This window comes from Spermophilus citellus (assembly GCF_964194105.1).
Source record: "Spermophilus citellus genome assembly, chromosome: 3".
Lineage (NCBI taxonomy): Eukaryota > Metazoa > Chordata > Mammalia > Rodentia > Sciuridae > Spermophilus > Spermophilus citellus.
The window spans coordinates 212,981,059-213,090,467 of record NC_138184.1 but is presented as its reverse complement, the minus strand read 5'-3'; the positions used below and the strand labels follow the sequence as shown (position 1 = coordinate 213,090,467).

Below are 109,409 nucleotides of genomic sequence, written 5' to 3'. Positions count from 1 at the left end.
GTAGGCTTGCTGTTTGCTAATATGATCATGCAGCCCTACATAACAGAATTAAAGGTTTCTCTATTAAACACAGAGGTCATACTAGTAAAAGGATTTTACAAGATGAGATGACATTAAATTATTCAACTATATCTTATGGGGAAGGACATCTGTAACATTAAAAGTTGAATGTTATGTTTACATTCTTGATAACTGGGGATATTAAAGCCTGGAGAGGGAACTTCTATTATACAGTGACATGTTCCAGCTGCTGCAACATTTATTCAGTACTCATGGGTTTTGTTTCTCTCATAGAAGGACTCATACCCAGAAGACTTTACAACCTGTTCTTCCCCAACCAGACTTCAAACCAAACTGAATTCTAAAAGGGAACTCATGTCCCCAACATCATCAAGCCCCCTCCTCACGTCACCCTCCTCTCAGTTTTGAAGCAGCCAGAATGAGCCATCGCCCCTTCTCCTTACAGCAATAAGGAGTTCCTAAAATTAGAGGGGGGAATGAAGCCAGAAATAGATAGTCAGTGTAGATAGGTAAATCAAGTCAGGTTGGATCTAGGAGGCCAATTTTGAGTGAGTCTGGGAAGTTGACTGTCCCCTGAGGGTTACTGTTTACCAAGACGTAGGGTCTGCCCAAATAGACCCCCAACTGAGAGAACCATGATTGGTCCCCAAATTTCCAGACAAAGGGGAGGATGAGAAACTGATGTGACTCCATTTTTGAGAAACCAGCCTCTACCTCAGAGCAAAGCTTGTCCAAGGAAGGGGGGGGGGTGATCCTTGTCCTTGGAAAACCCCACAGAGCACTTCTAGGCACATACCCACCCTGCTGAGTTGTTGGTCTGCAAATAACAGGAGAGATCTGCAGTGCTAGGTCTCCCTGACTCAGTTAGGCTAGGTGAGGACCATAGCGACCCCCTAGCAACCACCAATCAGCATGAGACAGGGAAAATACCTGGGATGCCAGATGACCCCCCAGTAGTTTATGTTGGTAGATAACATGTTGGGAAACCATGTAGTTTAGCACGTACACCCCTCGTGGCTTAAACCAATCAGTTCAAAGGAATCCCCCTCTTGTACTAAACAATCACCCTACCTAACTTGTTCCCACCAGTGAATGTGCAAATCAATGTTAAGAGTTGTTGTTTGATTTTCCCGAGGTGTGAAATGATTTGCTGTGTGATGTTGTGACGCATAGAGTAACCCCCCAAACCTATAAATCCTTACTGATCTAAGGGTCAGGACTCACTCATTGGGACTGCTGCATCTGAAATGATTATGAGTCCAGGCTCAAGCTTGCAATAAAGACTCTTGTGTGCTTCCATTGGATTCGGCTCCTGTAGGTCTATTGGGGCCCCATGAATTTGACATTACAGTATCTTGTTAAGCAATACATGACTGAGCATGTCTTGATGTATAGACCGAATGTCACCAGGAGCCAGTCTCAGCTCAGCTCTGTTCCCTATGCTGACTTCTTACTTGGGCTCTATGTTGTGGTGAGATCATTGCCAGAAGCTCCAGAGCAGCATCCTCCAAGTTCAAGTTGAGTGAAAAGGAGAGAATGCACCTCTCCTCAAAGTCCAGGTACAAGAACCCTTTCATGTGCTTGGCTCCTTAGCATCTCACTGATCCAATGCTGTGATTGGTATATTGCTGTGTTCTGTTGGGCCTGTGCCCTCATGACTGCAGCCCAGGTGGAGTACACTCTGTACAGGGCCTGAGAGCTGCATATCAGGATGATTCTCCAGAGGAAAATTGATTCTGATGGTGACACTGAGAGCTGCCACCTACAGCCTAGGTGACCTACTCTTGAGAAGGTATTGATGTCCTTCAGTCTTGTAGTCAGGCATGATTTTCCCCACAGCTATCCATTGGCATAGACTAGTTACCAATTAAATTATCTGTCTTCAACAGTGAAAAGGCCTAGGTCATGCCTTCCAAGCATAGAAGGATGGCACATCCCAAAAGGGCTAGTGGCCTTCTTCCAAAGTGCCTAGGGCCTGAGGAACGGCTTCAAATATGGGATTATAAATTAATGTGTTGTCTTTTCTTGGGTTGCTATAGCAGAATACAGTAGGTTGTGTAGTTTCTAAGCAGCAGGAATTTATTCATCACAGTTCTGAAGCCTGGATGTGTGGGATTGGGTGGCTGTATGGTCAAGTTCTGGAGAGGGATCTCTCAACTCCAGACCGCAGATGCCTCCTTCCCATATCCTTCCAAGCTGGATAGAGGGTGAGGGAGCTCTTCGGGGTCTCTCTCTTCTAAGGACCCTGGTCCCATCTGTGAGGGCTCCACCCTCAGGGACTAATTACCTCTCAAAGTCTTCCACCTGCTAATACCATAGCTTTGGGGTTAGGATTTCAACATGTGACTTTGGAGGGATACAATCAGTCCATTGTGTATGTGAAAATGTAATGGTAGCATTTTGATTCCTTCAGATTTTTAGTAAAGATCATGGGCTCCCAGAGAGACCACACACTCCTTTTTTATTTTTGGTACAGAGGATTGAACCTAAGAGTCCTTAACCAGAGAGCTGTTAGACCATAATGCAAAGAAAAGACCACTGACTCCAATTAAAATCAAATTAAAGCAAGCTTATTATTTCAACCTGCTGGGCTGCCTTTCTCAACAAAAACTGCAGGAGCAAAAGAAAGCCCCACAACTCTCTAGAAACACAGCTTTATAGCTTTATAGCCCAGAAAGTTACACAAAGCTGGGTTTGAGAAACTTACAGATAACAAAACTCTGATGAGCATAACACAAAGGCTGGTTTATATTTTTGTTGGCTCCGACATCAGAATTTATGAAGGTAATTAGAGCCTCAGAGAGGATTGTTATCTGGCCAGGGAAGGCCAAGATTTATGAGGTGTCACTAAAGTTTCAGGGAGGGTTGTTATCTGGTCAGGGAGAGCAGGGCATGGGTGAGTCCAAGGCACGGGCAGGCATTCCAGACAAGTTTAGAATTCACAATAATTTATAGTAAAGCCAAAATTAGCTTTTCATGCCTTTGTGGCAAGATGGATCCCAATTTTCAGAGGGAATCAGGCTGGGTTTATCAGAGCCACACCTGAAAAATCTTTTTATTTTTTTATTTTTAAATTTTGAGGCAAGGTCTCACTGAGTTACTTAGGGCCTCATTAAGTTTCTGAGGCTGACATCAAACTTGCAATCCTCCTGCCTCAGCCTCCTGAGTCGCTGGGATTACAGGTGTGTGGCACCAGCCTAAGTTGATACCCTGTACTCTTCAAACTCCTTCCATTGCTTGAGCTACTAAAACTCTGTAACTCAATCTTGGTAATTTAAAAAACAAGACTCAGAATGAAACATATGAATCTGTCACATGTGTACTATAATCTCAAAGTGGTGTGCATGCTGGGTTAGGAGATGATTCCAGCAGAGGGAGCCTGAGGCCCCACCTGTGGCAGCTGAGGCTATGGGGGAGTTGTGGGGCACCTAGGATGGTCTGGATCTTAAAGCCTCCACCATGCGACCAGCACACTGGTTTCATTAATGAGGTTCTTGGCATAAAAGTTAACTAGTGAGATCGTAAATAAACACACAGACTCAGTTACCTTTTTCTATGACCAGGTCCAAGACTGCTCCCCCTCTGGTTTCCACCTCGAACCACCCGGTAGGGCAGCAAGGATTACTCCGGGCTAGCAGGAAAGAGAGAGAGGGAGCACGCCAGGGAGTATCCTTTTATTGGGGAACAAGAAATTCAGGGGAGAATTCCATCCAATGAAGGTTGGGGGGGCCACACTCCAAGGGGTCAGTGATTGGCCCCCGGGGTCAGTGGTCAGTCACACCCTCACACGGACAGGCTCTCGCACCAGGAGAGGGCCAGGAAAGCTCCGACACAGTTTAGCCAGAGCGCCTCAGACCCAAACCGGGAGTTGCCCAGTCACGTGTGAGAATGGCTCCCCACATATTCCCCCTTTCTTTTCTTAAAAATGAGGTGGCAGTTCACTCTTTGGAGTTTCTGTATTCTTGTTCTGAAGACTCGCCATCCTATAATTACAACACAAAAGAGAATAATCCAATAATGTACCAGGCCAAGTGTTTAAGAATATTTCCAGGGTTGAATCCATTCAACTCCTTCAATATTTGGTTAGCCAAAGAAGAAGGATCTGAAAAATCAGCTCTATTATTTTGAATGTCTTGGATATGGTGATGAAGTTCCAGAATATCCAAGCTATTATTACTATTTTGCCAAATACCTAACAAATGGTTTTTAACCTTCTCCCAATCCCAGAGAGAAGCATTGTACTTGGCAGCTGTAACACACACATATTTATAATTAGCATGGCATTTAAGCCTTTCTTTAAATTTTAAAGCTGAAAGTTCATTATCTATGTCTATAACAGTCGCCTCTAAGGCATTTAATTTAGTTTAAATCCTTTCATCAATATTTACTTGATTACGCAGAGCCTTGGAAGTATTTTGAGCTAAATTATTAAGAAATTTTGCATGCTGAATATTCTGAGACAGTGTCAGAGACGCAGAGACAGTGGAGGCAATAAAAGAGACTAGCGCCAAAACACCAACAATTATAACTCCAATAGCACGTTTAGGTCTTGCTAGCTGGGCATGAATTTGCTGCAAGACTTGTAAACCAGTATCAGTATACCATGGCTCTGAAATATTAGCAGGTAATAAAACAAAAGAGGGCTGATGAAGTATCAGCACTCCTTTTCCTCCATTATACCTAGTAATACAATTGGTTAGGTTACATTTATTACAAGTAACAATATATCTGTCATTTATCCATTTAACTTTTACATTTCCAATAATTAAAACATAAGGAGATTGGACACAGGCTCGTAAGCCATAGCAAGATCCCTCCTTACAGTTCTTGCCAACAAATTTTGGTAAAGGCTTATCTGTAAAATGTAAGAATTCTGAGGCAGCAATTGAGCGCCAAACATCCTTTTGAATGCCACCTTCACTATAAGTCAAAATATTACTAACAAATCCTGCAGGTGTCATAGCAGAATTTCTTCGTAATTGTCTCTTATCAATTTTTGGAGACCAGTCTAAAATATACCCACTATCTTTAGACACCTTATGTTGTACAGGAAAGGTATTTATGCAATCCATCCATCTAGGAAAGGTGCCAATCTCAATTGTAGAACTATTTGGACAGTGGGGTATCGGTGGAGGTTTTGCAGAAATGACTGGCTTGTTATGGGAAAGTCCCATCTTAATTACTGATCTAGTATAAGGTTTTAAGTCTCCATAAATAGAATTATTTGTCAGTCTAGGTCTACCAATTGCTTTCTTTTCCTCGAATGATACTTTCAGACAGCCAGCATGCTTATCGTGGGACCAACACAAAGGTAATTGGGCACTGTAGCCAGAATAATTAAATCTAGTCACATGATTGGGAGTAATATGAGTATCTGTAAATCCTCCCATCATGAATGAGTCATTAATAAATACTGGAATAGATTCTCCAGTGCACACAGCTGGGTGTACCAGGGGTGGATCTGGGAAATATGTCCAGTAAGTGTCTATTTGATTCTCCTTTACCTGACAGCCCAGAAGGGCAATTACTGTTGCTACCATCATCACTGGGGTCCTGTTCTTTTCTAGGAGTCGACGTATTCGGGAAGCCTGTGTTGTTAGCTTCTTCACGTCTTCCCATGAAATGAGCTTTTCGGCTGGGTCAATCTGTTCTTTCTTCATCTTTTTCCGATATCTCCTCCTTTTGGATAGGGGCTCCTCCGGGTCAATCTTCAGTCGCTTGAATCTGGGTTCTATCTCTTCCATGTCTGATTGCGCGTTCAAGCACCCAAATAGGACGAAAAGCACCTTCTGGAAATATACAAGTATGACCTCTGCCCCACATAATCACTGGGTCTGGGCCTTTCCATTGACCAGTCTGTAAATCTTTCCACAAAACTCTGCCTAAAGGTCCTGTTACTGAGGGAGACATTTGCCTCTCAGCAGCAGTGTGACCTTCAGCATCACAGTTTAAAAAATTTAAAACGAACAAAGCATGATTGAGGCTATTTTGGGGAGTCATAACCCTATTCCCCCCTTTACTTTTTGTAATTGAAGCTTAATAGATAAATGAGCTCGTTCCACAATGGCTTGACCTTGAGGGTTATAAGGAATTCCTGTTTTATGATTAATTTGAAACTCTTGGAAAAATTGTTGAAAAGAAGAGCTTACATAAGATGGAGCATTATCTGTTTTAATCTGCATAGGGCACCATAACACAGAAAAAGCTGCTAGGCAATGAGAAATTACATGTTGAGTATTTTCCTTAGTATGTGCTGTGGCAAAAACAAATCTGGAATAAGTTTCCACTATGACATGCACATAACATTGCTTACCAAATTGAGGAATATGAGTTACATCCATTTGCCATATTTGATTTGGTTTTATTTTTTTAATTTTTTAAATTTTTATTTATTTATTTTTTTATTGTTGGTTGTTCAAAACATTACATAGTTCTTGATATATCATATTTCACACTTTGATTCAAGTGGGTTATGAACTCCCATTTTTACCCCATATACAGATTGCAGAATCACATCAGTTACACTTCCATTGATTTACATATTGCCAAACTAGTGTCTGTTGTATTCTGCTGCCTTTCCTATCCTCTACTATCCCCCCTCCCCTCCCCTCTTCTCTCTCTATCCCCTCTACTGTAATTCATTTCTCCCCCTTGTATTATTTTCCCCTTTCCCCTCACTTCGTCTTATATGTAATTTTGTATAACCATGAGGGTTTCCTTCCATTTCCATTCAATTTCCCTTCTCTCTTCCTTTCCCTCCCACCTCTCATCCCTGTTTAATGTTAATTTTCTTCTCATGCTCTTTGTCCCTACTCTGTTCTTAGTTACTCTGCTTATATCAAAGAAGACATTTGGCATTTGTTTTTTTAGGGATTGGCTAGCTTCACTTAGCATAATCTGCTCTAATGCCATCCATTTCCCTGTAAATTCTATGATTTTGTCATTTTTTAATGCAGAGTAATACTCCATTGTGTATAAATGCCACATTTTTTTTATCCATTCGTCTATTGAAGGGCATCTAGGTTGGTTCCACAGTCTTGCTATTGTGAATTGTGCTTCTATGAACATCGATGTGGCAGTGTCCCTGTAGCATGCTCTTTTTAGGTCTTTAGGGAATAGACCGAGAAGGGGAATAGCTGGGACAAATGGTGGTTCCATTCCCAGCTTTCCAAGAAATCTCCATACTGCTTTCCAAATTGGCTGCACCAATTTGCAGTCCCACCAACAATGTACAAGTGTACCCTTTTCCCCACATCCTGGCCAGCACTTGTTGTTGTTTGACTTCCTAATGGCTGCCAATCTTACTGGAGTGAGATGGTATCTTAGGGTGGTTTTGATTTGCATTTCTCTGACTGCTAGCGATGGTGAGCATTTTTTCATGTACTTGTTGATTGATTGTATGTCCTCCTCTGAGAAGTGTCTGTTCAGGTCCTTGGCCCATTTGTTGATTGGGTTATTTGTTATCTTATTGTCTAATTTTTTGAGTTCTTTGTATACTCTGGATATTAGGGCTCTATCTGAAGTGTGAGGAGTAAAGATCTGTTCCCAGGATGTAGGCTCCCTATTTACCTCTCTTATTGTTTCTTTTGCTGAGAAAAAACTTTTTAGTTTGAGTAAGTCCCATTTGTTGATTCTAGTTGTTAACTCTTGTGCTATGGGTGTCCTATTGAGGAATTGGAGCCCGACCCCACAGTATGTAGATCGTAGCCAACTTTTTCTTCTATCAGACGCCGTGTCTCTGATTTGATATCAAGCTCCTTGATCCATTTTGAGTTAACTTTTGTGCATGGTGAGAGAAAGGGATTCAGTTTCATTTTGATGCAAATGGATTTCCAGTTTTCCCAGCACCATTTGTTGAAGATGCTATCCTTCCTCCATTGCATGCTTTTAGCCCCTTTATCAAATATAAGATAGTTGTAGTTTTGTGGATTGGTTTCTGTGTCCTCTGTTCTGTACCATTGGTCCACCCGCCTGTTTTGGTACCAGTACCATGCTGTTTTTGTTACTATTGCTCTGTAGTATAGTTTGAAGTCTGGTATTGCTATACTGCCTGATTCACACTTCCTGCTTAGCATTGTTTTTGCTATTTTGGGTCTTTTATTTTTCCATATGAATTTCATGATTGCTTTCTCTATTTCTACAAGAAATGCCATTGGGATTTTGATTGGCATTGCATTAAACCGATAGAGAACTTTTGGTAATATAGCCATTTTGAGGATGTTAGTTCTGCCTATCCATGAACAGGGTATATTTTTCCATCTTCTAAGATCTTCTTCTATTTCTCTCTTTAGGGTTCTGTAGTTTTCATTGTATAAGTCTTTCACCTCTTTTGTTAGGTTGATTCCCAAGTATTTTATTTTTTTTTTGAGGATATTATGAATGGAGTGGTTGTCCTCATTTCCATTTCAGAGGATTTGTCGCTGATATGCAGGAATGCCTTTGATTTATGCGTGTTGATTTTATATCCTGCCACTTTGCTGAATTCATTTATTCATTCTAATAGTTTCTTTGTAGTCCCTTTTGGGTCTGCTAGGAATAGAATCATGTCATCTGCAAATAGTGATAATTTAAGTTCTTCTTTTCCTATTTTTATGCCTTTAATTTCTTTCTTCTGTCTAATTGCTCTGGCCAGTGTTTCAAGAACTATGTTGAACAGAAGTGGTGAGAGAGGGCATCCCTGTCTTGTTCCAGATTTTAGAGAGAATGCCTTCAATTTTTCTCCATTCAGAATGATGCTAGCCTGAGGCTTAGCATAGATTGCTTTTACAATGTTGAGGTATGTTCCTATTATCCCTAGTTTTTCTAGAGTTTTGAACATAAAGGGATGCTGTACTTTGTCGAATGCTTTTTCCGCATCTATCGAGATGATCATATGGTTCTTATTTTTAAGTCTATTGATGTGGTGAATAACATTTATTGATTTCCATATATTGAACCAGCCTTGCATCCCAGGGATGAATCCTACTTGATCATGGTGCACAATTTTTTTGATATGTTTTTGAATCAATTCGCCAGAATTTTATTGAGGATTTTTGCATCTTGGTTCATTAGAGATATTGGTCTGTAGTTTTCTTTCTTTGAAGTGTCTTTTTCTGGTTTAGGAATCAGGGTGATTTTGGCCTCGTAGAATGAATTTGGAAGTTCTCCCTCTTTTTCTATTTCCTGAAACAGCTTGAAAAGTATTGGTATTAGTTCCTCTTTAAAGGTTTTGTAAAACTCTGCTGTATACCCATCCGGTCTTGGGCTTTTCTTAATTGGTAGTCTTTTGATGGCTTCTTCTATTTCCTCAATTGATATTGGTCTGTTTAGGTTGTCTATATCCTCCTGACTCAATCTGGGCAGATCATATGACTTAAGAAATTTATCGATGCCTTCACTATCTTCTATTTTATTGGAGTATAAGGATTCAAAGTTATTTCTGATTATCTTCTGTATTTCTGAAGTGTCTGTTGTGATATTGCCTTTTTCATCCCGTGTGCTAGTAATTTGAGTTCTCTCTCTTCTTCTCTTCGTTAGCATGGCTATGGGTCTGTCGATTTTATTTATTTTTTCAAAGAACCAACTTTTAGTTTTGTCAATTTTTTCAATTGTTTGTTTCAATTTCATTAATTTCAGCTCTGATTTTAATTATTTCTTGCCTTCTACTTCTTTTGTTATTTTTTTGCTCTTCTTTTTCTAGGATTTTGAGATGAAGTATGAGATCATTTATTTGTTGGTTTTTTCTTTTTTTAAGGAATGAACTCCAAGCAATGAATTTTCCTCTTAGAACTGCTTTCAATGTGTCCCATAGATTCCGATATGTTGTGTCTGTGTTTTTATTTATCTCTACGAATTTTTTAATTTCCTCCTTGATGTCTTCTATAACCCATTGATCATTCAGTAACCTATTGTTCATTCTCCAAGTGATGCATGATTTTTCCTTCCTTCTTTTATCGTTGATTTTCAGTTTCATTCCATTATGATCAGATAAGATGCATGGTATTATCTCTACTCCTTTACATTGTCTAAGAGTTGCCCTGTGACATAATATATGATCTATTTTTTGAGAAGGATCCATGTGCTGCTGAGAAAAAAGTGTAACTGCTTGATGTTGGGTGGTATAGTCTATATATGTCAATTAAGTCTAGGTTATTAATTGTGTTATTGAGTTCTATAGTTTCCTTATTCAGCTTTTGTTTGGAAGATCTGTCCAGTGGTGAGAGAGGTGTGTTGAAGTCTCCCATGATTATTGTATGGTGGTCTATTAGACTCTTGAACTTGAGAAGAGTTTGTTTGATGAACATAGCTGCACCATTGTTTGGGGCATATATATTTATGATTGTTATGTCTTGTTGGTGTATGGTTCCCTTGAGCAGTATGTAGTGTCCCTCTTTATCCCTTTTGATTAACTTTGGCTTGAAATCTATTTTACTTGATATGAGTATGGACACTCCTGCTTGTTTCCGAAGTCCATATGAGTGATATGATTTTTCCCAACCTTTCACCCTCAGTCTATGTATGTCTTTTCCTATCAAATGCGTCTCCTGTAGGCAGCATATTGTTGGGTCTTGTTTTGTGATCCATTCTACTAGCCTGTGTCTCCTAATTGGTGAGTTTAAGCCATCAACATTTAGGGTTATTATTGAGATATGGGTTGTTCTTTCAGCCATATTTGTTTATTTATGTTACTAAACATGGTTTGTTTTCCTCTTTGATTACTTTCCCCCCTTTACTGTCCTACCTCCCACTGTTGGTTTTCATTGTTATTTTCCATTTCCTCTTCCTGTAATGTTTTGCCGAGGATGTTTTGAAGAGATGGTTTTCTAGCTGCAAATTCTTTTAACTTTTGTTTATCGTGGAAGGTTTTAATTTCATCTTCCATCCTGAAGCTTAATTTCGCTGGATACACGATTCTTGGTTGGAACCCATTATCTTTCAGTGTTTGAAATATGTTATTCCAGGGTCTTCTAGCTTTTAGAGTCTGTGTTGAAAGATCAGCTGTTATCCTGATTGGTTTACCCCTAAATGTAATCTGCTTCCTTTCTCTTGTAGCTTTTAAAATTCTCTCCTTATTCTGTATGTTGGGCATCTTCATTATAATGTGTCTAGGTGTGGATCTCTTATGATTTTGCACATTCGGCATCCTGTAGGCTTCTAGGATTTGGGATTCTGTCTCATTCTTCAAGTCTGGGAAGTTTTCTCGTATTATTTCATTGACTAGATTGCTCATTCCTTTGGTTTGGACCTCTATATCTTCCTGTATCCCAATGACTCTCAAGTTTAGTCTCTTTATGTTATCCCATATTTCTTGGATGTTCTGCTCATGGTTTCTTAACAGTCTTGCTGAGCTGTCTATGTTCTTTTCAAGTTGAAATACTTTGTCTTCATTGTCTGATGTTCTATCTTCTAAGTGTTCTACTCTGCTGGTAGTATTCTCAATTGAGTTTTTAAGTTGGTTTATTGCTTCCTGCATTTCTAGGATTTCTGTTTGTTTGTTTTTTATAACCTCTATCTCCCTATATAGTTGATCTTTTGCTTCTTGAATTTGTTTATGTAATTCATTGTTGAAGTGATCTTTCATTGTCTGATTTTGCTGTCTAATGTCTTCCTTGAGACTCCAGATCATCTGAAGCATGTATATCCTGAATTCTTTATCTGACATTCCATCTGCTGCAGCTATTACCTCTTATAAAGTTGAGTTGACCTTCATTGCTTGTGGTCCTTTCTTTCCTTGTCTTTTCATACTGCTCGAGTTTCTTTCTGCTTGGTGAAACTGTTGTGTTTTTGAAATTTTCCCCCTATATATTTATATTTCTCTTGTATAGTTGAAAATTTTCCCTTGCAGGGGTGGGCGGCGGCTGTGCTCCTCCTCCAATTGGGGTGATTTGTACCACACTGATGGGCCGCTGGGCTTGTTCTGCCAGTCGGTCTCAGGTCTGCCTACCTTGCAGGCATGGGCGGCGGCTCTGCTCTGCCCCTCCTCCAATTGGTGTGACATGTCTACCATGCCCGCGGACCACTGGGCCTGTTCTGCCGGTCGTTTGCAGGTCTGCCTACCTTGCGGGCACGGGTGGCGTCTCTGCTCTGCCCCTACTCCAATTGGGGTGACGTGACTACCACGCTGGCGGGCCGCTGGGCCTCTTCCGGGCACGGACAAAGGCTCTGCTCTGCCCGTACTCCAATTGGGGTGACGTGTCTACCACGCCGGCAGGCCGCTGGGTCTGTTCCGCTGGTTAGTCGCAGGTCTGCCTACCTTGTGGGCTCGGGCAGCGGCTCTGCTCTGCCCCTATTCCAATTAGGGTGACGTGACTACCACGCTGGCGGGCTCCTGGGCCTTTTCCAGGCGTGGGTGGCGGCTCTGCTCTGTCCCTACTCCAATTGGGGTGACGTGTCTACCATGCCGGCAGACCGCTGGGCCTGTTCCGCCGGTCGGTCACAGGCCTGCCTACCTTGCGGGCGCAGGCGGTGGCTCTGCTCTGCCCCTACTCCAATTGGGGTGACGTGACTACCACGCCAGTGGGTTGTTGGGCCTGTTCCAGATGCGGGCGGCAGGTCTGCTCGGCCCCTACTCCAATTGGGGTGACGTGACTGCCACGCCGGTGGATAGCTGGGCCTGTTCCGGGCACGGGCGGCGGCTCTGCTCGGCACCTACTCCAATTGGGGTGATGTGACTACCACGCTGGCGGGTCACTGAGCCTTTTCCAGGCATGGGCGGCTGGGACAGTGAAAGCAAATCTTTCACAATATCCAGGATGTAACCTTATACAGAAAAAACAGTCTTTTAAATCTATTACCATCAAGCTATAGTCTAAAGGGATGGCTGTGGGGGAGGGAAGCCCTGGCTGTAATTATCCCATAGGCCGAATTGCATGATTTATTGCCCTTAAATCCTGTAGCAATCTCCAATTTCCTGACTTTTTCTTAATAACAAAAATAGGTGTGTTCCAAGGACTAAGTGTTGGTTCTATGTGACCAGCCTGAAGTTGTTCCTCAACTAACCTATGAATTATTTTAAGCTTTTCCCCTGAGATGGGCCACTGAGAAATCCATATAGGCTCCTCTGTGAGCCAGGTGATTTTTTCACCTGTCTTAGGAATCGGGGAAGTACTCAGGGCCCCTAGTAAAAATTTTGGCTTGGAGCACTTACTAATCTTTGTTGTGGAGACTGGTTTGTAAATAGATACTCTCCCTGAAGAGTCTCCTTATCATCTCCAGGAAAATACCTCTGATTAATTTCCCCAACTGACCTTATAGAATTTGGAGTAACTAATAACAATCCCATTTTGGCTAAAATATCCCTTCCCCATAGGTTATCTGGTAAAGACTCTAACACATAAGGCTTAAATACTCCACTGTTCCCATCGGAATCTTCCCAACGGAGATAGTTGGCACTTTGAGCGGGCTGTGAAACCTGTCCTATTCCCTCTAGGTTAGCTGGTGCTACATGTAAGGGCCAGTTCATAGGCCAGAATCTACTAGAAAGGACAGAGATATAAGCTCCTGTGTCTACAATTCCTAGGAACTTTTTATTATTAATTTTAAGTTCTAATAAAGGGCGTTCTTGTCGCACTAACTGAGACCAGTACACTCTGTCCGGCGGTTTAGAAACTGAATTTACTGGCAGGCGTTTCTCTGAATCACAGGGCAATAAAATCAACTGGGCAAATGTAGTCTTTGGAGTGAGCCTTAGGGCATAATTGGACCTTACAGTAACATTTAATTGTCCTCTATAATTTGAATCTATAACACCAGGTATCACCTCAATGGCTCCCTTTAAATTATTAAGTCCCAAAATTAAACCTATAGTATTATCAGGAAGCGGCCCGAAAATCCGAGTAGGGATTTGTTTTGGCCCTGATTCAGGATTCAATTCAACTGTCCTTGAAGGTCCTAAGAAAACTGTCTGCGATCTATATTCTGGTAAAAATCGCGGGCTGTCCTGTTTGGCGCCAGTGACATCACACTGTGCGACCTCTCCTCGAATTCCCCGTATTGTTGCTCTGCCTGGGGAGGGGCCGACCGGAAGTTTTTTGACGGCGAGAAGGCGGGCTGATTCGCGCCATCTTGATCCGCCACGTGGGGTTGAATCCTGCAATATCTATTATCACCAGTAGATGGAGCCCTGAACTTAAAATTGCGCATGCGACATTCGCGTGCAAAATGGTTATTTTTCCCGCAAACATAGCATCTCCCGCGGGGCTTTCATACGAATTCTTGCGGCTTTAATGTTTCCTTTAGTGCCGCAGCTAGGGCTACTGTCTGCAAATGGGTAGAGTCTATCTCAGAACATAAGCGGATAAACTTAGAAACTGTCCCTTTTTTATGGTGCGGCCTAAGAATGTCCTGACAATACTTATTCGCATTTTCAAATGCCAATTGCTTAACAATAAACTCACACGCCCCTGGGTCCCTGATCGACCTGTTTGCGGTCTGGTACAATTGGGCTATGAAATCTGAGTACGGTTCACTCGCACCCTGCCTGATTTTGGTAAGAACTAAATTGGATTGGTCTTTAGAGATAATCTGCTTCCAGGAACGTTTCGCAAATCAGTTATTTGATTGTATACTACAAATTCATAATTTAACTGTCTTTCTAAATCAGCAAATTCACATGTTCCTAAAAACATTTCTACCAGCATCTCTAAATTTTGTCTTCTATTTCTTTCTGCCTGTTCAGTACAAAAATCAGTCCAATAAGTATGCCAGAGTAAGAAATCTCCTCCACTCAAGCAAGATCTAGTTAAAGAAATCCAATCACTAGAAGGAAGGGGCTGCAAGCAAATATTTTCTATCAGGCTCTGTACAAAAGGCGAATTCGGACCATACGTCTCACATGCACTTTTTAGTTCCTTAATGGTTTTAAATGGGATTACAGCATGAACTCTAACTCTCTGATCTTGCTCATTAACTTGCTCAAAAACTGGAAAAAGTTGAAAACCGCTAGTATCTTCCCCAGCTTCCTGTGCTTTCTTAATATCTCGCTGGAACGGGGTAAGAAAAGTAATTGTTAATTCAGAGTACCTGTTAAATTTTGTCCTTTTAGCAGGTAATGGCCGAATTCGAATAGCCTGGGCAGGCAGTGTCAAACGCAGCCTGTTAAAATTTCTCTGTATGCCCTGAATTTCAATGTCTGATTCTTCTCCCTCGGACTGCGAGTCATGGGTAGACTCTGCGCTGTCGCCTTTTTGAAATTGGGCTTCCAAGCCATGTGGTGGAGAAGAACTCTGTGCCCCTCTAAGAATCTCTTCCGGATTTTCCTCCCCAGGAAGATCCTCTACCTCTTCCGGAGGACTTTCTAGGACTGTGGGGGTTTCTCCTCTATGACCTTCCTCTCTATAATCTCCCTGCAGGCTAGCCTGATCCTGCAAGTTTAAAATCACATTCTTAACCTTTGGTTTAGCCCCTAGAGCCTTTGTTTTTAAAGGGCTCAAGGGAAAGGGAATTAACTTAGCCTCAGGTGGGTTTTCCATTTGAATAGACCTAATAGCTCTCTGAATGCCTTTTAATAGGTCTTCAGGGGGCCACAAACTCTGGCCCATATATTCAAAAAGACAAACTTCCAGAGCCCTCCAAGTTTTCTGAATGTTTTCTATGCCTCCAGGTAATTCATTAGAAAGACAAACTTTTTGTAACTTCCTTCCTAGTTTCTCCCAAGTAAGTAAATTTGGAGACTCTTGTTCATAAAACCAAGGACAATATTTGCCTACAATCTTTAAGAATTGTAATAACTGAGTTTTCTTTATCTGTTTTCCTTTCTGATTAATTATACTGTCTAAAATAGTCAGATACATTTCCTTATCCGTAGAAGTTGAATTTCCCATTTTAATTAATTTAACGTCTCTTTCCTTCAATATCTCCAGGTACTTTTGTGACTCTAAATTGTCACCACTTCCTTTATCTTTATCTTTATAGCGCGCTCCCACTCAATCTAGATAATCTAGAATGCCCGCCTCGTAGGCGCCAATTCCACCATGCGACCAGCGCACTGGTTTCATTAATGAGGTTCTTGGCATAAAAGTTAACTAGTGAGATCGAAATAAAACACACAGACTCAGTTACCTTTTTCTATGACCAGGTCTGAGATGGCTCCCCCTCTGGTTTCCACCTCGAACCACCCGGGTAGGGCAGCAAGGATTACTCAGGGCTAGCAGGAAAGAGAGAGAGAGAGCATGCCAGGGAGTAGCCTTTTATTGGGGAACAAGAAATTCAGGGGAGAATTCCATCCAATGAAGGTTGAGGGGGGCCGCACTCCAAGGTCAGGGTCAGTGATTGGCCCCCGGGGTCAGTGGTCACTCACACCCCCACACAGACAGACTCTCGCACCAGGAGAGGGCCGGGAAAGCTCCGACACAGTTTAGCCAGAGCACCTCAGACCCAAACTGGGAGTTGCCCAGTCACGTGTGAGAATGGCTCCCCACAAAAGCCCCCTGAAAGCCAAATGCTAACAGCCTAGTTGCGACCTGTGGCACTATTGGGAGACAGTGGACACTTTGGGAGGTGGGGCAGAGTGGAAGGAGGTTGGTCATTGGGGTGTCCCCTTGGAGGGGATACTGGTACCATATCCCCACCCCCACTTCCTGCTGCCATGAGGGATCAGTTTCCTGCTCTCTGCTATGAGGGTCTGACTCAGCACAGCCCAAAGGCAACAGGGCCAAGTGACCATGAACTGAACCCCTGGAACTGTGAGCCAAAATGAGTCTTTCCTCCTTGGAGTTGATTATTTCAGTATTTTATCACAACCATGGAAAGCTGACTACCCAGGGCCACAGTGACGTCAGGACAAGAGACAGTGGCAGAAGCCAGGACAGGCTGCTCATGAACAGAGGGACCACAGTTTGCAGAAGTGACTTCTGAGGAGCAGAAAATGAAGGAAAATGTCCCCTCCCTGAGCCAAAGGGTGAAAGCAGACAGGACTCCTACAAAGAACAGGTGAGACCAAACGACAGGCCCAGATGAGAGGACTTGAGAGTGAAACGTGGGGAACATTCTAGAACACACTGAGCAGGCAAACAAAGTGCATAGTGGGAGGCTGGGTCTCACCTGAATTGGGAGCAGCTAACCCTGAGCCCATTTGCCTCATATGCTAAAAGGAGTGTAACTGTACATCTCAACAACGGGAAAGAGGCCAGGGCGGAGAGTCCAGAGGGCACGTGGTACCTGCTACGCCCAAGGTGGCATCTATGAGACTGAAGTTTCTTGTGTCCACAGGTCTGTGAGCGTGTCGTGGGTGTGCCAGCCTGGCCCTCCTGCAGGAATGGCTCTGGTGCTTCTCCCTGTGGACACCCTGGAAGGTGTTGTGCCCTGGTCTTGGTCACTCAGCTCAGGGAATCACCCTCAGAGTTCTCAGGGGAGCTTGATGGCCTCAAGGGGCCCTGCCCTCCGGGAGCTACACAGTCTCAGTCTCACGCTGGAGGTGAACTTGGGGGCCCTTGGCACAGTGGGGGCAGGTCCACGTTTCCTCAAAAGCCACACTGAGGAAACCTTGAACTCCCCAGGCTCTGTCTCCTGGAACCCTTCCTTTTGCAGATGCAGTTCCTTCCATGTTCAGTCCCAGGGGTTGTATGTCCACCTTGGTCATCCCCTTGACCCTGCAGGCTGTGGGGTAAGGCTGCCTGGGTTGGTCTCTCATCTCCTGCGCTCACTGTGAACCATGAGCAAAGAACTTACCCCACCAATACCTGAGTTTCTTAATATGTGAAATAAGGATGTGAAGGCTTGTTTGTCATCAAGAGTAAATTATACCATTAAACAATACCGGGATGGTATTGGAGTTCTACAGAGTTGAAGAATAAACACTAGAGCACGGCTGAGGTAAGCAAGTGAGCAGGAATTTTATTAAAAGGAAAGTGAGAGCAGGATTCAGAACTCCTCAGCACAGGGACAAGAGTTTTCCTGTGCTCCTTCTTTTAAGGGCACTTAAGGAGAAGCTGACAAGCTCTTCTTGATTGGCTTTTGATTTCAGTTGTCCCGCAGTGGGCGTGGCTGGATCACAGATGTTGCAACCGCTTTGGGAAGATGGAGACTCGCCCTTTCTGGTAAAGAGGAGCTGTTTCTTAACACGCAGGGCCAAGTCACATGGCCATTTCCTGCTTGCCTTCCTGTTGACTTTCATTAACCCTTCCCCACCCTCCGTGCCTAGCTGTTTCTGTGGCAGTAAATTAGCACAAAGCAAGGAGGGGGAGGCACAGTTAGGAAAGCTCAGCTCCCTAGGGGCTTCCGACTCTTCCTTCCTCCACAGCCTGAGGCAGATCATCTTCTCCCTCCTCAAACATCTTACTGTTGGTTTTTTAGGGCTTCTACTTGGACCCATTCCCACTGGCTTTTCTGTGGGTTCTGACTTGTGTTTTCCAAAACCTCAGTAGCTAGTGGCACCTATTCCAGAAAATTCTTCCATCATGAGTAACTTCAACTTTGGCTTGCTTTGGATTTTGTGGGTTGGGATTTATTAATAGGTTGGTTTTATTTTGCTTTGCAGTGCTGGGGATCCATTTTAGGGCCTTACCCCAGGGTTGGAAGGTGCTGTACCACTGAGCCACATCCCAGCCCTTATCATGAGTTTTTGAGGAGGGTCTTTCAAGTGCTCTGTGCAGGAGAAGAGCCAAACTATACCTTGCTGGACTTCATTCATAAGAGGAGCGTTATGGGAGGTTCGGGGTCTTAAAGAGACAAGTCCCCAAGGGCTGGAAACTTTCCCCTGAGTCTTGTGATGTTACAGGCAGGAGTCAGGATTGAGTCACATTCCACAGAGCTGAAGAAAGAACACCACAAAATCTGAAGTGAAAAGCAAGGAATTTTATTAAAAGGGAAGGTAAAAGTGATAGACCCAACATGATCTTTTTTTTTCTTTTAAATTGGGCATCTCGCCACAAAGCCATGAAAAGATAATTTCGGCTTTACTATAAATTACTGCAAATTCTGAACCTGCTTGGAATGCCTGCCCATGCCTTGAACTCACCCATGCCTGGCTCTCTGACCAGATAGCAGCCCTCTCCGAAACTTTAGTGACACCTCACAAATCTTGGCCTTCCCTGGCCAGACAACGACCCTCTCTGAGGCTCTAATGGTCCTCATAAATTCTGACGTTGGGGCCAGCAAAAATGTAAACTACCATTAGTGTGATGCTTGTCAGAGTTCTGTTATCTGTACCCCCCTTTGTGTAACTTTCTGGGCTATAAAGCTGGGCTGCAGGAAAGCTGGGGTGCTGTCTTGTTCCCGCCGTTTTGGGAGGGAGAGGCAGCCCGGCCGGTGGAAATAATAAGCTTGCTTTAATTTGATTTTAATTGGAGTTAGTGGTCTTTTCTTGCGTCCTGGTCTAACAGAAAGAAAGACTCAGTGTGCCTGAGAGGGGCAACAGTGTCCTTTAAGTCTTACAGTGTTCCTTCTTTTAAAGGTGCCTAAGGAGAACTTGATAAGCTCCTTTTGATTGGTTCTTGATATACATATATATTTTTAGTACTGGCAATTGAACCCAGGGGCACTCCACTACTGAGCCACATCCCCAGCCCTTTTTTAAATATTTTATTTAGGGACAGGGTCTTGCTAAGTTTCTTAGGGCCTTGCTATGTTGCTGAGGCTGGCTTAGAACTTGCAATCCTCCTGCCTCAGCCTCCCAAGCTGCTGGGATTACAGGCATGTGCCATGGTGCCAGGCAGTTCTTGATATTTCAATTGTCCTTCACTGGCATGGGCTGGATTACACAGTCAGATCTCTGTGAGATGAAGATTTGCACCCTTTGAGAAATAGGAACTGTTTTAAAACACGCCGGTTCATGTTAAGTGGCTGACCCCTGCTTGCCCTCTTGTCAACCTTCCTTGTCTCCCTTACCTACTCCACTGCCTATCCTTTTCTATCTCATTCCCTCCTCCGATAGGAAAACCCTTACTGCTGTAAGGGAAGCTGGACAATGACTGCTCCAGCTGCTTCAAGCTAAGAGGTGTCAATGAGTGGTTAGCAGTTGGAGTTTCCCTAAGGGACAATGGGGTTGACCAAGAGGCTCATGGTAGAAGTCATCTTGGAACGATCATACAGTAACTGCTAAAGGAGTCTGGCTGTTCCTGCTGTTAAGGGGCATTGAGGAGCAGCCTTGGTGGCTTGTCCAGTGGTCCCCCGTAGATGTCCATGGGAGGCTCCTTTGTGTCAAAGAGGAAGAGATTTTGTTGTCGATAAGAGACAGGAGTCTGTGTAGTGAGTGTGGTTTCAATTACTCTGAAGGACACCAGGTATTCAAGGGATGATGCAGCACCTTACCAGTTAATACCCCAACACTATGATTAAAAAGTAACCAGAGCATATCCAGGTTTGCATTCCCGTATTTCATAAAGAACTTCCATCCATGGCCATAGTGAGGTCTGGATTGGACAGGGGAACTTTGGAGTTCTCCCGGGGACTGAGTAATCTATGGCTAAGGCTGGTTGACGATCATGTTCAGAGTTTCCTTCTAACGATTCTGGAAAGTGGCTGGGTTTAAATCTTTGCAAGTTTTTATTAGAGCCATCCAAACTTCTAGAAGCCAGGATTGGTATTTTAGAAGGCAGCTGAGAACCATACCTTCCTTTAGTACTCAGAATTCCTGAAAGATCATGAGAAATGGATACAGTAAGATGCCTTCCTAGAGTTATCCTAATTGCCTCAGGGACCAGCAAGGTTACTGCAGCCACTACTGGCAGGCCACAGGGCCCTCCTTGAGATTCCGTATCAAGCTCTTTGCTGAGATATGTTACTGGCTGTTGAGCTGGTCCACTTCTTTGTGTGATCAGCCCTAAGGCTATTCCTCCCCTTTTACTCACAAACAGATTATATTTTTGCTCTGTAGGCTAGCTGAGAGCCAGAGCTTGAAGTAAGGCCTTCTTTAGGGCTTTGAAAGCTTTAACATACTTTGGTTCTCATATAAGGGTGTTTGTCCCCAATGTTAGGTTTTTTAGGAGTTGTTAAAGGAATCTGGCTATTTCTCCTACCCAGGGATCCAAAGCCTGCAATATCCAGTTATTCCCAGAAATCCTCTGAGTTGCATGTGGTCTAGGATAGTTGGTGTTATCCTGTAGGGGCAATCCTTTCTTCTCATGTCTGTGGATTCCCTGAGACATTTGTAATTCCAAGTATTGAACCTGAGGTTGGCATACTTGAGCTTCTTCTTTGAGACCTTATGCCCTCTATCAGCTAAATGATTAGAAGCTCTGTAGAGGCCATTTGACATTCTTCCTGGGTGGTAGTACATGGGAGAATGTCATCCCTATATTGGAGGACAGTTACAGATGAGCTGTCCTTGAATTCTACTAGATCCATGGTGAGGACCTGTCCTAACAAGTGGGGCCTACCTCTGAATCCAGGGGTAACACTGTCCAGGTTAACTGAGATCCACTGCCTGGCTCCTCAAAGGCAAACATATTGTGACTGGTTGTCTAGGGGTACACAGAAAGACATCCTTTACATCTAATAGAGTGAACCATGTGGCAGAATCTGGGATCTCAGATACAAAGTATAAGGGTTGGAGGATGACCGCAGGAGAGAGGGAGGTGACTGCTTTATTGATTATCCTGAGATCTTGGTCTAGGCACCATTCCCCACCTGGTTTCTGGACTCCCCAAATGGATGTATTGTAGGGGCAATTGCAAGGCACAAAGAGTCCCTGTTGTTTAAGGTTTTGAATGATTTCCAGTAACCCTCTCTTTGCCTCTGGGTGCAGGGAGTACTGTCCCTGGTGTGGGAAGACAGAGCGGTCCTTCAAAGTTATTATAACTGGAATTGTACTCTTTGCTCACCCAATTTTTCCCTCAGTGGTCCATACTTCAGAGTATATATCACATTCTAATAGAGGTAGACATAATGACCCTGGGGTCCCAAATTCATGGAAATGGAGACCTGAAATTTTGAGAGTATATCTCTTTCCCAAAAGGAGTAGGCACTCTGGGACTATCAGAAATGCATGAGAAAGCATCCTCCATTCCATTCACAGCTTAACAGGGGGGTAAAATATCTAGTGATAGGCCATCCAGACACCCCTTGCACAATCATGGTATCAGAGGGAAGGGGCTCAGGATAAGGGACAAGTACAGAGAAGCTGGTGCCAGTGTCCAGAAGGAAGCTGACTTTTTGGCTCTATACCGAGAAGCATACCCAGGGTTCCTGGGTAGTAATGGGTGTCACTAGAGTCATTAAGGTCGACCCTGGTCCCTCCCCTTTGGTCCTTGTTGGAGGAATCTGAACCATGAGAGCCTGCACCCCTGGGGACATTCATTCCTCCAGTGATTGCAGGGCCTTGACAGATTGGATAGGGCCTTGACGGGGTCACCAAACCTATTATCGCATGCCGGTTGGTAATGTCCCTCCTTTCCAGTGGAAACAAGTTCCTTTTGTGATTTGAGTTCCAGTCCATTTATCTCCTTTAACACCCCACAAGCTGCTCCCTCAGGGCCAGGACCAGTACTTCAGCCTTCCTTCTGTCTCTACTTTCCCTTTCCTTCCTCTCCTCCTGATCTCCATTAGGAAAGACGGATGTTGTGATTCAGAGGATATCATCTGACTGATCAGGGCCATAAGCCAATTTTTGTAACTTCCTCCAAATGTTTGGAGCTGACCAACTAATAAATTTACCCTCTAAAATTATGTCTCTCTGTGTGGATTCAGGATCCACTATGGTGTGCTTTCTCAATGCCCCCCTGAGTTTCTCCAGAAAGGTTGTGGGGTTCTTCTGAGGGCCTTGATGGATTTCAGATTGTCTTAGAGTAGCTGGTAGGCTTCTGCCTCAACCTTCTGAGACCTTCAAGGACCAGAACCTAAAAATGTCTCATTTTCTAATCATCCTGTTCATTGTTTGGTTCCCATTTGGGATTGTTCCTAGGAACTGCCTGTACCCCAGATGGATACATTTACTTTTCTGCTGTGCTGCAGGGACACAGCTGAGATGAACATCATCTCCAAAATGCTTAGCTGCCATTAAGAGTTCCCATTTCATTAGAGGTCAAAATTTGATTAAGTAGTAACACAATATCCCTCCAGGTATAACTGAGCATCTGACAGTTTGGAACACCTCAATGTATTTATCTGGAAGCTTTGAGAACTTTCCTAAGTCCATCTTTATTTGCCTCAGGTCTTGAAGAGAAAAAGAGGAACATACACCTTGGTTGACCCAAATTCCCCTCCTGGCTTTTCCTGAAGCAACAATATGCTTTGTCCTCTTGTAGGAGAGGATGTGTGAGGTCCTAGGTAGGGAGGATGCCAGGGCTGTTGGCAGGGGTTAGTAGGGTGTTATGGTTTATATATTAGGTGTCCCCCAATGTGTAAGACAATTTATGAGAGTTTACAGGTAAGGTGATGGGGTTAGGAGAGCCTTAACACAATCAGTGGATTAATTTCTGATGGGGAATAACTGAGTGGTAACTGAAGGCTGACAGGGTGTGTCTGGAGGAGGTGAATCATGGGGAATGCCTTTGGGGTATATATTTTATCCTTGTTGCATGGAGCTCAATCTCTGATTCATGATGAAAGATCTTGGGCTTTTCCCCACCCACGTGCTCTTCTGCCATTATGTTCAGCTCACTTCAAGGGCTGAGGAATGGAGTTGGCTGTCTGTGGACAGGGAATGAGTCCTCTGAAACCACAAGTAAACCACAAAATAAACTTTTCCTCCTCTAAAATTGTTTCTCTCTCTCTCTCTCTCTCTCTCTCTCTCTCTCTCTCTCTCTCTCTCTCTCTTTTTGGTACTGAGGATAGAACCCAGAGATGCTTATCACTGAACCACATCCCAAGATTTTTTAAATATTTTATTTAGAGACAGAGTCTCCATAAGTTGCTTAGGGCCTTGATAAATTGCTCAGACTGGCTTTGAACTTGTGATCCTCCTGCCTTAGCCTCCCGAGTGGCTGTGATAATATGTGCTACTGCGCCCAGCTTCTTGTCAGGTCTTTTAGTTACACCAGTGAAAAAGCTGAATAAAACATAGGGGTTGGGAATTCTTGGGGTATTTCTGACTTCTGCCCTCATAGGTGTCTCCTCAGACTTCTCTTTCATTATGGCAGTAGTCGTAGCTGGGTCTAGCTCACACTGCTGACTTAATTTGGGGTTCTCCTCAGAGAAAATAGCCCTGAATAGGGAATCTCAGACCATCTTCCTTCCCTTACAAAACAAACTAACCTGCCAGGTAGCATTCAAGTTTATACTTCCCTCTGGTGGCCATAATTCTGCACTGGAGCCCATCGGGTCTGGTGGCCATAACCTCAACTGAGATTACACTGGCAGCAGAAAAAAATCAAGCTCTTTTTCATTAGTGTCTGTAAATTGAACATGTCCCAATTTTTCAGTAGGCAGGCCAGTGGTGAACTTGGCACTACCTCTGAGGCTGAAGATCCCACCTGGATAAGAGCAAACAGAAGTCTGGTGTCTGCTCCAGAAGAACTGAACTCTCCTAGGGCCGTCTCCCTGAAGAGCTTCTCAGAGGTTGGCTATCCACCCCTCTAACCCTACATGACTCACTGGATTTGTTATCACCTTACCAGCTAAGTTGTGTAGGTCTTAGTTTCCACATGACAAAGATCCTAGGGACAAGCCAGGCTTCGAGGACCTTCCTGGTTTCCTCTGGCCACTACTGGACTTCCAGATATGATGGCTGATAATTAAATGTCAGCTAACAGTGGGATGTACTCCTCTGCCATGGGTGTCTACGAAATTGAGCCTACGGAGTATGAAATCTCAGGTCCAAGGAGACTATGTAAGACCAGAGTCATCAAGGACACAGGATAATTTTAAAGGGGGTTTTTCATCTACAGTCAGGATCCCAGGGGTTCTAGAAGGACAAAGAGAGGAGGTTTTCTCAGGGGACATTATGTCTTCCTCACAGAGAAATTTGAGGAAGAATTTAAGTCACAGACTGTGATCTGGCATCTCTGGTGGACTTGGAGATATCCACAGGGACAGAGTTCAGCTTCCTTCCAGAGAGGGAATGAGAATGTGTCTCCCTAGATCCCTAAGGAACAAAAAGAGATGGGTGCCTCCCATGCACTTACAGACAAAGAAATCGGGGAGGCACAAGGGGGCCACAGAAGCAGCGAGAGGGGTGTCTTTGGCAAGTGTGGAGCCCTTCAATATTGAGAAGAGGGATCCCAAATCCATCCCTACAAACAACTCTGCATAGTATATACCTCTTCTGCAGATGGACCTTTAGCTATGAGGGAAGCCCTCAGGAGGATTGAGTGTGAAGAAGGTACCAGGGCTCATGTGAGGTGCTGGACTAGTGGCACGTTCCTCTGCTCCATGATCAGCCAACCACCCCAGGATACCCAAGGGGCTGTTGGGAATCAGGGTCAGAAGAGGGGCCTTTGAGAGTCACAGAAGAGCAGCCTTGGTGAGAATCTCAGTTGTTTCTCAACTTCACCCAAATCCTGGCATCCAATGGCAGACCAGGATCAGGGCCACTGTCTACTTGTTCCAGGCACACCCCAAGCCAGGGTAGAAAAGTAAGAAACTGTTTCACAAGAGCCCACCATGTCTGACCCTCAGGGCAGGTGATTGGGGACTACAGAAACCCAGAAACCTATCACTAAGACTCACTAATTACTTTTAAATGACTGATGGGTACCCAATTTTCCTCCAAAGTTAGTGAAATCAAAGATCATCAGGAGCAAATGACTTACTTCACTGGGGGATTGGGGATCCCAGATGAGCTCCCAAGATGGTACCGGCAGGAGTCAGGGTTTATGTTACAGAGAGTTGAAGAATGAATACTGCAAACGCCAAGGTAAACAAATGAGCAGGAATTTTATTAAAAAGGGAAATGAAAGAAGCACTCAGAACCCCTGGTGCAGTGTACCTGGAAGGGGCTAGAATTCTCTTTAAAAAATAAAATGAGTGCCCTTTAAGTCTTACAGCATTCCTGTATCTGTCTATCGATCCATCTATTTATTTGTTTTAGTACCAGGAATTGAACCCTGGAGTACTTAACTACTGAGCCACATCCCCAGCCCTTTTTATTTTTTATTTGGATATAGGGTCTCACTAAATTGCTGAGGATGGCTTTCAACTTGCCATCCACTTGCTTCAGCCTCTAGAGCCGCTGGGATTACAAGTGGGTACCACCAGGCCCGGCTAGCATTCCTTCTCTTAAAGGCACCTAAGGAGAAGTTGCTAAGCTCCTTTTGATTACTTCCTGGTATTTCAGTTATCTTGCACGGGTACAGGCAGGATTACTGTTTCTCTCCTGCAGATGGAGAGCAACGCCTTTGAGGAACAGAAACTGTTTTATGACATGCTGGGGCATGTTGAAATAACCCTTCTCCTGCTTGCCCTCTTGTGGACCTTCACTGTCCCTTCACTCCCCCGGACACCTGTCGTTTCCTTTCAGTGAGACCCCTGCCTGGGTAGCTGCTGCTCTGACAAGAGATAATCGCCTTTCCTTCATTAATCATTGTGATGATTTCCATTCTAGCTCAAAAAATTTTTCAGTTTAGAAAACTTCTCAACCTCCCTGTTCAATGCAGACCCTCCTCCTCCCACGCCTGTTCCCCCTTTCCTCCTGAAGCCTGGTTTCCTGCGAGTTCTCTCCAGCCATGCCCTGGCCAGCATGTGCTCTGATTTATGTCCTTGGTGCCATGGGGATCATTAACTTCTCTGTCGCACATATCAATTATGAAAGCTTTGCCACTGCTGGATGCACCTCGGTCCCCTGAGGGAGGAGGCTGGAGGGGATGTCTGTGACAGAGCTACATGCCCCTCCCTCCCGGGGCCCCGCCCTCTGCCCTGAGTCAGGCTTTGGGAAGTTAATCCCTCTGTCTGGCAGCTGTGTCGCCTCTTGGTAAGTGTTCTCTGTCCTGCTTCCCCGGGGGAAGCCAGAAGGAGAAGACCTACCTTGCCATGGACTCTGGGGTCAGCAACTGTGGGCACGATGGCAGCTTGGTGAGTGCTGGTGGAGATGGGGGGGAGAGGAAAAGGGGAGCAGGAAGGAGGCTGGGGAGTCCCAGGGAGGTCCTGCTGCTCAGGTTCAGATTAGCAGTCGGATGGTAGCTCCCTCCCTGCTTCCAAGCTCAGCTCCCTCAGGGCCTGTCACGTCAGGTGACCATCACAGCAGACAGAACTTTCCTGAGCACTCCTCTGTGTGTGGCAGGAAGCAGTGGGAAGAGGAGGAAGGCTGGATTTCCCAACTGTGCTGGGTCCATGCTGTTGGCTTTCTCTTTGCCTCCAGGCGGCCTCTGTTGAAACTGAGTGTTGTTTTTCTGGGTTCTCAGCCTTGGACTTTCTCTTTTAAGAGGTTTTTCGGATTCCAAGGCTTGGGAAGGAGTGAGGACAAAGAGTCAGAGAAGAACTTCCACTAGAGGGCGATGCTTCGGAGGCACTGTCTGAATGAGCTTCCTCCTTGCAGGCATCCTGGTCCTGTTGGAAGGGTGAGGGACTGTGGCTCTTCACTGTCCAGCACCCTCAGGCTTCTCCAGCCAGTCCTTGAGCCCCAGCCCCAGCACCCTTTCCAACCTATGGTGGCCACGTAAAATAACAGGGCGGCCTGAGAGGAAACTCTGTGTTCTTGTTACCACCCACTGCAGGGCCTTAAGAGCCTCTTCCTGGAGGCCAGGGCTGTGGCCCTAACCAGGAACAGCCAAGGGATCTGGGGACCCTGGCCATGGGGAACCTGGGGAACCTGGGCTATGCTCACAAAGTGTTCCCTGGAGCCCAGTTGCCAGGCCCTGCCCATTGCTGGTCAGCGTTCTGTAAATGGTGCTCAGTACTCGCTTCTGAGAAAGCTGAGGGGTACTGAGAGAAAAGCTCCTCAGCTGGCCTTACCACAGGATTCCTTCTGTCATTTTTCTCAGAGAAACAAAAAATTCAGGGGGATAAGTTGAAGACTCCATTCCTCCATTTCCTGAAGGCTGTGGTGTTTCCTAGAGTTTGGGCTTCCATGAGGAACCCGGAGAGCAGTGGTTCTGGGCAACTGTGCATCTCCTTTTTAGTGGGTTTGGAGCAGGGCACCAGGTAAGGAAGGACCCTGAGGCAGGATGCTGAGGTCACAGTGGGAGAAACCTGGACAATTCATCTGAGCGTAGGTGAACGGAGGTGTTAGGTGGGGTCTGGACCCTGGGAGAAATGAATGGCTGTGTCAGGTACACATGGTATCAGAGAGCAAGGGGCCCACCTCACCTGGGGGATCGTTGCTGCTCCCACTGCAGCAGAGCCTCCTCTTGCTTGTTCTTCTACTCCTGGGAGGCTAAGGACCACCCAGTACCCCGAGGGCCACAGCCTTGGGCAACTGCCCCCCATACCTGCAGATGCAGTGGATTACTATGCAGACACCTTGTGACTTCATTGATCCTCTGTCTCCTCTTCTGTCAATGGAGACAATGAGATGGTTGTGAGATTCAGAGGAGAGGATGCACTGGAAGATCTTTGTAACTTGTAACCTGCTGTAAAACGCCAAGGCTCAGTAGATGTCTCTTTGGATCACATCTTCCAGTGAAATTACAGTTCACATGTTGAATAGAGAGCTGTACTGTCAACGTGAAGAGGTTGTTGGTGCCCGTCCTTTTGTACCGTTGCTCGTTGTTGGAGTGTTCTTCATGAAGAATCCATTCTTCCTCCAGGAAGGGGCTCATTGGCTTTCTTCTGCTGCTGTGTGGGTCACATGCACAAATGCCCTCAGAAGAGGCCTCTCCCTCCCCTCCCTCACTGGAGAATTCCTGCTCTGCAGTACAGGTGTCCCCTGTTTCTGTGGATGTCTAAGACGCTCAGGGTTCATTTCTGACACTCAGACTCTAAGTCTACTGTGTCCCACGGTGTCCCTGCTGGTTTTGTTTCTATGACAGACATCTTTCTATGGGTGACTTAAGGAAGTTTACAACAAAAGATGTATTTATAAACAGGCGAGGAAAACAGACACCAAGTGCCACAAAAGGAGAGGGAGACCATTGTGTTTGGGGACAGCTGCGTATCATTGAGGTCAAGGGGTCATTCTGGGGCTCCGTGCTTTCCCCCAACACTAGCTGATGGCTTCATGGAAGTGACATATGTTTTTCCCAAGGGAGAACCAGGTGTCCTCAGGGAAGACAAGCTTTTCCAGCTGTAAGTTTTAAACTTTTTCAAGTAGGATTTCATGGAGGATCAATTTCCCAAACAGTCGTTTTAAAGCCAGTGCAGATGTGATTTCCATAAGTGTCAGATGGCCTATATTGACATAAAGACGGAACTTGGGAATTCAGACTGGTGACAGTCTGATGTTGGTCTCCACTCTTCCTTTTCTGGAAAAAGGACAGGTTACAACCAGTTTTCCCAGCCAAGGTTCTTTCTTCCTTTTGCCCTTCCCCTTCCTGGGAATTCTGTGAGGTCATGGGAGAAGATGGAGTGAACTCGCTGGGAGGACAGACAGCCGTAGGGGCCACAGCTCATTCCTTCGTGGGCTCAGGACGTGGCGGCAGCACGCAGCACAAAGCTCACACTCTGATACCTCTATGACTATTCCAGATTCTAGGTGGGGGGATGAGGCTGGGAGAGGTGAAGTCGTGTGCTGAGGGTCATTGAGCTGGGAAGTGACAGAATCACATCTGTCCAAGTTCTTTTGTATTCTGCCTGCACCTCTCTGAGTCACCGTTCTAGAATCAGTTAATCAATCAATCAATTATCAATCAATCAGCCTGTGTCACACATCTTTTCTCTCCTTCTCCTCCTTCTCTTTCCTGTCTGTTTTTCTCTGCTGCCCCTTACAGATTCCTGCATACCCCTTATGAGAAGTTCCCAGAAGTTCACCACTTCCCGCAGTTCATTCCTCTGTATTTAGCCCAATGCCGATTCAATTGGAAAAACAGATTTTTTTTTCTCATGTGCAACCAGGTACCAAGCATCATCCATATAGCCTTCCAAGACAATTACTAAATACTTAAGTAGAGGGTAGCATATATGGCGTGGATATGCTGGACAAAGGGATGATTCACTTCCCAGTAGGATGGAGCTGGAGAGTGTGAGATTTCTTCACACTATTTGGAACAGCATGCAATTTAAAACTTACAAACATTTTGTTTATTTCTGGAATTTTTCATTTAATATTTTTGCTCTATAGTTTTACCTTGAGTACTGAACGGTTGGAGATGGAGTCCCTGGGTAAGGAAGGGGTCTCTGTAAAATGTTCCCTAGGGATAGTTCTGACCTTAAGAATGTGGGACAAACACCCTGCTTTTGATCTGGCAGTTTCCTGGACTTCTACTTCATCTAAACAAGTGGCGAACTCACTGTATCTACTGCGACTTCTGCAGAGCAGAATCACAGATCCACTGGGTTGGATAGGCACTGTTCCCAAGGCCTTAGGACTTTTGAAGGCCCGTGACAAAATTTTCATTTCTTTTAAAATTAGTTGAAGGGAATACACTTAAGATCAAAGAAAATATTTTATTATATTAATATATTCCTCTTTATACCTATGTAGTCCCCAAATATAATTTTAATATTCTTTTAAGTAGGAAGGAGCCCATAGAATCAAGGTGCCCAGCACCTGCCTATCAGTGTCACAATATGGCCCTACTCTAGAAATGTTCTTGGAGGCTGGACTGAAGTACAGGGTACTTAGACCTGGAGGTGGGCATTGGAGTGGATGACTTCAACATTCTTTCCAGAAATGTCTCCATGAGATACCTGTAAGAGTTTAGACCCTGCCCCCATGGTCTGGCCAGGGACCAGGGTCCCCCTGTGGACACTTCACATAGAGTGGCCGATCTTCATGCTAGTGGCCTTGACACTTCTGGCCACACCAGAGACAATGCTTTCATATTCCTACAACCCATGGTCAGAGGCTCGGCTGTGGGCCTCATCCCATATTCAAAGCCCTTCCATTTAAGGAGGTTAATAAACACCATAGCTAATATTATTGGGTAGGTACACTGCTCCTGGCACGGATTATGTGGTTCTTCCTGCAATATGATTTTCTAGCCAGGTGAGGTGGCACATGCCTATAATCCCAGCCACTGGGGGTTTTGGGGCAAAAGGATGGCAAGTTCAAAGTCTTGTTTCAAAATAAAAATGTCTGGGGATGGAGTTCAGTGGTAGAACTCTCTTGGATTCAATCCCCAGTACTGGAAAATTAAATTAACTTTCTCAACCATCTGTGAGGGAGGAGTTAATTCTTTTATATAGATAAAATAACTGAGACTTGAAAATCTTACTAGTTTGGCCAAGGCTAGTAAGCTCTACAGTCAAGGAGTAGGAGAGAGGGTCTACAATTCAGAGTTAATGTTGGTTAAAATGGGGGGAGTCCAAGTTGGCTGTTGACACTAGATCCTTCTGTGTGAACTGCACTCCTTTACCTTGGCATGTTACATTCAGTGAGCCTGTCTACACTGAGCACAGGAACTGCACGAGAGACTGGGGTTGCAAAGGCAAGGAAGGCAATTTCAGTAAGTTCTTCCTGATATTCACAACCAGGAAAGAACAAGGATGGAAACCGTCCATTATGATAAACACACTCAGAACAAGGCTTTGGCAATGGAAGCACATGCAAAGTACCATGAAGGAACCTACCATCTTCTAACCTGGAGGTTACCACCTTCTCCCCCACAGAGCTGCCTCCTGTCTGCCAAGGCTTTGGGTAAGGCCTGCTCTCCCCTTGCATGGCTCCAGACTTGACACAGAAGCTGGGATGCAGATGCACAATATAGGAAATCTCAGTGTGTGGAGTCTGATCTTATATCACCTGCTGACTAACATTATCCCTTCCCCACTGCCTCTGGCCCTGGGAAGGCAGTTCTTCCATCCAATGAGAGTCAGAAAATGTTCTTGTTTCTTCTTGAAATTCTCACATGTGTCCTTCTCTTGTTCCTAGCAGACAGATGATGGAGTGCTCAGTTTCCACACTGACGGCCAGGACACAGAAAAGAATGGACAGTCTAAGAGTCCCAGTAGCCAACTGGCCTATGGCGTTTTGGACATCCCACCATGGTATCTCTGCATCTTCTTGGGGATCCAGGTAATGCCACTCTGCAAGCATTAGGTCCCAAGAGGCTCTGCCTCCCAAGTTACCAGGTCACACAACCAGGTCAAACTGGTCAACACCGCTGACTTCAGCTAGCATCATATCTTCCATATGGTTGACCTTCAGGGGAACTCAATCCCCTTTAGTCTCCCTCTCTCTGGGCATTTGGGGATAGAAATGTGTAATTACAAAAGGATTCTTCCTCATGCTGAGCTGACTGGTCACATCAGTGACCCTGACTGTTCCATTGTTCTCTGGAGTGGGGTCAATAGCTTGGTTAAGTCTACATCATGTAGATGAAGTCAGAGAAGTGCTAGGCTCAACAGCTTCCTGGTGCCACCCTGCCTAGTGGCACAGCACCTGCCTAGTATATGGGTAGGTGATGAGTTCAGTTATCAGCCCTGAAAAGGGAGAAAAAGAGATTTGTTTGCTAACAAGAGGGAGTTGACCCTGATAATTGTGGTCATCCCTTGTTGTTGGGCATGATATGAGGTAGGAAATGAAACACTGGTCCATGTTTGGACAATCTTGTGTCTTGTATTGACCTGAATGGTGGAGGTCAAGAACATTGATAAGAGGCCATGAAGGATGAGACATCTCATGTCATGTATCCCAAAAGGACTTGGGAGCAATGGCAAGGATTGTTGAAGGGCACCTACATACATATCGACATTTCTTCTCTGGAGCCCCCACTCCTCTTCCTTAAGGGGCAGTTCACCCCTCACTGATTATGGTTTGTTGAAGTTGTCAGGTTAATCAAGGAAAGAAGAGTGGGCGACTTTTCTTTTAGTGGGAGTTCAAAGTCTGCTCTGCTTCCAACACATATCTCATCCCACCATCTTCTGCTAAAGACCAGTGCTCTTCATACTGGTTGGATTATTCCAGAACATTCAAGGAGGGGATTAACCTCACTACATAATCCTCTGGTCCTTTTGAGACATTGCTTGGCATGGTGACAGGAGCTGGAACTGTCCCCTTAAAGAATACCTGGCCTTGGATTTCACTCCCATTTTCCTTCCATTGCTATTTCCACTCATATGGCTGGAGAGATGTGGGGGTCCCTGTCCCTAGGTGCTGTGGCCCAAGGTTCTTCCTGGCACCCAGGCCTGACCCATCTTAGGCAGGGGACACCTACCTCCTGTCCTTCTCAAAGGGCCAATCCCGTGTCCTGCTGGAGTAGTACACTTTCAGAGACTCCATTTTCCCTGAGGGTACACGGGGTATGGAAAAACAGGCGCATGCAGTGTATAGACGATTTTAGTTTTTTCTTAATATTCTTAAGACAAACTAATTTTTATCTGGTCTAATTTAGCTCACATTGAGATTTTGGATCAAACCCCAACAAAATCAGAACAGAAGAATGTGCCTTATTTTGCCTCCTTTTTGTGTAGGTCTGGCTGTTTTGTGGACAGGAGGAGTGCTAGGGACAGGCAGGGGCAGGTGTTCTGGGCCTTGTGTCTTCATTCCACCTAAGGACACCTTGAGGGAACTCTTCAAGGAACTGCCCCTCACAGTGAGCTTTTAATTTCCCTCCTTTCTTCCTCTCCTCATTCCTTGTTTATTCTTTGGCCCAGCAGCTAACTTTTGTAACCAAAGCAAACCCAGCCTGCCTACTCTTCCTTCACCTAGGCCCTATTCTTATAGGATGAGGTAGACCCCACTCTACTGGGTGAACCTGCAATGGTACATTTGCTGCAAATCAGAGGGATCCTGTCAGCACCCACAACATGCTGAGGTTCTGGTCAGTTAGTTGCTCGGCTACCTTGTCATGGGGGATAGGGACGCGGAATCAACACACAGACTCCAGGAGCTGGTGAGAGAACTGGCTGGAGACCCACCTCAGGTCGTCTTCCAGTAGCTCAGTTTATTTTTGGAATGCATACAATTGTTTTAGGGTTCGAGTGCAGTGTGCCCCTCAATCATACATGAGCAAGATAGTATCCATAAGCCAATCATCTGATGCCTAATGTAACCACACTATGAAGATGCTCTAAATATTGCTATCATCAGGAAGGGTCTTTGTCCCTAGGGAGGGGGTTTCTAAGTTAGAAGTTCTATGTGGAAGCTCCTGGCTACCAGTCTCCTGGCCTGGCAGCTTGGCAATGCTAACACAAGTGCTAAGGATGTGGTTTCACTAATGGCTCCCTAGAGCAGAGCATCCCATCCTGCAGGCCTTCCTATCAGACCTGAAGGAGTGCAGATTCTTCAAGCACTCCGAGCTGCTCATAGCTGCTAGCCGCTAGCTGGAAACTGAAAGTTATTCCAACAACAACAGGAGGCCCTGTGACTGTGCCAGCAGAGGCATGGCCTAGCTCAGCAGAGCATGGGAAGGATCAGAGCAAAGGAAAGAAGCAGGTGGCTTCATGCGTCTTTGTTCTCAGAACATTTGGCTCAGTGGTCAGATTTTTGGGTGGACACTGGGGATTGAACCAGAGCTCACTCTCTCACTGAGGTACATTCCCATTCTTTTTTTACATTTTATTTTTATTTTGAGACAGGGTCTCTCTAAGTTTCTGAGGCTGGCCTTGAACTTGTGATCCTCCTACCTCAGTCTCTCTAGTAGCTGGGATTAAAGGCATGTGCCAGAACACCTGGCTCCATGGTCAGCTTTGTGTGGGGATTGAAGCCACACACTGGCCACTTGGTGTGGCTCAGATCAGAAATGGCCACAGCCCATGAAAACCCCTTAAGACCTGGTCATTGTTTCTGCTCTGGAGCTAGAGTGTGTGAGACAGTGGCCCATTCATACACTGTATTGATTGCTTGGCCCCCTATCAACCTACCTCCTCTCCTTCTAGCTATGTGTCTATTTATATACTCTATCTCTAACTGTCTTCTATTTATCTCCTGGCTATTACTCATCTACATCTAATTTACCCTCTGCATAACTGAGGCCGTCAGCTATGAGCTCTGTCCTGTCCTGAACTCTGGGTCTAACTCTGTCCTTTCAGGAGACCTCAAACAGCCATGGGCCAGTGGCTCCAAGTGAATGCTCAGGCCTTCCTTGTCAATGGCTCTCACTGTTGCGTCATGGAGTGAGGAGCCCCTTGCTATGTTCTTATTCTTAGGCCCTCATTTGGTTCCTGTTATGTCCTCCTGTGCTTGTGTTTCTGCCTCAGTTTCTTTCCTAGGATACCAGTTCCTGGTTCCTGAGCCCTGCTCTCACAGCCCAGTTCCTCTAGTGGGGTAACTGTTTCCCATGCCTAGTTTGGATGTTTGCCCCTCACTCATGGCTGGACCCCTGCAAAGCTCTTGAGACTGGACCTGGGCAGGGCATTCTTGTTAAGGGTAAGGTTGTACCCTTAGTGGGTATAGTCACAGAATTCACACACTCATGTCCTGTCTCTGTCCACAGCACTTCCTCACAGCCCTGGGAGCACTAGTAGCAGTGCCACTCATCCTTGCCAAGGATCTGTGTTTGCAGCATGACCCCCTGACTCAGAGCTACCTGATCAGCACCATCTTCTTTGTCTCTGGCATCTGCACTCTCCTGCAAGTGCTTTTTGGGGTCAGGTAAGTAAAACTACTCCCCCTGGATTTTGACTTACCAGCGAACTATCAGCAAGGTCTGCATGGCCTGCAGCTTGGGAGAAGGGTAGGAAGCTGGAGTCTACCATGCGGCCTGCGCAGTGGTTTCATTAATGAGGTTCTGGCATTCAGTTAGTTAGAAGAGATCAAAATAAAACACACAGACAGTACCTTATTTTAATGCTAGGTCCAAGACGGCTCGCCTCTCTCTGTTTCCCTCCTCAAGCCGCTCAGCAGGGCAGCGAGGATTACTCTGGGCTAGCAGGAGAGAGAGAGAGCGAACACGCCGGGGAGTAGCCTTTTATTTGGGGGGACAAGAGATTCAGGGGAGAATTCCATCCAATGAAGGTTGAGGGGGGTGCTGCACTCCAAGGTCAGGGTCAGTGATTGGGTCTCCAGGGTCAGTGGTTACGCACACCCCCACACGGATGGGCTCTCTCATCAGGAAAGGGTCGGGATAACTCCGACACAGCCAGAGTGCCTCAGGCCCTTAACGGGAGTCACCCAATCACGTGTCAGAATGGCTCCCCACATATTCCCCCTTTCTATTCTTAACAATGAGGCGGCGGTTCACTCTCTGGAGTCCCCGGATTCTTGATTGGAAGACTCGCCATCCTATAGTTACAATACAAAAGAGAATTAACAGCAAAGAGAATAATCCAATAAGGTACCAAGCGGAGTGCTTAAGAATATTTCCAGGGTTGAATCCATTTAACTCCTTCAATATTTGGTTAGCCAAAGAAGAAGGATCTGAAAAATCAGCTCTATTATTTTGAATGTCTTGGATATGGTGATGAAGTTCCAGAATATCCAAGCTATTATTACTATTTTGCCAAATGCCTAATAAATGGTTTTTAACCTTCTTCCAATCCCAGAGAGAAGCATTGTACTTGGCAGCTGTAACACATACATACTTATAATTAGCATGGCATTTAAGCCTTTCCTTAAATTTTAAGGCTGAAAGTTCATTACCAATGTTTATAACAGTCGCCTCTAAGGCGTTTAATTTAGTTTCAATCCTTTCATCAATATTTACTTGATTACGCAGAGCCTTGGAAGTATTTTGAGCTAAATTATTAAGAAATTTTGCATGCTGAATATTCTGAGACAATGTCAGAGATGCAGAGACGGTTGAGGCAATAAATGAGACCAGTGCTAAGACACCAACAATTATGACTCCAATAGCACGTTTAGGTCTTGTTAGCTGGGCATGAATCTGCTGCAAGACTTGTAAACCAGCATCAGCATACCATGGCTCTGAAATATTAGCAGGTAATAAAACAAAAGAGGGCTGATGAAGTATCAGCACTCCTTTTCCTCCATTATACCTAGAAATACAATTAGTTAGGTTGCACTTATTACAAGTAACAAAATATCTGTCATCTATCCATTTAACTTTTACATTTCCAATAATTAAAACATAAGGAGATTGGACACAGGCTCTTAGGCCATAGCAAGATCCCTCTTTACAGTTCTTGCCAACAAATTTTGGTAAAGGTTTGTCTGAAAAATGTAAATACTCTGAGGCAGCAATTAAACGCCAAATATCTTTTTGAATGCCTCCTTCACTATAAGTCAAAATATTACTAACAAATCCTGTAGGTGTCATAGCAGAATTTCTTCGTAATTGTCTCTTATCAATTTTTGGAGACCAGTCTAAAATATACCCACTAGCTTTAGACACCTTATGTTGTACAGGAAAGGTATTTACACAATCCATCCATTTAGGAAAGGTGCCAATTTCAATTATAGAACTATTTGGACAGTGGGGTACCGGTGGAGGTTTTGCAGAAATGACTGGCTTGTTATGGGAAAGTCCCATCTTAATTACTGATCTAGTATTAGGTTTTAAGTCTCCATAAATAGAATTATTTGTCAGTCTAGGTTTACCAATCGCTGTCTTTTCTTCAAATGATACTTTCAGACAGCCAGCATGTTTATCACGTGACCAACATAAAGGTAATTGGGCACTGTAGCCAGAATAATTAAATCTAGTCACATGATTGGGAGTAATATGAGTATCTGTAAATCCTCCCATCATGAATGAGTCATTAGTAAATACTGGAATAGATTCTCCAGTCCACATAGCTGGGTGTACCAGGGGTGGATCTGGGAAATATGTCCAATAAGTGTCTACTTGATTCCCTTTTACCTGACAGCCCAGTAGGGAAATTACTATTGCTACCATCAAGACTGGGGTCCTGTTCTTTCCTAGGCGTCGAAGTATTTGGGAAGCCTGGGTTGTCAGTTTCTTCACATCTTTCCATGAAATCAGCTTCTCGGCTGGTTCAATCTGGTCTTTCTTCATCTTTTTCCGATATCTCCTCCTTCTGGGTTGTGGCTCCTCCGGGTCAATCCTCATTCTCTTGAGTCTGGGTTCTATCTCCTCCATGTCTGATAGCACGTTCAGGCACCCAGATAGGACGAAAAGCACCTTCTGGAAAAATACAAGCATGCCTTTTCCCCGCATTATTACCAGGTTTGGACCCTTCCATTGACCAGTCTGTAAATCTTTCCACAGAACTCTGCCTAATGGGCCTGTCACTGAGGGAGACATTTGCCTCTCAGCAGCAGTGTGACCTTCTGTGTCACAGTTTAAAAAATTTAAAACAAATAAGGCATGATTAAGGCTATTTTGGGGAGTCATTATCTTATTCCCCCTTTTTAATTTTTGTAATTGAAGTTTAATAGATAAATGAGCTCGTTCTACAATGGCTTGACCTTGGGGGTTATAAGGAATTCCTGTTTTATGATTAATTTGAAACTCTTGGCAAAATTGTTGAAAAGCAGAGCTTACATAAGCTGGAGCATTATCTGTTTTAATCTGTATAGGACACCCTAAAACGGAAAAAGCTGCTAAGCAATGAGAAATTACATGTTGAGTATTTTCCTTAGTACGTGCTGTGGCAAAAATAAATCTAGAATAAGTGTCCACTATGACATGCACATAACATTGCTTACCAAATTGAGGAATATGAGTTACATCCATTTGCCATATCTGATTTGGTTTAACCCACGGGGATTTACCCCTGATGGCAGAGATGGAGTGTAAATAACACACTTAGGGCATTGGCTTACAATCTGACGAGCCTGTTCTCTGGTAATACTAAATTTTTTACGTAAGCTAGAAGCATTTTGATGATGCAAGGAATGGGAAGCTAGGGCACAGTCATATGAAGACATCTGTTGACAAAAAGCTACTAATTTATCAATATTATCATTACCTGCAACCAAAGGTCCAGGGAGGTCAGCATGTGCACGGATGTGTGTAATCAAACATGGGTACTTCCTCATTAGCACTGTCTTTTGTAAATTATGAAATAATTCAAATAACTCCTGTGATGAAGTAAACCCAATAACTGAGGTTTCAATATTTTTGGTAACTCTGACTGCATATAAGCTGTCAGAATAGATATTAATAGGCTCATTTGAAAAATAATTTAAGGCAAAAATCAGAGCTTGGAGCTCTGCCCTTTGAGCTGAAGTATAAGAAGTTTGTATTACCTCTGTGTGAACACGGCTGAAGAAACCTGCCTTACCAGAGCTGGAACCATCTGTGAACACCGATAAAGCTCCCTCTATTGGATGGGAAAGTACAATCTTTGGAAAAATAAGTGATGTTAATGATGCAAATTGTACAATCTTATCACGAGGATAATGGCTATCTATCTGCCCAGGGAAATCTGCAAAAGCTATCTGCCATGAAGTAGAAGTTTGAAAAAGCCAATTAGTCTGTTGAACAGAAAATGGAATAATTATGATATCAGGCTCAGATCCAATTAATTGTAAAATCCTAGTTCTACCCTTAATTACTAATTGAGCTATAGAATCATGAAAAAGAAGTAATGTTTTTTGAGGGGAATGAGATAAGTAAATCCATTCAATAACTCCTAATTTTTGCCATATGGCTCCTGTTGGGGTATGTTCAGTTGGAAATATTAATAAATACAGTATTTCTTTAGGATCTATTCTAGTAAGCTGTGCATTTTTAATTGCAATTTCCACTTTCCTTAAGGCTGCTTTGGCCTCCAAAGTTAGTTGACGTGGAGAGGTTGGAGAAGGATTTCCTTGTAATATCTGAAATAAAGGACTTAACTCAGAAGTAGTTAACTTTAAGGATGGTCTTAGCCAGTTAATATCTCCTAATAATTTTTGAAAATCATTAAGGGTATGTAACTCCTTAACTCTTATCTGAAGATTTTGAGGACGGATTGTACTCCCTTGAATTATCTGACCTAGATATTGAAAAGGAGATACCTTTTGAATTTTTTGAGGAGCTAGACATAAACCCATTGCTGTAAGGGAAGCCTCTAACTGAGTAAAAATTTCTGAAAGTATTTCTGGATTAGCATGGGCCAATAATATATCATCCATAAAATGAATAATGTATGCATCAGGGAAGCTATTTCTAATGGGATCTATTGCCTGATCAACATATTTTTGACACAGTGTAGGGCTATTACGCATTCCCTGAGGAAGGACTTTCCAGCAGTATCTTTTAACAGGTTCCTTAAAATTAACTGCTGGGACAGTGAAAGCAAATTTTTCACAATCTTCAGGATGTAACCTTATAGAGAAAAAACAGTCCTTTAAATCTATTACCATCAAGCTATAATCTAAAGGAATGGCTGTGGGGGAGGGAAGTCCTGGCTGTAATGATCCCATAGGCTGAATTGCCTGGTTTATTGCCCTTAAATCCTGTAGTAATCTCCAATTTCCTGACTTCTTTTTAATAACAAAAATAGGTGTATTCCAAGGGCTAAGTGTTGGTTCAATATGACCAGCTTGAAGTTGTTCCTCAACTAATCTATGAATTATTTTAAGCTTTTCCCCTGAGATGGGCCACTGAGAAATCCAAATAGGCTCTTCTGTGAGCCACGTAATTTTTTCAGCTGTCTTAAGGATCGGGGAAGTACTCAGTGCCCCTAATAAAAATTTTGTCCTGAAGTATTTACTAATCCTTGCCGTGGAGACTGGCTTGTAAACAGATATTTTTCCTGAAAGGTTTCCCTATCATCTCCAGGAAAATACCTCTGATTAATTTCTTCAACTAACCTTATAGAATTTGGGGTGACTAGTAGCAGTCCCATTTTGGCTAATATATCTCTTCCCCATAGATTGGCTGGTAAAGACTCTAACACATAAGGCTTAAATATTCCACTGTTCCCATCAGAATCTTCCCAACGGAGATAGTTGGCACTTTGAGCAGGCTGTGAAATTTTTCCTATTCCTTCTAGGTTAGCTGAGGCTGTATGCAGAGGCCATGTCCTGGGCCAAAACCGGCTGGACAATATTGAGCTATCAGCCCCTGTGTCAATTATTCCTAGGAAATTTTTATTATTAATTCTAAGTTTTAATAAAGGGCGTTCTTGTCGCACTAACTGGGACCAATATACTCTGTCTGGCGGTTTAGAAACTGAATCTGCCGGCAGGTGCCTTTCTGAGACACAAGGCAATAATATTAATTGAGCAAAAATATCCTTTGGGGTGAGTCTTAGGGCATAATTGGATCTTACAGTAACATATAATTGCCCTTTAAATTCTGAATCTATCACGCCAGGTATTACTTCAATAGCTCCCTTTAAATTATTACGCCCCAAAATTAAACCTACAGTATTCTCAGGAAGCGGCCCGAAAATCCCAGTAGGGATTTGTGTCGGTCCCGTTTCAGGATCTAATTCAACTGTCTCTGAAGGTCCTAAGAAAACTGTCTGTGATCCATGTCTCTGTTCCGGTAAAAATCGCGGACTGTCCTGGTCGGCGCCGCTAGTGACGTCACACTGTGCGACGTCTCCCCATATTGTTTCTGGGCCCGGGGAGGGGCCGAACGGAAGTTTTTTGTCCCCTCGCTAGGAGGAAATACTTGTGGCGAGAAGGCGGGCTCATCCGCGCCACCCGAATCAACCACGTGGCGCCGAGTCCTGTAATATCTATTATCGCCAGTAGATGGAGCCCTAAACCTAAATTTGCGTTGGTGACATTCGCGGGCGAAATGACCGGGTTTTCCGCAAACGTAACACTTGCCGCGGGACTTCTGAACTGAATTTTGTGGCCCCAAAGTTTCCTTTAATACTGTTGCTAAGGTCACCGTTTGCAACTGAGTGGAATCTAAGTCAGAACACAAGCGAATATACTCAGAAATTGCTCCTTTCTTACGATGGGGGCGGAGAACATCCTGGCAAATTTTGTTTGCGTTTTCAAAAGCCAATTGCCTAACAATAAATTCGCTAGCTCCTGGGTCCCCGATGGACCTGTTCGCAGCCTGATATAGTCGGGCTACGAAATCTGAATAAGTCTCACTGGCACCTTGTCTGATTTTGGTAAGAACTAAATTGGACTGGTCCTTGGGGACAATTTGCCTCCAGGCACGTTTTGCACAATCAGTTATTTGATTGTACACTACAAAATCATAATTTAACTGTCTTTCTAAATCAGCAAAATCTTCAGTCCCTAAAAACATCGTTACTGGCGTTTCTATGCCCTGTCTCCTGTTCCTTTCTGCTTGTTCATTACAAAAATTAGTCCAGTAAGTTTTCCAAAGTAAGTAATCTCCCCCGCTCAGACAAGATCTGGCTAAAAAAATCCAATCACTAGGAGGAAGGGGTTGTGAGCAAATATTTTCTATTAGACTCTGAACAAAAGGCGAATTTGGGCCGTACGTTTCACATGCATTTTTCAATTCCTTGATAGTTTTAAAAGGGATTACAGCATGAACTCTAACTCTCTGATCTTGTTCATTAGTTTGCTCAAAAACTGGAAAGAGGTGAAAACCAGTAGTATCCTCTCCCATCTCTTGAGCCTTTCTTATACCTTGCTGAACTGGGGTAAGAAAAGTCATCTTTAATTCAGCACACCTGTTAAATTTGGTCCTTCTAGCAGGTATCGGCCGAATTTTAAAAGCTTGGGCAGGTGGTGCTAAATGCAATCTATTAAAATTTCTCTCTAAGTCCTGAGTTTCTATGTCTAATTCTTCTTCCTCAGACTGTGAGCTGCTATCAGACTCTGTACTATCGCCATTTGGAATTTGGGTTTCTAACTCACGTGGCTGAGAAGAAACCTGAGCCCCACTAGGAGTTTCCTTTGTATTTTCCTCTCCAGGAAGATTGGTTACCACTTCTGGAGGGCTCTCCAAGATTAGAGATGCTTCTTCTTTATCATGCTGTTCTGTACAATCTGTCTGCGGGCTAGCTTGCACAATTCTAACCTTTGTTTTAGCTCCTAGCGCTTTTGTTTTAAAACGGCTCAAAGGAAAGAAAATTAATTTAGCTTCAGGCTGATTTTCCATTTGAATAGACCTAATGGCTCTTTGAATACCTCTCAGAAGCTCTTCTGGTGGCCACGGACTCTGGTCCATGTATTCAAAGAGACAAATTTCTAGGGCTGTCCAAGTTTTCTGTATATTCTCTATGCCTCCAGGTATTTCAGTAGAAAGACAAACTCTCTGTAACTTTCTTCCTAATTTCTCCCAAGTAAGTAAATTTGGAGACTCTTGGTCACAAAACCAAGGACAATATTCACCTACAATCTTTAAGAATTGCAATAACTGAGTTTTCTTTATCTGTTTTCCTTTCTGATTAATTATACTGTCTAAAATAGTTAGATACATTTCCTTATCCGAAGAAGTAGAATTTCCCATTTTAAGTAAATTAACGTCTCTTTCCTTCAATATCTCCCGGTACTTTTGTGACTCAAATGTCACTTTTTCCTTTCTCTTATCTTATTTCTTATTTTCCTTATCCTCTTTATTACTTTTGTGACCCAAATGTCACCTCTTTCTTTTCTTTATTCTTTATTCCTTACTTTCCTTTATTTTCTCTTTATTTCTTTTCCTTATCTTCCTTTTTATTTTTTCCCTTAATCTTTTTAGTGCGCGCTCCCACTCAATCTAACTAATTCAGAATGCCCCCCTCTTGGGCGCCAATTCTACCACGCGGCCTGCGCAGTGGTTTCATTAATGAGGTTCTGGCATTCAGTTAGTTAGAAGAGATCAAAATAAAACACACAGACAGTACCTTATTTTAATGCTAGGTCCAAGACGGCTTGCCTCTCTCTGTTTCCCTCCTCAAGCCGCTCAGCAGGGCAGCGAGGATTACTCTGGGCTAGCAGGAGAGAGAGAGAGCGAACACGCCGGGGAGTAGCCTTTTATTTGGGGGGACAAGAGATTCAGGGGAGAATTCCATCCAATGAAGGTTGAGGGGGGTGCTGCACTCCAAGGTCAGGGTCAGTGATTGGGTCTCCAGGGTCAGTGGTTACGCACACCCCCACACGGATGGGCTCTCTCATCAGGAAAGGGTCGGGATAACTCCGACACAGCCAGAGTGCCTCAGGCCCTTAACGGGAGTCACCCAATCACGTGTCAGAATGGCTCCCCACACTGGAGTGGTGTAACAGAGGGGTGTTCCATCCATTTACCTCTTTCCCTCTCTCTATTTATCTCCAACTCAAGACTGATGATCTGTATTGGCCAGGATCTTGATGGACAGTAACACAAACCCAGATTGGCTTAGGGGAAAATGTTTTTTTTTTTTAGATGTTGATGTATCTTTATTTTATTCATTTATTTATATGTGGTGCTGAGAATTGAATCTAGTGCCTCACACATGCTAAGCAAGCCCTCTACCACCGAGCCACAGCCACAGCCACAGTCCCGAAAATGTGTTCTTTATTAACTTAAAGGAACAAACTGAGAAAAAGGCAGGGTTACATCCATGTCTCCAGAACAAGAACCCAGGACTCAAATGCCATTGAGCTCTCTGCTATCTCCCTCTGTCTCTGTTTCTCCCTGTCTGTGCTCAGGCCTTGTTTGTATCAATGGAGATTCAAAGATTCCACGTGTGAATGTTAGAAAGTCATAACCCAAGCTGACAAGCTCTGAAATACAGCATGTCCCTGTCTTCCCACCTGGAAGGCCAGGTTTGGATTTTTATTTCTCTGGCTCCTTAGAGTTCTCCTTTGGAGTCTGGCAGTACTGGGACACTAGCCTCCGGCCTGTTCCCCACCCACCCCACTTCATGTTTTGCTCCAGATCACAAATGGTCTCACAGGCATGAGCGAGGACACCCCAACCTGCTCATCTAAGCTTCCCACAACAGACTCCCCAAACAGCTGGCCCTTTGCCAACCTTCAGGCCTGGGGGTGCACCGTTCCTTCATTGTCTGCTCTAGCACGTCAGGACTGGAAAGGGGCCCAAATGGGCACAGGGTCACTCAAGCAGAGAAGCTGAGAGACTCATGGGGAGGGGGCCTCTACCCTTGATCCTTTCTCCCTGAAGGAGCCATGCTCTGTACTCCAGAGCTTAGAGCTAAGTGTAGGCTGCATACCTGTCCTGGTGGGGAGGGCAGGACTCTGACAGCATCTGAGATTTTTCTCTTAGGTTCTTTCTTTTTCTTATGGTACATTATAGTTGTACATATTGATAGGATTTTTAAATTACATATTCCTATGCGCTCATAATAAAGCAATTTAATTTGGTCAATGTCACCCCCAGCACTTCCACCCTCCTTCCTTCTTAGTCCTTTTCCTCTACTGGTCTCCCTTTGATTTTCTTGAGATCCCCACCACCACCACCTTTCTTTTCCTTTTTCCTCTCTATCTTTTGCATATGAGTGAAAACATATAACCCTTGACCTTTTGAGTTTGACTTATGTCACTTAACATAATGATCTCTAGTTCCGTCCATTTTCCTGCAAATGACATAATTTCATATCTTTCACTTTCTTTATCCATTCATCCATAGGTGTACACCTAGGTTGTTTCATAGTTTGGCTGTTGTGAATTTGTATCCCTGTAGTAAGTTGACTTTAATTCTTGAGAGTAAATACTGAGAAGTGGTATAGCTGCATCATATGGTGGTTCCATGCCTAGTCTTTTGAGGAAACTTCATACTGATTTGCATAATGGATATAGTAATTTACAACCTCATCAATAGTGTAAAGAGTTCCTTTTTCAACACATCCTCTTTAGCATTTATTATTATTTGCATTCTTGATGATTGCCATTCTAACTGAAGTGAGATGAAATCTCAGTGTAGCCTTGATTTGCATTTCTCTACTTGATAATACATTTTTTTCATGCATTTGTTGGCCATTTGTATTTTTTCTTTTGAGAAGTGTCTAATTCATTTCTCCATTTATTAACTGGATTGTCTGATTTTTGGTGTAAAGTTTCTTGAGTTCTTTATATACCTGTATATTAATTCTGTTAGATGAGTAGCCAGCAAAGATTTTCTCCCATTCTGTAGATTTTCTCTTCATATTCCTAATCGTTTTCTTTGCTGTGCAGAAATTAATTTGAAATCATCCCATTTATTAATTTTTGGCATTATTCCTGAACTTTAGTGGTCCTACTGAGAAAGTCATTGCCTGTGCCTTATGCTGGAGTATTGACTCTGTGTTTTCTTTTAGGATTTGTATAGTTTTTGATTCCTAGGTCTTTGATCCATTTTGAGTTGATTTTTGTGCAGCATGAGAAATAAGGGTTTAGTTTCAGTATTCTACATATCTAGTTTCATTATTCTACACAGAGCATTATTTGTTAAAATGGCTGTCCTTTCTCCAATGTATGTTTTTTGCACCCTTGTCAAGGATCAGATGACTAGAGATGTGAGGATTTGTCTCTGTGTCTTGTATTCTGTAGCATTAGTCTATGTGTCTGTTTGTATGCCAGTACCATGCAGTTTTTCTTACTATAGCTCTGTAGTGTAATTTGAAGTCAGGTATTGTATTGCCTCTAGCATTGCTTTTTTGGTTTAAAATTGCTTTGGTATTCTGGGTTTTCTATTCTTCCAAATGAATTTAGGACTGTTTCTTCTAGTTGTGTGAAGACTGTAATTGGTATTTTGGTGGCAATTTTATGGAATCTGTATATTACTTTTGGTAGTTTGGCCATTTCCACAAAATTAATACTGCCTATTCATGAATATGGAAGGTCTTTCCATATTCTGATGTCTTCTTCAATTTCTTTCTTCAATGATTTATAGGTTTCATTGTGAAGTCTTTTACCCCCTTACTTAGATTTATTTCTAGGCATTTTATTTTATTTTTTTGAAGCTATTGTGAATGTAACTGTTTACCTGATTTCTTTCTCAGCTGATTCATTGTATATAGAAAAGTTATTGATTTTTGTATGCTGACTTTGTGTCATGCTACTTTGCCAAATTTGCATATTAGCTCTAGCAGTCTTTTTTGTGGATTTTTTTGATCTTCTAGGTAAAGGATCATATCATCTGTAAACAGTGATAATTTGACTTCTTTTTTCCCTATTTTACCCCTTTTATTTCCTTCTCTTCCTTAACTGCTCTAGCTAGACTTTCCAGCACTATATTAAGTAGGAGTGGTGAGAGTGGATGTCCTTATCTTGTTCCGGCTTTTGAAGGAAATGCTTTCAGTTTTTTCCCATTTACTCTGAGGTTGGCTTTGGGTTTTTTAAATATAGCTTTTATGATGTTGAGGTAGGTTGTTTCTATGCCTAGTTTCTTTTGTGTTTTTAATAATGAATGGGTGCTGAATTTTGTTGAAGACCTATTGAGATGATTAAGTGATTTTTCTTAATTCTATTTATATGAGGAATTACATTTACTGATTTGCTTATATGAAACCATCCTATTGCTGGAATGAAACCAACTTGGTTGTGGTGTACAATCTTCTTAATATGTTCTTGAACAAGATTTGTTAATATTTTATTAAGTATTTTTGCATCTAAGTTTATCAGGGGTATTGTTCTGTAGTTTTCTAATGTAGTTTCCTACATTAGATGTGTCCTTATCTGGTTTTGTTATGTGTGTAATCCTGGATTAATAGAATGAATTTGGAAGTGTTTCATCCCTTTTTTTGTAGGTGTCAACAAACTTGCTTTAAAACACACACACACACACACACACACACACATACACACACACAGAGTCACATACCAGTGTGACAAATATCCCTTCTACAAGATAGGTGTACCACAATCAGAGCTCCTGGAGATGCTCCAGAGAGAGCCGAGGCCTGGCAGTCTTCACATGTCACCCAATAGGGGCATTTTTATTAAATAAGTGGGGAGAAGCAAGGTGCACCCCAGGTATATGCTGTCTGAGGGCCTCTTGCAGGACCAGAGCTCTGCTGCACACTCTTCATCACCTCTTCATTCTGCATAGACAACTCTGTAGACTTTTTGCCCATCCATTCATGAATGTCCAAATCATGCCCTTGGACAGTTCTGCTTCCTTATAGTGGAGAGACACACACTTCTGGTGGCAGGCACTGGTCATTCTGTTGTGCATGTCCACCATTATCTCCACTTCCAGCTCTGTTGCCAGCTGTTGGGCCCTGAGCAGATCCATCTCGGCCTAGCACCATGCAGAGAACCTCCTCCTGGTGTGCACAGCCCGGTGCAAGACACAGTTCCTACCATGTCCCTAATTTTAACAAATATTAGAACCTTCCCTGGTGCCCAAGTAGATCATGGTGTAAGCATGTGGACCACTTCTAGGAGAGCCCATCTCTTTCTTTTTCATGGGATAATTTGAGGAGTTTGGGCATTAGTTGTTTTTTAAAGGTTTCATAGAAACCCTCTGAGAATCCATCTGGTCTTGGGCTTTTCTTCATTGAAAGGCTTTTTATTACAGATTCTATCTCATTACAAGTTATTAGTATGTTTACGTTTTTTATGTTCTTTTGATTCAATTTTGCCAAATATATTTGTCTAGAAATATATCCATTTCTTCTAGGTTTTCCAATGTATTGGAATCTAAGTTGTCAAAATAGTCCCTAATGATCTGCTGGATTTCTGTGATGTCTCTGGTGAATTTTCCTTTTTCATATCCAAATTTATTAATTTCTGTTTTCTCTCTTTTTCTTTTGGTTAGTTTGGCTAAGGGCTTTTCAATCTTATTTATCTTTTCAAAGGAGCCAGGCTCCATCCTCCAAAGCTCAGGTCTAAGTATAGGCTGCTCTCCTCCTGGTTTGAGGACAGGACTCTGACAGTGTCTGAGCTTCATTTTCTCAGAGAGGTTCTTGCTGTGTTTATTAGGCATGGTTTTCCAGAGAAGCAGAAAGAATCGGATGTGTATGGCCATATAGAAGATGAGATTTGTTACAAAAATTGGCTCCTGTAGAATTGGAGTCCAAGAAGTCCCATGATCTGCCATCTGCATGCCAGAGAATCGGGAACTATGGTGGTGTGATTTGGACTGAGTGCAAAGGCCATCTATGGGGTGTGGGGTGGAGGGTGGGAAGCCAATGCTGTAAGTCCTCGATGGAGTCTGAAATCTGGGAAACTAGGAGCAGCAAGTCTGAGGGCATAAGAAGGGGGATGACCCACCCAAGAAGAGAGAAATTTCATGTTTGCTTTATCCTTTTTGTTCTATTTGAATCCTCAACAGATAGGCTGATGGCTGCCCACAATGGGGAGGAAAATCTTTACTTACTACTGATTGAAATGCCAGTCTTATCTGGAAATACTCCAGACACACCTGTAATGTCTTACCAGCTATCTGGGCATCCCTTAATCCAGGCAAGTTGACACATAAAGTTAACAGCAGTCTTTGACAGGGCTGTTGGACATCCAAACACTTACTACACAAGAGTGAGTGAGCACTACTCTGACTAGTTGCTCATGCTAAAATTCCAGGGAAGAGTTCTGATTGGCCTAGTTGAGGCCCAGTCCTGGACCTTCCAGGGCAATTAATATGGCAACTGGTACTGAGGAAGGGCTACCAATGTATAGAGAAGAGGAATTCTGTTCTCAGCTCCCAAGACAGCAAACATTCACTGATCCAAACACATGACTTGGAACCTGTTCACTAAAGTCATGAAGGTTCCTGCCCTGCTCCTTTGTAGCATCACTGAAATGAACAGTTGCTAAAACCAGTAGAATCACTTTTTTCCAATAATCAAGTCCTTTTTGTGCTTATGTGGACTGTTAAAATCTACCTGGGTAAAATGGAGTCCTTAGACCATGGAGATGACCTGGGAAAAATTGGGAAGCCTGGAAAATGTGTCCTTGTCTCCAAGGACATGCCTCCCCTCATTTCTCACATCTCATCTTCCACACTCTCTACCACCACTCCCCGCCCTGCTTGGATTCTCCAGAAGCTTAGAAACGGTTTCTTTGAGTTACCACCTTCTCAGGATATTGCTCTGGGTGGGTCCTATGGACCTTTCCTGGTCAGCTGCCTCACCCAGGCTAGTCCAGGGCCTCCTTCTTTTACATTAATTTAGCATGTAATTCAAGGATGGATCCAGGTTTGCTTAGCCCGAAGCTGATACAGCTTTTGTTGTCTTCTATGACTAAGAGCAGAACATTATGAATAAAAAAATCACAACAAAGAAGAGTATTTAGGTAGGAAAAAGAACTCACAAGAAATTACAAAATTTGAAAAGGAGGTAAAAATCACAAGTGCTACAGAAATAGTAGCAGGACATTTTTATTTTCTCTTTTATCATGACCTATAATACTGTACTCCTTTATATTTTATGATTTCATATTTATGTCTCAAGTAGACATTCTAATAAAATGCATTGTGACTCAACTTCCCTTTAGCCAAATCCTAGAAATGCTCTTGGCCTTTTAAATGCCACCTGGGGCAATGTGTAGGGAAAGAGAAGTGGTAATGAAGAGACATAGCTCATCCAGTTGTGGTTGAAATGTTTTGCTTACAGATTTTCCAAAGGAAGATCAGTAGAAAACACACCATCAGGCCCTTCTGCACCCTTTAGAAGGAGTCGTGCAAGCGGGGGCTGTTCACTAAAAAAAAATTCCTTTCTGACCTAATCTGCACCAGTCTGCAAAGGAGAATGGAAAACATTCCCTACAAAGTGCTTCTGCCTGAGCTGTCTTAGGAGAACATGGCTTGGCAGGAAGTTCATGTCTAATTCCTCTTCATTGTAGGACCAAGGCTCTGCAGGTGTAGGTGGAGGAGGCTGGGTGATGGTTTCCAGGGTAGATGGAAAACAGCATCCAGAGGAGAGTACTCACTCTTATTGTGGTCTTTATGGTCTCTAATCCAAAGCACTTCTCATAGCACTTCCTTTTGGGTCATTTCCAAGAGACAGAACAATCCTGGAGTTCTGCCAGGTCCCTGGAGAGGAGGGGCTACTCTTGCTAACATTTTTTGGCAGGCATTTCTCTTCTCTTTCTTTTTCATTGTACTTCTCAAAGAAGTACAATGTTTACTCTGTCTCTTAGGCTCCCATATTTGCTCCAATATTTACTGTCTCTCAGGCTCCCATAATTTCCTGGAATGGCCCTGGATGTGAAGCCCTGGAGCAGCCTCTGGGCCTGAAATCTCCCTGCTTGGATATTCAAGAGCCCCTCCCTGCCCTCGCCCCATGCAGGGTCACAATCACAGAGCTCTGTGAATAGGGGTGCCCACTCCCCCAGATCCGAGTCAGTGCTAGTTTCAATTATGGAAATGCTTTCAGCTTGAAAGCCAGGGGGCTGAATTCTAGCCCTGGCTCTGTGCTGAGGGACGTGGACCAGTCCTTTACCTTCTCTAGGCTCAATTTTCTCACCTGAAAGACAAACAGGTGGAAAAGCCCCAAATTAGGATATTGATAGAGTAAATGAGGAAGTGTCTTTGCAGCAGGGCAATGGGGACAGAAAGGGCCTGTGGAAAGTTCTTTGAGAAGCCCAAATAAGGAGTTAGGTTCAAGGCATTTTCACCGAAGGTAAACAGGTAAAGCAAGAGGGAAATAAAATTAGGGAATAAAATCATGCCAGTATCATTAGACTAAAGTGGGGGTAAAATTATCTTGGGTTTGTCCCTCCCAGGGAAGTGGGCTTACCTGAGTTCCTAATGAATAATTTCCTGAGAAGCTGTAGGTTGTAAAGTCTAGCTCAGGAATCAAAGACCATGTCCATCTGGGCGCAGTGGTGCACACCTGTAATCCCAGCAACTTGGGAGACTGAGGCTGGTGAATCACAAGTTTGAGGTCAGCTTCAACAACTTAGCAAGACCCTGTCTCAAAATAAAAAAGAATTGGAGATGGAACTTAGTGGTAAAGCGCTTCTAGGTTAATTCTGCAATATCCAAAATATAAAAGAGTAAATTTAAAAATGCCATGTACACTTGCTTAACTGCTAGCCAGTATTCAATGATGCGCTTTTTAAAATGAGAAGTAAATATGCTAATTTTGCAATAAGACTTCAGAAAACCTTATCAATTAAAACCATGCTAAAAATTACAAGGTCAAAAACTGATGCTTTTTGTGGAAGAGCTGATGAGTGCCTTGCTCAGGGCAGGGCTGGTAGCTCTAGCCCTGGCAGCATAGGGAGCTTACTGCCTTATATGAGGTTGGGTTCTCAAAGCATGTACTAATGGTCTCCCACACTTGGTGCTTACTTCAAGTTCATGTAGGGAGATATATCACCATTTACTTCAAAATAAGACACTAAGTTTAAAAGATAATCACGAGAGGAAGTAAAATATTGACCAAATGTATTTCCAAGTTTTCACTCCTCTGGGATTGCTCATGGTTTCTGCCTGGTCCTTTCTTCTTCTGGAGTGATCAAGGTACTATGTCTCCCTTCCATTATTTCTGGACTCTCTGCAGAGTACAGCAAATACTTCTGCCCTGCTTTAGTCTGACCTGCCCTGGTTCTGCACAACATGCCTGCTACCATGGGTCCAAAGTCACTTTGCCCTAGCCCTGATAACTGCCAGGTCACCAGATGCACTGGAGGGCCAGGCCTGTGTGGGGAGATCTCAGGAAGTGACTGCATCCTCCCGCTCCTCCAGGTTGCCGATTCTCCAGGGAGCATCCTTTGCTTTATTGGCGCCTTCTCTGGCCATGCTCTCTCTTCCATCCTGGAAGTGCCCAGAGTGGACACTCAATGCCAGCCAGGTGAATGTCAGCTCACCTGAGTTCACAGAGGAATGGCAGAAGAGGATCCGAGAGGTAAGAGGTTCAGGGGGGGACAGGTGGGGTCAATTCACTGGCTGAAGCTTTATTATCCAGCTCCCTGCCAGGAAAGATCTGGGCTTTAGGATAGTGATGGGCAAGTGGGCAGATAAGGATCCTGTCCTCAGGAAGCCAGCATTCTAGTGGGTGTGCTCCAATAAGAAGATGCAAGAGGGAAACATCAGGGAGTCATAGTGCAATGAAGAAAATAAAAGAGGATGATGAGCAGGAGAGGTGATGGGGGCTGCCGGCGAGGAGAGCGTAGAGTGTGAGGAGGGGCATCCTTGGGAACACTTTTAATCTTTCAAGGAGGAAGAGTTCAAGTGACAGAGATAAGCTCCAATTTCTTTAATACATTTTCTTTTCCTCTGTCTCCTCTCTCCTCCCCCTCCCCTCCCCTCCCCTCCCCTCCCCCTCCCTCTCCCTTTCTCTCTTGCTTTTTTCTTTCTTTTTCTTTTTTCTTTTCTTTTCTTTCTTTTTTTTTTTTTTTGTGTGTGTGCTTGTAGAGTTTCCTAAAGCAGGAATCAGCAAACTATGGTTCTTGGACCAAATTCCACCTGTGACTTTTTTTTTATCTGCCCATGAATTAGAATAAATTCTATGTTTCAAAGTTTGCTTAAGAAAAGGTGTATGTGGCAGAAACCACACATGGCCCAAAATTTTAAAAAAGCATTTCAAAGAGTAGCTTTTAACAGAAGAAGTTTGCCAACTCCTGCTCTATAACATAGCCCAGCGTAGGGGCCCCTTCTGCCCAAGGCTAAGGCAGTCTCTCATCTGCACCATCCTTTCCCACCTCGAGGAGTTCAATGCAATGGGCCATAAGCCCAGTATTAGTTCATATTTTTTGCTCCCTCTTCTGGTCATCAGTGCTGTTAATGAGTGAAAGTTCCATCAAGTATCAACCTCATTTTCTTAATTGATTAATTGGTTGGTTTTGTTGACCAGGTCACCCTATTGGGATGGAGGGTGGATTCTCCATGTCTCACTAAATTACATTGACCTGTGCACATGTCAAGGCTGGAACCCACCCATGGTCAGCACACCAACTGTAAATCACAGTCTAGTCACAGATGAAAGCCACATGAATATGACTTGCTGAGGTTCAGGAAGCAGTGGAGAGGGAAAATGAATAGTGATTTTGTTCTGAAGAGACAGTGCTTGCAGGAAAAGTAGCAAATTGTGTGTATGGGGGGTGGGGAAATGGCAAGTTCAATTTTCCAAACATGAGACCAGTTTAAACTTCACCTCCCAGTGTTATGGTATTTTGAGCTGCACAGAATCACTCACAGTATAAACATAGAAGAATGATGGATGAACTGAACTTTCAAATGCATACGGGAGCAGAGAGCCAAGTGGCAATGCCTCTTTCTAGAAACAAGGATGGAAAGCATAGTCAGAAGCATGGGGCTTACAACGGTGGGATGAGGAATCAAGCCAGACACAGGACAAAGGCTCGAAGTTTGGGTTGTAATGATCAGCTGGGGTCCTGATGGGCATCCCTCCAGTGAGCAGAGGTCTGTGATAGGGAGAGAGAAAGGAAGCTTCTCTCTCACTCTGCCCAGGAGTCTGTGGGAAGTGTTGGGACACAGAGTTGCCTGAGGATTTAAAACTACAGCTCTCAACACTTGAGTTTGGCAAGTTTCCCAAACTCAGGAGTGGAGACAGGTCCTGTCAACAAAATACCTGTGGCTCTCAGCAGAAGAAAATGTGAAGTCACTCTACGGAATCTTCCACATTCCCAGCTCTACAAGACTCCCACAGGAAAAAACAATCCCCCGAAGATGAGCTCTCAGAGGTGAAAATGTTGGCATTTCACACAAGAAAATAATGTATTATTAGAGAGACTCAGCAGAAACAAGAGGTAATTGAACAAACTGTAAGGCTATTAAGTCAACATTTTAAATTAATTTAAGAGGATCGAGACTCATTAGAAACTATACTACACACAATAATAAATTTGAAAATTTATGAGAGTGAAATTTGAAAATAAAATCAATAGAATGTTATTAATAAAAAGATGTAGTTATTGCAATTTAAAAATGCATTTAATGATCAAAGAGCATTTATACACAGGGAGATTAATGAACTGAAAGATTATATAAGGAAATAATCCAGAATTCAGCACAGAGAGATAGAAAAAAATGGGAATATTAAATAAAGAATAAGAAATGTGGAATAGAACAAGATGTCTTCTTGCATCTAATTGGTGTTCTGAAAGGCCATAATAGAGAAAATAGTATTAAAAGACAGAACATCTGATAGTGTAGAACACATGAAAGATGGGAATACTCTGGAAAAAAGCACATTAAGTCCCAAGTGGAATAAATAAAAGCAAATCCACAGTGAACACATCATAATGAAGCAGTTACACCAAATACACAGAGAAAATCTTAAAAAGAAAAGAAAAACAACCTACAAAAGCATAGAAATTGGACATTCTGCAGCCTTCTCAGTAAGAAGCCTCAGAGGTTGGAAGGCAATGGAATATTTCCAAACGGCTGAGATAAAACACTGTCATCCTAGAATTCGGTTGCCAACTATAGAATTCTATATCATACAAGATTGATGACAAAGTCAAACATTTTCAGTGAAACAAAGATGGACAGAGTTTATTCACTACTGACCTTCCATGAAATAACTACTAAAAGAATTCTTCAGGTAAAATAAATTAAATCTTGAATTAAAGAGTGGTGGGAAAGAAGCGATAGTGAAGAAAGGACCATGTGGTTAAAGCGTAGGTGTATTTGTCAGCTTGGGTTGCTATAACAAAAACACCATAGACTACATGGCTTAAACAACAGAAATGTATTTTCTCACAGTGATGGAGACTGGAAGCCTCAGATCAGATTGCCAGCATGGTTGGATTCTGGTGAGGGCTCTCTCATTGGCTTGCAGATGGCTGCCTTCTAACTACGTCCTCTCATAGCTTTCTTTGATGCATGGGAAAGAGAATCTTCCTTTTCATATAATGGTACTAAGGCTGTCATGGGGGCCTCACTCCCCTGACCTCACCTAAACCTTGTTACCTCCCAAGCCTCCATTTCCAAATACCACAATGTTGGGGGCTAGGACTTTGATAACGTAATTTGGAATGTGACATGGTTCAGTGTAGGGCAGTAGGTAAATGTAAGTAAGGAGCAACTGCACAAAAATAAAGAAAGTTCATAATAATAATCAATGACAGTGGAAAAATATACACTTGGCGATAATAACATAGAAAACAGAAGATGGTAATAGGTGAAAGAACGAACAAGGCTTGTCATCAGAGCAAATGTCCATTTATTGAGGAACAGCTCTGCATATTTATAGAGCCCAGGGTGGTTTGACAGTTGGCATGGGGTGCTTTTTGATTGGAGGGTAAGGATCAGGTGAGCCAGCAGGGCTAGTCTGATTGGTGGGTAGGATCAGGTGAGCCAGCAGGGCTCTGATTGGTGGGTAAGGATCATGTGAGCCAGCAGGGCTCACCATTGGATGGTTCTTCTTGGGGGATGGGGAAGTTAGTCTTTGGAGCCGGGGCAACTCCCAACAATAGGAGTTAAAGTTTTCTACAGTAATTATATTGTTTGAGAGGAGGAAAGAAAATTTTATTTAGCTGTAGACTTTGTTATGTGAATATTAATACTAAAGAGTTAATAATAATTTCTAAAAGATTAAAAAGGAGTGTATGACATCCAAACTGGTAAAGAGAGGAGGTAAAATAAGCTCATTCAAATCCAATAGATTGAGGGTGGCCGAACTAAGGCCAAATCTGGCCCATTGCCTGTTTTGGAATAGCCCATGAGCTAAGAATGGTTTTACATTTTCATGGTAATTTTTAAAAGCCTCAAAGAAGGATACTATGCCCTGACATGTCAAAATTGCATGATATTCAAATTTCAGTGTCTATAAATGAAGTCCCATTGGAAACAGCTACGCTCACTTGTTCACATCTTGTCTGGAAAAGTTGCAACAGAGCCCGTATGGCCACCAAGCCTAAAATATTCACCCACTGGTCCTTTACAGAAAAAGTTTTCCAACCCCAGTAATAGTCAGCAGAAGAACAGAAGAGTATAGCAACAAGATGTTCAATACACACTGAATTGTCACAAGTCATTTCATCACCATGACTGGGACTGATAAGAACCCTGAGGCCTGTTTCCTGAAATCTTTCATGTTAAATGAAAATGTGCAACAGACCATTGGAATAGAGAGTGGAGAGGAGTGAGATCAGGTCTCTCCTCTCAGTTCCTTTGGGTTCCAGCTTTGCCTTTGCCCTCCCTGCCTTTGAATGCACACACGGGGGTGACCAGACTGAGCAGCAGGCTGAGCAGCTTGGCCTGTTTGGGGGGTCTGGGATGAGCAGAGGCCAACTCTCTCCCTTCAGTTGCAGGGTGCCATCATGGTTGCTTCCTGTATCCAGATATTGGTGGGATTCTCAGGCCTCATCGGCTTTCTCATGCGCTTCATTGGCCCCTTGACCATTGCTCCGACCATTTCCCTGGTGGCCCTGCCTCTCTTTGATCCTGTTGGCAATGACGCTGGAATCCACTGGGGGATTTCCTTCACGTAAGTACTTTCTGGGGAGGAGGCCCAGCCACGCTTTCTTTGGTGGAAGTACAGCTAGTAGGAATAACATGAGTCCAGGATGCCAGTTTTCATTGAGCTGGGAAAGGGTGCAAAGAATGGCCCCAGCTCTTCAGCATCATTGTAGTCTAAGAGAGATAAAGACCCATGATACCAGGAAGCAGCCAGGAGGCCTTGGGGCCATGCGCATGTGAAGGAGAGGTGGTCAGCTGGGAAGATCAGGAAACAAGAAATGAGGCCTCAGGCATTTAAACAATTTTGGAGGGACCTGGGAGTGACACTGATATGCTCAAATTTGGAACCCCCAAAAGACCACAAGAGACCAAGATCGATGTAAGCAGCAAAGAGGTGTTTATTGTGAGCTAGCTTGGTCCTCTGCGCACACAGCAACTGGTGACGCTGAGAGGCCCCGAGCCCAGGGTTTGCAGTGGTTTTATACACTCTTTGCGGGAGGCAGGGACTTCACATACAACATACCATCTCTCAGCAAATCATCACACACCGCGGGAAAATCATAAAACAACTCTAAAACATGATTACCACATTCACTGACGGGAACAAGTTGGGTAAGGGTGATTGGCTAGTACAAGAGGGGGATTCCTTTAAACTGATTGGTTTAAGCCATGAGGGGAGAACATGCTGAACTACATGGTTTCCCAACATGTTATCAACCACCATAAACACTACTGGGGGATCATCTGGCATCCCAGGTATTTTCTATGTCTCATGCTGATTGTTAGTTGCTAGGGGGTTGCTATGGGTCCTCACCTAGCCTGAGTCAGGGACACCTGGCTCCACAGATCTCTCCTGTTATTTACAGACAAACAACTCAGCAGGGTGGCTATCTGTCTAGAAGTGCTCTGTGGGTTTTTCCAAGGACAAAGGTCACACCCCCTTCCTTGGACAGGCTTTGTTCTAAGGTAGAGGCTGGTTTCTCAAAAATGGAGTCACATCAGTTTCTCAACACTGTCATTCACTCTGCCTCTTGTGGTCTGAGGTGAGGTGTGAGAATCATCAGACCTGCGCCAGACCTGCCTGAGAGATATGACAGTCCCTATGGGCCTCAGTGACTCTGCTGCCAACAGTCTGTTCCTCTCAGATGCACCAGAAACAATGGCATCCTATCCCACGAGTCCTCTTCAGCCACAAGCAGTTCCAACAGGGACCTCTTTTCAGAGTTAGCAGGTATCTACATATGGTGCAGAGGGCGACCAGCTGGAGCCCCGCCTGGTGAGGACTTTGGTCCCAGACACACCTGGTGGCTCAGCTTCCCAGACCACCCCTGCTCAGGATAAGCCCACTTTCCAGCTTGGGTATGCTTGTTTGTTTCAGGACCATCTTCCTCATCATGCTGTTTTCTCAATTCCTGAAAAACATCCCGGTGCCTGTGCCTGTGTATGGTGGAGAGAAGAAGTGTCACACCTCCAAGTTCTACCTCTTTCAGTTCTTCCCTGTAAGAAGCACCTCTTACCCACCCACTTCCATTCATAATTGATGTACCTGGAGATTGTCGGCAACTTCCCTGTGCCCAGGTGGCCCCCAAATCAAAGCTCCTCCATCTGTGGTGGCCTCTTCCTAGGAGGAAGAAAGAGTCCCAGGTCTGTGGGGTGTACTTCCCGGCAGTTGGTGGCACTGCATTCTAGGTCCTTCCTCACAGGCTTCTCTCCCAGGAGCCCTAGTCACTGTTCTGGGCACAGTTGTGTATTCTTGTCCTCATACAAAGTACTGGGAGAGACAGCCAGGTTCACCTCTAGTGATGTAAAACTAAGGGTCTGAAGGAGCCTGCTGAGCCAAATTGCTTAGATCAGGGTCTTTCCCAATGGCTCACGGGCAATCCAACTGCTGGTGAGCAAGATGGCATCTCCCTTCCCAGAGCCTTCTTTGTTGATTTCACACCACGCTGTCCAGTGTGTAATTGTCACCATAGCTGTGTCTTCAGGTTTAACTGAGAACTGTGTTTCTCAAGGTACAAAGAAACTTCCATATAATGATCTTATTGACCTTTCAATAACCCTGCAGTCCAATGATTCCAAAATTCCGTGTGCATGTGAATCACTTGGAGAATTCACTAAGAATATAGAGTTCTGGGGTCCCACCACCAAATATAAAATTGATATACATGTGGACCTCACTTTCAGGCCCTGTTTCAGGCCCTGCAGAAGAGTGATTGTAATTCCATGGTAGAGATGAGAAAACTAAGTTTCAGAGGGTTTGCTCCCAGGTCACATGATCAGCAATCAGTGGAGAGAGAGCAGGTGGGAATCCTTCTGCTCCATGCTGTGCCCAGTGTGCTGGATTTTCCTGCCCCATAGTCTCCTCCCATAGTTTGTTTTGTGCTTCTATTTCCAGCCTGTTTCTTTAATGTGCTAAGTTCTCCATGGACACAGCAGGTTCCTGTTGTCCCTAGCAGCGTGGTCACCCAGCACTTGCTCATCTGAGCATGTTCCTGGACCCCTCCTGAGGGAGGAAAGGGGGCAGGAGCTGGCAGAGCTGAAGGGAGACTCCCTTTGGCAGGTGATGCTGGCTCTCTGCATTTCCTGGTTCATCTGCTTCGTGCTCACGGTTACCAACACTCTCCCCTCGTCCCCCACTGACTATGGGTACCTGGCCCGCACTGACACCAAAAGCAATGTCCTGCGCCAGGCCCCTTGGTTCCGCATCCCTTACCCAGGTAAGGAGAAGATAGGTGTCCTTCTAGCTTGGGCCACTGGATCTGTGTGGCTCAGGTCACGGGATGGAGAGTAGAACAGGGCTGGGGGAGGGATTGATAAGGAGAGATAGGCCCCAGGGAGTCTATATTTGACTCCTAAAGAAGAAGAGACTCCAGGTTGTTATAAGAATTCCAAAACCTTCAGGCCTCCCTAGGAAAAGGCCATTTTTGCTTCTTTCTGTGCACAGTGACCTCAAGTTCTGGGCATTTGATAAGACTCAGGAGGAATGGCAGGGTAGGAATCCAGGCAAAGCCAAAGTAGTTGTAAGAGCTGCCAACTCTTTACAGTCTCCCAGAAATCCCTCTATCCAGGAAATGACGTGGGTTTCCTCAGCCTCCTCTGACTGGACACTCCCCCTGCACTGCATTTTCAGGACAATGGGGCCGCCCCACCATCAGCCTGGCTGGAGTCTTTGGGATCATTGCTGGGGTGGTCTCCTCCATGGTGGAGTCTGTGGGTGATTATTATGCCTGTGCCCGGCTGGTGGGAGCCCCACCCCCTCCGAAGCACGCCATCAACCGCGGCATTGGCATCGAGGGTCTTGGCTGCTTATTGGCAGGAGCCTGGGGGACAGGAAATGGCACCACCTCCTTCAGCGAGAATGTTGGGGCACTGGGGATCACCAAGGTAAGTCTCCTGATGGTGGCTCCTGGGGACAGGCTGGGTACCTGAATCTGCCATCGTACCTGCTACTTTCCTGTTGCTTCTGTAGCAAATTAGCACAAAGTGATGGCTTCAAACAACCCAAACTTATTATCTTCTTATTTTATTTTATTTTGTTCTTTTTAGCTGTACATGAAAGTAGAATGTATTTTGATATGTCATACATATATGGAGTATAACTTCCCCTTCTTGTGGTTGTACATGATGTGGAGTTTCACTGGTCGTGTACTCATATATGAACATAGGAAAGTTATAGAAGATTCATTCTACTGTCTTTCCCATTCTCATCCCCCTTCCTCACCCCCACCATTCCCCCTGTCCAGTCCAATGAACCTGCACTTTCCTCCACCCCTGCCTATTGGGAGTCAGCATCTGTATATCAGAGAGAACATTAGCCATTTTGGAGATTGGCTGATTTCACTTAGCATGATAATCTCCAGTTCCATCCATTTACCAGCAAAAGCCATCATTTCATTCTTCTTTAAGGCTGAGTATATTCCATTGTGTACGTGGATCACATTTTCTTTATTCATTCATCTATTGGGGGGCACCTAGGTTGGTTCCATAGCTTAGCCATGGTGAATTGGGCTGCTATGAACATTGATGTGGCCACATCACTACAGTATGCAGATTTTACATCATCTGGGCATACACCAAGGAGTGGGATAACTGGGTCAAATGGTGGCTCCAGTACAAGTTTTTGGAGGAATCGCCACACTGCTTTTCCGAGTGTTGCACCAATTTGCAGTCCCATCAGCAATATATGAGTATACTTCTTTGCTCCACATCCATGCCAATGCTTATTGTTGCTCATATTCTTGATAAATGCCAGTCTGACTGGAGTGAGATGAAATCTCAGTGTGGTTTTAATTTGCGTTTCTCTAATTGCTAGAGATGATGAACATCCAAACTTACTATCTTAATGGATCTGGAGGCCAGATTTTGGACACTGGCCTCGTGGGCTAAAAGGGAGGCATCGGCCGGGCCATTCTCTGGAGGCTCTGGGGGGGACCCATGCCCTGTCCTTTTCTGTCAACCAGCATCTGCAATGATTGGGCTGTGGCCACTTTCTCCGTATTCCCCTGCCACAGATGGAAAGGTTCTCTGCTTTCCAGAACCAGTGGACTTAGACCGGGCCCACCTGGCTACTCTCCCATCCTCGGGTCCTTAAAGTCATCACATCAGCGGAGTCGCTTTTGCCATTAGAGGCAACGTATTCGCAGGTTTGAGGGTTAGGACAGGTGCCTCTGCAGGGCCCATGATTCCACTTTCCATCCTTGACTTTGTTGGACTGTGGCCCTCCACAGGCAAAAAGTCTATTCTGTCACTGGTGGGTACTGGAGAGAGTCCTTCCTTTCTGAAGTTTAGGTGGGGGCTTCCTTACCTACAGACCTGAGTGATCCACTGTGCATGGCAGCCCCTCCTGATGTCCCCAAGGCACTTCACGCACAGTGACTTCTGGGAAGCCCAACGCATGCCCTATCTGACTTCTCCTGCCGTCCTTGTCTCTTTTCACCCCACTGGCATGTCCTCCTTAGCTTCTCGCTCACCTGTTGGTTCTGATTTCTCCCCATGGCCCCCTTCCTGTCTCCTTTCATCTTCCCCAGTGCCGCAGCCTGATCATCTCCTGCCTGGATGCTAAAGTAGTGCCTTCCATCCTGTCTTCTCAGGATCTTGCCCATCTACTTCTCATGGCTCCCCATTTTCTACACTATAGGTCAATCAGATCAGCAAGAACTCTTGAGAATGATGTTTTCTAAAGTGACTTAGAGCCAGTTGGCACAGCGTATAATCCCAGTGGTTTGGAAGGCTGAGGCAGGAGGATATCAAGTTCAAAGCCAGCCTTAGCAACAACAAGGCTCTAAGCAACTTAGTGAGACTTGTCTTAAAATAAAAACATAAAAGAGAGCTGGGATGTGGCTCAGTGGGTAAGCATTCCTGAGTTCAATCCCTGCTGCCAAAAAATAAAGTGACTTAGAAAACCATGGTGTTGCTTTGTTGCTTTCCGTATGTTTCAGTGAATTCTGGCAGTGGTCCCAGAGCAAGTCCTGTGAGCCAAGGAGAAATACAGCACCTCCTCCCCCCACACCCTGACTTGCCCTGTCTTATGGCTCCCTCAGTGGCTCTGGTGTGCATCCTGAAGGCACTGAGTCTTTATAGCATCAGATCTATCTTCCTCTGTGCCCTGTATGACCTCTGGCACAGCTGGAGCTAAAATCTGTGAGCAAATGTTTGAGCCAGCACCCAACCCTACAGCAAGTCCTATGTTCCATGACACCCACTCCGTAAGAGTTCAAAGCCATTCATGCAAGTGAGGGGAACATTTTCCACAGGAGGACCACTAACCCATGCAGAAATTTGGTACAGTGCTACATAAGTATAAAGCAGCAGATATTTCCTTTCCCACTAAATGGAATAAATCTCATGCCAACAAAAATATCTCAATAAAGAAAAAAAGGCCATTTTTCTGGAAATCATTTCCAAGCTAAGGTCATTAGAGGAAAGGGTGAAAGTAGGAAATAAAGGTACATAGATGAAAACCACTCGCTTTTATGGACTCGCGCGCCCCCTTGCGGTCCTTTGAGGTACTGCCCCGTGTTGTGCCTCTCCAGCAATGAGTTCCCACAACTTCTTGATTCTCTCCAAGTCTTGGGGGAAATAAGATTAAAGGCCAGAATTCTCCTGTCAGTTCTGTACGACGTCCTGCTGCCAGCCCATATGTCATTCGTGAGACTAAAACGGCCCAGGGCTGTATGCAAAGTGTGTGCAGTAATAAGATTGGGGAAGACTTCCATCCTTAGGAGACTAGTGGCAAGTGCAAAGGACATGGGTTGACCCCGACACATCTATCCATGGTGCTTGTAGTCATGCCTCTGTTCTCACAGCTAATTGTCAAGGCTGTAAAGAAAACAAAACGTTCTTTGATGTGGTAAGAATTTCTAATGAAGACAGTTAAATAAATAAGCGTTTTGCCTGGAAAGAATAAAATAGGCAAGTGTACAATCTGCTACTTTATCACTGCATTGATGGACTTTAGTTGAGGCTGGAGTATCTTTTCAAAAGGTTTTAATTGTGGTAAAAACCACTAAACATACAATATACTCTGGTAACTGTTATTAGGTATACAATTCAGTAGTGTTTATCATATTCAAATTGTTATATGACATATCTCTAGAACTTTTTCATCTTGCAAGACTGAAACTATATTATAGTATCTGTTAGAGTCTGGGGGTAGGTACACGGGAATGAGAAACAGATTCAAGATCTATCTAAATATATTCATCAACACTGGACTTATGAGGATGAGAATATTTGTGATATAGCCCTAACTTCCAAGAATGATATGGAATCCCCCAAATTGGAGGGTCATTATTTGAAGACTTGTTTCCAACCAGTTTTAGGTTCACAGCTAAAATGAGTGAGAGATAATGAGACCCATTTCTGCCACACAGGCATAATGGCCTTCCGCCACTCTGGCGGTACATCTGTTATGGTTGATGAACTGACATCATCATCACTACCCACAATCCACAATTTACATTAGGGTTCACTCCTGGTGTTGTGCATCTTGCAGGTTTAGACAAGTGTATAACGACACATATATACCACTGCAGTATCATACAGATTGTTTTCAGAGGTCATTTCTGCCTCACTGATACAAGTTGTCACCCAAACCCCAGTTATGAGCCCTGATTAGCACAACCATTGGTAGTGACAGCAGGGTGGCAGCTGTGTGCCCCAGCATTGAGACCAGCTATGTGATGGGTGGATGTTGACCAAGTTCCATGATCTTCACCGCAGGGTGAGCTATTTTTTAAGCCTTTGTAGAAACTGTTTTATTTCAAGATCTAATAGCAGTTGTAAGGAGGTAGCCAAACACATTTCTTTAGCATTCCAAGACTCCTTGCCACTCGGGGATCTCTATGCAAACCAGGTAACGGCTGTCAGTGAGAAGCAGGGCTGAGATTGGCTCTCAAACCCCCATTCTTAAGCACAGGGCCACTGCCACTCCAGAGAGACTAATCCCCTCATGTGCGGGCTTTCTAGGGGAGAGCATTTGGTCCAGCACTTGAAGACAGGTATGAGAGTGACAGAGTGGAGAAGTGAGGGCAGAGGCTGGGCCCCAAAGTCATGCCTTCATTTTCTCTCTCTCCAACCCCATTTGGGAGCAGAGGGTATGAAGTATGTTCTGGGGCCCTGTTTCTGAAAGTCCATCTCAGCAATGCTCAAGGTGACCTGTAACAAGGCCTCTGGGACGTCTGGCCTGCCTGGTTCTCCATCCCCCTCTCCCTGATTGCCGCAGGTGGGGAGCAGGATGGTGATTGTCACAGCGGGCTTCGTGTTGCTCCTGATGGGTGTTTTTGGGAAGATCGGGGCTGTGTTTGTCACCATTCCGACCCCAGTGATCGGGGGTATGTTCATTGTCATGTTCGGGATCATCAGTGCCGTGGGGATCTCCAGTCTGCAGGTGAGATGGGCGATTTGCCTCAGAAAAGTAGCAGGAGCCCAGAGGATGGAGATGGGCAGAATGGGACAGGGGCTTGGGAGGAGAAGGGAATCCTTGGCCTGGAACCACACTGCTCCCAAATGGAAGAGAGAAATAGCCAGAAATGTCCAACCTTCTGAATGGTCGTGAAGGAGTGATCTCAGCACCTCTCTCTGGGCCTTCCTCCTGCAGTACGTGAACATGAACTCATCCAGGAACCTCTTTGTCTTTGGCTTCTCCATTTACTGTGGCCTCACCATTCCCAACTGGGTGAACAAGAACCCCGAGAAGCTGCAGACAGGTGATTGCTCCTCACCTCTCCATTTTGTCACTCTGCTCTGTCCCCTACACAGTCGCCACTCTGGTTGTGGAGCCAGCAGGGACCCAGGGTCCTGTGAACCTGTCACTTTTGTCTCATTATAGGCATTCTCCAGCTGGACCAGGTCATCCAGGTGTTGCTGACCACAGGCATGTTTGTTGGAGGATTTCTGGGCTTTCTCCTGGATAACACCATCCCTGGTAGGGCTCACCTGTGAACTGGCAATGTTGATGAATGGGTACAGTCTGAATGATGTGGAGAGCTTCTAGCTGTGATAACTGTGACAGGCTGGTCACTGGTCATGGCACACCTTGAGTGGGCTCTAGGTCTGGAGATGAGGGTATGGAAGGGTCTGTATTAGTCAGCTTGGGCTGCTATAACAAAACCTCCCAGCCCTGGGGGCTTAAACCATTTATTCTGTCAGAGTTCTGGGGGCTAGAAATCTGTGATCAGGGAGCTGATAAGTTTGGTTATTTCTGAGATCTCTCTCCTTAGCTTGCAGATGGCCTTTCCTCTGTGTGTGCACATTCCTGGTATCTGATCCTGTGTCCTAACCCTTTCTTCTAAAGATGCCAGCCACATTGGATTAGGAGTCACCCTAAAGGCCTCTTTGTAACTTAACTACCTCATTGTAATGGTCCTATCTCCAAATATAGTCACGTTCTGAGAAACTGGGGTTTGGGTTTCAATGAATGAATTTTAAGGGAGAGTTCAACCCACAGCAGAGCCCTAAATGGGAAATGTACCAGAAGCAACAGGAAAAAGACACAGCCCTGGCTTTCATGAAGCCTATAATTTAATTGGTGAGAGATCACACATATTCATTCATTCACTCATAGTATTAATAAAATTCCATGAAGCACTTGCTATATAGCAGGTGCTATGTACCAAGAATACAAAGAGTAGTAACATATGTCCCTCCTGGAAGTCCACAGGCTAATGGGGAACGAGGCAAGAAAGCAGACAAGTCCGTACTGGGTAATACGTGCTGTGAGGAGCAAATAGAGTGTGCAGGGGTCCAGGGAGCTGATGTGGAAAGCAAGAGGCCCAGTCTCTGAAGGTTCTGGGATCAGCTGTCCAGCAACTCTCCTCTCTCTCTCTGTCTCTCTCTCTCTGTCTCTCTCTCTCTCTCTCTCTCTCTCTCTGGCCTCCCTCAGCCTCTTCTGGGGACCTCTGTGGTAGCACCTGCTTCATGATATTCTATTTCACCCGATGACTGTCCACCAAGTGTGAAGTGCATCTGTGTATTCCACGCACATTCAAGTGAGGACAAGTCTGCTCACTAGAGCTGTGGAAAGGGGGTTCCACACGGCTGTGCTGGGCTCCTTGTGAGGCTCAGAGGATGCCTGCAGAGCTGAGCTCTGATTCTTGAGCTGGGCTTGGAGGAGAAGGAGGAGGAAGGAGAAGAGGAGTAGATGGAGGCAGAGGAAGAGGGGACGAGATGGAGAAGGAGGTGTCAGTGGGGGCATGTGCACCAGGGTGCCGAGAGGAGGCCACAGGTCCTAGCATGTGGCCACCAGAGCCTCCCTCTGCCCTGTCTGCCCCTACCATCAGGACCCACTCTTGACTTCTCCTGTCCTACATTAGGAAGCCTGGAGGAGCGAGGCATCCTGGTATGGAATGAAGTCCAGAAGAATTCCAAGGAGACTACTCTGAAGTCCTCGGAGGTTTATGACTTTCCCTGGGGCATTGGCACCAAGTTCTGCACGTCCTCCTACATCCGGGTCCTCCCCTTCTGGCCTAGACTGGACCACAGTGGCAAAGGTGAGGTGGGCATGAGCCAGCTTGCCCACTGCTCCCAGGCTTCCTCCAGAAAGCACCTGTCAGGTACCGTAGAAACCAGGATGTGAGGAGAACAGTCCTCCTGCATGGCCGAGCCCCGGACAGACTTCTACCTTTGCAATGTGCACCAATCTGCCTTCATGAGCTGGAGGTGTCCACCCTCTCCAACACCTGCGGCACCTGTACACCATGGCAGTCAGGAAGCTTCAGGTTATAATAGTGACCTATGGGCTTTGTCCTGGTCACTCGGTCATCGCATTTGATCTTGACTTGTCCCTCTGGTATTCTCCCAGCTCTGGTGTGGACAGGTGTGGCTGCTGTCCACACAGAACTCTGCTACACCATTGTGCTTTGCAGTATTTTGAAAGATTGGGAGGAAGAGGCCTGGGTAGGGTAGGGACAGTTGTAGCTGTTTGTTGGAATGTGACACTGAAAGCGCACTTTATTCCCCTTCACCAATATAGACCCAGTTCTCATAAGTCTCTCTTTGATCCTATCTGCTTTTTTTAAAGGATGAACTGCCACTAAGGGCTATCTTTGAAGATTCAATGCACACTAAAGTTTGGTAGGAAGTCACCAAACCCAGCACTCTCTATCCCAAGTTACGGGAGAAGATCACACCTAGAAGGGTGCTGGCTGGAAATACCGCCACAACACAACAAAAATCAGGCACACGTCACTTATTTTTTGGTACTTGAACCCAGGACTTCCTTAAACTTGCTAAGGAAGCACTCAACAACTAAGTTACATCCCAGCCCTCTTAACATTTTTTTTTTTTAATTTTGAGACAGGGTCTCACTAAATTGCCCAGGCTGGGTTCGAACCTGTGATCCTCCTGCCTCAGCCTCCTGAATAGCTGGGGTTGAGCGTGCACCACCACACCCATATCATAACTCACTTCAATGAACACAGAAACATTGATCATTTATGTCTTCCTCAGATCCACTGGCCACAACTCTCACTGACTTGGGTGAACGAGATAAGATGTATATATCCCACATGTCAGAGGAGGCTACTTCCTGAAATACTGGACAACTGAGACACCCACCTGTCTGGGACCCATTGACCTTCCATGGAAAAATCATAAAAGGTTCTTCTGCCAAGTGCAGTGCCACACACCTGTAATCCCAGCAACTGAGGAGGCCAAGGCAGGATGATTGCAAGTTTGGGACCAACCTGGGCAGCTTAGCAAGACCCTGTCTCAAAATAAAAGATAGAAAGGGCTGGGGGTGTAGCACCCCTGAGTTCAATCCCCAGTAGCAAAAACAACAACAATAACAACCCCAAACTCTCTTAGGTCATGGGATAAGATTGAAGGTCAGAGCCGACCATCTTTCAAAAGTGCCTGGTTCTTGTTAATAAAGCTGTTTCTCCATCTCTCTGCCTCTGGATTATCCACTCTACTAGGTGGCAGGGAGCTACACCTTGTGTGGTGACAAAGCGAATAAGTTTTTTCTTCTCCAAAGAGACCAGAGCCTGCAGCCTCTCCATCAGTTTCCCACCTGGACCTCCCTTCAAGGCTGGTGTCTGGGAACTATCGAGAGCACACTGTTCCTCCTACACCTCCTCCCAGTTACTGTCCTTGTCCCATTCAGCCCTGCAGCCTGGTCTTATTTAAGTTGAGTTAAAGCAGGACAATACCCAGCAGGCCTGCATGGCTCTGTCACACATTATGTTCCCTGTTCTGCTCACAGTCTCCCCTTGGTCTCCTCACTGCTCCTCAGCCTCCCTCCAGGAGTGAACATAGGCCTGGACACCTGAGAGCCGTGGAGTAGTGGACATCAGGCTCCTTCCAGATAGGGCAGAGGTTACCAACTCAGGAGGCCAGGTCCAGGAGTGGCAGACAGGAATGAAACCTCTGCCAGGCTAGCGTGGGCTACAGGCTGCTAAAAAGTTGAGCTCAATTCTGCTGCCTGAGGGATTTCCAGACAATTCCACTGTTTCCCTGGAGGCCTTGGGCTTTTGCCCTCAGGTTTTGATAAGCACTGGGTCCTGCTAACAAGAAAAAGATCCAGGTCCTCTCCCAACCCCTCATTCCCCATCAAGAATGTTAACTTCTTTTGGCCAAACCCACTCCTCCAGAAGAAAGAAGGGCAGAAGTTTGGCTCTGGGGGTGGGGAAGGGAAATGTGATGCTGTTTCAGAGAACACTGCATTTCTATGAGGACCTCCTCAGCCTCCTCCCCTCCCACCATTGACTCTTCTCTCCTCGGCATTGGATGGGGGAGTTGGCCTCTGTAATGAATTTTCTGAGGCTTAGTAATTTCTATTCTCCCATCAAAGTCCCTCAGGGAGGCGAGCAGTCTCCACCCCTCTTAGTGTTGATAACTCAGTTGTCACTTAAAATATAATGGATAAGGGGCACAAGGAGGATTGCCACTTAAAATGAGGGGTTGAGAAGGTGACATGTGGGTTAAGTGTGATACACTGAGTCTCATGGACCCGAGTAATGATCATGCTCCTAAGAACCCTCCTGCATGGCCCCAGTGTCTCAATTGCTCGGATGTCCCTGGAATGCTGCAGGAGCAGTGCTAGCCTGCTGGCTTGAGGGCTGAGCGCTAAGTACGTAAGGAAAGAGGAACATAACAGATAGCACCCCAGAAGATGATACAGCTGAGCATACCTTTGAAATCATCTGGCACATAGAGTCACTGTGGCCTGGCAGGAACATGGGTTGGCAGAGCCATCCAGAGGTGGTACGGCCTCTGAGTTCCCTGCCGATATGCATGAGATCTTTGTGGATTTAGTCAGGGACCCTTGGCTGCAAATGAGAAAAGCTCAATTCAAAAAAGAGGGGATGGGATTTATTGACTCTTGTCACTGGGAAGGAAGGAGAATAGGAGAGGTCACAGAACCAGAGCAGGATCCTAAGAAGAATCAGGGCCTGAACCCTGAGACCTAAGTCTTCTCTCTCTCTCTCTCTCTCTCCATCCCTGCTCCACACCCACCCTCTGTCCATCTCCCCTACTCCTTCTGCCTGCCTGTTGGCCTCATTCTCAATTACCCCAGCTGAGGGTGATGGTCACAAGACCCCAGGTGTGGAACTTCCCCTGTGACTGCAAAGACAGAAGAAAAAGCTGCCTTATGTTGGCCATGATGGCACTTGTGTATAATCCTGGCCACTCAAAAAGCTGAGGCAGGAGGATCCACAAGTTCAAAGCCAGCCTCAGCAACTTAGCAAGGCCCTAAGCAACTTAGTGAGACCCTGTCATAAAATATAAAAAGGGCTGGGGATGTGGCTCAGTGGGTAAGTGCCCCTGGGTTCAATCCCCAGTACCAAAAATGGAAAACACCCCCCTCCTCCCCCCGCAAAAACAACAACAACAACCAAAAAACAAACAAAAACCCCTGCCTTCTCCTTTGGCTTGAAACACAACAGAGGTGGTGGGGGAAGGGCTCTGCAAAGAAGTTGGGTAGGTATAGAGTTTGAAGACTCAACCTTTCCTGTTCCTGTGTTAGTTACTTAATGGTATTAAAAAAACACACTTTATAATCTTCAAATTCTGGAAGTTGGGAGTCTTATGTGGTTAAAATCAAGATATTGTAAGGCCTGCTTCCTTCTGGTGGTTCTCGGGGAGAAACATTTCCTGCCTTTTCCATCTTCTAGAAGGGGCCTATATTCCTTGGCTCATGGCCCCTTCCCTTATCTTCAGGGTGTAATAGTCTGATCTCAGCCTCCTTTGCCTTACCTCTCTGACTTCTTTGCCTCCTTATATTTTATACTTGTGTTTACACTTAGGGCCCATCCAGTTTACCTAGGATAATCTCTCCATCTTAAGATCACAAATTAGTCACTTGTGAAAAAATGTATTTATTCTAAAGGTGACATTCACTGGTTTTGGTGGTCAGGACATGGACATCTTTGGGAGACCTTATTTAGCCTACTATAATCCTAATTAAAATCCTGTATTAGCTGCAGCCTTATTGCCAGAAGCCAAGCCAGGGAACCTGCATAAAATTCATTTTTTCTTTTATGAATCATTGCTTATTTCTTATGCAGGCAGGTGGCCAAATCTGGCCAGCTGGAATCCAGACAGGGTCTCTGGCTTGGCTGCCAGGAAGTCTGTTCAGGCTGCTATAACAAAATACACTAACAGAGTGGCTTGTTAAACAACAGAAATATATTTCTCACTTTGCTGGAGACTTGTAAATCCAAGATCAAGGTTCCGACAAACTGGGGTGGGTGAGGGCAGACTTCCTAATTGGTGACATACCCTCACCAATGTCATGTTGCAAAAGGTGAGAGATATCTCTCTAGAGCCTCTTTTATGGGGACACTAGTCTCATTCATGAGATTCTGCTCATGACCTGATCACCTTGAAAAGGACCCACCTCCTAATCCCATCACCTTGGGGTTAGAGATTTTAACACAAATTTTGGACACAAACATTCAGACCATAGCATTTACTTTATAGTAATGATGACTGTTTCTTTAAGACCATGAGTCTGATCTGTACTTTGGGAGATTGACAGGCACACATGTCCAAATCTTTACAGATCTGCTTGATTGACAACCAATTTTCTTGGGGTGAAGCTGTCAGTACCCTCCCATAGTAGGTTTCCTGGTGATATAGTCACCTCCACACTTTTAAACATTCCCACAGTCTACATTTTTCTTGCTTTCATGAGGATGTCCTCCTTGCATTTACCTTTAGTTGATGCAAAGTTTGTGTATTTTTTCTCACCACTTCCTGGTAAAGTTTCTGAACCAATTCTGCTCCTTTGAAAAAGTTTTTCATTCCCAATACAAATATTTTGTGCTGATTTTGCAATATATCTGATCTGTTTGTTCTTAGAAGATATTCTGCCGTCAGCCTACAAAAAAACTGATCAGATTATGGGATCAGTGGTGAACCACTCCTCAAAATATTTTTCTCCTTGATGTCCAGTTAGAGAATACACTTGCATGAAATGTAGCCTTTGGAAAGTTGTTCTGGAAGCTGATCGATGACAAAAGTGAACACTTTGACTCTCACATCATCAGATTTTTCTACCACGTCCTTCTTTGCTGTTGTCCTCTGCCATAGTCCGTCTGGGTTAAATAATCGAGAGATGACAAGCAACTTGAAGGTTGAATCGGGAACTACTTTATTGCAAGTGAACTCAGCAGGAACTGAGAACTCAAAGTAGTGGGCACCCAAGGTAGCAGGAGCCGCTTCTCTGCCGGACTGCAGAGGTACATATACCCAACTAATTACACACAGCTTAACTTAATTGACATCATCTAGACACAGCAGTCAGTCATTAAAGAATTCTCATCATCTTAATGGCTCATTGGCGTTGGCTCAGAAACCACTCCTCCTAGCATACTGCCAGGCGCCATCTTAACTTGGTTGTGGCCCTCATCGGTCCTCCACAAACTGACCCTCCTTCTCTGGGAATGTTAGTACATCTGCTTCTGTTCCTCTCCAACCATCTTATCTGAACAGTTGCTGACGTGATGCCTACGGAGCCTCCCCTGGCCTCTCCTTCCTTCAAGGTTCACAATAATCTGGCCCTTCAGTCACCTCCACTATCCTCCTGGTGTCCTGTCTCACTTGGTGGCTTTGGGATTACACACAGCTATGCCCTCCACCATCCTCAGTTTCCAACAATTCCAACAATACTGTTCGTAGCTCACTCCTCTGAACATGCTGTCTTCCCACCTCCTGCTTGCCCTCTCTTCCCTCATGTCCAGGCTCAATTCCACGGTCAATCTTAAGAAAGCACCTTCCCGTGCTCTTAATGCTCTTGGTCACTGCTCTCTTCATCACACCCTCTTGGTAAAACCTTAATACTGATCAGAAACCATTTTTGACCCTCCCTCTTCCTGCATGCAGTGGAGCTGGAGAAAACACACAACCCTATTGGCCTTAGGCTACTGAGTGTGAACTTCACCTGGACCCTGTGTGCTTCCTGCTTTCCCAAGTCCGTGGCTCTCTCTGTCTTTTAAAACTCTGCCTCCATCCTCATCCTGACTCTCAGCTTCCTATTTCACTGAGAAATCCATAAGGAAGCCTCACAGAGAGTCCATGAAGACCTCGCATAGCTCCCCCTGTCCTCCGCGTCCCTCCTGTCCTCCTCCTGTCACTCCTGTCACTCCTGTCCTCCGCGTCCCTCCTGAATGAACTCCCTGGTTCTTTGGAAACTCTCTCTCTCCTTATGCTTCACAGCCTGTTCCCGATTCCTACTCAAGGATTTCACTGCAGTGATCTCCCCTTTTGCATCATCAGATTTTCTCTCTTTAATAATTTGTGGCTTCATACACACCTGCTATTACTTCCACTTGTTTTTCAAGTCTGATTTCTTGTGAATGTGTGGCATGGTGGGCTTTAATATTACTTTAAGAATAACAGAGTCAGACTGTACAAAATGCTGTAGTAACTCTGCTGCAAACCCAGGACCTGGGTTCAGCTGCTCTAGGGGACCCGGGTCACCTCCCAAATCATTCAAGAGCAGGCATGTCCTCCCTCCTGCCCCTTCTGCCCCTTCTGCCCCTGTGGCCCTTTAAATCCTGTCCAGTTAGGCGGTTCCATTTATTCTTTTCCTTAGGTTGATGCCTCTAGGTCTTCTGAGAGTTCCCTGTGTTCTCAGTAAGCAGCTGCCAGCCAGGCTCAGCTTTCCAAGTCCATGTTCCTGTGCTTTATCCCTATTGTGTGCTGTCATCAGGGAGCCAACGCAGGACAAAGCAGGCCAGGAGAGCAGCGTCCTTCGTCCTTCGGGAAAGTTTCCCGGCTTCCCTGGGCTGCCCTTTTTCTGTCAGAACACGTGGTTCCAGAGCTCCAGGGAAAGGCAGTTTTGTGAGAAGCATGTATAGAAGGGGTAGATTTTCGACATTTCCATAAAGACAGAAAGGCCCATTTTGTTCAGAGTCAAGGTCAGAGGAGTGCCTTCCCTCCTCCCCAGTAGCTGGTGGGTGAGAGCTGGTGGCCAGACGCGCATGAGGTCATCAGCATGATGAAACCAGTACCATGCCGAGCTGAGCTACTCAAGCTAGATGTCAGGCTGGGAGCTCAATCTGACGCCCTGCCAGTCACCCTCTGGCCCATGCAATCCGCACTCAGTAAACACTGACCTGGCACAGCTCAAGGTTTCCAGGAATGCCCAGAGCATTGTCAGAATCTGCATGTCCCATCCAGGTAATATGGTGGCCGAAGCCTCCTGACCTCCCTCCATCACCTCCTCTACCACCATTCTACCTCCCTGGTCTCCCTTCAGCTGTGACCTAGAGGTGATGCTGGTAGATGGTGTTGTGACTTCTGAGGGCTGGTTTCACATTTCTATGTCCTAATCCAACTGGAGCTTTTAACATTTTTCCTCCTTAAAAAAATAAAAGTCCCCCCCCAGTCACTAATTCATTGGGGGTGGGGGGCACAAAACAGAGTCAGAGGTGAGGCAATCTGAAGTTCTCTTTTTGATTGGTTTTTGGCTTTAGCCAAGTGTACTGTCTCTTGTTCTGCCAAATGGAGGTAAGAATAGCTCTCTCCCTGGAGATATATTAGGACAATATAAAGCTCCCCCAGTCGGCTTTGTGTGTCAACTTGGCAAGCTACAGTATGCTGCTATCCAACGAAACACTCATCTCAGTGGGGGGCTGTGAGGGTGTTTTATAGATGTGGCTAATGCGTCACATCAATTGACTTTAAATTAAAGAGATTGCCCTGGATAGCATAGGTGGGATTTTCCCAATTAGCTGAAGGCCCTAGAACAGAACTGCGAATTTTAGAAGAAATTCTGCCTGACGACTTCAGCATTAACCCCTGCCTGCTGGCCCTCCATACAGATCTGACTCACAGTCCCCATAACTGTGAGAACCAGATCCTTTAAGAAAATCTGTTGGCCTCTCTACATAGTCTGCTGGTCTTGTTTCTGGGCAGAACCCTGATCCAGACAGCATTGACGCAGAAAGGGAACCGGCAGGTACGGGAAGATACATGCCAGGTGTGGTCTCCTTGGAGGGGAGGAAGGGGAAATGAGTACCAGGTGATGGGGTTTATGCACAAAATACATCCTGGTCTGCACCCATCGCAATAAGGCCTGCAGGAGAGAGGGAGGGAAGCAGAGGGCTGTTGGGGCTGAGGACTGAGGTAGGGACATCACCCAGCTCATGGCTGGGAGAGAAGGGATACTCCACATACTGCTAAGGTCCACCATGCCCAGGGGCCTCTGGCGCATTCTGTTTCAGGACTCCATCACAACCTTGGACTAAACAAAGTCAGGGCTGGGCCTAGTCGGACGAGGTGGTGGCACAGGTTGCTGAAGGCCGACTGCGCAGGCGCCTGAGAAGACTCATTTCTTCTTTTCCGTACACTCCTAGGAGGCTTGCTGAGGGGGTAGCTGAGCTAAGAGCCGCCTGTCCTTTTTTTCCAAAGCAAGTTCAGACCACTTCTGAGCACAAAGGCCCTGCTGAGGAGCTGCCTGGAAAGGCCCATGTGCCCGCCTCATTTTGTCATTTGTAAACTGTGAAGTACAAGGCAAAGCTACACTCCTGCATATCCTCAGTAGGAGTCTCTGAAGGTCAGCTCATGCTTCACAGGATGGTACCTTAAGAGCTGGGCCCTGATGTCAGATAGGACAGAGTTGAGATCCTCAGACTTAACCTGCATGTCAGCTCTCATGAGGAAATACAGCAGAAGCACTGAGAGGCCTTCTGTGGAGGGGAGTTGCTGTTATCAGGACTTATAAACCGTAGAGAGCCAGTGAAACCATTTCACTGCACACCTAGTATGCTAGTCAGGGTGTGCCAGAGAAACAGAACCAATAGGATATACCAGGAAAAGAGGAGAGAAAGTTATTTTAAGGAATGGGCCATGCTATGGTGGAGGTGTAAATGCAAAATCTTCAAGCTGGGCTGTCGGTAGGGAAGAGCCTCAGGTGATGCAGAGGTCTGCTAGCAGATTTCCCTCTTCTTCTGGGGAGGTCAGTCTTTTTCTATTAAGTCCTTCTATTGGGTGAATTATGGAGGGTTATCAACTTTATTAAAAATCTACTGATCTAAATGTTAATCTCATCTTCAAGAAAATACCTGAACAGACTCAAAAATCTTAACACCAAAAAGAAAAAAAAAAAAAAAAACAATCAATCAATGGGCCAAGGACCTGAACAGACACTTCTCAGAAGATGATATACAATCAATCATCAAATATATGACAAAATGTTCAACATCTCTAGCAATTAGAGAAATGCAAATAAAAATTACTCTTAAGGTCTCATCTTACTCCAGTCAGAATGGCAGCTATTAAGAATATAAACAACAATAAATGTTGGTGAGGATGTGGGGAAAAGGCACACTCATACACAGCTGGTGGGACTGCAAATTGGTGCATTCGATATGGAAAGCAGTATGGAGATTCTTTGAAAAACTGGGTATGGAACCACCATTTGACCCAGCTATCCCTCTCCTCTATTTATACCCAAGGGACTTAAAAACAGTATACTACAGGGACACAGCCACATCAATGTTTATAGCAGTTCAACTCACAATAGCTATATTGTGGAGGCAACCTAGATGCCCTTCAGTAGATGAGTGGATAAAAAAAATGTGGTATATATATATATATATATATATATATATATATATATATATATATATTATAATATTCCATTGTGTGTGTGTGTGTATATATATATATATATATATATATATACACACACACACACAATGGAATATTACTCAGCATGAAAGAGAATAAAATCATGGCATTTGCAGATAAATGGATAGAGTTGGAGAATATAATGCTAAGTGAAGTAAGCCTGTCCCAAAGAACCGAATGCCAAATGTTCTCTGATATAAGGATGCTGATTCATAATGGGGATGGGGGGTGGAGCACGAGAGGAATAGACAGACTTTAGATAGGGCAAAAGGGAGGGATGGGAAGGGAGGGGTATGGGGATAGGAAAGATGGACATCATTACCCTAAGTACATGTATGAAGACAACCAGAGATATGGAAAATTGTGCTCTATATGTGTCCTATGAATTGAAATGCATTCTTCTGTCATATATAATAAATTAGAATAAATTTTAAAAGTTAAAAAACAAAGCAAAACAAAAATACCTTCATAGAAACATCTAAAATAATGGTTGACCATATGTCTGGGTACCATGGCCTAATCAATTTGACACAAAATTCACTCTTATCCTAAGTGTATCCAGGGATGTTTATATATCCTCTGCCCAGGACCTTCACTAGAAAGTGTTCAGAACTCTGGAATTTCACTACAGCACCCATTCAGGTATACATACTTGAAAAAGCAGATGTATCTGGGTCTACCTGATGTTGTACAGTACAGGGTTGAGGTTGAGGTGGGCACTGTTACTGGGTTCCCAGAACATGCAGGATGAGTAGGTGGGCTCCAGAATTCCAGAACCCATCAGAGCAATGCCCTGAATCCAGCGCCTGGTGCTATGCCACCCCTAGGGGCAGATCTTGCCTGTTTTCTTCTTGAAAGGCCCAAGGACTGGGCCTCTCCTGTACCTGGCACCTCCTGAGTAGGGACAGAGTGGATTGTCCTGGAGAAGACCAGCCCCTTATACCAAACACCCTGAAAGACCAACACAAGGCCTTGCTTATCTTGTACTTTATACTAATCAGAAACTAAAACCATCAGAACGCTTCTGGGACAGTGCCCTCCCAAGAGCCCTGGAAGTCCAAGGCAGGTATCACCAGATCTGCTAACATTCAAACTCAGAAACTCCCACTCTCCGTCAGTCCTCTCCTCTTCCAGTCCTTCTGCATTACAAATCTTCATCGTCAAAGGTCTCTAGGCACCTCAACATTATCATCTCATCGTCAGTGGGAAGGTCTGGTTCCTGCAAAACAGGTGGAAGAGGTTGAAATTTTGATTTAAGAGTTCCAGGCAGATAGGAAGGTCCCAGCATCTTGGGTGTGCCCAACTCTCCCAGTCTCCATAGCTGTCACCTTCAGACCCCAGTCAGGGAAGAAGGTGGGTGGTCTTATTTCCATTTCACTCAACTCACACACCTCCAGAAAGGAAGCAGAACTGGCTGCTCTCCTATCCTGGGGATTTCCAGGATCCTATAGAGATGGGGAAGCCGTAAATCTTTATCCACAGGCCCATCAATAGAAGACAGCGCACTACACCATGGTGTGCCCGTCATGGAATGCCATGAAGCTGTGGTTTAGTTTATTTTTACTCAAATTTTTTTATTCATCATAATTTTTATTACTATTTTGCAGAACTGGGAATGGGAGCCAGGACCTCACAGTGCTGGGCAAGCACTCTATCCCCCAGCTACTTCCACCAGCCTGCAGCTGGGTTTTTTAAAGAATGAGATCACTATCTGTGGGGTACACTATTAGAAGAGGAGCAAAGTTCAAAACAATGTGTATAGTTGGCTACTACTTGTGTTTGAAAGAATATATGAATTCCTGCAGACCATCTTTGGCTGGCTATATAAGACACTGTTATGGAAGGGAAGAGTTTGCAATAGTAAGCAAGAAGTCATAGCAGGAGAAAGCCTATGTTTTACAGAATACTTTTTGTACTATGGACATGGGTTACCTATGAGGTGATCAGTTTTTAAGAAGCAGTGCTATATGTGTTTATGAAGTTTTTCATTCCCTTTACAATGACCCGGCCAACCTCTCGGGCCTGCCCATTACTTCTTCCACTAAAAGTATGTTCCCAGGTGTTTTCTCTTCCTGTGTCTCTCCACCCAGCTGAGAAATGACCCTTGTCATTTATTGTCCCTGCAGATCAGGGTTGCTCTCCAGGGGTCCTGGGCAGTATCCCCGTCAGGTATCTAGTGAAAGTAGGATGGTCCCAAGGTGGATACCTAGATGCGGGGATGACCTCTGCTAGTTTCCCATTCACATGCTCTCCTGGTGGGGGAAGGGAAAAGAGTGTCAAGAAGATCAGAGAGGCTGGGATGGCTCAGTATTGCCTAGCACATGCCAGGCCCAGGCTCTAGCTCCAGTATTGGAAATGAGAGAGAAAGAGAGAGAATCAGAGAAGTTGGATCAGGTAATCTCTAGGGGAATAACATGTACCCCTTGTTCAGAATGAAGACAACTGCCAAGCTTGAGACAAGAGGTAGTCAGAGAGCACAGGGCGTCCCAAGGGGCCAAGTGTCCTGGGAGGGAACAAAACAACCAAATGTCACACACAGCGCCCAAATGTTGTTCAAAATGTCCTATTTCCTTAAGGAAATAATGGAGTCTGAGGCACTTTTAAGCTGCATATTTTTAAGCTGACAGCAGCAGACTGTGAGAGATATTTGCTGTTACTGGTTGCTGAAGTGCTCCCCCAAAGTCATGGCCCCCTGGAAATTCATTTGAAACAGGGTCTTGGCAGATGTTATTAGTTAAGGATCTCAAGATGAAGCCATCCTGAATTTCGTGGGGGCTCTCGATCCAAGTGACTCGTGTCCATAAAAGATGAGAGGGGCAGAGGGACAGAGAAGAAGGACCTGTGAAAACAGAGGTAGTGCCTGGGGGCATGGAGAAATACAGGGCAAGAATGCTGACTGGTACCAGAAGCCACTGGGAGCCAGGCAGTGGCCACGAAGGACCCTTTCCTGAAGCCTTTGGAGGCAGTATGGCTCTGCCAACACCTTGATCTCAAGCTTCTGGCCTCCAGAACATTGAAATAAGCCTGTTGTTTCAAGCCACAGGTTTAGGGTCACTTGTTAAAGCAGCCCTAGGAACCCAGTTCAGGTGCTAATGAAGCCTGATCCAGCCACCTCCCATAAAGCTGATAGGGGTAGCAGTGAGTTGGAGGTGAAACTGAAGGAGAATGAAATTTCCCTCTTTGCACCAGAGTCTACCAAAGTCCAAGGCCTTCTGCCTAGAACCCCTTGGACAGCTTGCTCAAAACCCAAATCCCAGTGACCCATTCTCATAACACTGAATGAGAACCTTGAGAATAAGCTCCCAAGGTGAGTCTAGGGAGCACTGAAGTTCAAGAGCCTGTGCTTTATGGGGACACTCTGACCTCTGCTCCTGGCTTTTTTGCCACGTGTGGAGAAAGGAAGTCAGGAAAGCAAAGACTGTCCCCTTTATTTGTTCCCAAAGCCGTGATGAAGTGGACTAATTTAACTGTGTCGGACAGAAAGCTGGGACAGTTGCTATGAGACAGTTACCCAAGCCATTGGTGGGAAGTGGAGACAACTACAGGAATGGGCTCTGGACTCCAAGTGGGGATTGAAAGTGGTGCCCGCATGGGGAAATGAATGAAGGGGAAAGGGGTCAATTATACCCTAGCCTATGGAAAAAGTGGCCTAATTATTTTTAGGCAAACGTGAGCCATTGTTAAGCTTACCCTTTTAAATAAAAAGTTGTATTTTTGCCAAATTAGCAGAGAAAAATCGATAGCTATGAATCTCAAAGGGCCTGTCTCCTGGTAGGTCAGACAGCCCTTCCTCCTCTGAGAGCTTCAGGAATGGACACCCTAACCAAGACCCCCATGACTTATGTCACCATAAGCCTGCAGAGGAAGTTTTTTAGGACCAGAAATTATCCCTTAAAATATCCTTTCAGAGGATGAAATGGTTCAGCCTTTTGGAAAGATGTTGCATAACATGTATGAAGGCCTGCCAAGAGCTGCCCTGGGATCTGGTCCCTGCTTCCAGGGGTTGGTCACCAGTGCTGCTTTGCCCAGAGGACACCCTGCGGCTCTTTTCTCAGTTTCCCTGATGTCTTCCTTTTCACAGGAGGCTTTAGGCTGAAGTTGACCATCCATGGAATAGGACGGAAAGATTGAAAGAATGTCTGCCCATTGCCTTCTTGGGGTAATCAGGATGAGGGTGGGCCAGGCCCCCTCAAGAGCTCTTTTTGGCATCCTAACAAGGGTGGGCAAGTATTTAGCTGTCCTACCTGTTTTAACTGAGTGTTAATGCAGCAAAGGCCTTTAAAAAAGTCAATGATCTGCATATAGAGCTGAAACTTCCCCTCTGGGTTTTCTGGGTTGCAGATGGCAAACAATGAACTGTCAACAGAAAGAAAGAAGAAACAGCAAATGTTTAGAATCCTGATTTTTTACCTCTGCTTGACTACCCTTCCCCCTGCCAAGCATTTGGATTGTGGTGTAAATGCAACACTTTCATACACCCGGTCGAATTCTTGGACAGCCCACAGCTTTTCTTGACAGGTTTGTATTAACTTTGTCAAGTTTCATGTCTGAAATCCTCGGAAAAACAAGACTGTGATAGGGCTGGGTCTTGGGCCCTAATTTAATGTTTTGAGCTGTGGCCTTTAGAATGAGGGAGCAAGGTTTCTTTTACCTCTGAGTCAACCTGTTGGAGCAAAGCCCAGGGTTTGGGTCCCACCTGTGGCTGCTAAGGCACATTTTGAGTTCAGTCCCAGGAAAGACCCCCTCTCAGTGACCCCCTGGAGCTCAGGCCCTGCAGAAAGGAGGCTGGTCTTCCAGCTCTCCTTTCTTCCAAGGGGAGCAGCCCAGTGCAACTGGAGCCTTGAGGTACATGGCTGTGCGTCCTGTAAGCCAGACAATATTTTCCCTTCACTCTTCCTCCTGGGATGAGGTCCCACAGCCAGGCTAGGAACCCCACTGGCAGTAATCCCTACCTTTTCTAGAGAAAGCAGGGAAAGCCTTTTTAATGGGTTGGTTTTTGTTCCATTAGAATGTCAAATACTGCTTGGCAAGTGTGCTTTGGCGGCTTCTCGACCAAGTTGTCTTTGCAGCCTGAGCCCAGTGCGGAAATAGGAATGTCAGCTTCCAGCCAGTTGCAGCAGAATGACACTCGGCACACAGCTGAGGAGAGCTCATGTCACCACATGAAGTGGCTTTGGAGAGGGAAGCGTCTCCTCCGTCAATCCCTGTCTCCTCAGATCTGAACGGGCCTGCAGGGGCAGGTGGGGTGGTGGAACCATCCCTCAGATCTGGACTGGGGTTCTACTTGAAGCTGTTCTGGACCCTTGCACAGCTCTCGTGCCTGACCAAAGGCCTCAGCGGGAGGCCAGGTTTCCACTGAGAGGACAATGAAGACACTCATTCGGATCCCCAGGTGTGGATGGCACCCTCATTCCCAAGGCAGAAAAACTCAAGGTCCAGGTTTCTTTTGAGCCTTGACACTAGCTCTGTCCCTGCAGGCCATAGGCCCAGCCTTGCACGCAGCAGCCAGGGAATTTCAGTGCCAGACTGACTTCCTCTGAGAAAATGCCCTTGCTACAGACTGAGTCCAAGTCCTCCCTGTTTTAAATCTTGCCAGACCCCATTTTATGTCCTCTTGCTCCTTGGGTGAGCCACACCCTTCTCTGCTTCTTCCAGAGCTGTTCTCATCAGCACTGTGAAAGGCAGCTCAGAGAAGCCCCTAAGGTCAGGGCACAGTCCTGCCTCCATGTTGGCCCAGGTCCTCTGTGCCCCAGACCCCCTGCCCACTCTCCTGCCCATGGGCTGCCTGACCCTGGGTGCTATGGACTGAAGGTCTGTGTCTCACGCCCAATTCATATGCTGAAACCTAACCCCCAAGGCAATGGTATTAGGAAGTGGGACCCTTGGCAGGTGATTAGGACCTTTATAGGAGAGGCCTGGGAGATGTACTGGGCATTCAGCCCAGGGGAGCTTTACCACTGATAACACTGAGCTACATACCCCATCCCGGCCCTTTTTATTTTTTATTTCACTAATTTGCTTCAGACCTCCCTGATTTGCTGAGGCTGGCCTTAAACATGCAATCCTCAGTGTCTCAGCCTCCAAAGTCACTGAGATTACCAGCATGCACCACCTTGCCCAGCAAGATACGGTGACATTGAGAAGATGCCTCCTATGAGAAATGGCCTTCACTAGACTGAATCTGCTAGCATCTTGACTTTTGATTGAACTGTGAGCAATAAATGCTGTTGTTTATAAACCAGCTGGTTTTTGGTATTTTGTATAACAATGATCTTGTAGCAAGGTGAGATCAGCCTGAAGCAGGACTAAGACATACTGGGAAACCCACCAAAGGAAACAGGTGCATTTACATAACCTGGGGCTGATAACCTGGTGTGTTCTAGCCCTGGGCCAGGACAGAAGATTCTCTCCTCTGAGGATGCCCCAGACAATGTCATCCCCAAAGCAACAGTACAATCCTAGGATCAGTCCACTTCAATCACAAGGAAAAAGTGGGTCCCTGAGAACTTGCACCCATCTGGGAGCTGCAGGGGAAAGACAGGAAACACCCAGCAGAGGTGCACGTGCACAGACATACACACATGCTTGCACACTCATTCATATAACACAGACACACCCACATGCTCCACAATCTCATAGTCACACAGTTGCACACCTACTCACACTTGCTCATGCTGTCTCACACCATCTTCTCACCTAGGGCTGGAGGTACTGGGAGCCTCACTTTTGTCCAGGAAGCTTGCCACATCAAAGGCGTCTTCAAAAAGGATCTGAAAGAAAGCACAGAACTCCTTAAGTCAGAAATAACTTCGCAGTTTGACACTGGCGAGGCTGCTGGGCGGAGAGTAGAAAGGCTTTCTTTGTACACTCATCCCCAAAATGCACAAGTGTCAAAGCTGGGGTCCAAACTCAGGGTCTCTGCTTCATAATCTTCCCCAGAGCTGAACATTAAGCTCTTGACTGCCGAGGACAAACTGCTAGCCCTGGAGATGGCTGAGAGAGAGGAAGTACTGGGACTGTCTTATCTTTCTAAAGAAGAGAGTGGCTCAGGCATGGGAGGTGGCAGCAGAGCCAATCCTGTTTACAGGCTACAAAGTCTCATCTGAACCTCCCAAGGTGGAGATTCTGTTTAAGCCACAATGCATAATCCAGCACTTTCACATCAGGGCAGCTGAAGGCAGGGTTCGCCTGCAGGAGGGACAGCTCCAGCCTTGGCACCCACTAGCTGTGACCTCCGGCAGGTTACTTCATCTCCCCATCAGCCCCCAATAAAACAGGAGTCACAGCTGCTATGGTTTGAATGCTGCGGTTCCCTCCAAAACTCTCCTAGAAAATTTAACTGCCAAAGTAATGCCATTGGGAGGGGAGGCCTTGAAGAGGAGGTGAGGAAGTGAAGACTCTGCCCTTGTAAGTGGATTTAATGCCTTTACAAAAGGTCTTTCTGGAATGGGCTTTCTCTCTCTCTCTCTGTCTCTCCCCACCTCCCTTCTCCAGTATGTGCGGTGCAGCAGGGAGGTCCTTGCTAGATGTCGGCACACTGATACTAGATTGCTGGCCTCCAGAACTATAAGCCAACAAATTTCTGGTCATTATACATTACCCAGTCTCAGGGATTCTGCTACAGTAGCGCAAAATAGACTGAGCTAATGTGGCCTACTCAGGGTTGATGCAAGAATTCAGGTCATACACCGGACACATAATAATGGCTCAATATGTTGGCTGCATTGAATGTTATCTGCTTTATAAACAAAACAGTGTTGTTGAAATTCTAGAAAATAGAAACAGATAAGGAAAATAAGAATCACTAAGAATCCATCAGAGATACTTGTTGTTGCTATATCAATCCACTTCTCTTCAGTTATTTCCCCAGGCATATTATATAATGATAATGACAAAGACTGCTAGTAGCAATATAAGAATAATGACGATATGCTTCCAAATTTAGAATTTGGTTATTTAGACGGTTTTTGGTCCTTTGATCTGTAAATATTCTGTAAAAACATGATTTACACTTAAGATTGATGGATGTAGCAAATAGAAATGCAAGACGCCTAGTTAAATTTGAATTTCAGATAAAGAAGAATTTTTTTGTCATAAGAATGTTCCCCCAAATTGCACAGGATATTTTTTGAAAAACATATTTTAAAAGTTTAGCTGGACATGTTTTATTTTTTGGCACCTTATTTACTCTTGTTATCTCCCTGAGGGGAGGAGGGGGTGTCCTCTGGCCCCCAGTACCTGCAGGTCCTGCCAGGGTCCCTCCTCACTCCTGCCCGGGACACTGCTCTTGCCCAGCTCTTCATGTTTTCACTCAGTTCACTTCCCTGTAACTGAATCCCTTGGAATTCTGGCTATGTGTGTGGTCCCTTCTAGTTTTCTGAATATTTTCTGGTGTCCTACTTATATTTCTTTTGTTACTTCAAAGAAGCTCTGAAGAGGCCATAGAAAGGCCTGTGCTCTCTCCTCCCCACAGGTCTGAGACAGGGACCCAAGCCCTAAATTCCCCTCCATAACCAATCAGCCCACAGAGTTGCAGGCCACACGTTGTCTCCATGTATGCCAAGCCCCCTCATGATCCAACCCAGAAAGGACTCAGATCAGGCTCCTTTTGGAGTTCCCACCACACTTAGGGACCACATGTCTCAGACCTGAAGCAGAATGTTCTGGGGCCTCCTGGATGCAGAGAACCCTGAGAACAGGGGCTGGCAGCAACCCAATTGTTAAACCTTTCCAGAAGGACCAGGAGCTGCAGTAAAGCTGAACTAGTAGAGCACAGAGCTGACCTAGAAGCCACAGCAGGAGCAGCTGTGGTTGGCCCTGTCTTGAGCATGAGTGTGCTCTGTTCCACTCACCTTCTCTCCTGCCTGGCTTGACCAAACCCTGGGAAGGAAGCTCCTATTCTTGGGCATGGCTGGGGGAATCTGCTGCCTGTTTCCCTCAGCACCAGAAAAGCATCAGCCTCCTCTGAGAAAGGCCAGGCAAATCATTCCCATGATTTGGGACATTAGAGTCTGGTTTCTCTTTGGAGCTGTTCTTCCTTGAGGAAATGTTCATGCTGGCAAATGCACAGGTGCTTGTATACACCACACACATACACCACACACACACACACACACACACACACACACACTCACACACACACATGTCCAGTTACTCAGGATTTTGGTATATATTTTCTCTCTCTCTCTCTCTCTCTCTCTCTGTGTGTGTGTGTGTGTGTGTGTAAGACTCAAGGGCTAGGTACCTTAGGGTTACAAAGACATCTACCCTGGCTCCCCTCTCCTGTGTGCCTCAGGTATGAACTCTTGGGTTGCTGGTTGCCTTGGTTCTCCTTAAACCATTATAGAGGACTCACATCCTCTCAAGGTGGACCCAACATTAGGGGAAAAACAGATGGGAAGCTGGTGTATTCGTGATTGGGGGTGGTCTAAGGCAGTAGCCACAGACACTTGCACATGTGCTCTGGGAGGTCTTGCCAATAATGCCTGGTGCATCAATCACCTGGAGTGCTTGTTTAAAATGTGGATCCCAGAACCCTACCCTCAGGAATTCTGATTCAGTGGATCTGGGGTGGGAGCCAGGAACCTGCCTACTTACTGTGCTCCATGGGTGATTCAGGGAGAAGCATCAGGGAAGATAATGAAAGGCTGATATCCACACATAGGCCAAGGACAGAGAGATTTGAGAAAATGAGAGGGATACAATCCCTGAAGTAGGAGCTGCGTGTTTGGACAAATCACACCTCTAACTAGGACCGACAAATGGAGAGTAGGACTAGGTGACAGCTCTGTTGTTCTCTAGACTTGGACATGACTGTGGAAGTTTCCAGAAGGATTGGGGTATTCCAGGGCTGTAACTGTAGGGTCAGAAGCACATGGAAGTTCTCTGGTTCTAAGACTCCACAGAGGGAGAGACGGGAGACTAGTATGGTGGTTTCCTCAAAGGGACCACCCACCGAGACACATTTGGATAGTCAAGGCAAGGGGGAAGGGGGTCATAGCCATGGATGTTAAATGTCCTACAAAGCACTGGACAGGTGCAGGGAGCAAAGAACTGCCTGTCCCTGGGCTAACAGAGTGAGGGCAGCCTGGGCCCATGTGGGAGCAGCAGGCTTTTGAAGACCTCCTAACTCTGGAGGAGCTGCTGTTGGCCTGCTTTTATCTCAGCACAGGATGACGGCTAACACCACCTGGTGCTTGCTCTGTGGACTGTGGCACTCTAACTACTGGAAAGCCGAGAAAGGCATTTAGAGTGGAAGCTGTGGCTGCCCCTTTTCACCCAGTGGTTGCAATGCTTTCTGGGAACTGGTCACCTCTCTGGGTCTGTGCCTGATGGGTGCTTGTGTCATCCTTTATCATCGGCTCAGTAAGCTGGACAATTTGGGCCAATGAGAGGGGAGGAGAGGTATGGTAGAAGCTTCTGGAAAAGTTTCTCCTTAACTCAGAGCCTTCACAGGGACTCTTTCTCTACCTGGTGTACAGGAGGAAGAATGACCACTGGGGGTGAGAGAAGTGGGGAGGGGAGGGAAGGACGAGAAACCCGAGAGAAAAAAGGAACCTGAGTCAAGGGGACACCACTGAGCAGCTCAACTAACAGTGACCTCCCTGACGTGAGTTGTGCATTTCTTCATGTTTTTGTTGTTGTTGTTGTTTGGTTGGTTTTTTGCACTGGGGATTAAACTCAGGGGCACTTTACCACTGAACCCTTTTTATTTTATTTTATTTTTGAGACAGGAGCTCCCTAAGTTGCTCAGCGCCTCACTAAATTTCTGAGGCTGGCTTTGAACTTGGGATCCTCCTGCCTCAGTCTCCAAGCCACGGGGATTACAGGCCACCTGCCGGCTTTTCATAGAATCAAGTCATTGGCAGCCGAAAGATTCCCACAGGTTTTAACCTTCCCCTCTGCAATCCTACGGAAAGGCCAGGACACTAACAAGAAATACTGTTTGGTGATCGTGGAGATAATGCTGAGAAAATCAGAAGCCTGTAGTGCCACCTGCAATAGAAACGGCACCTCAAGCTTGCAAAATGACCAAGCAAACCCTGGGTGGAGGGTGACAGTGGTTCCTCTGCGTCCTCCGCTATCCCACAGGTTGCTCACCTCCTCCGGAGTGGAGACGAGCGAGCAGCTGGCCCCCTGGCTGTCTACTCCGCTGTCCTTCACACTGCCCTCGGCACCCACCGGCTCTTGGCAGGACACCGGGAGGTCCGGGAGGCCCCCGTGCTTCTGCGCCCAGGTCTGCAGGAGGATGGCCTTCCTCTCCTCGGAGAGCGTCTGCCACAGGTGGGAGATGGCCGCCGAGACGATGGGGAGCGTCACCTCCTGCGAGGAGACGATGCCGTTCCCTGTCAGGAGGTCCATCGTCTGCTTGTAAAAGTTGAGATACCTGGAAGAGGAGAGGCGCTGCCTCTCAGGAGTCTGTCCCTGCAGAGGCCAAGGCACCATGCCCGGGCCACGCTGGGGGTGCACGGCGCTTGGCCTCAAGCCTCTGCCCCCACCCTGCAGGGCAGAAGCCACTGTCGGGGAGCAGAAGGCACCTTGGGGACCAAGGACAGAGATTTGTGCTGGGGGGGGGGGCCTCCCCAGGTCCTCCCAGGGCCCCACCCCTAAAGCTCAGCTCAATGTTAGGTGAGAGGTGTGGCTGCTCAGCTCCCATCCCCCCCCAAAAAAAATTCTAATTAGGAGGCCATCAATGTGCAGGCTTGATAGACTGCTGCTTTAATCTGGGGTCTGTAAATCAGGCTCAGCTGTGGACTGGGTCTCCTCCTCTTGTGCCTGTGGAGGCCAATAAGGCTACTGAGGGGTCTTGGGTCTGTGGAGGAGGCTGTGTCAAAGGAAGTCGGAACCAGCCAGCCTCCACCTTTATCTTTGTTAAGACCAGATATGAAGTTGAAAGGGGACATGTAGGGTGTGTGTAAAGTGTGGGGTATGGGGAGGGGGAACTCATCCCTCATAATCACCATCCACAAGCCCCCCTTTGCGCCCCAAGTAAACACCCAGGCTAAATAAAAAACATTGTATTTGCTCTTCAGTTATAGCTTCCAGACTATGTGTCTAGCCCCTCAGACCAAGCCCAACCCCAGCCCCTCCTACATGGTTATTGTCCTCTTGACACATTTTTGTATATTTTCACATCATTTACAATGTGAATTTTACTTCATTTTTAATAATTGTTTCTCCTGATTATTTACCATCAGAAATAATAACATTCACTATTGAAAAATTTGGAAAACACAAAAAAGTACTGAGAAGAAAGCCCCTCCCATAATTCAGGCTGGTCTGAGCATGCATTGAGGCTACAGCATACTCCACTTGGAGTTTCTGTCCCCTTCCCCACAGGAGCTCTGTGTGTGTCCAAACATCACCCCACCCAGCTGTTCACACCGTTCAAATTCCAGGAGGTCTGGAGACATAGCGTCAGAGGAATGTAAGAGATCAATTTTTTTCTCCTCTTCCTCTTCTTCCTCTTCCTCCTCCTCTTCTTGGTCTTCCTCTTCCTCTTCCTCATTTTCTTCTTCCTCAGCATCCTTTCTGACTGATTCAACTGGGCACCAGGTGGAGGAGCCATTCTGAGGAAAACTATTTGAGACCAGACTGGGGAAGAAAACAGACACAAGTTAGTAATGCTGTAGACATGTTGACAAATATTCCCGGTGGACATGAAACTCAAAATCTTAGCAATATTTAGTATATAAATAGCAATATTTTGTATATAAAAACTCTCTTTTTATATGTGTGTCTACACACACACAAACACACACACATATATTCAAAACCATATTAGTGATACTAGCTAGTCTAATAAGGCAGGAAAAAAGTAAAAGGTCTACATATTGGAAAGTAAGAAATAAAAATATCTGTATTTTCAGACACAATATGACAATGTGGAAAATCCCAAGAATCCACAAACATATGACTGGAATTCAGAAGGGAACTTAGCAAGGTTGCAGAAGGCCAGATCAATAATCAAAAATCAATACTATTTCTAATAGAATAAAGGTTACCAGAGCCTGGAAAGGGTGTGGGGAAGTGGGAGATAGAGAAAGGATGGTTAACAGGTATAGAGATCCAGGAGAGGAGGAAGATTTTCTAATGTTCTATAGAGATAACTATGGCTGACAAGAATTAATTGTTTCAGAATAGCTAATAAAGAAGATTTGGAATATTCCCAGCTCAAAGAAATGATAAATGTCTAAAGTGATAGAAATGTCAATTACCTTGGTCTGATAATTAAACATTATATACATGTATTGAAATATCCCACTAACACATAAATATGTACAACTACTATGTGCCAATTAATATATATGTTTAAAAATATTTATATATATATATACACACATATATTTCTGTATACTAGGAATGAACAATTGAATATTAACATTTTAAAAATTATTATTTATAATAGTACCAAAATCATGAAATATTTAAGTTTAAATCAAAAGTTCAAAGTGTGAGAAAAGAATAAAATGGACTCATCAACATTATAGAATTTTGCTCTTCAAAAATACATTTTTAATAGCATGAAACAACATGACACAATTTGGAAATCAGAACTTAAAACCAGCTTCTCTTCATACTGATAGGAATACTCCCCAATCAACCAAGTCCTGTTAAAAAGCAAACTTGCCAGAAAAAAACAAACAACAACAATAACAAACACAACTTTTTAATCTCAGAATAGAGAAAGACTTCTAAGTATTCCCTACAACCCAGGTGTCATAACAGATTGATAGATCAGACTTCATTTTTTTTTTTTTGCATGGCAAACACAAAAAGCAAAAAACAATAGGAAAAATAATAGAACAAATGACCAAAAGAAAAAATTTGGCAAGTCTCACCAGAGAGAGCTAATTCCTCTGTATGTATAAAGAACTTCTATAATTAAATAAGAAAAAGATCGGTGGTGCAGCAGGAAAACAAACAAAACAATAGGTACAAACAATTCCAAGGAATGGAAACAAAAATTATCTTGAACAAACGCATTCAAGTTAATTCATAATCAATTAGCTAATTAATTACTAAAATATAATAATTACAAAATTAAATTAGTCTTTTCTATGCTGGCACCACAGTTTTAATTATTATAGCAAAAAAATTCCTCCCTAATTATCATAATTTAGCTATTCTTTTATGAGTAGGTGATAAAAGGACTTTTAAGATTTTTAGTATATGATAAAGTTCATATTTTAGTAAAGAAAAGACAACTTATAATAAATGGGGTTGGGATCACTGTTAGTCATTTGGGAAAAGCCAATGTAGAATTCTGCCTGACTGAAACAATCTCGGACTGGGCCCCACCACACCATCAGCCCAGTGTGATTTTTAAAACAAGGCTCCTAACTGCCACCTTCATGCACACATACACACACCACACCTGCCTCTCCTCTGGGAACAAAATGGTGATCAAGTTGTCTATGAAATAAGATTAAGCGTAGGCGGTTATTTTCCTCTTGACTCATTTTTGTATATTTTCACATCATTTACAATGTGAATTTTATTTCATTTTTAATAATTGTTTCCCCTGATTATTTGACATCAGAAATAATACACATTCACTGTTTAAAAATTTGGAAAACATCAAAAAGTACTGAGAAGACAGTAAAAGTCATGCGTGATCACACCATCAAACACTAGAAGCCACATTGCTTCATCCAGGAGGATTTTTGACTCCGAATAGCAAGTAATTCGCAGCCCCCTTCTGGGAGGGGGCAAAGATGTTTTGAGCTCTGGTTTGTCAGAGGCCAACTTGGATGTACACCATGCCATTAGAGCTGGACATGCCCAGAGCCACCAGAGATGACAGGGGCCCAGCCATTGCCCCTAATGTCCAGGCTGTGGTCAAAGTAGCTTTGCAAGCTGCAGGTGAACGCAAGGGTTAGATTATCCTTTGAGTGCTGAGAATATATCCACACAGCATGCATGAAAAGCCCAGAAATTGCAGGAGTTAAGTACAAAATCTGACATAAAAAAGTACAAGAAAGACATTTCTCAAATCAGTCTTTCACAATTTAAATGTGACATTATTAATAACATTCCTCATTCAGCATCTGTGACACCTATGTGTACAATGGTTATTTACCTCTTTCAAGTTTAATGTGCCTTTTCCTAGGTTCCTATGAGACTTGTAAAGTAGGCCAAGATTTGCATTTTCCTTATTTTCATATTACTTTCCAATAAAGCTACTAACTCAGGACTTTAAGAAATATATATAAGATACGAGATGTAGTAATACACTATATAAGATGAACACAATGATGTCATCATTCTAAAATAATGTGCAAAATTTGAAAAATAGATGGATGGATATTCCTCAAAATCAACATTTTCTTTGAAAGGCGAGATGATTCATATTTTTAGGCCTTTCTGTATTTTCTACATTTTCTGTAATAATCACTTTCTATAGTAATCATTTTCTGTAATAATCATTTTTATAATTGTAAAAATAAATTGATGCATGCACTTAAGATAAAGGAGAACCTAGGACAGACAGCTGTGAGTGAGCCGCAGCCCTGACCATCTTGCATGTAGAGGGAGGGTGGACTACTGGGAGGCAGCCTCTAAGGCCAAAGGGGCAAGACAGCAGGTTCTCATTCTCCTGTGGTTGCTGAATCTTACCTGTCATTTCCAGAGAACATTCTGGCATATTCTTCCTTGACTTCCTCTAAGCTGCTTGCATTCCCATCCTCCAGATTGAAGGATTCTATTAGGAAGTTGAGGCAAGAGTCACAAAGGAGAAAGTCAGACCTGCATTAAGTCTCTCCTGCCTTTCTGCTCCATGGTGGAGCTCTGAACCCTCCCAGGCTCAGTACTAGGGAGTCCAGAGGCCATTTTCCACCTCCCTTTCTGGGTGCAAGAGGGCAGCTCAGTACAAGTACTGACCACTTCTCTGGCCTCTCAAGGTGAGGTCAGGTGCTCTCAGCAGCACCCCATTAGGGGATTCATCAAACCCCCACAGTCTGGTGACCCCTGCCTGTCCGGCCACACTGCAAGCTCCCTAGGGACTCGGACATCAACTTCATAACCAAGCACAATGCCTGGCACACAGTGACCCTCAATAAATATCTATTGACTCAGTGTGATCCAATCTCTCTGTTTTCAATAGAAAAATGGAGCCAGTCTTCTCCAGGGAGGGATCTGTTACCTTTCAGTTTCAGCAAGTTGTCCAGGGTTTGTTCCAGTTCCTGAATGTGATTCTTCGCCTTATTCAGAACCTGCCACTGAGGACAGAGACAATGCTGGAAATATAGCCTTTCACTGCAGAGACTGGTTTTGTGGACCCAGGAACCCCCTCCCTAGCCTAAGGCCACATTCATTGTCTCAGATGCAAAGTTACATCTTTGGCCTTGATGGTGAAAAGATTGGAAAATTTATTCTAGTGCACAGAAGGCACAAATCTCCTTTGTATCCTAGAAATGAGTTCTCACTGAAATACCAAAGTATTTGGAAATGAGCTGCATTCAGCAAACTGAGGAAAGCAAGTGACTATACAGGCTACCAGAAGGTGGGATAAGGTGCCAGAGGAGGCACCACCAAATGAATGTTAACCCCAGCCTTGTCCAAATGATCAGGCAAGACTCCTGCTTAGTTTTGACCATGTGCAACTGGCTGGTTAATATTCCATTACTAATCTCACAATATGTGTTCACTAAATGCATACACTCCAGATGATCTAAAAACTTGCTCTATGAACTTGAACTTTGCATTTCCCCTTACCCTTCCTTCTCTCCCTCCATGCTTTCTTTCTTTTGTCCCTCTCTCTATCCAACCTCTCCTCCCTCCTCATCTCCTTCCTTCCTTCCTTCCTTCCTTCCTTCCTTCCTTCCTTCCTTCCTTCCTTCCTGTGTGTCAAAATAGAAACTGCAAGACCATTCAAAAGCAAGAAACTAAGTATCGTTTGTGAGGCTGAGCACCCACATCTGCCATGGGTCATGGCCTCCCTCAGGTATGCATAAGCCCAAAGCTGTGTGCTGGGCCCCAGGAATACAGAGTCAACAAGATGGTCCCGTCATCAAGGTGCTGATATTCTAACAGGGAAGACAAGCATGGCAACAGCTCTCCTTAACACAAGATGAAATTAAGGGCTAACCAGGGGTAGAAGCAAAGGGCTGTGGAAATACATAGGAAGGAGAGAATATTCTGACTGCAGGGGGAAAGCTTCCATGGAACGAGGCAGCAAAGTGAGCCAGACAGAGCTCTGGAGAGAACACAGTCTCAAAGGCACAAATAACTGTGTGAGTAAAGACAGAGGCAGGCCAGGCCAGCCTTGCTCAGGGCACTGCCACAGTGAGATGTGGCCAGAGTTGGGGTGGGCAGTGGGAGAGGAAGCTACAGAAGCTAGGGGGTGACAGCCTGGGTTTTGTCATTCTAGATTCTTGGGGATTCTGATGGTGCATAAAAAGAGACTTAAGGGGAGCTGGAAGCATGATGCTTTGCTGACCCAAAACCAGGTGACAGGAAGAACACTTATGTGAGAGTACAGTTAATTGCAAAACCTCTGAACACCTCTTGAGCAAGGCCCACCCCTTCTTCCTATCCACTGTTGTCCTAGTCTGTCATGGCTATGGTGTCAAAGCAGCAAGGACTCAGAACGAGGGGCCAGAATCTTGGGTTTGTTCTTAGGGTGAGAAGGTGATTCCCCAGCTTCTATGGTTTAAATGTTTATGTTCCCCCAAACACATATGTTGGAAACCTGCCCCCCCATGTGAGGGTAATAGGAGATGGGGTCTTCAGGAAGGTGCTTTCTTTCTTTTCCTTTCTTTCTTTCTTTTCCCTATTTTTATTGGTGTGTTTAAGTATACATAATGTATTATACATTATAATACATAATTCTATTATGTATTATAATGTATAATACATTATACATAATGGTATGATTCACTGTTAATGTATTTGTTCATGCACATAATACATTAATATAATTTGGCAAATATCACTCCCCGGTATTTCGCCTTCCCTACAGTCCTTCCCTGGGGAGGTGCTTTACAGTAGAGGCCCTATTTGGATTAGTGCCCTAATAAAAGAGGCCTGAGGAAGTTTACTTGCTGTTTTTGCCATGTGAGGTGCCATGAACAAGGTGCCACCTGTGAGCCAGAGAGCTGGCCCTCTTCAGACACTGAATCTGTTGATGTCTGGACTGTGGAAATTCCAATCTCCAGAACTGTGAGCAGTAAATTTCTGTTAATAAATTATTCAGTCTAAGGTATTTTTCTATAGCAGCCTGAATGGACTCCAACACTATTCCTCTGGTCCAGGATGAGTTGCCCACACTGGATCAGCAGGACAACTCAGGCCTGCTTGCACCCTTACTGTATCAAACCAATCCAGGGAAACCAGGTGCCGTTCATAGAAATTCTGTTTCTCAAATGTTTTGGGAGTGCTAATTTTTGTAGGACCTTTGTTTTAGGTGGATTTATGTCCTCCCACCCCAAGAAAGATGTTGAAGTCCTAACTCCTGAAACTTATGCATGTGACCTTCTTTGGAAACAGAGATTTTATAGAGTAACCAAGTTAAAATGAAGTCCTTAGATTGGGCCCCAATTCAGTATGACCCATGTCCTTACAAACAGGAAAAATGTGGACAAAGAGATAGACACCCAGAGAGGGAAGATGGTGTGAAGTTACTGGGGGAATGTGGCCATGTGGTCAGAATGATGCACCTGCAAGCCAAGCACTGCTGTCAAGTGCCAGAGGCTAGCAGAGGTAAAAAGGTTTTCCCCTAGAGCCTTCAGAGGGAGCATGGGCATGTGAAACCTTGACCTTGGACTTCCAGCATTGAGAGCCATAAGTCAATAAATTTCTGTTGTTTTAAGCTGCCCAGTTTATGTATTTTGTTATGGCAGCCCTAAAGGACTCATGAGACCTTGTTACACCATTAGTCTTATAAAACAACAACTCCCTTATTCATGCACAATCCTGGGCCTTCCCTCAAGTAGGACAGAGAAAGAAGAATTCAGAGAACAGCTGAGTTCCAGATATTTTCCTGGCTACATCATTTAAAGCCAGTAATTTAATCTTCTGAAGCCTCAGTTTCCTGACCCGTACAATGAGAATGATAGGAATAGAGCCGTGGGGATAAATAAGATAATATATTGGGAAATAATGATTCTAACATTTTAAGACTCTAAGAACCATGCTATGTTGGAGTATCCCATTAAACTCTATTCTAGGCCAATTAGGCAGCCATTACTATCCTCCCTATTTAATGGACATGTTGACTGAAGGCCAGAAGTCACTTGCCTCCCATCACTGAGGCCAGTTAATAGCCATGCTCTCACATGCCAAGTCATGCGGCACAAATTTTAGTGGTAAGAATATGGTTTTCCTCTGGATTTACTTGACTTCTTATTGTGAGGCTCTGAAGGTCTATTTTTTTCTTTGGTTCTGCTGCCTACCTATGTGCACATACCCATGGACCTATGTCAGGAACTTAGGTTTTCATGCACCTCTGGAAACACACAGCAAACATCTCTTCATCCAATGGACATGAAGCACAGCTATGCTGGTCAGGTTCTTGACAGAAAGGCCCAGATGTGCCATCCTCCTACTGGATCCTGAGCCCAACTTAGCAGAGAGGGGAAGAACAGTCCTCCCTCCATCCCTCACCAGGCCCCTATACCACTCTACAAGAGCAGGTGGGGTCTGTGTTGGAATTCAGCTAATTATTATATAATAGAGTCGTACTGAAAATCTGCACCAAGGTGCTCAGGGCACCTTTTTAAATTTCCACCAAGCCCTGGCCCGTGCCTGCTCAGGAGCTCTTCGTATGACTGTACCCAATGAGAAGCCTCTGCCAGCGCCATGAACAGAAAACATGAAGCTTGTGAATGCTGCTTTGCTGAAGGCATCAGCCCAAGAATGGAACCCCATCCCCCAGGGTTGGGAACAGACACAGGACAATAGGATAAGTCAGAGAGGTAGAGGGTGGGGAGAGGGCCAAGCCTGGAGTAGGAACGAGGACTCTTTCTGACCCTACTGTCAACCAGCTAGTAAGTCCTTGCTCAACTCCTTTACTTAAAGGATTTCTCCTTTACTAAAAGGGGGTGGGGAACTGCACCTCTTGAGGGACTCCTCCACTCTGACCATCTATAATGCTTCCACCATTATGACTACTCCATTCCTTCCATCACCCCAATATACTTGGACCTCCATGCTCTGCTAGATAATTGATTTATTGATTGCGAGTTAGCAATTAAAAAGCTGTTTGAGGACAAAAGCAGAATTAAGAACAGGAAAAGATAAATACTTACCCGGAGAGCCCTGTTGCCTGGGAGAAAGACCTGGATGATGCATATAAACTGGGGGTGTGTGCGCATGTGTGGCGTGTGACCATGTGTATGTGTGTGCTAATGGTATGATGCATGCATGCGTGTATGTCTATGGTGTGTGCACGTGTGTGTGGTGTTGTGTGTGCACGCAGGTGTGTGTGTTTGGGTAGATGTACAGGGTGCCTGAGCATGTGCTAAAGGCCACTGCCTGTTGAGTGGACAGGCACAGAAGCGGCTGGCAAACTAGGCCCCTCCTCAGGCCCATAATTTCTTTACTTATGCCAGGCTGGTCTGCTGCAGGTAGAAAAGGCCCATCTCTCACAGCAGGTATAGCCCCCGAGGCATCCACCGAAGATCACCGACCACAAGGAGGCCCAGCCCTCAGCCTTGTGCACCAAGGGTGGCAGGGCCAGGCCCCACACTGAGGTCCCGTACCTTCGAGGCTGTGAGCTCAGACTGGGAGTAAACAGTCTTCCTTAGGTTGGTGAAGAGCCCTGCCAGGGTTGCCCTATGGCGGGCCTGGGACAGGCGTCTGCGGGCTACCCGCGGTTCGAGCTCCTGCAGCTGTGCCAGTGGCCTGGGTGTCGCTGTGCCACTGGGGTGGCTGCCTTCTCCAGAGGTCGCCATTATAAGCTGTAACATAATATTATGCTTCTTTTTACCCGCAATAATAATGACACAACATCAAGGACAAAGGGAAGGCAGATTGGCAGAAAGAGGTATCTCTCAAGTAAAAGTTGCCAAGAGTTATTTATATCATAATATAATAGATAACAGACACAAAATAAATTAAGGTGACACAAAATATGTTACTGATGCTCAGCTCCCCCAAATCACAAGCCACCTATGTTGGATTTCCAGGTGAGAGGCAATGGAGCTTACCCAGTGAAGATTCTAGCACACTGCAGGTACTCATTAGCCATTTGTTCATCTCCACTGTCAAGGATCACAGTCAGACCTTGAGATACTGTGTCTCACAGTCTGTTCAACGCTGAATGGGTGCATGTTCTATCCTGTGAGATCTTTGAAAACTTAAGAATAGCCCCTTTGATCTGGGTAGGGTTGCACTGGTGTACACACACACACACACACACACACACACACACACACACATCCAATAAGGATCCACTCTAGATTCATGAGCCTTTCCATAGATATACTATACCTCAAAAAGAAGGAAAAGAAGAGAACACACTGATCTCCCAGAAAAGCAAAAAGTTACCTGTTACTTTTTGGGGAGGTGGAAGTGGAAGCCTTGTCTTGCTTTTGGTGGGGTCAGAAGATGATCATTACGTTGGCTTGTGTCACTTCTGAGCTTGCAAACCAGGAGCCCTTCCCTAAATGAGGTGATTGTGGGACTGATCCAGAATCAGTCTGGATTAGACAGATTGTTCTAATGTCTGAATAATGTCTGTTTTAATGACAGGCAGAGATGAGGGCGTCTTGCCTGAGCCTGGCCCCTTCTATCAGAGAAGGGTATACCCCACATACACTCAGAGGAGAGTTGCTTCCCACACCTCATGGTTCTTTGAGTAGAGAGCCCGCATCTTTACATCTGTACCCTCAGTGCCTGGTACCCACCCAGCTCCCAACAGGTGCTCAGAGTTCAGTTCTGAGTGAATTAGAATGGGAGGTTTCTGCTGGGTCCACTCTCCCCTGAGCTCATTCCTGCAATATAGGGACATTGAATGACTTTGGCCAGGCTTTTGCCAGTTTTCGAGTACATCAGTCACTTAGGAAGACTGTTGAAAATATAAGAATGCTGTGATTTGAATGTCCTCTCTAAGACTCAGGTTGAAGTTTAAGAGTATTAAGAGGTGGGACCTTTTAGAAGTGAGTGGGCCATGAGGGATCTCCCCTCATGAATGGATTAATTTTAGCTCTGGAGTGGGTTATCGTAGGAATGGGCTCCTGATGAAAAGATGAGTTCTGTCCCCTACTATCCTCTCTTCCTCACTTTCATGCTCCTGTACTCTCGTGCTTCCTCACCACAAGACAATCTTTTGCCATAAGACACATTTTGCCATGTCATGCTTCAGGAAGAAGTCCTTTACTACATATGGCTTCCTGATTCTGAATTTCCCAGCCTCCAGAACCCTGAGAAGAATAAACTTCTATTGTTTCTAAATTCACCCACTCTGGTGTTTTGTTACAGCAGCAGAACACGGACTAAGAAAACACACAAAATGGGAAGGTGGTGGGAAACCCTACTCTAGGTAAATGAAAGTATAAAATTAACAGAGTCCTCCTAGGACTTCAAATTCTCTAACAGTCATCAAATATTAGTATCAAAGCCCTCTGGGATATGGGGAGTCTGGAACTCTCTCCACGTCAATGCCAATGCCAATGATTTGAGTTTCCTTTAAGACTCCTGCTAAAACACACTCTGATCTCTAGATATCCTTGAAAACTCAGAATCTCCCAAGTTGCCCTTCCTCTCACTTTGGTTTTTTAACAGGATACACTTTTGGTCTTCTGCCTGTTAACCTCCATACAGTTCCCACTGTTCTTCCTGTTATCTATAGTGCCACCTTCTCTGCCCCTACCCCCAGTTTCTTCCTATTTAGAGCTAATGTGTCTTTAAAGTTCCCGTGGAATTCAAAGAAGCATCTCATCCCCAGGCCACACTAGTTTCTAACCTAATCTTGTTTTGCCAACAGGTCAGTAAAATCCTTGGTCAGGACTCATGTACCAAGTGATGATGGTATCCTTCCCATGATACAGAATGGTTCATCACACACTCCCTTTCCTGGTTGCTTCTCCCAGACTTAACCTGCTAAGAGTTCTATTGCCTGGCCCATGAGGACAAACTCTTCCAGGCATGGGAAGGAGTAGAGATGCTGAGTTGGAATAAACTGAAGGAAATGAAGATTAAGAGAAAAAAATTGATAGAGGGGAAATAACATTTTAGTTCTACCCTAACTCTGAAGACCTCTCTGGATCCCAAGTGTTCACTGTCACATGAATTCAGTTCTTGGCAAGATTCACAGTGTGAGGCAACCCATTTGAAAAGCTTTAAAAGCCCCTTTCAAGGTGGCATTGGCCAATTCCTTTGTAAGAAAGGTGGAGAGGTTATACAGGGGCAAGAACCTGGATATCACATTCTTACTCAGCAAAGTGGGATGGTTGGAGAAGGCAGTGTTAATGTTTGGGCATCTGAAATGCATGAGAGTAGAGGGAACTCAGTACAGAGAAAGTGGTTTGAAGGGAGATAGTCTTAAGAATGGAACTCAGTACACAGATGGTGGTTTGAAGGGAGATAGTCTTCAGAATCCCAGGTGTGTGTGTGGGGGACAATGCAGGAATGTATTTTGAGCTGTTGTATGACCAAAGGATGAACTAGTATAGGGAAAGGCAGACTGGATTAAGGGTTGGCTCAAGACCTGGATCATGAGCCTATCTTTATGATGAGCCAAGAAATTCTTTAGGATTTATTTTTTTTATTGTATAAAGGAAGTGAAAATTATTTAACTAGATTATGGTCTCCCTTTTTCCCCTTTACAATCATAGTCATGATCCTGTGACTATCTGGAGCAAGGGGAAGCAGCACAAGCCACTTGTGATCCAACTGGAGTAGGGTTCTAAGTATACAAAAGCATGAGAAGCCACATCTTAAGGAATTCTGGGGGCTGCAATTCAATGAGAAAATATTTACTAGGGCTGGGGATGGGGCTCAAGCAGTAGCGCGCTTGCCTAGCATGCGCAGGGCGCTGTGTTCAATCCTCAGCACCACATAAAAATAAAATAAAGATGTTGTGTCCACCGAAAACTAAAAAGTAAATATTAAAAAAAATTCTCTCTCTCTCTGTCTCTAAAATATATATATATATATATATATATATATATATATATATATATATATATTTACTGGGTATTTTCTCTGTGCAATCCTTGTATTGTAGGAAACTGGGGCCAAAAATAATATTAGGCATTTCAGAATGGCCAGAACTCCAACATATTTCCTCTTTAAAAACTTATTTCTGTGTTTGACCTTATCCATGGGATCAGCTTGCCAGGCATAGCCTTTCAATCTAACAAAGTTAAAAGAGAGTTCCATTGATCCCTTCTTCCAAAAGGGGCTTTTGTGAAGTTTCCCACTGTCACAAGCCATATTTTTATTATTTCTCATTTATAAAACAAAACACACTTTTCATACCCAAATATTTTCCTATTGAAACACCAACTAATATCCACTTAGAGCTGACATTTTAGTCTCCATAGACTAAAGAAGAAGTGGCCTTACATTTTCCTAAGTTTCAGAGAAACGTTCAATTATTTTAAAGTATCATTCCAGAAAACATTTGAGGGTGATTTCTCGTTAGCAAACGCCGGGCAAACCGTACAAGACACTGGACAACATATTGCAACCCACGGGCAGCTTCCTTTGATTCCTTATGCACATATCAGATTGTAAAAAAAAATCCCAAATCATTCTTAAATATGTATGAGTCAGGACAACATACACAAACACATATGAACGCGGACCTAAATGTTCACCTGTCCTGCTACGCAGCATTGAATCAATCAACGTGTCCAGGACTCACACACCCAAGGGCATCCTTCAGGAGATGAGCATTCAGAGGATACTCACACTCAGGAGGAGGGCACCCGAGCGTACACGACGTCCCCACTCACAGGACACTCAGGAGGCCACCGAAGCCCTGACAGCCGTCACCCCTTGCCACGAGCCAGGGTGGAGAGTGAGGATCCTGCACCCGGCAGAAGATAGACCCCCGCACATAGGTACAGGGTAGGGACCAATCACAGCCCTGTCACCGGCTTTCTTAGCCAATGGGGAAGCGTGGTGGTGGGCCAATGGGAGCGTGGGCAGTGGAGAAACTATAACAAGTTGCCAGAATGATACACCAAAGGGTGAGTGCGGAGCGATGGGGGAGGGGTGGGGCTGACCTTTTCACCTGACCCGGTCACGAACCCCAGTTTTCTCATCCTTCAAGTGGGATGAGAAATCCCAGGAGTCGTGGGGGTTAGAGCCAGGCTCCCTGCCTCAGAGAAAGGTTTAAAAAATGTTGTCATGCAGGAAATGATGCCTAGTAGGGAAAGGGGGAATGAGATTTCACCGTGGGCAAGAAGAAATGGAGTCGGGGACTGAGAGGGGTTGCAGAGAAGAGACCTTTAAAAGGTCAGGGTAAAAAGTAAAGAAAAAAAAGTGTTCACGTGTTGGGATAATAGGAAGTAGACAGGCAAAAAAAAAAAAAATCATTTTTCCTCCCCCAATACAGATTTGCTTTTGTCTTCGAGTCTCTTTTTGCTTGTATCCCTCTATCCTGAAAATTTTCGTGATGGTCCTGACCCCACTACATCAGTTATCCACTAAGAGTTCCTGGGCGGCCTCGCACACTCACCAATAAGCCCCTGAAAGAGCCGAGAACTCCGCCCCCTTGCGGCAGTCTGACTGAGGTGCGCTGCTTCACCCCCAGGCCTGGGTGAAACAGAGGTCACCGGCTTGGCAGAAGCAGCAAAGGCTTTGGTAGCGCCCAGATTTGGATTTCAATCTGGGATTTACCTCACAGCGATTGTGACTGTTGTAAACATTGCCCTACCTAAAGCACACAGTGGGGTACCTTAAATTTAATTCTAGTGAACCAAAAACTCGTTTTGAGTGAAATGTACACCTTTCATGAAGATACTGTCACATAAAAAAAAAAAAAAAACACAAAACAAAACAGTAACAGTCGCTTCCTTTCCCTTCAAAGTAAATTTAAAATGTTCATTTCTCTCTAAAATTCTGACTAGGTCAGGGCCCTGTCCCTGCTGGCTCTCAGGCAGCTTTGACCCAGGAGCTTCGACGGTCCTGAGGAGTGTCTCCCTGCCTGGCTCCAGGTTCTGTCTTCTGGATCCACCCACACCTCCATCACCAGCCACATCTACAGCCTCTGGGGCCTGGTGGGAGCAGAGGGTGCCGAGTACGTGAAGCTCTGTCTTGGAAACTGACCTCCAACCTGCCCCAGCCTTTCATCTAGTCACCCCCCCTTCCCAACACAGGCATTTGTCTCCATGAAAGCATTGCTCTGGGGAGGACATCTGCACCCAGAAGAAATACTGTACTGGGTGGAGTAGGATGATACTTACAAGCCTAGTTACCTGAATCAGCTTGTTTTCTTTATTGAAAGTGAGGATCTGGCTAACTTTAATCAACTCTCCATAACTGAGAATTCCCTTCATGAACCCTGGGGACTTCCTGCGCTTTTTACAGTTCTGGCTACAATCAGAATTCTCCCTAGTATACTATCTATCTATCCCAGTAACCCAGATAGAATCCTCCCATACATACCATCACCCTCTGACTCTGACCTCTTCCTCCCAGGAGCATAGCTTCTGCCCTAAAATGTAACCCCCCCTCTCCCATCAAACACACAAAACACACACACACACACACACACACACACACACACTATAATACTCTATATTATAGAGTAACACTATAATACTCTACAATACTACAACACTATACTACTCTCTCTTCCTCAGTAACTAGATCCTGCCCTGAAATACCCCCTCCCCAGTAGCTTAGGTCCTGCCTTGAAATACCTATCCCCCTCCCCAGTAGAATTAGATTCTGCCTCGAAATACTCTCCTCCCTCCTCTAGTGTGAGAGCATCCAATCCTCCTAGATCCCTTTCAGCACCATATTTGTGTGGCCTTGTAGATCCCATAGACCATGTTGGAACTTTGCAATTGTCCCTTACAGAACTTTATTCCACAGTTTTTCCTGTTAAGTTTTTTTGACCAGCTTCTTATAGACCCCAAATGGTAGCACTGCCTCAGGCAGCTATGATATTAAACAATTGTTGATGATTGTTTTTAACAAATTCTCTCGGGATAAGGCGTTCCTACAGATCAAGTTCTGAGTCAGGTCAAATAAAGACAACCCTGAGATGGGAGCCCTTTATGAAGCTGCTAGATAGGTTAAATAATGATAATTCTCTGGGGGAGGGCTTTTGGAAGCTCTGATCCCAATCCCATTCTATTCCCTCCAGAGACTCCTTAGATGCTAGTTTTCATGGTTGCAATCATTGCAAGGTTCTTGGTTTTCAAGGCTATTATGGAGCTTATGTGATGGAGTAAGGCAGTTAAAATAACAAAAGTATGCAGTTCTCACAAAATTCAGCTATCAGAATGTTGCAAATCTTTGGTTAATTTTTAGACTCCTCCTCTTTTGCCAGTGTTTTCCTTACTTTTACTTTTTGTAAGTCTTTATTCCAGTTTACTGTATACTGGAAGTGCTTCCCCTTCCTCATTTGTTACTTTCATTTTGGATTAAAGTATTATTGGAAAGAGCTCTTGAGCCAGGCTTTCACAAACCAAACCACAGAAGGCAAAGGGGAGTGGTCCAAGATGATGAAATAAGAGGGTTCAGGCCAGATGACTGTCAACCCTGGCTGCACATTTGAATCACCCAGGGAGCTTTTAAAAAATGCCAATGTTTAGGCCCTACCTTGAGAGACTGGTATAATGGATTTGGCATATGGTTTCTATATTAGTATTTTAAAAGCTCCCTTGGTGGTTCTAACATGCTGCCAGGGTGAACACCATTGTCTAGAGTGAGTTTCATGGCAAAGGTTGAGTCAGGGCCCCAGTAAAATGGTATGAACCTAAACAGCAATGTTCTCAAAGTGCATGTTGCAGACCATTTCCATCCTAGTAACCTAGGCAGAAGTGAGTCCCAAATTATGTAGCGAAGAGCCAGTTTTATAAAATTATTTTTATTTCTAATCTGTATGAATTAAAAATTTTATAAAATAAAAGTGGCTTAACTAAATATAAAATAAAATTATATACAAAATATAAGTCCAAATATTTTAAAATCCAACAAATGAAAAATTACTCTGCAAAATAGTGATTAAAGTGCTTCTGCTGAGTTGAATTTGTTGTAAACTGGTAACCAAGTACATGAGCCAGTTCAGAGAGCAGATAAACTTGACTTTGCGCTCGTTGTTGAAGAGTCAGTCTTAAGGAGGCACTTCTGGATGAACAGAGAAAACTAGTTGAAGGGGAGGACCCACAGGTGATGCTCAAAAGTGAGTCCTTCTTTGTCCTTTTTGGCTGGCAACAAGACAACTGCAGAGAGGTGTGTCATGCAGGCCCAGAACAATCTGGGGTGACATTGGGAATTTAGAGGATAAACAGCTAAATTACATGCCATTTGCACAGGACAGGGGAAACCACTAGACAGGGGTTATTTGTCCAGATGTTGATATAAAGAGACATAGAACATTTCTGCAAGATAAGCACTAGATGGCCCTGTACAGACAGTGAGAAAAGGTGTGAAGAGGAACCCAGAGGAGGGTGACAGTAGTGTATTGGAAGAGGAAGGATTCATACCAGCATGGACCATGTCAAAGAAGCCAAGGAGAAAGGGAGGGGAGAGGGGGATCTTCCCCAGTTATTGCAGAAAGTGGGAGCTGGATTGGAGAAGGCAAAGCAAACAATTTTTAAGAATGGTTTCAACAGAGATGGAATTCCTCCAGCTGATGTTTGCTAATGCCATATTACTTATTAACCTATGAGACTTGAATTGTCCCAGCAGTGAAAGTGAATGATTTTATAGACTCATAGACTCAATTCCTACTACTGATAATCTAACAGCTTAATTGGTGGCTTATTGCCTGTGCAAATGGGGACTTTGTTGCCTTTTGGAGAAGGTGGAGGAGTAGGGGAGCAGCAGGTTTTCATTCTAACTTAAACTGATATGTGCACAGTCTGAGAGCAGAGAGAAGATGGTTCACGTGCCATCTTTAGGATCAAACAGGCCATAGACCGAGGCTCCCAGCAGGTGCCTTGTGAGGCTTCGGGACCGCAAGAGCTGAAAGGAGCTCAGGGTCCTTCTGGTCCAAGAAGCAATTTATGTTTAGAATTTTGGGGGAGCTAGTCAATAAGAGCTTGTAATAAGTCATCACTAATTATTGTTGATATGGCATATGGTTTTTTATAACCAATGAACATGCTGTCACTGAATTTATGAATGTGTTCATAGTAGGGAATTTGAAAATATTAAAGTGTATGAAAACAAAGCCAGAAAGTGGATGACCGCTTCCATTTCTCAGAGGTGCTGATAATGTTTTATGGAACTGTCTACAGTAAGAACAGATTTATCTGTGTAAACCTATGACGATGGGTGCTCTGCATTAGGTATATAACTTGGAGCTCCAGGCAGTACAGTGGTATGGATTTCATTTACTCATTCATTCAACAAATAGCTATTGGGCACCTTCTACTTTCAAGGGACTGTGCACAGCACCAGGGATACTAGGATCAGCAAGCTGTGCTGTCAGGAGTTTACAATCAAGGAGAAAATACAGACAGACAGAAATGTAATAAGCAGACAGCAAAGTCTTGGCCAGGGAGAAGGCTTCGGTGAAGGGCCTTAGAGCCTGGGTTTCTCCCCTGTCCCCATAGCCTCAAGGCCTTCATCAAAGACTTCCAGCACAGACCTGGGGGCAAGACTAGGAGTGGGAGTATAGCCTCCTCCTCCACCCCCACCAGGAGGGCTGCCCCTTTCACGCATGCCCCCTCCTGAGCCTGCACCCTAAGGGACCCTCTGGGCCTCCCCAGCTGCCCCATCAGCTCTTGGTGTTCTTCCCCCAACACCAGTGGTCCACCCCCAGATCCGAAGTTCACTCTCCAGCTCCTGGGGTTCACCCTTGCTCCCAGCACCATTGGTTCACCCACCTACATCTGGGGTACCCCATGCTCCAGGGGTCCACACCCCCCACTCCAGATGTTTACTCTCTAGCCCCTGGGGTTCACAAGTGTCCACCGTCCCCCAATGGCTGAGGTTTACCTCCCCAGCCCCAGGAGGGCATTCACCCCCAAGTCTTGGAGGTGCACCCATAGCCCCTGGGATAAGTTAGAAGGCACCAGTTGTCTACCCCCATCTTCCTGGGGTCCATCCAACAACTCCTGGAGTTCACCCTCAGCCTCCTGGGGTTCATCCCTCAAATCCTGGGATACACACACCAACTTGTATGCCCCCTAAACTGAGGACTCCTCTCCCCTCTGAAGGCCAGAAGAACATTCCTTCCCCTCCCCCAACTAACTGAAAATCTGACCCCCTTGTACATCTGATTTCCTGTCTTTCATATTTTCCCAAAGAATGGAATTCTGAGCTTTTGTACTGTCTCTAGAGTCCATTAAATAGTCTCCCCCATGGGGGTGGAAAGAAATGTAATAAGCAGTTATAGGGTGCTATGTTACAGGAAAAGAAAGGAGGAGCCCACTGTTACTGGAGTCATAAAGACCATAAACAATTAGGCTGAATTTAATATGGTAGGAAAATCAAGTAACAACTATGGGTAGAGCCAGGCAAAGGATTTCATGAAAAGAAGTGTCAAAATATGTAAGGTATACAGAGGGAAAATCGGAGTATCAAGATTAAGGATAGAACAGTCCAGCTAAAATGTAAATTGGTAGGAGAAATTGAAGGTGACCCCAGAATCTTGGATGGATCCAGATTTTCTTGTAAACTTTTGGATATCCAGAGTTGATTTGATCCCTGTTCCAGGCAGAATGCTCTGGCTGTTACAGACCTGCTTGGCTAGTCTGAGCTCTAGTGCTCTTCAGCAGGAGGGATAATTTGTCCTCATTCACCTAAGTGGCCTGTCTCACAAGTTGATGAATTCAATACTGCTGCTGGGAAGGTCTTGGCAGACTGTTGGTGGACTTGGAGCCAGAAATGTGAATTTGAGTAAGTAAATCTTTGAGTCTTCCAGAACCTCAGTTTTTCTATCTTAAAGATGAACTAGAAAGCATTAATTCTATAGGGCTGCATTTGGCTTAAGTGAAATAAAGTAGGTAAAACTGGGAACTAAAACATAATTGTTATTATCATTAAACTGCAAATATCACTTATGCTTGAAAGCTGTCAACCAGCTGTCAACCTCTTTTACCTCCTATTACAATGAAAAAGTGATTATCAAACATGTGTTCTTCATAATCACCTGAAGCTTGCTCTAAATGCAAATTCCCAGCCACCATCCCAGGTGATTTGATCAAGTGGTCTTGGTTGGTCCCAGAATTTTGTATTTAACCAAGTCCCTCAGGTAATTTAGATGCAGGTAATGACAAATTTATACTTTGGAGAATTGGGAGCTGAATTCTACAGTTCAATATAGTAGAAATAAAGCCTCAATCACCATTTGAACTCATAATCTCAGTAAATGGTACAGATTAGTGTGAGATGCCTGTAGGATATCCAAGTCGGAAGGTCCCTGGGTTATTTGATAAGGATAGGTCTGGGCTGGAGGTCAGATTTGGGTGGCACCAGTGTATAGGTAATAGCTGAAGCCTCCAGAGGGGCAGAGGAACGAAAGCCACACTCTAGGTCCTAGTGTTGCCTGGTTGGCCCTGTTTAGATGAGTTTCTACCTTAAAGAGTTGGTGTGGATGTTTCTCAGTCTCTACTATGAATGGCATCGCCATCTGGCCAAATGACCAGCCAGAAACCTGCCTCCATTGACTACTCTGATCCTCACTCAAATCAGCTCAGTCACCTCATATGATCAATTCCACTTCTCAACATTTCTCTAGTCCTTGTTCTTCATCCCCACTGCCACAAGTTTAGCCTCGTCTCTTGCATGGACTGGCTTCTGCCCTGGAGCTGGCCCTGCTGTGGTCCAATCCTGCCTGAGCCCTGCAGTCAGAGTTTCAGTATATGTTTCAGGCATTTTGCTTCCTTAACCAGTCTAAGCTCATCCAAGGGAAGGGACTCCAATCTTGCTGATTATTATGTCACTGACACCAAGTACAGTAGCTGGCACACAGTAGGTGCTCATAAAGGTTTATTTCTTCTGTCCTCATGTTCCTTGTTCTTCCTTTTCTCTAGTTCTAAAGTTCAAAGGCGAGGAGAGATTGTTAGATCAGAAAATTGGTTCACAGTTTGCCTTGTGGGTTGTGCATAATTCTTTGAGTATAAAGGAACTGCTGTGGTCCCTGATAGCTCCTTCCTAAATGAACTCCATTGTCATTTTCTACCTCCATTACAGGCACCAGAGCGTCACCAGTGATGGATTAATAATATCAACTAATTAGAGCTAACAAATGAGCTGGAGAATCTAGTACTTTCTCTGGTTACATAAAGATAACTTCAGAAATCTTTAAACATTGAGTAAAATGGTGTGAAGGGGAAGAGAAACACTTTGATAAGGAACCATTCACAAGTCCATAGAACCTGTGAACAGGTGTGATCCAAGAGTTTATTTGCCCTCTAATAAGGCTATCCTGCTTGGAGGTGGCTGGTCCCTAACTGAAATCCTCACTTTTAATGAGTATTTATGGAGCATCTACTATGAGCCAATTGCCATTTTGTGCTCTGGAGATATAGTAGCAAACCATACAGACAAATATACTCTGCTTTTATGCAGTTTATATTTTACTGGGGGTGGGCAGACAACATACTAAATAAACAAATATTTATTTTGTCAGATGGTCATAAATGCTATGCAGATAGAAGGAGGCAAGGGAAATAAGAACACTAGGGATGGTTTTTGTACAGGACAGTCAGAGGGGAATTCTCTGAGAAGATACTGCTATGGTCTAAATGCTTGTATCCCCTCAAATTCACATGTTTAAACTTAATCCCCAATGTGATAGTGTTGGAAGGTTGGGTCTTTAGGAAATGATTAGCTCATGAAGGTAGAACCCTAATAAATGGGATTAGTATTCTTATAAAAGAGGTGTCAGAGAGGCCCTTT

The 109,409-nt window shown here is 44.7% G+C and overlaps 2 protein-coding genes, 1 long non-coding RNA gene and 1 pseudogene across 10 annotated transcripts; 1 reads left to right on the top strand and 3 right to left on the bottom strand.

Annotated features, from left to right (window-relative positions):
- Nucleotides 1-17,840: 17,840 nt before the first annotated feature.
- On the bottom strand, nucleotides 17,841-27,267 carry LOC308643122. 2 transcript variants are annotated; one of them, XR_014020704.1, is made up of 3 exons: nucleotides 26,836-27,267; nucleotides 25,626-25,715; nucleotides 17,841-18,771 (listed from the first exon to the last, which is right to left on the bottom strand). It is a non-coding gene; the product is annotated as an uncharacterized lncRNA (long non-coding RNA). The 2 variants fall into 2 exon arrangements; XR_014020705.1 differs by having other exon boundaries at nucleotides 17,841-18,748.
- On the top strand, nucleotides 26,589-87,009 carry LOC308643118 (solute carrier family 23 member 2-like). 5 transcript variants are annotated; one of them, XM_081282849.1, is made up of 13 exons: nucleotides 26,590-26,883; nucleotides 31,778-31,921; nucleotides 35,283-35,440; nucleotides 52,176-52,335; nucleotides 56,702-56,883; nucleotides 58,234-58,354; nucleotides 59,416-59,572; nucleotides 59,986-60,239; nucleotides 64,579-64,743; nucleotides 64,954-65,062; nucleotides 65,185-65,280; nucleotides 66,668-66,844; nucleotides 86,915-87,009. In XM_081282849.1, exons 1-13 carry the CDS (start codon nucleotides 26,842-26,844, stop codon nucleotides 86,992-86,994), a joined length of 1,845 nt encoding a protein of 614 aa, XP_081138975.1. In that variant the 5' UTR covers nucleotides 26,590-26,841; the 3' UTR covers nucleotides 86,995-87,009. The 5 variants fall into 5 exon arrangements, with proteins under 5 accessions (XP_081138972.1, XP_081138975.1, XP_081138976.1 ...); XM_081282850.1 differs by lacking the exon at nucleotides 86,915-87,009 and adding an exon at nucleotides 80,775-80,803 and having other exon boundaries at nucleotides 26,591-26,883; XM_081282848.1 differs by lacking the exon at nucleotides 86,915-87,009 and adding an exon at nucleotides 67,803-72,923 and having other exon boundaries at nucleotides 26,591-26,883.
- On the bottom strand, nucleotides 47,482-47,908 carry LOC308645319 (mitochondrial import inner membrane translocase subunit Tim10-like; annotated as a pseudogene). The gene has a single exon. The product of its transcript is annotated as a mitochondrial import inner membrane translocase subunit Tim10-like (transcript).
- STRA8 (stimulated by retinoic acid 8) lies at nucleotides 77,578-97,327 on the bottom strand (the record flags this gene model as incomplete). 2 transcript variants are annotated; one of them, XM_081282851.1, is made up of 8 exons in its annotated part: nucleotides 77,578-77,652; nucleotides 80,678-80,789; nucleotides 83,130-83,203; nucleotides 87,534-87,819; nucleotides 88,818-89,027; nucleotides 92,052-92,136; nucleotides 92,578-92,653; nucleotides 97,136-97,327. In XM_081282851.1, the coding sequence occupies 8 exons, from the start codon at nucleotides 97,325-97,327 to the stop codon at nucleotides 77,578-77,580; spliced, it is 1,110 nt and encodes a 369-aa protein (XP_081138977.1). The 2 variants fall into 2 exon arrangements, with proteins under 2 accessions (XP_081138977.1, XP_081138978.1); XM_081282852.1 differs by having other exon boundaries at nucleotides 88,986-89,012.
- Between the last annotated feature and the right edge of the window lie 12,082 nt (nucleotides 97,328-109,409).

What these genes read in the sequence shown, in the direction of transcription:
- LOC308643118 (XM_081282846.1), top strand. Translation starts at nt 26,842, where the DNA reads ATGGACTCTGGGGTCAGCAACTGTGGGCACGATGGCAGCTTG. An exon ending in GTTCCGCATCCCTTACCCAG is followed by an intron (nt 59,573 to 59,985) that starts GTAAGGAGAAGA and finishes CTGCATTTTCAG; the next exon opens with GACAATGGGGCCGCCCCACC. An exon ending in CCTGGATAACACCATCCCTG is followed by an intron (nt 65,281 to 66,667) that starts GTAGGGCTCACC and finishes GTCCTACATTAG; the next exon opens with GAAGCCTGGAGGAGCGAGGC.